Raw genomic sequence first — 144,179 nt, 5'->3', positions numbered from 1 at the left:
AAGAAGACAGAGGGAGGAAAAGTACATCGGGGGGAAGGAAAGAGGGAAGGAGGAGGATGGGGGTAGGGAGGAAGAGAGGAAGCCATGAGAGGAGGTGGGAGGGAGATGGAGAAAGGGAGAGGAAGGAGGAGGGGGAAGAGAAGGAACAGGGGGAGGCTAAGTCGAGTGAGTCAGAGGGAGGAAAGAAAGAAAGGAGGAGGAGGGAGGAACCCACCTCAGCCCGAGAATTCCAAGTGAGCAGGGCTAGGAGACGATGCGGGCGGCTCCGGCCAGCCCGGCGCGGCCACACGCAAGCCCCGCCCCCCGGGAGCTGTCACGTGCGGGCCCACGCCAACGGCCAGCCCTCGGACTGGAGGCTGGACAGAGGACGTGATCCGTGCGGCTGAAGCCTGGAGGTAGGAAGCGCACTCAGAAGCAAAAAAAAGAAAAAAAGGAAACCAAGATCACAGCTGATACGGGGAGGGAGGGGGAAAAAACAAGGAATGTGTCACTTCCTCCCTCTGCCACGGGTGACCCGAGGGGTCCCCTCGTCGCCTCGGAGACTTCTGGACCTCTGCTTTCCCTTCGGGTTGTGGTGACAGGGTGAAGGGGTGTTTATTGCTAACACAGCGAAACCTGGTCCAGCGGCCGGGAATCTCCCTGGCATGATTAATGCACATTCTGAACAAATGAACACGAGTTTGTACCATTGGAGTGGTTGTTGTACACATGGGCTGGTGCGGCCAGAGGCAGGGGAATCTGGCGTCCGGCTCGGCTGTCAGCAATCACTGGAGGCACAGACACTGCACACGGAGGGGGTCCCTGCAAACGCCCCATCTCCCAACTTAGGAAATTGGGAGCATCCCCTGTTAGAAATAATAAGCATGTGTATTGCCTTCCGGGGGGTGGGGCAGGTGGTGAGAGAAGGCCTTCCTTCAGCACAGCACCCGTGCACTTCAGGGAATGTTTCTGAGCAAGGATGGGTTTGCAGAAAGGTAGGAATACAAGTCGAAACAATAAAGGGGCTGACTGCAAAAAGGAGGGAGAGATTCCTAAGGTGGGAGCAACTTGGTGAGTGAAATGTCCAGTGAAATGCCTGAGAGGATCAAGTAAACCTCTTCCACCAACTCCACCCTGAGGCCCCCCATGTCCTGGCAGTTTGCTCCTCTTGGGACCACTCATTCAGCACTAGAATTCATACAGAATTCCTGGCAAAAAAAAAAAAAAAGAGGGGGAGAATTTACTGGTTCAGGTAACTGAAAAATCCAGGGATTAAATATCTTCAGGCAAAGCTGGATCCAGGAGTTCAAGAATTGTCATCGAGACTGTTTTTCTGTGTCCCTGATGTGCTTTCCACAGTGCAGGGAAAGCCACCCCTGCCTAAAGAGTGCTTCTCTTTCCCAATAGTTTTCCAAAAAATCTCAGGCCTGAGTCTTATTGATTGGGCTTGGGACAGGTGCCACCCGTGGAACCAAGGAGAAGGGGTCAGCCCTCCCCAGATTGGGATGCTATTAGCCAAATGCTGATAAATGGCTATTGTGCAGACAAAAACAACAGATGTGACCACAGAACTGTGTTGATGGCTGAAAAATGAGAGCCCCCCCCCCAAGAATTTAAATACAAATGCTGGTTGCTAGGGAGGGATGTGGAGGACAGCCCACACATAGGTTATTTTCTGGGACAGAGAGAGCTGAGTAGAAAAGATCCCTCCTGGCTGCTCTTTTTTGGGAGTTTATTTGACAAATCCATCCCAGTGTTTCCAGAATTACCAGACCTGGAAGGAGGCAAGTCAAGACTTTACTAGAACACTATTCATTCATGCTTTCAATTCATCACGCTCACCTCCTCTTTATCCCAGAACTCTTTCATCTGGCTTCTTCCTGTCTCTCTCAGGGAAACCCTGTCCTTGTGAAAGCTGCCAACGACTTTTCTTTTGTTCAATCCTGTGGACAATGTTGCTCCTTTCCTTCCATGATTTCTCAGATGACTGGGTACCACTGACTGCCTCCCTCTTGAAAACTGCTTTCTCCATGGCTCTCTACCCCTCTGTTGTGCTAATTCTCCCACTGCGAGCCCATAAACTCCCGGGCTTCAGTTTCCATCTCTCCATTGGTCCCCTGGCCAGATTCACAGCTCAGACCACTCTGCTGAGTTTTGGTTTTGTGAATTCAAGTGCCTCCTGGAACCTTCACTCAGGCGATCCCCCTGGCATCTTGGACTCATCATGCCCAAAATACTGAACCCCTCACAGCCCCACCCCAAGGCTACTCCTTCCCTAGGGTTTCTTGGCTTGGGGTCCAGTACCCCCAGCCACCCAGTTGCCTAACCCAGAGACCAAGAATTGACCCAAGCCCCTCTCTCATCCCCACATCCGTTTCATCAGCTGGGCCTCCTTGGAAATACCCCATTTCTCACCATCCCCACTGAGGCTCTGGTGCCCATGATCTCATAACAGGATTTCTGCCAATCATGCCCCAGCTAGCCTCCTGCCTTGTCCCACTCTAATCCATCACACACTCTGCAGACATGCCCTTCTAAACACAAATTTGATTGGGTTGCTTCCTTGGTGGCTTCCTGCTGTTATTTAGGGAGAAGTCAGACTCCTTGGAGTGGCACTGAAGGCCTGATTACAAGCCAGGCCCTGCTTGCCCCTCTAGCCTCACTTACCTCTTGCCATTCTTCTTTCAAACTCTATACACCTGCCACATTGAATGATTTGTCTCCAATTCTCATAGGCTGTTCACTCTGCCCTTCCTCCTGCCTCTTCACTCAGCTTCCTCCTGTTCATCCTCTAGTTCTCCTCTTACATCCATCACTGCCCCCAGCACAACTTCTCTGACCACTCCAAAACTTAGTTAAGCACCTCTTCCATGTGTGTCAAACATGAACGAATCAATCAATCAATCACTCAATCATCAACTCTCTAGAAACGATGGTGGTGGTATTCAAGTTCTTTTTTCTTTTTTATTTTTTTAAAAGATTTTACTTATTTGTCAGAGAGAGACACAGCAAAGAGAGGGAACACAAGCAGGGGGAGTGGGAGAGGGAGAAGCAGGCTTCCCGCGGAACAGGGAGCCCAATGCGGGGCTCGATCCCAGGACCCTGAGATCATGACCTGAGCCGAAGGCAGACGCTTAACGACTGAGCCACCCAGGCGCCCCTCAAGTTCTTTTTTTTTTTTTTTTTTAAGATTTTATTTATCCATTTGACAGAGAGAGAGCACAAGCAGGGGGAGCGGCAGGCAGAGGGAGAGGGAGAAGCAGGCTCCCCACGGAGCAGGGAGCCCGATGCGGGCTCGATCCCAGGACCCTGGGATCATGACCCAAGCTGAAGGCAGACACCCAACTGACTGAGCCACCCAGGTGCCTCTGGTATTCAAGTTCTTGATGAAAAGGAAAGGCCCCAAGAGGAGAAGGGAAATCTATGAGTCTATTTTTAGCCAATAAATACTTTCTTTTTGACACATATTTTCCAAACAAAAATGTACTCAGTCCTTACCCCGAGTCAGCTGCAGCTGTGCTGGACGCTAAGATATATTAGCAAATAAGACAGACACATATCTTGCCCTTTAGGAAACTATAATCTAGCAGAAAAGATAGATCCTAAATAAACAATTCAGCAAAACTTAATGGGAACTAGCCCTAAACCTCTTGTAGCAGAGTGAATTTTCCAAAGATGGCTGCACCAATATATATCCCATTCAATATGCTCTCGCACAGTATAACTTGTGCTCCTCCATTGATAATAAGGGGCTACCTTCCCTCCTCTGAAAACCAGGTGGACTTCCTAACAGCTTTGACCAACAGAATGTTGTACAAGTAATAGTGACTTTCGGGTCTATAAAAAGCAACACAATTTCCACCAATTCATCAATCTATGGATCTCTCCCCACTCCCCTCATCTCCTTCTCTCAACTCTTCCTTTGGAACCCTGCCCTCCATGTTTGTAAGGAAGCCCAGACCACATGGAGAGACCACATATGGATATTCCAGCCAACAGCAAGTCTCAGCCAACAGACAGCATGTACCTCTACTCATGTGAATGAACGAGACTTTAGATGAACCCAGCCTCAAGCCTTTGGCTCCTCCAGCTGAGTCCCTAGACACCACGGAGCAGAAAGAATCCATCCTCATTGTGCTCTGTCAAATTCCCAATCCACAGTATCTAGGAGCATAACAAGGGATTGCTTTATGCCCCTAGGTTTCGGAGCAATTTTTTTCTGCAGCTATGGCAACTATATCCCTTCTCTAGGCTTACTTGCAGAAAAGAATACTGGGCTGGAAATAAAGAGAGAGTCAAATACACCACCATTTCTGTCTTTTAATAGCTATTGATACTCACGGGCTGTGTGAACTTGGGCATGTCATTTCCCATCTCTGGGTTCTTAGTCTTCCCATGTATAAAGTAAGGGGATGGGGCTGGAGGATTTCTAACACCCTAGGAAGCTTGAAAACTCTACTAATGGAGATGCATTTATGGGATGACCCAATCAAAACCATGTCAATTGATATGGCAAGAGGTGAACGCTTTAATTGAAATTCCCGATTTTGTTTAAAAATCTTTCTAGAGGGTGAACTCAACTCAAGCCATTAGAAAAACAAAAGGATTCCTCTAATGTATAATTCATGAAAGAAGAGTGGGTTTGACCCAGCAGGTCATTTGGAATAAAAATGCCATAAAAATAAAATATGTTATCCCTCCCCTTCTGCCTCCCTCATCCCTTACACTAGCTAATGGAGGGGAAAGAGTGAATTAAACTGGAGTTCAGGTCAAAGGTTTAGTTGATTCATTCCAGAATGGTCATTCCCTCCAGCAGCCTCTCCAGTAACAGACAAACACTGCAGATGTTGAGGCAGGGTGGTCCCCACCCCAGGGCCCCTCGTCCTGAGTGATAAGGCCTCTCCTTCCCTGGGGGAGATGACCTCACCTTCTAATGGACTGCCCAATTAGGAAGCACATGAGACTGTTAAGAAGACACCCTGTCCGCTTCAAAAGCTTTGGGGAAATTCCCCAAGGGGCCAACCTGTTTCACAGAGCAAAGGGAAAAAAAGTAGACAGCCTGTAATTAGTATAATAACCTGTTCGGATTCCACCTGCCTGTGATTTCCCCAGCTTGTTCATCCATTCATGTATTCATTCACTCAGGCAACAAATATTTACAGAGCAGCTGGGATGTGCAAGCCCCGGTGATACGACAGGTCCCCCAGATGGAGCTAACGATTTGTGTGCAAGCGATTGATTAAGGAAGTGCTCCCCGGGGCATCTGGTGGTGAGATGGGGGGAGGGCGGGACAGGGAAGAAGATGCCAAGTGAAGGTTGATTTCAAGCAAGTCCAAGCCTCGGCCTGATCCGGTAGGGAGCTCTGGAGTGAAAAGTACACCTCAGGATTTGTCCCAATTCAAAGCCAAGGAGCTGGGCTTTCACACCTCTGCATCTGTTATTGGTATGGGCTGTTCCCTTAGGAACAGAAATCCCAGGCAATCTGGTGCTCTGCGTGTGCAGGCAAGTGGCTACAATAAATAGCCTGTGGACAGTCCTTCGAAAGAAGTCACAGGTGCAGGCCAGTAGAACAGAAACACCGCAGAAGCCAAGAGCAGACATTTTCCACTCTGCCATACCCAATACATCAGCAATATCTCACCTCATAGTTGCAAGATGGTTATGGCAGCTCTGAACTTCCCACCCGCTCACAACAATATCCAAAAGCAAGAAGGGGTGGGGAAGAAGCTAGTCCCCCTACAGATGTGACTTGTCAGAGGAAGGAAGATTTCTCCTGGAAGCCTCCAACTTGGCATCATGTTTTATTGGCCAGAAGTGGGTCAGCGCACACTTTTAAACCAATCCCTGCCAGGAGGACAGGATTACTGTAAATGATTGTCTGGATTGAGGAGGGGTCACTTTTCCTGAGCATCTTGCCCACCTGCTTGATATCTGATGGGTGTTTGTTAGCAAGGAAGGATGAGGGAATGGCTTTGGGGTGGAGGATGAGCTGTGTGTGTGTGGGGGGGGTGGTATTAGCCAATCAGAAAGCACCAAGCTCTTAGGACTCAGTGATTGGTTCACAGGTGGGCATATTATTCAAGCCAAGCCAATTGGAGTTAATCCTGAGAATACTGCTTTGGTCACCTGGAAAGGGGTGCTTACTCCCTGAAAACATCCTAGGCCAGAGTTGTGACAGCCATCTTGGCATCATGAGGAGGCTGAAAATAAAACCATCCCAAGGAGGAAAATGAAGTGGAATAAAGAGGGGTGGAGAGATCAAATATGGACTCAGAACCCCTGAATCCAAGCTTTCCCAAAGCCAGCTCTAAAGTTGGGCAGAAAAAAAAAATGTCCCTTTTGCTTAATCCAGGTTGGGTTGGGTCTTCTGTTCTCTGCAACCAGAAGATTCCCAAGTGATCCAGGTGGCGAACAAGGCAGACCCACACTATGCCTTCATGGAGTTTGAAGTCAAATGGGGGAGGCAGGTGCTGAACGAAAAATTAAAAGGGTTAAAAAGTCAAGTGCAGAGGACTGGCAGACCACATGAGATGGAGGGGCCAGTCTGGTCTAGAGTCAGAGGAGGCCCCTTGGGGTGGTGTGGCTCAAGCTGAGATGGGAAAGGAAATGCCTACGTTTTCCAAGTGGACTCCTCCACTACCCCTTGACTTTCCAGACAGAGCAGGGAGCAGGCACTCACTTGGGGAGCTCGTGGATTTCCTTTCTCTCTGACACACTCCTTACTCTTTCATCCATTCTTTCAGTACACTAATTTGTTCAAAAGCTGCCAAGAACGATCAGGGTTTTTTGGTTTTTTGGTTGTTGTTTGTTTGTTTTTCCTGTACTCCTATAAAAAGTCTTTAGTTCTGGAGAAGCACTGTGATTTCTTTCATGTTCAGGAGTGTTTTCTTTTTAATCCCTTCGTTCCCTGTGTAAATTGGAGCAGTCAAGTCAGGTCTTGAGGTAGGGGAGGGGTATAAAGAATTCTCAGCCCAGTGCAGATCATCAGTACAGCCGAGAAATGTTGTATGTAGGGGAAACCTTCCAGGAAATGTAGAACTAACACCTCCTCAGAGAGAAGAAAAACACTCTCTGCTCTCTCCTAATCTGGCCCAGGGATGTTTGTTCTCTGGCATCATTCGCTGACTCAGAGGGAGAAAAACTCTAGGTTCAAATGTCCCAGTGCCACAGTCTCTTCCTTGCTATGTGGTCTCAAGCAAGGCTCTGAGCCTCAGCTTCCTAATCTGTGAAATGAGAATAATAAAATCTGACAGATTTTAATAACATCTGCCTGACTGAACAACCTCAGAGCACCCAGGGGAGCACCAGAGGTGATACAGTCCGTGAATATGCCAACAGGCACGTTCTATCAAGTCATGACCTGGGATGGCACACCTTTGCTCAACAGTGGCCCCCAGGCCCCAAGCAAAGGGACCGATTCTCCTCATGCTCTCTCTTTGCTGACCCCACTGCCCATGCCCTGATCTGTGTAAAGCACCACAGCTTCCATAGCAGGCGCTGGGCAAACATGGCTGAGGGGAAGGGTCATTACTGGGGTTCACCCCCTCAGGTTGGGAAGACTTGCCTTTCGGGGTCATCATTTCCACTGCTTGAAGCTGACTTGCTCCTTTGGGGCAACTCAGCCACCAGAACCTTCACCTTGATTTCAGAATGGTGGAGCTGGGGCAGATGGTTGGTGCTTCACCATCCACTTTGTAATATATTCGAACCGCGTCCGAAGGCCAGCTCCATTCACGTGATGTGAGCGGGGCCTCTGGAACTGTGCCATTCAGCTTAGGGCTGCTACTTGAACACAGCCACTCTGCCAAGCTTTGCAACCACCATTTGAGCCAGTGGGCATTTTAACCCATCGGGACAACCTCAAGGAGCCACACTAGGTCGGTCTTTAAAAAGTAGGAGTCAGGAAACCAAGTCTGAGGGCCCACAGGGAATCTTGGCCTCCGCTCTCCAGGCATCCCTGACTTTCTAAATGGTGTTTCCAGGGTTGTTTCAGAATCCCCACAGAGAGGGAGGGCTTCCAGGTGGGCCCTGCCTACACAGCCACCTCCCACATCCTAACTTCAGGGAGAGCGGCCCGACTCCTCCACATTTCAGAAGTGGGATTCTAAATAAGGATGGTGTTTGAAAGGAAAGAAAAGAGGAAGCTGGGTGGATGATTAGGCTAGTGGGTTGTTAAAGCTCGTCTACTTTTTACGTTTGATGACTCCCCCGTAGCCGAGAACCTCCGACTGACATTTTTGTTCTAATGACTTCAAGGAGAGAAAGTCCTTTCACGGCTGAGATAGGGTAAATGGATCAGCTGTCTTTTAATCCCAAACAATGCAGGTGGTTCTGAGGTAAAAGACTCTTCAGAGCGGGGGCACCTGGGTGGCGCAGTCAGTTAAGCAGCCGACTCTCAGTTTCAGCCCAGGTCGTGGTCTCAGGATGGTGAGATCGAGCCCCGCATCCAGCTCTGTGCTCAGCTCTCGGCCGGAGTCCGCTTGAGACTCCCTCTCCCTCTACACTTCCCCCACTCTCTTTCTCTCTCTAAAATAAATAAATAAATCTTTACCCAAAAAAGATTCTTCAGAGCAGCGGTACTTCACTTTAGTGTGCACCCAGATCCCTTGGCAGCTTATTAAAAATCCAGATTCCTGAACTCCCACGTTCCCGGGGTAGTGACTTTGAGTTGGGGCCTGGGGACAAGAACAGGGCCTGGTGTCCCCTGTGCCACCTACAGCTTTGCAACTGAGACCACATCAGTTAATCCTCTGTGCCTCGGCCTTCTCATCAGGGAAGTGGGTATAATGGTGTACGTACTGTAGGGTTTGTGAGGATAAAATGGGTTAGTGAGTATAAAGCACCTAGAACAGTGGCCAGCACACAATATGTGTTCAATAAATGTGACCTATTATCGATATCAGGGTGGAGTCCAGGAAGCTCTGGGTGACGGACAAGCAACCCTGGGTGATTCGGGAGAAGATCCACAGGCCACGCACACAGGACCGAGGATCTACAAACACGTGGACCAGCCTTCCTCACCTGCAGTCCACTCCTTTCCCTTTGGAAAGAAACAAGGAGTATGACACTTGAGTGCCACCAAGCCATCTGTGTGTCTGAAGAGGCAGCAGCTATTTCCCCCTCAAATGGAAATAGCTTGTTATTCCAATTAGATGTGTAAAACATGCGAATTACCCACCCCCCAAATCAGAAAGGTCATGGATGGAAAGAAAAAAAAAACTATAAATCATCCCCAAACCCAGAGAAAATAACTAGTAATGTGTTGTTTCTATGCCTACACACACACACACACACACACACACACACACAGATTTTTTTTTTTACCATAATCACCATTTTCCCTTTAATAGTGCGACAGGAACATCTTGCCACGTGAATAAACATAGCCCTGTAACATTCATTTTAATGCTACTCAGTAGTCCAAAATATGGACATAATGTTATCCAGCCAAACCCTAATCGTCAGACATTCAGGTTATTTCCTTCCTGGCTGATGATCAACAATTGTGGGAATATTCCAGTTGCCCGTTCCTGTGGGGTCCTGCACTTTTCCCTCAGTGATGGCAGGCCCGGGTAGGGTTTGCTGTGTCAGCCTCACCTGCAGGGCTGAATCTCAGAGACCAAATGGTCACAGAGTTTACACTCCCAAGGCAGATCCGCAGGCTTCAAATCCAGCTCCACTAATTAGCTCATTAACTGCCAAAGGCCTCAGTCTCCTATCTGTAAAATGGGGACCCTGAGCAGGGTCTGAGGGAATGCGTGAAGTCTCAGCAGGATGCCTGGCACCTGTTAAGGCTCAGTCACTTACCAAATACTTAGTGAACGGAAATGTAACTAAATATCCTTGCACGTTAGTCAAAATTCAGGGTAAGTTCCGAAGGTCGAAAGGGCTACACTTTTTTAAAGACTTACTTCATACTATCAAATTGGCCTCCAGAAACGCCATACCACCCACAAAATAGAAGAATTCTTGTTTCTCTTGGCCCTCACAAACACAGTTAGGCACTTTCTGAGCTAATCTGTCCCACCATTGGTGAGCAGGGCCTGGAACCGTCAAAGCAATTCCCTGAGGCCACAAAGGTGAGGCTCTGGAGTCCCATCTCTGTAAGGAAGAGCGAGACGACTGGTGTCCCATCGGGGCAGGGAAGCGTCCACCCTCTCTCACTCTGTGACTAAACCCCATTAACCTTGCCTGGACACCAGAGTCACGTCTGCCAAAATATATCAGCGGAATATTCAGCATCTCTATCCTGGACCCTGCAGAGGCCGCCCCCGTCCCCGGCCTGCTCTGTCTCTCGGTGAATCTGGAACCGAGCGAGGACCGTGGTCCAGAAGCGATGCTCCCTCGGGTCTCCCGGCGCTGCAGCCCAGGCCTCCTTCCACGGCCTCCCTCCTCCCTCAGCTGTGACCAGCTGGTCTGTTTTTCAGCCGCCAATGGCTAATTCCAGGATTACCCTTTCTAAGTTGGTGAAATGTAATATCCACAGTGTAAAAGCTTTAGATTTGCTCCCAGCAGTGAGGCATGGGGCATTTCTCCAGGGGCTGAAGATTGCGTTTAGACCGTGGTGAGCATGGTCTGCACTGCTAAACCCTTTCACAACACACGGCCCTGTGAAAGTGAGGAAAAATTCTGGCCAAGAGGGATGAACTTTATTACGACATGTTCTTGTTTCCCGAGGAATTGAAGAATCTGCTCTGGGTCACGTTCTCTAAAAGTGTGGAGAAGGGGCAGGGGGGAAATTTCTTCCAGGTGGTATGACATTCTCTCCCCAAAGTTTTACCCTCAGAAAACACTTAGGAAAGGGGATTTGAAGAACATAGAAAATGAGCATTTTCAAAAGAGGGAGCTATTTTTCATTTTCTACGGGGACTTGACACCTATCAGGAAACAACTTCAACCCACAGAAAGACCTTGTTTAAGGCCGTTTTTTAAATTTCTTCCTCTGCTAAAGAACAATGACATTTTCCCCAGATTGTTAAAACAACAACAATAACAACACAGGCATTCAGAGAGATCTAACAAAAAGAGATTGTTAGTAACAAAAATAATAACAATAATGACAGCCATCATTCATGAAGCCCCTAACATTTTTAGGTAGTTCACTATCCTGTTCACCTTCATGAAACCTCTGTAGAGCTATCGCCCTAAGATGAAGGCTACGTTACCCATATTTTATAGATAAGGAAACCAAGCTTAAAGAGGCAAAACAATTTGATCAACGTTAGCTATTGTGTAACCTTTTATTAAAGTATACATTTTGGGAAGAAAAGCATACATTATATAAGGGTACACATTACCAGCTGGATAGATTTCACCAGACGAACACATCCATGGGACCAGTAGCTCAACCCCAGATCTCAAGACACAGACCATCCTGATCAGCCCCCCAGGAGCTCCTCTCCTGTTCCTGCCACGCACTCACCCCCAAGGGCAACCACTGCTCTGACTTACACCATAAACTCACTTTGCCTGCTCTCAAATGCGCATAAATGGAATCATGCTGTACTTACTGCTCTGTCCATAATTCATGTCCTGTGGCACTGTGTCTGTGGGATTCACCCATGTTGCTGCATGTGGTTCTAGTGCGTTCATCCTAGTAGCAGCATGATACTCCATGGTGTGGATATCTGTTCCGTAGCCAGACATTTGGGTGGTTGCCAGTTGGCGGCTCTTACAAATGGTGCGGCTATGAGCATTCCTGAGCATGTCTTCTGGTGCACGTGCATGTGCACATATCCATTTCTGTTTTCCAAAGTGGCTAGGCTCATTTATACTCCCCCCCACAGGGTAGGAGGGTTCCAGGTGCTTGACTGCCTCAATGAGACTGGGGATTGGCTCTTGTTTTTGTTCTAGACATTCTGCTGGGTGGATGTCAGATAACTTTTAGGGACGGGGCAGAGCATCAGACCCAAACATTTCTAGAACCATGCCTAGCCTGGTGCTGGGCACTTGGAGGATGCTGGAGGGATAGCTGTTGAATTAATGAATGACCCCAAAATGCTCATGGTGGGGTTTTTTTTATAAGTTTTTATAAGATTTTATTTATTTACTTTTGCGAGAAGGAGAGAGAGAGCATGCGCGCGAGCACACAAGCAGGGATGGGGGCAGAGGGAGAGGGGGAAGCAGGCTCCCCGCAGAGCAGGGAGCCCGATGCGGGGCTCGATCCCAGGACCCTGGGATCATGACCTGAGCTGAAGGCAGCCGCTTAACCGACTGAGCCGCCCAGGCACCCTCGTGGTGTTTTTTCAACAATACGCTACTGTTGCCTATCCTCCAGTCCCAGACTCCTGCCTCTCCCAGGCCCTCCCGTCTCTGAAGCTACCCAGCGAAACAGCCTGACATAACACCTTCTTAGAGACTTAGAGTCAGTAGTAAAAGGAGGCCAAGGCAGGCTGTGAGTTGCCTCAGGAAGGACACAGTCTCAGTCACGGGGGGTGGGGTCCCAGGCTGCAGAGCAAGGCAAACGTCCCAGGTGCCCACCTACAGCCAGAAGTCAGCAGCAACTGTCTCCTCAAAGAACAGTCCCTGGAGCAAAGGGAGAAAGAAAACCAAGAAGGGAGCTGTGCCAACGACCCTACCCATGGGCACTAACACATCACATGGCGGGGGCATTCTGTGAGCTAAGGACAGAGAAGGGTCTCTTAATTCCCTTGCAAATGACATGGGTTCTTTAGGGCAACTCTTTCAGAGGAAACCAAATAAATGACGGTTCCAATTTTAAATATCCTCCTGAGAACAGGATTAAGTATGATTAAGACAATTCTGTGTATTGGGAAAAATAGACAGCTGCCCTCAAAGGCACATGGGCTGAGCCCTTCCCTTTGCTGCTGCTTTGTTATCCCACCGGCAACATCTGGGAAGGGAACAATACCAGTGACAGTGAGCATTACTAGACATGAGACCCTGCCCCAGGCTCCTTGTTGGAGTTGCCTCATTGAACGTTCGTGAAGCTCCTACAAGGCAGGAACTGTTCCTGTCCCCATTTAAAGTCGAGGGGACAGAAGCTTAGAGAGGTAACAGCTAAAGATCAAACTGCTGGTTAGCAAGTGGTAAAGGGGGACTTGAACCCAGATGCTCTAGCTCTCTGCTGCTGTGTAACAAATCACCCCCAAAGCACAGCAGCTTAAAACAACCACCATCTGGGCAGGGCTCCACTCCATGCAGTGCTGACTGGGGTCGCTTTGGGTATCTAGCTGGTGGACAGGTTCATCTGGAGGGTCCAAGACAGCTTCTCTCGAGTGACCGGTGCCTTGGCAGGGAGGGAGGCTGGGCGGCTCAGTGGGGACTGTCACCGGAGGGAAAGGGTATGCTCTCTCCAGTGAAGCCATCTCAGAGTAACGGCGCTTTTACAGGGCAGCTCAGGGCTCAGAGTGAGTCACGTGGAAGCTGCCTGAGGCCTGGGCCCACAGCAAGCACAGCATCGCTTCAAGCCTGTCAGAGAGCCCAGTCAGACCCAGGGCAGGGACACAGACGTGACTTCTCAGGGAGGAATAGCACAGTTTCTTCAGTCTACCATATTTTTGTCTTTGTTGGATTCCAGAGCCCTGAGCCATAACCATGAACATATACTGTTTTCCTGGTTATTGTTGGGTGTCTCCTTCGTGCATGGCATTTGACTCACTTCCTAGAAGAGAGAGAGAGAAGAAGGGGGAGGCAGAGGAGAGGAAGGAGGAAGAGGAAGGAAGGGAGGGGAGAGGTGAGTACAGAAGAAGCCACAGGAAGGTAAGTTAGGAGACAAGAATTTCTCTCATTCTATCGATGAAGAAACTGAAGGTCAGAGAAGTGAGTGCCTTGTCCAAGGTCACACAGCTCATGAGGGTGAAAGTCCCCCCCTTCCCCCGGCAAGCCTGCAGCCATACATTTCCCAGTTCCCAAATACAGCACTTGACCCTTCACTTTTGATTAAAGAAACCCTGGTTTCCAGAAGAGGCCGCCCGGAACAGGGCACTAACAGAGTGGCCTTCCCTCTGAGGCTGCCCTGGTTTGTTCAAGAGGAGATGAGTCATCGCAGGGATCAGCTCCCGTGGCAGAGAGGATTTTCCTCCATCTGTCCACCCTTCGGGCCCAATTTCCTCTGAACTGCTTTAGGGAGATACCAGAACTACAGATGCCATTCAGAGACAAAAAAAAATACACGTATCCCAGTGGATCTCCAGTGCAGTGAGCAACTTTAAGGGTGTGCATGTGGGACCCAGAGAACCGCTGGCGAAACCAAGGAGCTGCCTGGGTGAGATCTCTCGTCCTTCACCCTGACATAACACAGGAGCGCCGTGACGCACTGACACCATTTATTGCTATAATATGTCAGTGCGGGTAACAGAAAGCAGGCAAGGAAGGCTCAATTATAAAAAGGTATCTTTTCAAGACACTTTAATTCCCTCATTTTTTTTTTTTGGTCCTGACAAGAACTCACACACATACCCAAAAATGTGAATCTAGTTTAATTTGGGGCTCTCAAGATTATTGTTAATGGGATTTCTTAATCCCCCTTGGTTCAATCTTAGAATTCCAAAAATTTCTGGCTGAGATTTTGTTTTGCTGGAAGTAATGTAGCCAGGAGGTTGAAAGTGGGGTTTCTAGAGACATCCTGCCTGCCTTCAAGTCCTACCCCCACCCCTCAGCAGCTGGGAGGCCCTGGGTAACTCATGCCCGTGCTCAGTTAAATCAGGTCTAAAATGGAGAGAGAAGCAGAACCTCCCTCCCAGGGCTGCTATGAAGTTACAAGAGGCAAATATGAAAACAGCTTAATATAATACCTGGTACTTACCTACTTAGTGTTCATGTTTATTAAATACTAGGTATTTCCATATTGTTATTATTAAGTAGCCCAAAGAGTTCAAACATATAAAGAGTCACATACACGATGTGGATATGTGCATATCTCAGGGTAAAATGACCAGGTATATAAGATCCTGTCAATCACTCTTAAACATTTGAATTATTATAAAAGTAATTTGTTTATTCTAGAAAAATTTTTAATATAGGAAAGTAGAAAGAAAAAATAACCACCACCTGTTACCCAAGGACCTACAGAAAAACATTTTTCAACATTTTGGCCAATATACTTCCAGCACTATTTAGTGTGCATAAATATATTTAATTCTTTTTCATAAAGTACTTGCTTTCTTATAAGTTGCTCTACTCACTGGTGATATGTCATAAATATAGTCACATGTCATTCCTAGACAGCATCCCATGAAACATCTGTATAGTCTTCCATGTCCTGAATATATTGTTATTCATTTAACTGATCCCCTTGCTTTTGGACAGGTAGGTTGCTTTCATTATTTTTGCAATATTAAAAACAACACTGAAATGAACATTCTTGAAATAAGATATTATGCACTTCCATGGTCTATTTCCTTTGGATAAACTCCTAGAAATAGAATATCTAGGTCAAAAGTTCTACCCATTTTTAAGGTTTTATGTACGGCCATTACACCCTTCAGAAAGGGTGCATCACTCCCCCGGTGTGGAATGGATTGTTCTTTCCCCCATATTTACCGCCACTGAGCATTCCATGTTCAATTCTTCCAACAATTTTTTATTGAGCACCTACTGTTTTTCAAGCACTGCTGCAAATGACTGGAACAAGTCCTTTTTCCCCTATGCTCACAGATTTTTCCCTATCTTCACAGATTTCATATACACAACTCTGAGGATCTAGTTTCAGTGTGGCCCCTTTATCTCCCTACTTGCCTGTCAGAGAAATGGACAGTCTGGCAAGTGGACCAGGGTTGGAGACAGAGCTTCAATCTCTGGAACAGTGAAGAGCCCATTCCTCTGTCCTTCAGCCAGGAACATTCTAGTTCTAACACCCCTTGTCTCTGCTCTTGTGTCCTCTGTGCCTTGGTCTGCTCTTCTAATCTAAGCCTTCTCCCTGTATGTGTGGCAGGTGCTTAAAACCCAGACAGGAAGAGGGTTTCAACGCAAACCCCGACCTGTGTCGGTGAATGAGTCGTGATAACCTGGCTCTCTGACTGAGGATGCTGAGGCTCGGTTTGAGATCCTTCGAAAGAATGCTGTGATTGATTAGTGATGTCTGCTGCAAACACAGAAGAAAATGGTATGTATGCCTGTCGATTCTGTTATTTACTCCATCTCCAGGCTTTGGCTCTCCTTAGCTCAGATTCTGCTGGATTCATGTGCCCTTTTCCTGTACTTCTGCTCTCTTTTGTTCCTTTCTTCTTCAAGCTCTCCCTGGTTCACTTCCTCTTTCCTTGTTTCCATACTTCACATACATTTCTGATCTCCATAAATAGTTTCCTACAGACTACATCCTCGTTGTACTTAGCTTGCCAAGAGAGCTCTCTATTACTCTCTCTCTCTCACTCCCTTGGTCTCTCTTTCTTCCTCTGCCTCTCTGTTCCTACAGATCCTCCACTAAGTTCACCTCTCTATGTTACCAAAAGCTGTTGGTGCTAAATAGTACACCCCAGGCCAACAATACATAATTGATGGACTGACCACAGGAGGGGCTGTTTCCCTCAGGAAGCCCACTGTTTGGGAAGGACAGGTCTGGTGTCCTGAGAGAGGCACCAGGGAGCCACCTCACAGGAAACAAAGCACAACATTTATGGTGCTGTGTTCACATTAAAGCATTGCCTGAGTGCCTCACAAGTTCCCAGAGACTGGTAAAATGTCACTTGTAGAATCAACTCCATGCTGCCCCAGGCCTGTGGATAGCACTGAAACACAGTCCGGTGGGGTTAATGGTCTCTGAGCATAGTATTACATTTCCCATAAATGGTATCCCCTTACTGAGCTCTAACTATGGATCAGACATTGTGCTAAAAGGTCTGCACACATTATCCTACTGACTCCTCACATTAATCTGGAAGGTGGTTGCCAGTATTATCCCTATTTTACAGATGAGAAAACTCAGGCTCGGGAGTCTAAGTAACTTGCCCCAAATCTCTCTGCCAGGGAGCGGAGGGGCCTCCAACTGGGTCTGTGCAGCTCCACATCATATATTAGTCAATACAATATACACCGATCCCTGGGTGGGGTGGGGGAGGGAAGGAGGGGGGAGATGTCCCACCTATCCATCCCAGTGCCCCAAAGAACTGGGAAATAAGGAGGATAGAATCACTATCTGGGAGTTAAACCATATAGTCAGCCCATATGAGATCAGATCAGCAAACTGCAAGGTGGTTCTAAAGGATACTATGGCATCTAGGTCTGTAGGAATGAAAGTATTTGCATATAGAAAGAAAAAAAAACGGTGTCCCTTTGAAGGAAGCTTAGCTACCACTAGTGGAAGCCTTCAAAAAGAGGATTTAAAAAAAAAGAGGATTTAAGAGATGCCCATCCAAGCCACACGAGGAAGCACCAGCTTCGGGCAGGAGGCAGAGGATGGGAAAACTGTGCAGAGCCTTTATTGTGGTTTCGGCAGGAAAGACTGGGTAACGCAGGGTGACCAGGCTTATGCCGGGCCGGTTTGAATAATCCTGGTGGTCTCTGGGACATAGGGTGTTCCCTAGCTGTCTGGTGCCTGACCCTCAGGGGGTGAGGGCACTTGGATAGTGGATAGTGGCCTGGCACGTCAGAACCCAATAAAGGAGGTGGTTGGGGGTATGAGCTCTGGAGCTCTGGACTGGTTGGTCTGCATTTGGATACATCCCAGGGTGAGGGTTTTTTTTTTTTTTTTTTTTTTAACTATTTGGCTAACCTTGGGAGGGCCAATCCCACCAGGGTCAGCCAGGTCCCAGATATCAAAACAATGGCAGCACAGAAAATATAGAAAATACACGGCTAATGCACAGGGTACAAACCGGACCGCAGAGCCGTCCCACCTCGGGGGTGAGGAAGCCACTGGCTGAGGGCTTCTGGGGATGGGGGTGGTGGGAGTTACTTCCCCAGCACTCCTGGTGGGCAAGAGGTTTTGGAGAAAGAAGGAGGTCCTGGTAGCCGAAACGGCTGGAACATTCTGAAATGCCAGGACCTGTGGGATGTGGGCAGGACACCAGCAGCTCTGCTCCCTGCACCTAATTTTACGTTCATAACTGTATATTCTTTGTTATCAAGAAGCCCTCCAACGTGGTCTGAACTTTGGACTCTACAAAAGTGGGTCTGTCCCTGTGGGAGACAATCAATATCTGATTGTCATGGGCTGGATTGTGTCCCCACACATTTGAATATTGAAGACCTAACCTGCAGCACCTCAGAATGTGACTGTGTTTAGAGGGTCTTTAAGGAGGTAATCAAGTTAACATGAGGTCATTAGGGTGGGTCTTAATCCAATATGACTGGCGTCAGATAAGAAGAGATGAGCACCCAGACACACACAGAGGAAAGGCCACGTGAAGACGCAGGGAGGAGGCAGCCATCGGCAAGCCAAACAGAGCCCTCCCCGAAAACCAACCTTGGACTTCTAGCAACCCCCAGAACTGAGAAGAAATCCATTTCTACCATTTAAGTCACCCAGTCTGTGGTATGTGGTTACGGCAGCCCGAGCAAACTAATATACTCATTAAGATGTGCCAGGCTGGTAACCGTATGCATTGGCATCCAAGAACCTCCCTTTTTACTGGATCTGGCCTTCCGCTGTGGCCAGGGGGTTATTCGACTTCCCACGGGACAGGCCCAGGCAGGATGCATGCTACAACACTCTGGAAGCCTCGTGTTACTTCTAAAGAGGGCAGCCGTCTTCAGCTCCAGCTGACTGTTCCCACACCTGCTTTAGCAAGAGAAGCCAGAAATCTGCATTCTGTATGAAAACTCCCTATTTCTAAAAGTTGGTCATGAATTCAAACATTAAAAAAAAAAAATACTCTTCAGGCCAAACAAAACAACTCTGCAGGCAGATTAGATGCGCGTCCACAGTTTGCAACTCTAGGCTGTATTTCTTCCTCACAGGGAGCTACAAAGTTCCCATCCGCTGGACATTTCTATTTCTTGTTGTCACTGAATCACTTGGCTTTGGTCCGGGGTTAAAAATCCCATCTCTGCCACTGATGAGCTGTGGGAGCTTGAGCAGGTCACATCACCTCTTGTGCCTCAGTTTCTCATCTCGAAAGTGCCTGTCACCAGGGTAGATGAGCAGCGAGGGTCAGAGGCATGATCCGCAAATGGCCGGGTGTGCAGCAGGTGTCCAGGAAGTGAAAGCTCTTTAGGCCACACTCATCAGTTTGCCTGGTTGGTTGTTGTCGGCCTCCCAGGAATGCTGCCAATAGGCAGGACGGAGTTTCTGAGCCCATGGGGCTGGTGATAACTGAATTTCAAGGTAAACTTCTCCTGGTCATGACCTTGTCAGGTTGCATGCTGTCCTCTCCTGGGGACGACCTGACCTTGAGACACTCTCCGGTGTCTGCACGTTGAAATACATCGCTGCTGGCTTGGTCTTAAAGGGTCCATAATGCTGAAGGCTAAAGGTGGGCCCTTGGTCCCTGATAAAATATCACTCTTTAGAACATTCACTTTGATCACTCACTTCCCAGGCATTGGAGCACGATGTCGAGGGGCTCCAGAAGGCTTCCGGGTTCTCCTGCTGGACTCACGGCATCACACACATTCATTTTGAATTCCCACCCAGATATGTAAAGAGGGGAAGACACTGCCAAACATCAATCTTGGGAAATGAGACACAAATGAAGCTAATTCTGTCCACCCAGACCCATTCCCGCAGGTGGGCTAGAACAGCTGACAGAGCCTGTGTCTACCTTTTTTTGTATTTTTCATAAAGTAAACCTGACACTTGGCCCATGGGTCAATCTGAGAACACAGATAAGAGCGCAGCTTCAACCAGCAAGTTTTTACATGAATCCGCAAAATACTCTTGTTGAGCATTCTGTCTGCAAGAAGGAAGACGGCATAGCCAGGCTTTGGAACTCAGTGGCACCCCTAGCTTGATTATATCCTAGCCAGGTGAGGACTTTCAGCAAGCTACTGAACTCTGAACCTTGGTTTTTTTAATCTGTGAAATGGGCCAGCACTAATGCCTATCTCATCAATAAGGTAAGAGGAATAAGCAAGGGAATGTGAAATGCTTAATGCAGGGCTGCGCTTAGTTGCTAAAACGCGCCCTGCCCGGAGCTAAGCACTTTACATGGATTAAGTCATTTAATCCTCCCAATACCCTGTGCGTATGTACTATCATGGGCTTTATTTTGCCACTGAGAGAATGAAGGCAGCACAGAGAGGTGACACAAGTCACACAGCAAGTGATGAGCGAGCCAGGATTTGCACCCCAGGGTCAGGTCTCAGTGTGTATACTCTTAACCATAAAGGGACGGTATTGTTTTCATAAATTACCACAGATTTATTTATTTGTTCAGCAAATAGTAAATAAGAAATAACTAAAAGTGTGCTGAATATTTTTGTAAAATTCAAGTCCTAGATGTGCTGTGGGCAGAACAGAGACCTGACTATGGCCCAAGGGGCAGGAAACACCTTTGTGGTCACAGAACTGGCGAAGCTGAAATGAGACTACAGAGAGTGAGCTAGGACAATGCTGCCACACTGATGTCATCAGCATCCCCTGGAGGGCCTGCTGAACCCTGTGCCATCGTGTGCGACTCAGTAGAGCTGGGCTGGGGTCCGTGCCTTTGCATCTCTCCCTCTGCCCCCAACAAGCTCCCTGCTGGTCCGGGGAGCACTGTGAGAGGAGGAAGCAAAGAAGGGGAGGAAGGTAGAAATGGCTCGGGGAGAGGAGACTGCAAGGCCAGAGGTCTCATCTCCTAAGTGACCCCAACGACGCCTGATAGTGTTCTCCCCATTCTGGCAAGCGAGAAAATCGGGCTTAGAGCAATAAATTCGCTTGTCACAAAACTTCACAGTGGGAGAGGCAGGATGCAGATCCTGGACAAAGAGAGCCACCCCCAAGAGTCCCCAGGGGCAGCCACGGCGAAGGAGGCCTGTGGCAGCCTGCTCAGCATCCGGGGCAGTCCACAGCACCAACAGCCTCACGAAGACTTCCCGGGGCCCCTAGAGAGGCGGAGCTGAGGAGAACCCGCTCTGCCCGTGTTGCCGCTCCTGCTTGCGGGTGCAGCTCCTGCCCAGGGCTCTCCCGCCCCCTCCTCCCCCACCCGTGGGGGGTGGTGTCTGGAAGTAGGATGCTCTGACCCTTGGGACTCTTTTTCTGCCTCTCTCTGGCTCATGAAGCCAAACAGCTCAGGGTTTTCAGAGCAGGACAGATCCATTAAGAGTGTTCCAGGAGGAACGAAAATTTGGGGAGAGGACAAGGGCACGGACTATATCCCCCTCTGATCCTTGCAGCCTTTTAATTCGAAGCTTCCAGAGAGGAGGCTGTTCTTGCTAAAATCATGACAATAATTCAAAAATTTCAATCTCCTCAGTAAAAACAACACAAGGCGAAATATTCATATTGTAATCAGACCACTAATGGGTGGTCCGGGGGTTCAAAGTCAGTAACAGTAGTTACTGGACTGGACAGTGGGGGGCTTCCTAAATGCAGTGCCGAATATTTTTTCTTCATTATCTTGCATAATAACGCAGGGCTGCACTTAGTTGCTAAAAGGCACCCCTGCATTCTCGGGGGTGGATGCTTCCTTATCCCCATTTTACAGAGGGAGAAACTGAGGCTCTGAGGGATGGGGTACCTTGTCTCAGACACAGTTCACAGTGGCAGAGCCAGGCTCTAGGTTCCCAAAGCTGCAGAACTTTCCCAAGTTGCCATCCTCCTGTATCACACACACCCCTCTTTCTTCTCTCATTGTCTAGAGCTCAATGGCCAAAAGAGTGGGCACAGTGGAATGAGACCTGGGCTTGAACCCACGCTCCTTGGGCACATATTAGCTGTGTGACCTTGAACATATGCCGTCGAATTACTCAAAAAAGGGAATTTACAGGTGGTATAACTGAAGAACCCAGGGACAGACCAGCATTCGATCTGTTCTGATCCAGGGGCTCAGATGTGTTTTCTCCCTCTCCAGGTCTACGGCTCTGCTTCCAGACTGTTGGGTCCATCCTAGATGCAGTTTCCCTTCATGGAGGCAATATGCCTGCCAAATTTCCTGTCCCACACCCGCCCAGTTTCCTGTGCATCAGGAAGGTGTCTCAGCCCTAGCAGTTCCAGTAGAAGTTGTGTTATGCTTCTGTGGCTCTACTGGGGTCTCTGCTGAACCCTGAGCCAATCCCTGGGGCCAGAGAATCCTGATGAGCTGATTGGCTTGGGCCAAGTCATGAGCTTTAAGTCTCAGCTGGGGATGGAACCACCTCCACAGCACATTTGCTGACAGTGGGGAAAGGGGTGGTTCTTCATGGAAATTAGGGAATAGTTAGCACAAGTCTGAATAGGTTCCAGATATGCCCGATGAAAGAGCAACTGCTCCATTCCTCAATTTCTCCTTCTGTAAAATGGGAATTATTATAGTGTCTTAGCTCAGGCTGTCATAACAGAAGACCACAGACTGGGTAGCTTAAACAACAGAAATTTATTTTCTCAGAGTTCTGGAGCCGGAAGTCCAAGATAAGGGTGTCTGTCCGCCTGGCTGGGTTCTGGTGAGAGCTCCCTTCCTGGCTCAAAGATGTCTACCTTCTTGCTGTGTCGTCACGTGGCCTTTCCTATGTGCAGGCACGTGGAGGGAAAGATCTCATTTCTTCCTCTTCTTAGAATGGGCACTAATCTCACATGGACACCCCACTCTCATGACCTAATTGAACCCTAATTCCTTCCCAGAGGCTCCATTTCTGAATACCAATGGAGGTTACATCAACATATGAATGTTTGGGGAGACACAATTCAGCCCATAGCTGTTAGCATCTACCCTATTCAGTTAATGTGAGAATTAAAAGATAATACTGTAAGTTCTTATATTTGGCCCTTAGTACCAGTTAATAAATAGTAGCTTATAGGTTATACATTTTTGGGTTTTTTTTTTTTATTTAAGTACAATGAAATTCACCTATTTTAAGTATAGCGCTTGATGAATTTTGGTAATTCTGTGCATTGGTGTCACCCCCCCCCCACCACCACAATCAGGATAGAGAGAGCACCCTCACCACAGAAGCACCTTCAAGGTCCTTTGTAGATGGGCTGTTCCCATGACTCCCAGCCCCAGGCAACCACTAATCTGCTTCATGTCACTAAAGTTCTGCCTTTTTTAGAATTTCATACAAATGGAATCACACAGTAGTTTGTCTTTTGTGTTTGACCTCTTGCACTTGGCATAAGGATTTTGAAATCCATTCATGTTGTTATTGTGTATTAATATTTTGTTCCTTTATGTCACGAGTAATATTCTATTGCATGGGTAGACCACAGTTTGTTTAACCATTTGTAACTGTTTCTAGTTTTTGGTTATTATGAACCAGCTGCTAAGAGTGATCTTGTAGTTCTTTATGTGAACTTATGTCTTCTCTTTTTAAAAAATTTTTTTAAAGATTTTATTTGTCTACTTATTTTAGAGAGAGATTGACAGCAAGCACAGGGAGGGGCAGAGGCAGAGGGAGAAAGAATCTCAAGCAGCTCTGTACTGAGCACAGAGCCCAACACGGGGCTCAATTGCACGACCCTGAGATCATGACCTGAGCCAAAACTGAGAGTCAGACACTCAACCGACCGAGCCACCAGGCGCCCCTGAACATAAGTCTTCTAGACTAAGATTTATATGGCAGGTTCTCTGGTTTATCTCACAGTATTCCAAACATGTTTAAAAATTATTTGTACCAATACCCGCTACAACATAAAAACCACAAACTACATGATCCTACTATGTGGAATGTTGAGAATAGGTGCACCACGTGCCTGCACATAGGAAAGGCCACATGATGACACAGCACAGAAAGACTATGAGTGACTGCCTGGGACTGGGACACTGGAGGAAAATGAATGCCTGCTCATAGGTGTTGGGTTTCTTTTCAAAGTGATGAAATGTTCTAAAACCGATGATGGTGGTGATGGATGCACAACTCTGAATATACCAAAAACCACTGAATTGCACACTTTAATGGGTGAATTGTATGCTATGTGAATTCTATTTCAATAAAGCTGTGAAAATTTATTGGCTAAATGAACGAATGATTAAATAATTGGATGATTCCATGTATGAATGAATATTCTTGTTTCTGACTGCTTAATCACTCCAATACCCTTTGGTATTTATTTGTAATTCAGCACACATATTGGATATCTAGTAAGCACCAGATAGGGTGCTAGGGGCAGAGGGACCAAAGACAGACGAGACAGGGATCTAGGCTCTCAAAGATACACACTTGAGAGAGGGAGACTGCAGCTGTGACTGCTAACCCTGATATAGCACTCACAACGCTATGTTCACTAATAGCTGAAGCCTATATTCTAGTTATAAATATATATCTTTCTTCATCTACTCTTCATAGCCACGCTGGAGGAAGGTACTAGCATTATTTGCACTCTTTAGATGGAACACTGATACAGAGAGGGTCAGTCACTTGCCCAAGGTTACAGCTAGTAAATGGTGCAGCTGGGACTTAAAGCCCAGGAAGCCTGGCTCAGCATTCATGGCCGTGACCGCTGTCCTCCACCGCCCATTCAGGGTGACAGGGCTCCAGTGGCAAGGGTCCTAGCCATGGCACAGTGGGAGAGCCAGGGGCACTGTCCCGTCTCCCCTCAGGCTTGGGTTCTCAGCCCTGTCTCAGTCTTTACACTCTCTCCCTTCTGGCCAGCCTCTGGCCCTGACCATACCCCTCAGACCCCAAGAAAGGAGCCCCCCAGACCTACCTCTGGCACCAAGGCCTGCCTCCTCACCTCTCTGTTTCTATTCCTCTCCCCCAGAGGAATGGAGAGCACTTGTTAGGGACTGAATTTTGTGCCCCACAATTTCATATGTTGAAGCCCTCACCTCCGAGGACACTGTGTTCGGAGATAGGGCCTTTAAAGAGCTAATTAAGGTTACATGGGGTCATCAGGGTGGGGTCCCGATCTAACAGGACTGGTGTCCTTACTAGAAGAGGAAGAGACACAGGAGTGCGGTGCACAGGGGAAAGGACACATATGGACACAGCAGGAAGGCAGCCGTCTGCAAGCGAGGAGGAGAGGCCTCACCAGAAACCAGTGCTGCAGGCACCTTGATCTTGGACTTCCAGCCTCCAAAACTGAAAAATAAATTTCTGTTGTTTAAGTAACCCAGTCTGTGGTATTGTGTTATGGAAGCCCAAGTAGACTAATACCTCACTACATACCTGCTCCTCTCAGAATGGAAGCAGGCCTGGCCCTGGCAGGGAGACAAGGTGACTCTGGAGAGGAAAGGTCTGAAACATGGGCCATTCTTGCAAATCTCACCTGAGAACATAGAATATTATATTTATTTGTATTAAATGGCTTAGTATACACCACTAATATTAGTAAAATGTATAATAAATAAGCAATATGTGTGGGTACATAGATACATATCTATGTACTTTGGAGGGGGAGGAGAGGCATTTATTAGGCATTAAATATTCAGCAGCACATCGCCGTATCAAATCCTCCCTGTTTGAGAAGACTGGGGCCCGAGGAGTGGAGCGTCTGCCCCACACCCCACACCAGGGCTCCCGAGCGCCTACCCGGTGCGGGTGCGTCCACCTCGTCACGGCACCCCGTGCGGGTGTGGAAGGGCAATCTAGCGGCACAGGAGTAGTCCCTGGGATTCCATCATTTCTATTTGTTCCTGAAATCCTCTTGGTGCCATACAAATAGCTAAGCCATAAATCCTAGGAGGTGCATAATTTCATTATTCTTATTATGCTTAATTAAAATAACACTGAGCCTGGGTTAGTGATTAACTTTCTCTCTACCTCCCTCAGCCTCCCATTAGGGTAATTTGTTTCTGAACCCTCTGAGCAAACACAGGCCAAGATTTTGTTTTTTCCTCTGGCTATTTTGGTTATCCTTTACGATTTCTTTTTTTTTTTTTAACCCCTCAAGGGCGGCAAATTTATTTGTCAAACTTGTCCATCTTAGTCCTCGAGATGAGACCTACTTGAGGAAATGGAAAAGAAGGAAGGGCAGACAGACTTTAGTTCAAAAACAGTTCTGACACCATTTAGGAAATGAAAAGGCCAGCTACACGCTGGAAAAAAAATTCACATTGCATATATCTGACAAAAATTAGCATATGAAAAGAATTATTTAATCTTGATAAGACAATCCAATTAAAAATGGGCAAAAGATTTGAACAAACATTTCCCCAAAGAAGATGTACTATGGGCCAAGAGGCACATGATAAATGTTCAGTACCGTTAGTCATTTGGAAAATGAAAAACCAGGCCACGGTGAGACAATGCTGGACACCTACTTCAATGCTTGAAGTTCAAGAGTTTAATTTCAAGGTAAAATGACCGGCCATACTAAATGTCAGTGAGGGTGAAGAAGTCTCCCATACAGCTGGTGGGAATGCAAAGTGGTACAAACACTTTGGGAAACCATGTGGCCATTTCTCATCACGTTAAACAGAGAGCAAGCATACAATGCAGCAATTTCACTTCCAGGTGTGTACCCAAGAGAAATGAAGACATACGTCCACATGAAACTTGTACCTGAACGTTCACAAAAGCTTTATTTCTAAGAGCCAGAACAACCCACGTGTTCATCAACAAGCAAATGGATTAAGACATTGTGGTATAATCATTTAACCGAATACTACTCAGCACTAAGCAAAGGAATAAACTGTCGATACACACAGCAACACGGACGTATCTCTAATACTCAGCATAAAGAAGTACCTGCCGTATGACTCCATTTTATGCCACATTCTAGAAAAAGCAAAAGGATAAGGACAGAAAACATCAGGGGCTCCCAGGGGCTGCAGGGAACGGACGAGAGAGCAGAACAAGATCGCTGTACCAGAGGATGGTGAGTTTGCACATCTTGCTTGGGTGATGGGTACATGGGTGTATTCACTTGTCAACTGTATGTTAAATGTGGGCGTATTTTTGTTATATAAAATTTATCCCTCAACAAAATGGATTTTAAAAGTACTGGCTGGGTAACCTTGGGCAAGTTATTTTACTCTTCTGGGCCTCAGTTTCCTCATCTGTAAAATGGTGATAATGACAGTTGTTATAAGAATTAAGAAAATATATGCAAACACTTAGAACATGGGTGTGCACAACAATATTGGCTCGCTTTCTTCATTGGTTTTTGATTTTCATTAAACTATAAATGGCCGTATAATAGGTATTCATTCATTCATCCATTCAATAAATATTTAGTAAGTACCTACTACATTCTAGGTGTTGTTCTAAGCACTAGAAATATGCCAGTAAACAAAACAAAGATCCTTGCCTTCTTGATATTTAAATTATATTTAAGGGAAGATGAATAATAAATAATAAAGATAAAAAATAAATTATATATTAAGTTAGAAGTTAATAAATGCTGTGGGGAAAAAAAGAAAAAATAGAACAGGGTGATAGACAAGACTACTGAGTCAGGGCTCACACAGGCTGCAATTTTTTTTAAGATTTATTTATTTATTTGAGAGAAAGAGAGAGAGAGAGAGAAGGAAAGATCGAGCATGAGCAGGAGGGGCCGAGGGAGAGGAAGAGAGAATCTCAAGCACACTCTGCACTGAGCCCGGAGCCAGACCCGGGGCTCAGTCTCACGAACCCTGAGATCACAACCTGAGCCAAAATCAAGAGTCAGATGCTTAACTGGCTGCACCACCCAGGCGCCCTGCAGGTTGCAATTTTAAGTCGTACAGCCAGAAGGGATTTTACTGAGTAGATGATGTTTGAGCAAAAACTTGAAGGATACATACTTATAAGACAAAAGAAAAAAATACAAGCAGAGAGGCAGGGAAGGAGGAATCATAATTTCCCAATGTAATTATTTGTCAATTGCCTAAAACTGATGAGCATTCATTCTACAGGGTAGGGTTGGCAGAGGGGGGTGGTCATGCTCTTTCTACTGTACCGGTTTGATCACACTGGAGTATAAACACTGGGAAGGTAACAACGGAACTGAAGAATGTTTACAAATCACAGGCAGGCCTGTTGACACATTGAGTCCCAAACACCTAGATTCAAAAGTCACCTCAACCCCCTACCAGCTACGTGACCTCCGGCTGGGCATTCAACCTCTCAGAGCGATAATGGTCCTCGAGGAGTGCAAGAAGGATTAAAGGAGATACCTTAGGTAAGGTCCTAGCATCACTGCTGGTGCCTTTCCTCCTGAGAGCCCCTTTGGATCTGTGTTGCTGCCCCACCTTGCACGCACGCCACGCCCCATCTGACCACCAACGCTCCTGAAACGACAATTACTGTTCTGCTGTCTGCAGCACCAACACCGCTTCCCCGACTTGCCAATTAGCATATGTAATTTCAACACTTCTCCAACTAGATAATTTTAAATTCATATTCAATAATTTATGGAAATGAATGCTGGTATTTTCCCCTCCTTTTTTTTTTTTTAAAGCACTTTAAAGAGATGGCCCCATCTTCTGACACTTGACACAGTTGATGAGCAATCTGCCTGGTGGCAGAGTGGTTCCACATTTGCCGGAGCTCGGCCTCCTGGGGAGACCCAGGAGAAAAGAAAGCTTTCTAAAACATTTCAATTGTAAGTGGAGTTCATTAGTTTAGATCCCATTACAATAAATTATTATCTACAGCTTTAAATCTTAACAAAATGGATGCCGCAATGATTAGCGTCTTCTCTGTTTGTAGAAGGACCCTATAATAAACCTACACTTGATGATAACAACAGCAGATTGGTCCTCAACCAAACTAGTTATTTGTCCCAAAAGGGAAAGCCCCCCCCTCATCTGACAAAAAAAAATAGGGGCCGGATCTCTTCGTGTCTCAGAAGAACATTAGCACTACGTCCACAGGTAATTGTGATCATGGCAGAAGCCGGCTTAGAATCCTCCAGTTTCTCATCACTCTTAGGAGAAAGTTCTGTCAAAGAATAATGTTCCAATGAGAAAAACCCAATTCTTTTTTTTTCCAGTTTTACTGAGAAGTAGTTGACATAGGACACTGTATTAGCTTAAGGTGTACAACATAATGATTGGATATCCGTATATATTACAAAATCGTCACCATGGTAAGTTTACTTAACATCATCCAGAGCTTATGCATCTTATAACTGAGAGTTTGTGCCTCCTCATGACCTTCACCCATTTCACCACCCTCCATCTCCTGCCCTGGCCAACCATCAGTCTGGTCACTGCTTCTGTAAGTTTGCTTCTTTTAGATTCCACATATAAGTGAGGTCATACAGTATTTGTCTTTCTCTGTCTGGATTATTTCATTTAGTGTAATGCCCTCAAAGTCCATCCATGTTGTCACAGATGGGAGCATTTTCTTCTTTTATATGGCTGCACCATATTCCATTGTGTGTGTGTATTACACACAATGTATATATACAATTGTGTGTGTGTGTGTTCTCTTTATCTCTTTATCCATCTCTCTTTGTATTCTCTTTATCCATCCATTGGTAAATGGACACTTAGGGTTCATGTCTTGGCTACTGTAAATAATGCTGCAATGAACATGGGGGTGCCTTCAAGAGAGTGATTTCTGAAAACCCAACGGTTACACTGACAAAGAATAAATATGTGTCAAACATTTATTTAACTCATTAATGAGAGAACGAGAGATATGGTAGAGTTGGTTCAAACAGCATTTGATGATGGGGGTTACAGAAAAGGTATACAGAAGTAAGTTTTAATTTACTTGCTCATCTTTCAAGTCAGAAACAACACTGACTCAAGTCCTTCAGGGTGATGAAGTGATAACCGCTCGGCTTACCTTCTCCACCCCACAGAAACCACTGGATTCTCTGCAGGACGACAGCCACCTACATACATACACGGAACCTCCCAGAGATCAGCCCAAATGGGTACACAGCAAAATCAGACAAAGTCACGGTCCCGTAGAGAATTAAGTCCTCCTTGGGTGGGCCTGGTAGATAATGCTCTAGCCTGACATTGAAAGAATCTATAGTCTTCCTTTTTGCTGTATTTCTGTGTTTTGGACAATTTTTCTTAGCAGTTCTAAGTCTTCAACATGGCAGATGAAATTAGCTTCTTCCTCTTCCTCCAGCCGCATCTGGTAATGCTACCCTCCAGAGCCTAGTTCCTTCCCGTGGCTGGGCCGCACAGCTGCTTCCTTCGATGGACTCACAAACCTCCCCTCTCCCGCCTCTACTCTACTTAAGGTCCCAGTTAAGTCATTTCCTCCTAACCCCCCTGGACGAGGTCAGATCGCCTGTAAACCCTCGAAGGCAGCCTTCCATAGGCCTCCCTCTTGGCATTTCTAACAGCTTTGGTTAACCGCTTCATCATGTAGCTGGTGGTTGAAAGTCGGGCTCCCTGACTGGACTAGAAATCCCCTGAAGGTAAGGGTGGGTCTGCTTTACCCATCACTGGACACCTGGGGCAGAGCCTGACCCGGAGAGACTAAGGCAGAGGGTAAAGGGGGTGGTGGCACCCTTGGCTCCTAGGCCTATGGCTCTGCTCAGGACCCAGAGGCTCCACGCTTGGGGGTCTCGTTGTGCCCAGTTCTGGCCCAAAGCCTGGCTGAGCCTCCGGTGTTCCAGAAAGTTCATGTGAGGGCAGGCTAACAGGTCACAGGTAGACGTGGGACCTCTCGGCCGGCTGCCTCCCGGGCAATTAGGAGGACTGTGACTCACCTCCGTGGACCCATCTCTCTATCCGACCTGTGGGCTCTTGAGTGGAACCCAGGAAAGCAGTGCATTCTTCCCGGCACTAAGTCAGGGGGAAGCTCATGTGATTAGGCTATGACAGATTGCGACGAGACACCACAGGATGATTGAGGGCTTCCTCTAATCACACCAATTGATATAAATTACTACGTCGGCCGCCCCGAGCGGCATCTGTGGGATTTACACCTCATTAGACCGGCGGTGCCAAGGGAAGCAACAGGGTGCGCCCGGCCCTCCGTACGTAGGAGCCGTGTCTGTTCCAGGCCAACATGGTAAAAGGTGACTGGAGGGTAACATCAAAACCCCCCAGTGAACAACGAGCGGCAACGGAGCTGGAGGAAACAGAAACGGAAATAGTCACAGTTCTGTGTTGGGGGTTTCTGATTTGAATCAACTCTTTACACTTCTGCCAGCCTCTGGCTTCTGTGCTTCCTGAGGTCATGCCGAAGCCCCGAGAACGAGCGGATCACAGAACCAGGTGGCCTGGGGCCAGTGCTGACAAGGACGCGAGGTCTACGGAGGCAGCGGAGGCAAGAATTCAGCTTTGCTGGGGGCCGTGCCAAGCGTGGCTTGAACCTCCCAGCCTTTCCATTGGCCACCTCAGTAAATAAGCCAGGGAAGAGAGAGCACAGCTGTGTGACAGACACGGCTTTCAGACGAGCCCCTGCCCCCCAGCCGAGCCCCGGCCCCCCTGGCAAGCCTCCCTCCCAAGCCCGGAGCCGCTCCGGGTGGCCACCTTCCGCTCCTGCCAGCCCTCCAGAGGTCCATAGGATAAAAACAGGAAGGCGGGAAGCCAGGAAACCTGGATTTCCTTATGGGCTTCCAGAGGCGGAGGGGAGGCAGAGAAAGAGGCAGAAAACGAAGCCAGGCCACGGGAAGAGGCACACACAGCAGAGCCAGGAACAGATCCCGGACTTGATGATAAAGTCGGGAGGCTTTGTGTCATGATTATGTTTTAGCAGTGCTGGGTGTTTCGGGTTTTTTTTCCGGAAGCGATCCCAGTTTAGACTGCGGGAGGACACGGTCACAGGCGGATGCCTCAGTTGATGGATGGGGACTAGGTCACAGACACTGGCTCAGCGGATTAGATCCAGCGGGACAGAAGTCAGACTCACCTAGAGGGTGCCTAGGGAGGACGCTATCCCCACCCTGCCCGGATGCCCTCTGCACACACCTGCCACCACGGCAGCTCATCAGAAACAACCGTGACCCTAAAGGAGGGCCCTCTGCCACCTGGGACACACAGCCCGCCTGCAGGGCCGGTGCAGGAGCCCCAGGAAACAGGCCTCATGATAACCGATGGGGCACCGGGACGACCAAGGCAATGTTCTCTACTGTTCCCCAACTGTCCTATAGTGATAACCATCGTGATGCACACCCGAACAGTTGGCACCCCTTGCCTGTCTTCTTTACTCCCTCCCAGTGCTCACTAGGATCACCTCCCAGGAGACTTGCTTGCATGCCAGCATCTCCAGATCTGCCTCCAGGAAAACCCAAACCAAAGCAGTGCCTCTCTGAAACTTAGAAAGGGGCCCCCATCGGGTGGATGGGGTCTCAGGGGTGCAGGGTTTGGCAAGGAGCCCTTCTCTGGTCTGACGAAGTCCAACACCAGGGGACCGACAGGCCGGTGACCCGTGGGCTGGCTTTCAGCCCCCACCTGACCCCTCTGCTATGCAGCTTTGCCCGACAAAGAAGCCATTGGCACATCCACCCTTTCTCTCTTCCAGGCTTCAGGAAGGAACAATTTACCCGGAACGGACAACTAATCTACTTTTGAGGCATCCTGGAAATTCCACCAACGTACTCTTGAGAGTCTGAACATCGCTAGGAATTCGGGGAACAAGCACGGTGTGGAAACAGAACAGGGCTTGGGTGTGAGTGCTCCGAGCTCAAATCCTGCCTCTGCCACTCCGGGTAGATCATTTCAACTCTCTGGAGTTTCCATTTCTGCGGCTGAAGAGAGCCCATGATTGCTTGAGGCACAAGGTCAGGAAGCCAACAGCAAACACACGTGCAGCGTCTCGCAAGCTGTGTGACAGACACGGCTTTCGGACGAGTCCCCAGCCCCCCAGCCGAGCCCTAGAAAATGTCCTTTCAGACTCAGTCCTCCTCATCCTGCCTGTGCCCGCAGGAACATGCTGGACTCCCAAAGCGGTCAGGGCCTGACTGAGACCCATGGGCATGATTCTCTGGGGCCCCTGACATTTACGACCTGCTCAGCCCCGCGCTAGTGTTGAATGCTCGCTGCTGTTGAGAGCCAAGAGGTAGTCGTGTTAACGGAGAGGAGGCTACCGACAAGGTGATGATGACAAACCTAATGTCCCATCTGTCCTTGACCTCCCTCCACTTCTGGTTGGGCATAGAAAACAGCTCCTTCCTCTTCCTTCGCTGAGTAAAGTGATGCATGAACTAAGGCCAGGTGAGCGTACTGAGCCTTCCCTCTTTATCTCTTCACTACTGTGCCCTGAGGCTGACATCCACAGGTGTCGCTGGACTTCTCAGCAGGCCCTAGTGGCTTTGGCTCTGCCCCAGGTCTTCCTCACCTACACGTGCTGATTTGTGGCAGACCTCCTCACCTAAGCATAGACCCTGCCAAGCTTATTTCTGCAATCAAGAGAAACAGCCAATAAGACCTGTGAGAAATGAGACTCTGGAAGCCTGGAGTCCCTGCCAGCACCTCCTCCAGGCTCCCCATCCCCTCACCCCCACCCAGGCAAGGGTGTTTTATCCATTAGGACACACCCACCCACCCCACATGGTCACACAGTCCAGGTCTCATAAACACGTTAGAGACCAGGAAAGAATAAAAGGTATCAGCTTGAAATATTTAGAAAAATACGCAAAATCAAAATGAATACATTTTTAATTAAATGTCTACAAACATTAGGTCCGCTTTGTTCACTGTTGAGTTTAGTATTCATAAAGATTTTATTACATCTGATAAGAATTTGTGATTTGGCTACCTTGTTTTGTGTGAACTTCTAAGTATGCATGATGACTGCTTACAAAATGGAACCAATAATAAATTAAATGAGTTACTATTCATAGCCAAGTAAGTTCAAAAGCAAATTCTAAAAATTATTTTTTAAAATATATAAATATAAATATATATATCTCCCTACATATGCTATGGGTGCATTGTGATATATAATAAATATAATATACAATATATATGTATATTATATATTATATATAAATATACATACACATATGATAATGACACACTATAATGTTTGATATGACATATAATGTAGATTCAGGTTCTAAAACCAAGAGTAACTAGGGCCAATGAAGATCTTAAAATGATTTGCTACATGGCAATAGTCACAACTGTTATTAGTTCATGGGGAACTTTTTTCTATGGTATACAGCCTCCAAGGAGGACCCCATTTTTTTTAACCCTGGATATGCAGATTTGAAAGTCCGTCGCTGGTCACTAAAGATGCACACAAATAATTCGCGCTTTGTTATTTCAATGGAGGAAAAAGCCATTTTGCCCCTTAGAATTAAGGGATTTGATGACCACCAACCCAAATGCCTTCCTCCAGCCTCTTGTCCTACAGATGAGCTGTCACCTATTTCCTCCAGAGGTTTCAGGAAGCTGGCTGGGTTCGTCAGCAACTTCACCTCTTTTTAAAAATCTTTGCAAGCTTACTGCATCCCCCCCGGGGGAACCCCTGGAGTCTCCTCTGAGCAGCCAGCTCAGCCATCGTGGCCACCCCATCCTCCAGCCTCGATTCCTTGAGGGTGAAGCCACCACCGCAAGGCCCATATTCTCCACAAAGCCACTTCCACCCCATCATGGGTCCTGCCAACTTCTTCAGAGCAGCAAAAGATTCGAGGGGCCATTAAACGCAGGCCATTAACAGAGACTGGGCAGAGTGGCACCAGGGAAATCCCCTCACAGCGGGCGTCTCTTCGACTTTGGTTTTCATGCCACTTCAAGGAGCAAATTGGTTTCAAATGCACACTTTAGAGCCTCTTGCTCACCCCATCATCTCTTCAATTAAGGCAAAAGCCTCAGGGCAGCTGAATCTTCATTATGAGGAACCCACCGGCAGGCCTGGGTTGGAGGTGCCCTGGGCAACTTCTGAGCCCCGGGAGATGCCAGCAGCATGACTGGAGACAGATGGGTGCTGGGTTTGCCGATGAATAATTCACACCCTCTGAGAGCCCTGCTGATACTTGGCATCAAAGAAGGATTCTTTCCAAGCCTGGCCACTGTGCAGATGGGTGGGGGCTCCCGGACAGAGGCCAGGACAAGCTTGCAAGGGGATGGTAGGGGGGAGGGGGTGAGGAAGCTGCATCCACTGATTGCCCTTAGGACCCCCTTCCAGCATCATCAGCAACAAACAAGCTGCTTTCCCAGGCTGGATGGCAAGGACTCCTTATCAACTCTGCAAGCCACTCAGCCTGGCTCCTGGAGGGCTGTTGAATGAGACAAGACTGGATCCGCCCACACACACACCCCGCCTCCCACCTCCTTGCAAAGCTCTGCTCCTGGATTCCCTCCACCTCCTGGTCCCAACCAGCCCTTAGGAAGTCACTGCCGGTCACATCTCAGAGAATCACAGACTCGCAGAAATACAGAGCTCAATTCAAGAAGCACTGGGTGCCTATGACATGCCAGGCACTGTTTGGTGCAGGGGATACAGTGTAAACAAAATAACAACAACAAAAAAGAAAAACACACACATTCTCATGGAATTTACATTCTTTTGGACAGAATCACTGTGAATCAGTATGATCTAGTCTCCTCTGCTGGAAGAAAAAGGAAAAGGGATCGAGGTCCAACTGTGGGCTTAATGCTGTGCTGGGAGCTTTGTATTTCTCATTTAATTCTTTCCCCCAACCACCTGGAAAGGTGAGATTATGATTTCCATTCTACAGAAGAAGAAACTGAGGCCCAGGTAAGTTTAGTAAGATGCCCACAGTCAGAGAGCTAGTAGGGGATAAATCCTGATCTGTCTTCAAAGCAGGTGAAGTGTGTCCCCCAGGAAGCCTCCCCATTTCTGTAGCCCATACTGTCTCCCTTCAGTTGTGACACCAACATTTAAGAACTGTGTGTGCTTGAGCAAGGGATGTAGTTTTCCCATCTGTAAAATGGGATGGACAGCACCTATCTCCCTGGGTTGCAGGGAAGATGAGAGGTGGTTAGGCCTATAGAGCCCTTTGCCCTGCACGTGATGCTGGTAAGTGTTCAGTAAATGCGAGCCATCCCTAGTAGTCACAGCAGTATTTCAATATTTGATGTGAGCTATCTCATAGAAGGAGAAAATGAAAAATTCTATCTAGTAAATCACCCTTAATAAAAGAACAAAAGTCCCCTAAGTCAGAGAGGCTTACTACCAGCATACGGAGTCAGGCCTACAGAAGAAAAACATAGCTACTGTGTTATGAATCCCGCAGATGTCCAACAAGCCACTACCTTCTGACTCTTCCTATCAGAGCTATAGTACATGATTAGGAGGAACTATGAATTGTAAGGTGTGCATGTGATCCCCAGTCCTGTGCTGGCCATGGTGACTGCAGTGAATCCTGCCCAGAATGGCTTTGGGTGACAGTGCCAGGCACGGACTTCCCAGCCTACAAGGGTGGCTCGGCTCAGATTCAGTAAGTGCCACTGGTTCCTTGCTAAAGTACGCGTGGTCGAGAGCCAGGGTTGGTTTAAGCTCCATATCACAGCCCCTAGTTCTCCTTAGCCAGGAAAAGGCCACTCCTTTAGCACTTTGCAAATACCTTTTCCACCTTCTGTTGTGTATCAGCTTTTGTTACTTAAGAACCCACATTAAAACTGAAGTGCTTTAAAACTTCTATCATTTCTTGAGCTCACAATTCCTCAGGCTGGAAGTCTGGGCTGGGCTCAGCTGGGTGATTCTTGGGCCAGCCTCATTCTTATGGCTACTGTCAGTTTCCAGAGCAGCTCGGGCTGGCTGGTCGATGGGGCCTCAGCTGGGAAAGCTTGCCTGGGCTTTATGTATCATCCCACGGGCTACACTGGGTTTTTCCTATGTTGGCAGAAGGGCTCCAAGAGCTGCAAAAGAGAGGATAAGCCCCACTGTGCCTGCATCATATGTGCAAACATCCCCAGGGGCCAAAGCAGCTTGCTCAAAGTCCAGAGTCAGAGCATAGGGGCACTGAAAATTATATGACAAAGGGCCGGGGGTTGCTAAGGGGCGGCATCCAACGTCCCAAGAGACCTGGTAAAGCCCCTACATTGCTCAGGAAGTATTTGGATACAAGTAAAAGAATCCTACCCATGTCAGCTTAATAAAAAAAAAAAAAAAAAAAAGGCAATTTACTGGCTTGGGTAATTGAATGATCCAGGAATGAACTAGCTTCAGGAACAGCTGAACGCTGAATTTGAAATGATGTCAGATCTGTCTCTCCATCCCTTTCTCTGTCTTTCCCATCTCCTTCCTTCTCTCCATCTCTGCTTTCTCGTATATGATATTCCTTTTCCAGGAAGGTTTTATCCACGTGATTACAAAGATACTCATCAATAGCTCAAAAATAGCTTTCTTCCTGTATACCGATTGAGAAGAAAAAGTATCATTTCTAATAGCTCTGGCCCAAGTTCTGAAGAGGAATTTCATTGGCTGGCCTTGGGACATTTGCCCATCCCTGAACCAATCACTGTGGCCAGAGAGAAGAACCGAATATTCTGATTGGCCAGACCTGGGCCACGGGTCCAACTCTACTGTGGGATTATACGGTAATTTCAGCCCTTCAGATAGGCAGGGAATAAGCAGCATTATTACAGAGGTCAGGAATGGTTTCCCCAAGAGGATGCCAGGCAGACAAAAAGGTGGCCCAGGTGATTACGGGAAGATGCTTAGGATGACAAGGTTTTTAAAACGCTCAAAGGAAAAAAAATAAAAAAAATTAAAAATCAGGAGAAGGTCTCCCAAGATAAGAGGCAGTAAGAGTGTATCATGGTATATAGAAAGAGACCCAACAGTGTGAGAAGACTGTGTTCCATGGTTCTATATGTTACATGTTCTGGGAAGGCATCTCGGGTAAGCTATTTACCTCTTGGTGGAAAATAATCCACCGAGACATGCTTGACCTGCCAGGTTATCCATCTCTGGAATATGAAATCTCCCAGGTGATTGGACGCTGGGTTGGCCTCCATCTTTACTGCGGGACAACAAAAAGGGAAATTGTCCACAGCTTTTGGAAAGAGAATCTTGAAGTGGAACTCTACCATTCCTAGTCCTAGGAATGATCGGGTAAATGGAAGGCAACCCCCAGCCTGAAAAAACAAGTATGGTCCTGGCTGGCCCCTGTGACAGTTGTGGATGGGTTTCCTTCAAAAGCCGGCTTTGTCCCCTTCCCGTAAGTTTTCCCTCTCCACAGACTTGCCATGCAGGGGCCTCATACCTCTCATCCCACCTTCCTGCAAAACCTCCCCCAGGAGGGCTTGGAAAAGCCCAGAAGCTATAGGCCTGGAATCCAAGATGCTCCTGGAGAAGTATGCATATCCCATTTCTCCTAACCTGGGAGGTTGGCAAACTTGTTCTGATAAAAGGCAAATTGTAAAGTATTTTAGGCTTTGTAGGCCGAGGCCAACTCACAGCTATTATGTAGGTACTTACATAACAAGAGAGAGAACAAATTTCTACAAGTTCTTTTCAATTGCTTCAGATATATGTATTTTAAAAAAACATAGTCCATTTGCAGGCTGAACAAAAACAAGTAACAGGATGGACTTGGCCCTTGAGTGCTAGTTTGTCAACCCCGAAGGAGCCACAAGGCAGTGGAATTCCTATTGGAAGGGAAGACAGGTACTGTAGGATCTAAATCACAGCCACTGAAAGCAAGAAGGAGGGAGGGATGGTGAGAGAGATGCTGTGAGGGTAGAGTCTGAAAGAGACTGAGGAAGTCTGGAGGGAGAAAGGTGACTCTTTCGGGGCAGCGACCACGATAAAAGAGTGACAGAGAGCAAGAGAGTGAGGTTATGCAAGAGAGAACGGGAGAAGACTTTACAATATTTGCTCTGCTTACGATAAAATTCACAAAGGACTCCAGTAAATATTCAATTGCTTTTCAGTTATTGTGGTACTGGGTTTTCTTCCCCTCTTTCTCTTTCTTTATGTGATCCACATTTGAGTTTGGGTCCACAACTTTAATGTAGCATTCTATAAGCTACTTCCCAATCCTGGGAAGGTTAGCTGGGCTAACCCTACCCCCTCTGTCCCAATCATTCCAAGCAATCTGGTTGCCATCACATCCTTCCACCTGGGATACACCGCACCCCAATTTCCCTCCACTCGACCAACCTCCTGTTCATCCTTTCTTGGGAGATCTTTCATGACTCCTGGGGCCCCAGTGCCCTGAGTGCCCACCCCGCAAAAGCCTGCGTGCCTCTCAGGTTCCTTGCTTTAAAATGGGACCACCCCTGCCTGTCCCTGTTGAAAGGGAGGCAAGGCAGAAGGAAGCACTTTGCAAACTGTAAAGGACTAGGCACATGGAAGCTGATGGTAGCATTTGGTTCCAAGGAGAGCCTATTTTTGGTCATCTTCTCTCTGCCATCCTCTGCAGGTGATACTTTCATGGACCCTTAGAGCCAGATCCCGCACACACAGTGTTACTGGGAGGGGAATGATATGCTTGTGATTTGGGGATCTGCTTCGCCAAAGAACAATGTAGTCCGCTTGGGAGGAAGGTGGAGGACGGGAGCATGCTGACTTCTCTCCTAGAGCCTCCCCGTATTCCAGGTGATTGTTTTTACATATCAGGAAATTCTGAGCGTGCCAGTCTCAATTAAAGACGCAGGTGTCTCCCCTCCCCAGCAGCTTCCAGCCTGCCACCTCCTCGAGCTCGGCTCAGAACTCCATCTGAACCTGTCTCCTATAATCCTTAAATAAGACAGCCCCCTCAGTCGACAGTAATTAAACAGAGACTCCGCCGCGGCGAGCTTGGCATCCGCACCTGCCACTGGGATCCCCTTTCTCCAGGCACCTGCACTCGGCGGCCATCCGACCCCGCCCCGGCCCCGCCCCGCCCGCGCGCACGCGCAGTTCGCCCGTGCCCGCCCACCGCCTCCCGTGGGCGCCCGAGGAACAGATGGAGCAATCGTGCTCCTCCTTCCGCCAGAAGGGCCCCGCTCCTCTGGGGGGAGTTCTGTGGTTGTAAGACACATAATTAGACACGTCAGTGGACAATGCGGCGTATTAGAGGGGGTGGGCTCGCATAACGGAGAGCAGGCCTCCTCATTGATCTGCGGCGCGCCGAAACGCCCGGCGCTCCCACCCACGCCCGGCCCCAAGGGAGCAGGGGCACCGCGATCGCCGCGGGGTGGGGGGCCCGCCTGCTGCCGCCGCGCTCCGGCTCTCCCGGCCCGCTCCGCTCGAGCAGCGTGGGCCGTTGCTCTTCCTTGTTAAACACCGCGCCCGGCTGATTCATGTGCAAAGGATGCCACTTCTGTGGACGTGTCACCTGTCAAGTGTCCAAGCACGACAAGGTGGCGGTGGATCCCGCAGTCTGCGCGGTAGAAGAGACAGTGATGGATGGTTTCAGCCCATCCACCCACAGTCCCCACCCCTGCCCCCCAGGTGTGAATGCTTCAAGAAAAGCCTACTAGAGGGGACATACGCTGGAATTCACCCTCCCCCACCCCCAGAGGAGCCATATGAACTTGAGCAACTCAGGCCACCTCAGTAGGCTCTACAAGGGGCAGCACCTAGTGTTGGGAAAGAGCTGGGGCTGCAAAGGGGAAGTTGGGGTTTGCACGCAAGGCTGCTCCTTCCTGTATGGGTGACTGGCAAAGTTACTTGGCCTGGAACCTGGTCTCCTCTTCTGTTTTGTGGGAATAATCACCCCACAGGCACTTGTGGGGCAAAGTATGTTTGAGCTGAGCTTCTTTTTGAAAATCAGGCTCGTCCAGAGTTGTCCCTAGTTGGGATAACTAGGGTGTCTCAGGTGGGTCCTGGGGGAAGCAAAAGCCAAGAAAGTATTATAAGTGCAACCTCAGAGAAAGAGAAGAAGGGAGGAGAGGAGGGCCCAAGGCAGCAAGGAGGACTAGCACTTGTGGAGGGAGAGAGAGAGAGAGAGAGAGAGAGAGAGAGAGAGAGAAAGAAAGAAAAGAAAGAAAGAAAGAGAAAGAAAGAAAGAAAGAAAAGAAAGAAAGAAAGAGAAAGAAAGAAAAAGAAAGAAAAAGAAAAGAAAGAAAGAAAGAGAAAGAAAGAAAGAAAGAAAGAAAGAAAAAGAAAGAAGGAAAAGAAAGAAAAGAAAGAAAGAAAGAAAGAAAAAGAAAGAAAGAAAGAAAGAAAGAAAGAAAGAAAGAAAGAAAGAAAGAAGAAAGAAAGAAAGAAAGAAAGAAAAGAAAGAAAAAGAGAAAGAAAGAAAGAAAGAAAGAAAGAAAGAAAGAAAGAAAGAAAGAAAGAAAGAAAGAAAGAAAGAAAGAAAGAAAGAAGGAAGGAAGGAAGGAAGGAAGGAAGGAAGGAAGGAAGGAAGGAAGGAAGGAAGGAAGGAAGGAAGGAAGAAAGAAAGAAAGAAAGAAAGAAAAAGACTGGGCAAGGAGATCGCACATGGCCAGCCATGCAACCTCAGAAAGTCTGGAAGGACAGCAGGGAGCCTAGAGCAAAGAGCCTATGGAAGGATCCCACATTGGGCAGGAATGGCCCAGGTCTAGCACCTGGTTGTGCCCATCAGTGGCTAGGAGAGCAGCCTGGAGAGAGTGTGCCCTTCAAGTGAACACTGCATCCCCTTCATGAAGCTGTCAGCTCACCTTGAAGAGAGAGCTAAGTAGGGCACTGCCACGGCTACCCCCAGCATCATGCGTGGCCACATGACTGAGACAAAACCAACCAGTACACTCCATTTTATTGGCCAGCTGTGAATGCTTCTGAATTTACCTACACAGATCCAATCAGACTGAATCTGAGGACACTTGCTGAAGACGCTGGGACACAGATAATCTCTTTTCTGACGGATGTTAACAAGAAAGGAGGTAGCTGCAGGGGCTGCTGGAAGCCACCTTGGGACATGGCAAGTGTCAAAATTTGGATGAAATCAACACTTGAGGATGGGAGAGCAGAGAAACTACAAGAAACAGGGCTTTGGTCCCATCATTGGGCAGCTGGGATAAGCCTCTCCTGAAATCCATTCTGTGGCTGGACTTCTCAGTTCATGAACTAATAAACCCTCATTATTGTTTGAAGTAGTTTGGTCAGTTTTCCCGTTATCTATAAGAAAGGCCTCCAATTTGATCAGCAATATGGGACACGGATGCCCTCTGAACGAGTAAGAACAATCATAGCGTCAAGTCACAAGGAATTGAGATTCATGAAATGGTGATACGGGGACCCCAGGCTGCTCTGGGACCTCAGGGCAGAGATGTTTGAATCTTCATTTCAGAGAGGAATGTCACTTAACTCCACGCGTCTGCATCCTTGGGCGCCCAGCCACTCGCATTTCCTTGACGAGCTGGTGTCTTCATCCTCTCCTTGGTATTTTCTCTGCTACATAGATTCTACTAATTCATATTTCTTCTCTTTCCTGAGTTTGCAGGACTGACTCCAGATCTGCTTTGTGACTTTTCTCAATGCATTTCTCACCCTCAGCAACCACTGCCAAGGGCCTATTATGCTCTGCACTTGCCCGTGTCAATTTCTGAGAACACAATTCTGATTATCCCAGCTCTTGCTTGTTTAGACACCAAAGAGATCCCTATTCCATTGCCTGCAGAGGAGGCTGTTTCTTTAAAACTTCTCAGATGGCCCAAGTATGCTGCCAGAAGCACAGAAGCACCCCTGGTTTAGTCAAGCTTTCCAGGCCAGGAGAAGCCCCAGCCTGCCCTTGGGTCAAGTTCACCCCTGATGCAGGAGCAGAGCCTCCTCCAGTGGCGGGTCTGTGCCTAGAGAAGAACCGAAGTGCAGACACAGTCCCTGCTTGACATGCTTAAAACAAGAGAGGCCTCACATAGACTTTGGCACAAGGCGGAGGCTCACCATGTGACGGCTCTTAGGAGAGTCTAGTCTCATCCCTAATTCAAAGGTGTACTGTCTTTAAAACACCGTCTTTAAAACACAGCAGCCGCTCCAGAGCTGAGGAAGAGCTGTGAGGAGGCACCTGGACAGGCCAGATGTCCGTGCTGGGCAAACACACGGCACGGCAGGGAAATTCTGATGAATCCAACTCTGGTTCTCAAGGAAAAGAGTTTCTCTTGAAGCTAAATATGTTCAGTTTAGAGGACAGACTTCGATTCTGAAATGTCCTTTTACTTTTTTGATGTTAACGTGCTTTTATGAAAGAATGGTTTCGATGGCTGGGTGAGTATACCTATCCAGGTGACTCTTGAACAACATGGGTTTTGAAAAGTGGGCGTTTCCACTAATACATACCGATTTTTTTCTTTTTTTTATAAAGATTTTATTTATTTGAGAGAGAGAGAGAATGAGAGATAGAAAGCACGAGACGGAAGAGGGTCAGAGGGAGAAGCAGACTCCCCGCCGAGCAGGAAGCCCGATGTGGGACTCGATCCCGGGACTCCAGGATCATGACCTGAGCCGAAGGCAGTCGCCCAACCAACTGAGCCACCCAGGATCCCCATACCGATTTTTTTCAATTAATACAGTACTGTAAATATACTTTCTCTTCCTTATGATTTTAAAAAAGATTTTACTTAGAGAAAGAGCATGTGCATGTGCATGCACATGGGAGTGGGAGGAAGGGCAGAATGAGAGAGAGAACCTCAAGCAGACTCTGCGCTGAGCACCAAGCTGGACCCTGAGATCATGACCTGAGCTGAGATCGAGTCGGATGCTTAACCGACTGAGCCACCTGGCACCCCTCTCTTCCTTATGATTTTAATAACATTTTCTCTAGCTTACTTTATCATAAGAACACATTCTATAATACGTGTAACATACAAAATATGTGTCCACTATGTTATTGTAAGGCTTCTGGGCAACAGTAGGCTAATAGTAAAGTTTTGGGGAGTAAAAAGTTGTATGTGGATTTTCAACCCCTAATCTCTGTGTCGTTCAAGGGTCAACTGTATATGCAAAATCAAGTGTTGGCGGCTTTATGTCGGTAGCCCTCTGCATTCCACGGTGGTTTTTTTTTTTCTAATTTTAATTTTACAAAATTCCGAACACAAGGATTCTGGAACCCGATGCTCTGTGGCATAGGAGTTCGGAGGAGGGAAATAATTTCCAGCCAGGAAGAATGAAGGACGACCTTCTAGAGGAGGTGACATTTGAATGGGGCCGTGAAGGATGGATGAAGTGTCCACCTATGCAAAAAGAGAAAGTGCATGAGCGAACATGTCGAGGTGAGAGTTTAACACAAAGCAAAAATACAGTAAATATTTAACCATGTACTGTGGGAGAGGCACCCTGAGAGGCACTGGATTGCCAGAGGGCTACTGCATTCGGGAGGCGGGAGGGTTCTAGACTGGTTGTCAAACAAATTCTGTAAGCGGGGCTGTCAAGTCACTCCGCCATTCTTGCTGCTTTTTCCCCTGACTGCTCACTCGAAGGAGAGTCGTTGGGAAATGTCTCCCTGGGAAGAACGTGGACCACAGCATACCACTGCCATCACTTAGGGTCCTGGAGACAGAGCCTTGAGCACGCGGGCCTGGCTGGAGTGGGGCTGGCATGGCCAACTCATGGCCCGCAGCACCCCTGAGGCCAAAGGAGAGGACAGAGCAGAGCCTCCTAGCAAGATCCTTCCCAGAGGTAAATCCTTTCTGTTCGGGGTTTTTTTCCCAAGGGCTCAGGCATCCAATTCCACATTCATCCTTTTCCTCTGGCTTTTCTTTTCATGACTTCGGAGAGCAGTCTTCCTTATCTAGGAAAACAAATGGCCTCCACGGAGAGCTCAAAACAGCGAAGTCATTTATCTGTCTGACATGTTTCCCTGTTTGTTTTCTCCAGCCTTGAGACAAGAGTTGTGTCAACTGTGGATGGCTGTGCCCCAGTCACTTGAGAGGCATGAATCAATTTCCAGCTGCATTTATCACTTGCTGCCTTAAATCAAGTCTAATCAATGCCTCCTTCATTTGGTATGGATTGCAACTATATATAATGCACTCGGAGAACGGCCGGGAAAGAGAGCAGATCACAAACAGGAATGCCGTCGGGGATTCAGACGGAATGATGTTAAGGAAACATTTGCAGTTTTTGACTCGCTTTAATGGAGATGCCTGACCAAACAGATTTGTTTATGAAGTTTCACTTCATTCCACCTGACATGCAGCATCATTACATGACCGATCAGTTGATTCGAGGGGACTTTTGCATATTCAAGTATTTTGTAATACGTTATGAAGGTTCGGTGTACTTTTGAGTAAGGTTTAATTCCTACATTGTCTTTAACTCATTTCTATTTCTTTTTAGAGGTATCTTTGTCACCACTGACTACATAGGGCAATTTCTAGTTATAATAAAAATCTCTTTGTAACAAAATAGATATCCAGGGGCCCCTCTAATAAAAACAATTTTTTATGAAGTCTTACAGCAGAGAAAACTTGACCCTCTCTCTCCTTCCTGAAGTTCTTCGTCATAGAATTTGATCCCTACAACCAAAGTGGATTTTCCACCAGCAGGTGTGAAAACAGGCCCCCAGCTGCTCAACCAACTCAGAAAGTGGTAGGGAGCAGCCCTGTCTCATTTGTAAATTAATCCTGTGCCAGTGACAGATGATATGGGCAGAGTTACTGGCACCTAAAACATCATGCCCACGGCAAGGCCCTGGATTATTCTTCAAGGATAATGGGAGAGGAGAGACAGAACACAGAAAAACAGGTCAACGATAATGCAAACCCAGAAGATGAGGCAGTGCTGTGATTCATTGACATAATTAATATTTCTCTCTAATCTGCTGAACTGTGTAGACTTTTACCACTGGCATGCCTCTGGAGCGATTAACAGGGCTGACTCATTTTCACAGTGCCGGCCCCCCCAGTGACCTGTTGGCAGGTAGCTGAACAGAGCCCTGTTCAGCTCTGGGATGTCAGAGAAGAGTAATAAACCCTCATGTTGGTTTAATACTTTACAGTTCATCGAGTGTTTTGAACATACAGTCTCATCACCCTTTAAGATAAGCAGGAAAATAGCTCTATTCCCAGATTCAAAAGGAAAGAGGTGGTTCGGAGGTGGGTGTACCCCCTTGTGGGCTGGTCACCCTTGAGCTCTAGCTCTGGAACTCACCTCCTCACCTCATCAACCCCAAAGCCTTAGTTGCTTCCACTGAGCTCCGACCAGTGGCTGAGGTCCTCTCCTGCTCTTTCCCCAATAAATTTGTTTCTCCCATCACCCAGGGTTCTTGGGAAACTCATATGGTTACAGGAGATCCCTAGAGTTGCATGGCAGGTTGTCAAGTTAAAAAAAAAAAATCAAATAAAAGGCAGTACCTTTGGACTTATTTTGGGTTACAGACGTGGTGTAGTGTTCTTAACTCATCTTAAACAAAGACAGGGTAATGTGATATCACAAAGCTTTAACCCTCTGTGAACATAGGTAAAAGAAACACGGCAGACACGGAGTCGAAAATTAAGGCGCCCACTCGTATCGTCTTTGATACTCAGGAGAGTTGTTTAATGAGCTCCTCTGCTCTGAGGATGTCCGGGAAGGATGTTTGCTCATTCTCTGAGAAAGAGAGTAACAGGTTTTTCTACCCATGGCAAACTTCACAGAAGTAGATCCTGTGTAGATAACTAAGAAAGGACAGAGTTGGTAGAAGAATTTCCATGGCTTTAAACTTTTAGACAAAAGTGGCTCTGCTCAACTTGACGTCAGTAGAAGTGAACGAGGGGAGTAACAGTGCATTTTCAAACTGCCTTCAGGTAATGTGCCACCGAGAAGAAACGCATTTTCAATGGTCATAGGGATTTTGAAGCTCTCCAGGGAGCCCGAGGAAAGTCTTGAACACATTCCGACAAAGCTGCTAAAGTGTTCAGGAGTTAACATGTGTGTCAAATGGCACAGTCACCCCAACTATCCTGTTAATACAAACTGAAATTTATATTGGAAATACAAATACTCGCAACCTATATAAACCTAGAGTAAAAAGGAGCAAACCCTTTCTTGAAATAAAAATGCTACCGAGATTAATACGGATCAGATTTCATTTCATTTCCCCCCTAGAGCAAATTGATTTATTTCATTTGTTCATTCATTCAGCAAATATTTATGGAGCAATGAGAATATGGGCACTGATGATTCAGTGGTAACCAGACACGACACAGAACCCGCTCCCTGGCAGCTTACACTCAAGTGGGAAAATTCACATTGAAAACATTAATGGAGACTTACACTTCCAATCAAGATGGAGTAATAAACACCAGATTTACTCTCCCACCCAACATAACCAAAGAAGAAAAACAGGAATAGTACATGCAACAATCATTTTCAAGACACTGGATGTCAGGCAATGAGAGACAGTGATCCTGAGGGATAAGAAACCAACCCAGTGAGCTGCGTTATTGAGCTGACACCGTCCAGGCTGCATGAGCAGGGACTCCAGCGGACTCCCAAGGTGAGGAGACAGAGCTGAGGATGAGCAGGGACCGAGGCAGCCAGCATTTGCAACAGAGGACCAGAGAAGAGAGAGCGGCAGAGAAGGCCAGATATCTGGAGAGGGCCCCTCTAATACTCACAAGAGTACTTATTGCCGAGACTGTGTCATCCTGGAAAAGCACCGTCTGAAAGCATTAGAGGGAACAGTGCTCAGCATTCATCCAGGTGCCTATTTCCATCACCCAGACTGGAAAATCTGTAGTTCCAGGGGCATGGGAGAATCTTTCCTTCATACCGGGCAATAGTTCATCCTAGACTGAACACTGTTCCAGACCTGCCTAACAAATTACACAAGCAAGACGTGCAAAGATCAAACTATTTTCAAGTAACTTAACTGCATCCCCAAAGCTGAAGAAGATAAGGCTACATATTCAGCAAGGTGAAATTTACAATGTGTGGCACCCAATGGAAGGTTACAAGGTGTGCAAAGATGACTCATAATGAGGATCTGTATCCAGAATTTATAAAGAACTCTCAAAAGTCAAAAATAAGAAAGCCAGCAACCCAGCTTTAAAAAAAAAAAAAAAAAAAGCAAGAGATTTGAACAGACCCTTCACCAAAGATTTGTGGATGACAAGTAAGCATCTGAAAAGAGGCTCACCAACAGAAGTCTTAAAAAAATGAAAATTAAAACCACTGTGAGATACCACCTCACTCCTATTAAAATGATAAAAATGGTAAAAACAGATCACACTCAGTGATGACAAGAATGTGCAGGACCTGGAAGTCTACTTTACCGGTGGACACATGAACTGGTACCGCCATGTTGGGACACAGTCTGTTAAACATACACCTACCATACGGCTCAGCCATTCCACCACTGGATATTTACCTAAGAGAAACGCAGCACGCATATGTCCACACAAAGACTTGTACACAAATGTTCGTAATGGTTTTATTTGTAACAGCCAAAAGCTGGAAACAACCCAAATGTCCATCACTAGGTGAATGGAAAAATCTATCCAATGAAATACTACTCAGATACGAGAAAAAACAAAAACCTTTCTAAAAAATGCCTCTTGAATACATGCTACATCGACAAATCTGAAAATAATTATAGTGAGTGAAATAAGCCTAATTTTTACAAGAGTACATATTACTATAATTCAATTTACATTAAATCCTAGGAGATGCAAACTAACGTTCAGTGTCAGAGCAAATCAGTGCTTGCTGGGGAATGGAGGGGTGGGTGGCACGAGGGGGGAAGGGAGAGGGGTAACAGAGGGGACAAGGGCACTTGGGAATGATGGGTAAGGTAGAGAATCTTGGCTGCAGTGATGATTTCATTTCGTGCATATACATGTCAGCACTAACCACAGTGTACATTTTAAATACGTGCAGTTTATTCTATGTCAAGTATCCCTTGATGAGGCTACTAAAAATATTAATGGGGGAGCCTGGCTGGCTGGTAGAGCTTGTGACTTTTGATCTCAGCGTTGTGAGTTCGAGCCCCACATTGGGTGTAGAGGTTACTTAAAAATAAAATCTTGAAAAAAACCATATGAATGGGCTCTACATTCTAGAGATTCTGGCTGAACTGTTAGTTCATCTTCAATATTAATTCTACTTTAGCAAAAATACTTTAAAACTTTATTTTTAAAGTTGTACCAAGGAAACCAACAGGTATCAACATCAGCTCACTGAAAAACAGCGTTGTATATGCTAAGAAAAAGGACAAAGTGAAAATGAAGAATTACCATTCAGTAAAGGAAACCAAATCTGACATAATTCTCAACGGTGGGGAAAACCACTCGGAGTCAATCACTTGGTGTTTGCCAGTCACCTCTGGCCCGCACGCTGCTGTGGCTTCCAGCAGCCGAGTCCTTGAGTTCAGAAACTTGAACTGTCGAGTTCAGGTGCTCTCCAAGCTCCTCTATCAGCGGCCCGGACCCTCCAAGAGCCCGGGAGGAGGCAGGCGGTTTTCCAGGACCGCCATGTGAGGTCTCGGTGGCTGAGTTTCTGCACACCCCACCATTGACAATAAGCAGGGTGCTGCCTCCCTCCAGGGAGGGGCCTCGCAAGGGATCTGCTGTCTCAGATTCACTTCCTGTGAGCTCCCCTTGTTCTGAGTCCGAGCCCTCAGTCTCAGAGGATGTGGTGCTGTCTGCTTCCTCGGAATCACTTGCCTCGGGACTGGAGAAAGGGGTCTGCTGCCTGGAAATGGAACGGGCTGCTTCTACTGCCGTTTCCTCCTCCTGCACAAGAAGAGCTGCGGCTTCCAGCGCTTCCAGGTCTAGTCCCAGCTGGGCCTTCGTCAGCGACACTTCCTTTAAGGCTTCTGCAAGAGCTGCCAACTTTTTGGACCTTGAAAGCCATTTGAAGAAGAAATATTAGGACTATTCATTAATTGGCCCAGGAACAACAAAATAAAGTTGGAGCCATACTTCATGTGACACACCAAGATAAATCCCAAAACAGATAAATGTAAAAAAAAAAAAAAAAAAGAAGCAAATAAAGTATTACAAGGAAATGGAGGAGATCCCCTTTATGCCTCTAGAATGAGGAAACCCTTTCTAACTATGACTTAAAATCCAGAAGCCACAGGGCACCTGGGTGGCTCAGTCAGTTAAGTGCCTGCCTTCGGCTCAGGTCATGATCCCAGGGTCCTGGGATCGAGCCCTGCATCGGGCTCCCTGCTCAGTAGGAAGCCTGCTTCTCCCTCTCCTTCTGCCACTCCCTCTGCTTGTGCTGTCTTTCTCTGTCAAATAAATAAATAAAATTTATTTTTTTTTAAGATTTATTTATTTATTTGAGAGAGAGAGAATGAGAGAGATAGAGAGCACGAGAGGGCAGAGGGTCAGAGGGAGAAGCAGACTCCCTGCCGAGCAGGGAGCCTGATGTGGGACTCGATCCCGGGACTCTAGGATCATGACCTGAGCCGAAGGCAGTCGCTTAACCAACTGAGCCACCCAGGCGCCCCTAAATAAATAAAATTTTAAAAAAAATCCAGAAGCCACAAAGATTGACAAATTTAATTAAAAAAAAAAAACAACTTCTATAAGACAACAACAAAAACCAACAAAACATAAAGTCAAAAGGCTAAAGCAAAGTTGAGAAAAATATTGGCAACTCAACTCATGTCACAGAGCAAGGCCTAATCTCCCCAACAGAGTTCTTAAAAGTGGATATAACAATTCATCAGAAAAATGGACAAAAGACATAAGGAGACAATTCCCACAAAAGGAAATACAAATGCCTCTTAAACATATGAAAAGATGTTCAACTCCAGTCAAATAAGAGAAGTACAAACTAAAGTCACTCTGAGATACATTTTTCATTTATCACAGTGGCAAAAATCCAAACATTAGATAGCACGACTAGCAAGGCTGTGGGGGAAATGGCACCTCCTTACACAGCTGGTAAGAAATTAAACAGGTCTGACCCCTTGTGAAGGAGAAGTTGGCAATAACTTACAAAATTGAAAAGGTACATACCCTTGACCCAGCAATACCACATCTGGAAATTAAACACATATGCTACAGGACAGAGGCCCAAGGTTATTAATCCAGCATTGTTTTTAATACTCCAAAATGGGAAACAACCAAATGCCCCTGACTATGGGACTGGTTAAATAAGTTACGGACACTCCACGCAAAGGAAGGGCCCATGGCTGCCTAAGAACGAGGCTGTTCATGGGCTAAGCCAGATAAACCATTTCACAGCAACAACAAAAGGCATGCCATAAGTATAGGCTACCTTTTATGTTAAAAAATGAGAAAGAAATATAAACACATCTATTTGCTTGTATACTTATCAATAAACCTGGGTAGCTATAGAAAATACTAGCTTATATGGGGGAAGAGTGGGGACTAGAAAGCTGGAGGAGGATGGTGAGAGGGAGGCTTTTCACTACAAATTATTTTGAAACCTCTGTGAATGTTAATACCTACTCAAAAATTTTAAATATACAAAAAAATAAAATGCAGTACTATACAGAGCAGCATGAAGCGCTTTTTATTTTTATCAGATCATTTCATGTTACGTCAGAGAGTATTTTTTCTAAATTTGTAACATTATACTAAATATAAACTTTTTAATTAACTTGGATGAATTAGTTATTTTCCTTTTGTTATGAAGGAAGCAACGAAAAGTATACCATAGGTGTCTAAAAACCCTGTCTTTACTCTCCCCAAGAGGAAAATCGGAAGTGACAACGGAAATGGGTGGCAGTGAGTTAAAGTGGTCAGCATGCTGACATGGCTTCTATGTGTCTCTAAGTTCAAAGGTGAAATGAGCATACAGAACATTTAGTGGCTTTGAGGCACACTGGAGGAGGGTGAGTTCACAAGATAAGGTCACTTCTGAAAGAGTAGTCCATCCCATAATATTGAGAAAATGAAGCCTCGTTACAATGGAGCTGAAATAACTGGTGGGACAATGGGAACGAGTGAACAAAGGTGGTATTTTTCACCTCAGTGCCTAGATGAGCCCTTTGGTCTCAGAATATGTGGCGTAATAATGACTTTGTGCAGGGAAGCTCCATCCCCACTGCGGCCCCTCCACGAGCGCAGTCAGGGCCCCGAAGCTTCACTGCAGTCAGCGTTCTAGGGCGGGTGCACAGTGCAGCCGGGGGGGGGGGGGGGATGGCCACGGGCAACAGCCCTCACTGAGGGCAACTTTCTCAGATGCAAGGAAACCCCTGAGTGTCAGTGCTGGAATTCCCAGAGCTTAGAAAAAGGAAGGTGGATAGGGTAAAGAGAAAAACTAGGGTAAGATGAGCTGAAGTCAGCTTTTGATTCACCAAAGGGTTATAAACTCTGGGTGCTCTCACCAGCTTGAGACACCTTGAGGAGCACAGTTATGGAGTAAGATGGTTACATCCATGTCCAAGGTGGGTGTCAATGGTGTCCACCCACCATATATTTTGAAACCTTGATGACCACTGGTAAAGAATTTGGTCTGAGGAGCACCTGGGTGGCTCAGTCGTTAAGCATCTGCCTTCGGCTCAGGTCATGATCCCAGGGTCCTGGGATGAGCCCCACATCGGGCTCCCTGCTCAGTAGGGAGCCTCTTCTCCGTCTCCCTCTGTCTGCAGCTCCCCCTGCTTGTGTTCCCTCTCTCGCTGTCTCTCTCTGTGAAATAAATAAATAAAATCTTAAAAAAAAAAAAAAAAAGAATTTGGTCTGAGTTAGTGGACCAGTCTGAAACATCTCTGCGCTAAGGCCCTGTCAGCCCAGGAGCTAGTTCACTGCCATCTTTTTTGCTGAAGCAGGTCCTCTCGGGGTAGTAACCTGCAGCTTTAAGAGATAAAAAGCAAGGACTCTGGGAAATAAGACCATGCCTCTTACTAAATCATAATATTGGAAACAAAATTTTAAAATAAAAGCTCTTACTTCAGTGACCCTTACATCTCATTCTTATTAGCCACGACAAATACTTCTGACAATATATGAAAGATGATGTTCCACAAACACTTGCTCCAAATGACAACCTCACGGGTCAGTTTCATCTCTGTCCACATTACAGATGACACAACAGAAGCCTGGAGGGGTAAGAGATCTGATGAAGTCTACCCAGCTAACAAGGCACAGTCAAGACCGGAAACCCATGCCTTAGAGCTCTAGTGTGCTCACTCCTCCGCCACAGGGCCTCCCACAAATATCCAGGCTCTGAAAAGCTTCCCGTCCTAAGACCACATTCTTCACTTCTCCCCATTTGGAGCTCTATTCAACATCTTCCACATGAGCAAGTTCTGACAGGCACAAGCACAGAAGTCTGCAAACACTGATGGCTTTAGCTTAGCAAGCTTCAATGAAGTGCACGTCTGAGCCTGAAAGACAGAGGCTTAGAACTGGAAGAAAACATCTGGATTATTTTTGTGGATACAGTGAAAAGAGTAGATGTGTCAACTCTCAAGCTGAAACTATCTGGATCTTTGTTATTATCTACTATACTGTATCTGTCGTGTATAACAGAATAAATCTGGATTTCAAAGCCTCTCACCTGTAATCCTGGCTCTTTTCAGACCCGGCATACCCCACGTATGTGAGACTAAAAAGGATCCACTCTGGCAGGCAGGGCAGTAGCCCAGATGAGCCATGTGACCCTAAGAGGACTTGTGCCGGTTACCAGGTAATGTGAATTTTCATCCTTCAGTTTGTTTCTCACTTTAACTGCTGTATTACATTTAAAGTGACCCATTTGTATAGAATATGTTAAAAAAAAAAAAAAAAAGAGGCACCTCGGTGGCACAGTCAGTTAAGCATCCAACTCTTGTTTTCAGCTCAGGTCATGATCTCAGGGTCATGAAATCGAGCCCCACGTTGGGCTCCACGCTCAGCATGGAGTCTGCTCAAGATACTCTCTCTCCCTCTGCCCCTCCCACTCATGCTCTTTCTCTCTGAAATAAATACATCTTTTTAAAAAAAATTATGTAAAAAAAGAATTCTATGTTCATTTATGATTCTTCACCATGCTGACTCATCTCTATTTCTTATTAATCCCACTTTTACTACTACCTCAAGCTGGCTAGTTTCCTAAATTATTAGTTGTGATAGAAACCTTAAGTTTATGGAAGAAGCATTCTGAATTCTCCACTTAAAGAATGCTAGAATAAAAAGGAATTAAAAATTTCAAAACATCATTGATGTAGAATATGACCTAATGGTCCAAGGAATGAAAGTTGGGTTTGTTTCTATTCAACTATTTCACACAGATTACTTAGCAATCATTGTTTGCTATAAAAAAAAAAAAAAAAAACCCTCTTCATTTGGAGAAAAAAAAATTAAGCCATGAAAGAGGAGCTTTTTGTTCTTTCAACTACTGGTACAATTAGAGTCGGTTCTAAATCTGCCACTCCTTGTAAATTCTAGAACCTAACTCTGCAATGGCCCTTTCCATTTCAGAAAGCACCTCATTTAATGTAGTTAGTGGTTTTTCACTGTTACACTCAAAACAGACCAGCTAGTTCAGGTCAAAGCTTTGTCAAGTGACATTATTAGTTAACCAGAAGGCTTACAAAAACCAGGTACATTCAGATATAAAGTAATGAATACACTGAGTTACTAGTTGTACTTATGGTATATATTTTATATCTAAGTCAAGAGCAGCTACTTGTTAAGAATGTATTCAATCAGGAGTGAAGAGATTCATCCTTTGAAAAGAGACATGACAAGTGGATCACAGTAATGTCATATTTTAAAAAGATACTCAAAACAGGTTTTCCTTAGAAAGTTTTTGGAAATGCAATCCTACCATGTAACTTTTAAAAAAGCTTTTATTCTGTTTGTATATGTGAAATAATAACCTATTTGGAGGATTTTTTAAAAATTAAAAACGGCTCTCTGACAAGTTCCAGTAAATACAACTACCAGGAAAGAGTAACAGTAACAGCTGGAAATACGTGCCTTTATCATGGCTAAGCTAACAGAAAATCTCCTCCATTATTTTATATTTTGATGATTGAGTTAAAGGGTGAGGGACTGCATGGCCTATGAAAGAGCCAAAACCAAGTGCAAAAGGAGCCCTAAAATGTAGGAAAACCTGGGTATAAATAGAAAGCATACATCCTGTTTCTTGTCGTAGAGTTTTGTCTCCAACTATCAATCAACTTTTCACCACTTCCTGCAATAGCAGATCTACTATAAATCTCGTAGTAACTGACTAGGTTTCATTTCCTCTGCCAAAACCCACTAACCTGCCAGCCATGACATACTGACACTAGAGCCAGCAACTGATAATGTAAGACAGGGCTCCAGTGAGGCAGTTCAACAAACATTTCATACCAGATGATGGAATACACTGACTTGGCCTTTTAATTTCAAAGGACACACACATACACACACCCTCGGTTCCATCTGGGACAAACAGCACATCAGCTTTCTTTTTAAAGGGTATTGATGATAATGGCATATAATCATATAATTCCTGTCTATTGAAAAGAACCAGTTCCAAACTTCAGAATCCCCCGCCCAAAACACCTATATGGAGCCTGATGTAAAAGATAATGTATTGGTTTTAAGTAGAAGTTGCTAGGGACAGTCTTCTCTTGAAAGCTGCCATGAAACACAGGTACCGATTGATGCACATTTGAATAGAGAATTGTGTGCTGATACCCTATACTAGTGAAACCTGCCTCCAGCTCAGTTATTAACAGAAATGATCCATTTATCTTTAAACAAGAAGCTACTTATTTAATACAGAAAATACTGCAAGTTATTTAAGCCATATTGAGTTTGGGCCAGTGAAATCACTTTTCACCTTATTTCCAACTTGACGTAATACCTCTCTGGGCCTGGGCTCTGAAAATTAACATGTAGTCTATGGACCAGCAGAGTAATTTTCTGAAAATTCCCTGTATTAGTTTCCTAGGGCATAACAAACTACCACAAACTGGTGGCTTCAAACAACAGAAATTTCTTTTCTTACAGTTCTAGAGGCTAGAAGTCCCTTCTGAGGCTCCAAGGAAGAACCTCTGCCGCGCTTCTTTGCTTCTCCTGTTGCTGGCAACCCCAGGTGTTCCTTGGCTTGTAGACCCATTCACCACATGGCACTCTTTCCGTGTATCTGTTTCTTCCCGTGCTATCTGCCCTCTGGAAGTGTCTCTGTGTCTCCTCTCCTTTCCTTACAACCAGTCAGAGTGGATTAAGGGTCCACCTTACTCCACATGACTTCATCTTAGCAATCAATTACAAACTGCAATAACCCTATTTCCAAATAAGGTCATATTCTCAGGTTCTGGGAATTTTGAGGGGATACGCCAACATACCACACCCCTTATAGCTGAAACAAATAGACAGTGGAGATGCTCATTAATGGAAGATAAATTAAGACCAAAAAAGGTCACTTAAGGTAAATTGACATAAAAGGTCAAAATTTAATAGTAAATAGTAACAAAAAAAAGGTTAAGATTGCACCTTCAAAAAAATTACAAACTCACAAACAAGTTCATAAAATATTTAATGACTTAATTTGTAGGTTATAACTGCAACTAACATACCATTTCTCCAAATGAACAAAGAATGAACCAAACAGTAATTGTGTCTGTAACTGTTCTAACAAAATTACAGTACAGTGCTGTATGACATTCATCACTTTAGGTCAGTCCTTTAGAGCAAATCAGAGAACAAATAATCACCAAGGCAACAATAGTTTTCTCAAGGGTCTTCCAATCATGAGATACTCAAATGATTCCTTTGGCATTTAAAGACTTCCCACTGATGTCACTGGTACTGTAGTTTTCTTCTTCAACTATTAGCTAATCCTACGCTTCTGAGCCTCAGTGTCAGTGGTTGTGTGTTTCCCTCAAGCTTTCCTTTCACTGCCCTTGTGAAGTCCTTGATCTTTTGCCCAATCTGCAATTTATTTGCACTGTAGAGTATCAGCCATCAACAAGAAGTCAAACAACAAAACCCTGGCCGGATGGGTGGGTAGGATGCTAGGAAGGAAATGATATGCTAGAATGGGGGCTAAACTTATTAAGTGGTTTGATCACTATTGAATATGTCTGTGTTTTGACTATCATCACTTCTCTTTGTAACTCTGTTAAGTACAGAAATTTGAATGAATATTCAGAAATAAGGACCCCCCCCCCCCGCCCCGGCATGACGCACATAAGTAGCTGCACTAGATACACAAACACGCACACATTTTTAGAGCAAAGTAAATGACTTCATATAAAAAAAAAATTTCTATGGTAATCCCACATACGTTAGAGCATGCCTCAGGTAGGTGAATGAAGGTTTACCCAAATCCAGAGAGGCTACTATTTTTACTTCTTCACTGACTACCCATCTAAGAAGTGGAAGGGTGAAGGTGATAAACAGATTTAGAAAGGCACAATGTTCATAAAGAACTGTTTGAAAGAAATGGACTCAATCCCTCCCTGAAATGGTTCTGCATTTATGCCAGACCGAATCAGATTAGCAGAGACAGAAATGTGAGTCCCATCAACTTGCCACCTTTCCCTCTACTCCCCCTGCCCCCAGCAGAACTGCTTTTGCTGAAATGTGCTTCACTTTAATCCTCCAAACTGGTGTGCAGAGTTGATTTCCGGCCCCACAAAACTCTGGGCAGTGTGAAACTTGCAGGCCCTCCCTTTCCATCCTGGCTGTTAGGAAAGTAAAATCTGTGACCCGCCTGGCATGATGGAATGTACCCAAAGATCTACCTTGCCTCCCTTTTCATTTTGTTCCTTTTTTCCTTCTTTGACCCCACCTTTAATTAACACCATGTTGTTTTATGCATGCACGCGCGTACACACACACACACATACACACAGAAATGCTTTAAATAATTTCTGGTACAAGGCAAAGAATAAATATGTAATTTTAATGAAACCGAATAGCTGGTTAAGTAAAAAATCCACAAAAATGAAAACAAAACAAACAACAAGAAAAAAAAACCCACTTCTGTTGGATAGAAAAGGATATGCAGAAGTGAGGATTATGGGTCCAAGGCTGAGACAGATATATTCTTCTCTAAAATGATTCCATGAAGCACGACATTTTGGGTATGTCAGATTTGAACAATTCTGACAATATTTCTACATTTCATCTATGTGAAAAGGGCAGCCAGTGTTGTTTAGTAACAGAGGTGTATTATTTTGACCTCTTAGCTGTTCAGGTGAAATGGCTGTTCGGATTCCATTAAAAAACTAAGTGGAGGTCAATCCACAAGATGGAGAAGGCATTACTATGAAGGTGGTGGAAGAAAGGTATTATGGGTGGAAATGTGCCCCCCACAAAGATATATTGAAAATTAACCCCCCGAACCTGTCAATATGACCTTAATTAGAAATAGGATCTTTGCAGATATAATCAAATCAAGACGAGGTCATACTTGGTTCAGGCAGGCCCATAATCCAATGACTCCAGAGGGACAGGTGTCCTTACAATGGTACCATACAAGGATACAGAGACAGAGAAGGCCATGTGATAATGGTGGCAGAGACAGGAGTGAGGTATCTACAAGCCAGGGCATGTCAAGGATTGCTCACTACCGCCAGAAGCTAGTAAAGAGGCATGGAACAGAATACTCCCCTGAAGCCTCCAGAAGGAACCAACCCTGCGGAAGACGCCTTGATTTTGGACTTCTGGCCTCCAGAACTTTGAGAGAATAGCTTTCTGTTGTTTTAGGCCATCCGGTTTGTGGTCATTTGTTACAGTGGTCCTAGGACACTAATACAGAGGGGTATATAGGGATCAAGATCTTTAGATCTTTAGAACTCAACGGAAATCAGAAAGCATCACATACAACCTCTTGGTTTTACAGATGAAAAAATGACACAAAAATAGCAGCAGCAAGGCACAGAACAGTTTCCTTCAGCAATAAAATGCAGAGAATGGATCAGTCTGTTTCTAATTCCCCTCTGAATTAAACACCATGGTTCTACATTTATATGTTATGATCATGATGTTTCCCTGTATAAAAACCTGCAAAGGCTTCCCAAAACAGAATAAAATCCAAACTCCCCAGTGAGGACACAGCCCCAGAGATCTGGCCCCTGGGTCCTGCCTGCCTCTCAGTGAGGTCACCCGCCATTCGTGTCCAGGTTACTGTTCCACTCACTGCCCTCTCTCCATCCTAAGGACACACTAATGCACTCGTGCCTCAAGGCCCTCGATACTTGTTGTACCCTTCTTCTGGAACATTCTCCCCCTAAGTCTTCCCATGAGGGGTCTTACTCATCCAGTACTCAGCTAAAATCCCACCTCAGTCTTAGAAAAGCAGCTTATATAAAGCAGTGTTCCGGAAGCAATGTCATGTCATAGAACACACAGAAGATGCCATTTGCCTGGCATGACACGAGTCTGCAACCACCCGCCAGCCTGAATGCTGAGGGGTCAGCATCTTCGCTCCCCCAACACCCATTCATGATGCCACAGACCACCAGCTGGTAGGCTCTGCCCTCTGCCCCCCAGCCTCTTATGCCCAGACCTACTATTAGGAACTTGGTGAAACAGGACAAGTTCTGAGGTCTACACAAGTGGAGGTTCTGGCTGAATTTTTCAAAACTATCCTTTTTGTCTCCACTCTCCCATCTTGAAAGCAGAATGAAAATGACTGCTTCCAAATTTCCTGGCATGCTCTGAGAAGAAAAGACCGGGTTAAGCGATTTAACGTGTTTATTTCTTTGTGTGCTTGTTCTAAATGCTAAAATTTTCCTTGGTTACAAAATAGAAAGTTAGTGGGCTCTGCTGCTTCCACAATACCGAGACAGGAAAACACTTAAGTTCTGGTATGTTTACCACACACACAAGCTGAAGCATGCAGCTCTCAAAATCATGACAGGAGTCAAAAACTTTGAAAATTCAAGATATTTATCCACTCACTGGAATGATACACCGTGGAATGTCTTCTTAAACACACATCACCATGGCATGAAGCAGTTCATCCTGAACCATTCTGTGGGTTCTTAGTGACAATCCTGTTCTGTAAAATTATTAATTGTCTGACGTATCACATAAGCGCGGCCTCTTCCCATTCACTGGGAACCACAGTTTAATAGGCTCTCTGAAGGAAGTTTGGAACCTTTGCTTTTCTAGGGAGAAAACAGCAACAGCATGATAGGACGCAGCTCTGGGGCAGGCCGCTGCTCCCCAGGGCCAGGCACAGCGCAAGGAGGCCGGCTCTGGGGCAGGCCTGCCGTACCGTCCTCTGCTCGTACACTCCATGCTGTGCCCGTCAGGACGGCTCAATGACAGAATAAGGGCAGCGGCTGAACTTGTCTCCCTTCTGCGGGGAAGACAGAGCTGAAGCATTGAGCTCCTTCCTAAATGCAGACTCACTAGGTTTGTTCCTTGTCGGGCCTGGAAAACTGTACCCTGCAGGGAAGGAGTCCCGCTGGCGTGTCTTAGCACTGGTCAGCGAAGGCAAGGAGGAGAGTGCTCAGAAACACACCACCGATAGTCTACTCGACACCCAACCTCCCCAATTGCCCTGCATCACACTCCTTACACAACTACAGGACTAGCTGTGCACCTTCTTAATGTCCTCAGACCAATTTGCTAGGTGTTTTTAAAGTTGCCCCAAAGAGACCTATAAGATTAATGCTGAGTTAGAACACTCACAAAAATAACATTGAAAGAGGGGCGCCTGGGTGGCACAGTTGTTTAAGCGTCTGACTCTTGTTTCGGCTCAGGTCCTGATCTCAGGCTCATGAGATCGAGCTCGGAGTCAGGCTGTGGAGCCTCCACACTCACTGTGGAGTCTGCTTAGGACTCTCTCCCTATCCGTCTGACCCTACCCGCCACTCTCTCCCCGCTCCCTCTCTCTAAAATAAATAAATCTTAAAAAAAAAAAAAGCTTCATGAAGGAATGAAGCCACACACAGAAGAGTATACACTGTATTATTTCATTTCCACCAAGTTCTAAAACAGGCAAAACTAACAGATGGTGACAGAAGTCAGGAGGATGGTGGTTACAGGGTAAGGGTCAGAGAATGACAGTGCACTAAGGGGCACCTGAGGGCCTCTCAAGCATGATTCTTGATTTGGGTGCTGGTTACGCACGTATTTTACCACAGCAGAGTTCATTCTTTGTCTACTTATAATCTGCGTGTACTTCGACAAAAATTAGCTTAAAACAACAACCAACAAACACGTGTCCTGGAAAAGAAGTCACAGGCTTCTGACATTTGCTCTGGAAAAGCAGACGGAGCCTCCTCAAGGAGGAGTGTGTCCTAATGCAGGGGACAGGATCACGGGGCCGGCTCCCGTTTCCTCTGGGCAAACTGGCAGGACCTCTAATGCAACACTCCTCACTGCAAATGTCTTTTTAAAAAGGCACGGTGCATTCTACCAAATACAAAGAGAATCTCAAAGTATGCCTAGAGAAAGATCCATTAGTCAGTCATCTCTTTCAATGTGCGAACTATACACAGAAAGATGTTCTCTGCAGAAGTACACAGCTCACTGCTATGGAGGTTATCCCCCAGGTAGTGGTGAAAGCCAGTCTGTGGGGCATTTCAAATAACATTTTTAAAAGCATTTCCCCCCATTCCCCCTCCCCAGACATTTGATCTACAGACCAATCCTAGTACTTTCTGAAATACAAAATAATAATTTCTACTAATTTTCCTCCTACTACTGCTTCCAAGCCCCTAAAACTGCTTCATACCTATCAAAAACCTGAAGATGAACCCCCAAAAGTCTTTATACCGGTTGAATGAATATTTTACTCAAAGTGAACGATTTTATCTAATTTATGTAGAATAGAATAAAGCTTACTTTCTTAAAACAGGTAAGTTTTTAAAAAAATGAGGATAAAAGGTTTAGAAGACTTCATTCTGTATCTACAATCCCAATTAAAATTTACACTGCAACAAGAGAAAACTTCCCACCTGGGGTGGGGGGAAACAACAAGACCAAGTCTTTAGATGCTTCGTTTATTATTATGATGATTAGGAAACGGAACAGGTTTTTTGGCTGACCTCAGTCGCTTGTGGGTCTTCTGCCTCAATGCCGACATTTATTTTTTTGCCAGGAGAGTATGTTTACCAACACATTTCTCTGTGAAATAATAGAACTGGACATCATGGTCAGATTTTTCAAATCATTTCTCAAAGTCAAGGGATTTCTTTTTCTAATAAACTCCGCCCACGTGTAGATTACATGCATGCATAGATTAACACTCAAAGTAAATATTTCTTGTGTTGATGATAAAGTCTTAAGAGGTATCAACTCCTCCGCTTTCATTCCGTAAGCTTCCTCTTGACAAAAAGAACTACTTAGCACTCTTTGAACTAACCCTGGGGCTTTACTTTACATTACATGCCATCCCCTCAGCAGTTATGCCATCAGATAGTGGCACTTAATTCTCCTCTCATCAGCCAGAGACTAACCATTTATGCCTCTGGCTAATTTGCTTCTAAATAAATGATCCATTTCCTCAAATAAAACTTCTACAGAAAATCCCTAAATTCTACCACAGGTCAACAATGCCTTCCCTGAAACCCTTGGACCTGTATGAGTTTTAAAACTTCCATTTGTTTGTTTGTTTTGCACTTCAGAAAAGTAATTCTGGATCTACACTACTATGCCATATATGACCTAACACTCCCGGGAACAACCTGTAATCAAATACACTAATATTTTTCTGTAGCAAAATGTACTACTAGTCTCTCCAAGTGGACTAAATAAAGATCATAAATAGCCTCATATCAGGTGAGTTCAGGTCAGTCAGGTTTTGCTGCCAACTGCCCTGAAAATAAATGTACTTTCAGAACTTTCTGGGTTTCAGAATTGTGCACAAGGGGTTGAGGACCAGAACCAAAAGCAAGGAGACTGGGCTGCAGTTTTTCAGCTCAACTGCCAGGGTCCAAGGTCAGTCTTTTGACAAATATTTATTGAGCACTTGCTATCTGCCAGGTTTGGTGCATATAATGGTGAATGTAAATGCAGAGCAGAGAAGAGCAGAGGTTTCCTACAAAAAGGGTAATGTACACACAAACATTCTTAAGGCCCATGAGAGTAGTCCAAGTGAGAAAAGTGGGATGGTTTTGGTGACATGGGAACCAGAGAACCATAGTACAAGACCAACAGCACCGTTAGGTCCATGGCTACATCCTTGGACCGCAGGACAGACAGACAACATTCTACAAGGACTAAACACAACAGATTCTTGAACAACACCGACTTTGAACTGCGCTGGGCACCAACATGCAGATTTTTCTCAATAAATACAATACAGTGCTGTGAGGGTATTTTCTCTTATCATTTTCTTAGTAACATTTTCTTTTCTCTAGCTTATTTTATTGTAAGAATACAGTGTATAATACATATAACACACAAAATATGTTTAATTGATTGCTTATGTTAGGAGTAAGGCTTCTGGTCAACAATAGGCTATTCATAATTAAGTTTTGGTAGAGTCAAAAGTTGTATGTAGATTTTTGACTACATGGAGATGGAGGCAAGGGGTGGGGAGGGGGAAGGTTCAGCAGCCCTACCCCCCATGTTGTTCAGAGGCCAACTGTACTCTATCTTGGAATGTGGCAGGAAAGAGAGATGCATGTAAGATCATCTACATTTATAAGGGAGCTTGACTCTCAGACTCAGATTCTGAAATGTCCATGGTTATGGATGCTCCTTTTAGCCCTCATTAAATCTTCCAGGACAGAGCTCAGTCAGTTAAGTGTCTGACTCTTGATTTCGGCTCAGGTCATGTACTCAGGGTCCTGGGATGGAGCCCCAAGTTGGGCTCCACACTCAGCAGGGAGTCCCCTCCCCTCACCTTTCTTCCTAAAATAAATAAATAAATCTTAAAAAACAAAATCTTCCAGGACAGTAATTCTTATAAAGGCATAGTGAGCCTTCAGAGAGAGTCAGGTGCTGTACCACAAAAACAGACTTCTCCTAATTCCTATCCAGGCCCGTCTGGGACCAGCTTGATCTGGGGCTTAGCACATACACACAACCCTACTGGGTGCAACCACAGCTCACATGTAAGGAATCAATGTAAAAGTCTGCTAAGACTTAGGGTATTCAACAACTGCCTTAAGAAGCCTTGGAATGAGGGCGCCTGGGTGGCTCAGTTGGTTGGGCGACTGCCTTCGGCTCAGGTCATGATCCTGGAGTCCCAGGATCGAGTCCCACATCGGGCTCCCTGCTCGGCGGGGAGTCTGCTTCTCCCTCTGACCCTCTCCCCTCTCATGCTCTCTCTCTATCTCATTCTCTCTCTCAAATAAATAAAATCTTAAAAAAAAAAAAAAGAAGCCTTGGAATTGAAAGCCATTCCTGACAAGAGTGCTGACAAGTGTTCAACTATAGAAAATCAAAACTGGGAAAGGCTGGTTTTCTTGATGCTCGCTTATGCTATCTCAACAACTACTTGAACTGAAGTGAAAAGTATCTATCAGAATATTCTGAAATAACGGTCCCTGGCCTGTTCAAGGGGAATTTAAAAATATTTTTAATAAAGGCAACTGATAATGATGACTAATACTTAATTTCTCTCCTTAATAAAACCTTGCTACTTCAAGGGTAATCCCTGGACCAGCAGAGCAGCAGTCTTCAGCACTTGTTACAACTGGAGGATCTCAGGCCCCACCACAGACTTCTTCATCAGCATCTGCATTTTAATAAGCTCCACAGGGGATTTGGATACACAGAAGTTTGAAGAGCACTATTCCAGAGAGTTGTGACTGTGTCAAAGTGATGATTATTATCACCACTTTACACTTTCCTGTGTGAGAAAATTGCTGACTCAATCTGATCAAACACCTAAAAGGGATGGGAATAGTGTGAGATTGTCTTGTTCCTGGGTCAGTTCTGGAGGGCTAAGCATTTGCTATCACTTCACACATTCTAGAAAGGGCAGCCTGACTATGAGCCAGCCCTCTGTCACCCAAAGCACAAATACAACCTCCAAACCGCACTCATTCACCAACGCTGGTGCCAGGTAAAACAGTGCAAGGAGCCTACTCCAAAGGTCCTTTTGGCTCAAGAGTCATCACTTTGGCCTCTCCTGATCGTAAGGCTCATTCTCAGAAACGTTTTCTTTCTCATTCTGCTCTTTTCATTCATTCATCCAGTATTCACTGAAAGTACTATGTGCCCAAGCACAAAACAGACAAGAATCCTTGTGCTCAGCTCATGGAACTTATACTCTTTCATAGGAAAAGACGGACAATAAACACAAAGTAAGTAAAATACAGAATGTTCCAGAGAGTATAAGTGCCATGGAAAAGGACAGCTAAAGAGGTGGCTCAGGAGTACTAGGGGCAGGGGATGTTCAATTTTTATGAGTGCTTCAGGAAGGCCTCACTGAAAGGTGACAAAAGGGATCAAATATGTTTGAACAGCCTGAACCGTGGGACCTAGCTTTATTCTTGCTTTCTACCTATTTCATTTCTTCTGGGCTTGAATCTCTAGTCTATTAAGCTCACTACAACACTCACACATACCCGCTGGCCCCTAGTCTTGAGAGCTACCTGGAATTGCCACGTGGCTATTTCTAATCTCCACATCATGTATGCATGCCTCAGCTACTCCTTCTCATAACTTTTCCCACCTGAGCCTGAGACCCAACCTACGCTGCCCCAAGTTCAGGGGAAATTACAACAGCTCACCTTGTTTCTAAAAAGAAGACCCGGAGGTTTAGCAAAAAAGAAGAAAAATTCTGGCTTGGCCAGAATTTGTAATACTTCATATTACAAATTTAAACTAGATGTAACTATCTGACAGCTCAAAAACCTATCATTCTACAGCTAACTTATCACATCTAAGAAAATGTAAAAGATGCCACAGGAAGGTCTCCTGCTCAGCCACCAGGGCAACAAGGAAGAGATTCCAGCATTTCAGCCCCTGCTACGTACGGGTGGCAGGGATGACGTTAAAGGCACAATTCTTCCTCCTTTAAGGACCAAGCAAGCCACTTTGTTGAAATCCCCACAATCTCAGATCGGAAGATATCTGAAAGATAATGGAGTCCAGGGCTGTCCAGGACAGCTTTACATAGTGACGGAAAAGCTCCCCATCTGTGCTTTCCAACACAGTAGCCGTTAGCCACACGTAGCTATTAAGCATTTGAAATGTTGCCAGTGTGACTGAGAAACTGGATCTTAAATTTTATTTAATTTTAATTAATTAAATTAAAATAGCCTCATGTGGCTTACACAAAATTGGGCCACACAGATCTAATCTAAAGCCCTAATTTTCTTTGACAAAGATGAGGCACAGACATAGCTCACGCCACAAGGCTAACCACAGCCTTGAGTACTAGTATTCCACACTGGCACCAGGCTGGAGGGTTTTCAAATGGCTTTCAGATGCAGGAGTCTGTCTGATCCTCTCCTCAGCCACATGAGCTAAACAGGTCTGTACACTGTCCCTATTTTCACAGGGGCTCAAAAGCAAACATGTGCCTCATGATAGAGGGTTAACCCCAGGGAAGGCCAGAGCCTCTGCGGTACAGACCCCACTATGTCCTGGCTCACAGTGAGGCAGTGATACCACCTGGGTAATTAGAGCTTATTTATGACATGAAACAAGATGCTAGAAGAGGACACTTGCCAGTAAAACCGCTGGAGAATCTTTCCTATGGTGTGGGATCCAATCCTTGTCAAAACAGTTATGCAAATTAGGTCTCCTGGGGTAGTTTTATCAGGCCGGGAACTGTAATTTGTTCCACATTTTAAGGTGGTAGCCAGGATTCTCAAAAATTAGGACTCAACTAGTTTGTTGGCCAGCTCTTTAAAATCCTATGTTCACTTTATCATCAAGACATATAAGCAAAAAGTCTTCTATAATTAGAACTGAAGAGTTGCCAAAGAGTTCCAATCAGACCCAAATTACTACCTAGAAAAATCACTGATTACTAAAAATAAGAATGAAAAAGTGGATCAAAAATATTATTTGACTAAATATAGGGATACACAGCACAACTTAAACCTCCAGTTAGACGGTTGTTAGAACTAAACCTGTTGGCTGAACAGCATTTCATGTTCCTACACGAACTGGTTGCAAAAGCCTCATTATGGTTTGATTCAAATGATGTTATCAAACGCTCCCTGCACGGGGCAAGACAGAAATCCTTCTCTCCTTCCATTCCTTCCCAGGGCATCTGCGCTGGTTTTTCTTGGAGCCACCCCACTCCACAGAGACAACTCCCGCCCCACCACAAGCGGTTTACAGAAAAGTAGGGACTGCTGTCGGCAGGAGCCCCCCGATGCTGGGCTTTGATCCCAGCTGCAGGTCCCACCTGCTGAAAAAGGCAGCTCTTCATTCCCCTGCTCAAAAACACCAGAAATCAGCAGAGATAAGCTGACAGGGAAAACATTACACAAATCGCTGACCCTGCTGCAGGCAGCGAAGAGCTGCCTGGGCTTGGCTTTGATTTTCCGGAGCTGGAGCCCGAGGGGAGAGGTAGTTTGACTTTCTTCTTTCCCAGCGCTCCCGATGGCAAGGTGCATTCCCGCGGAGCCCCGAGGAATACCAAGTGCAGAAGAAAGGCAAACAAATAAATAAACAAAACAAGAACACAGGCTAAACCACGGCAAGGGGTACTATGAGCGGCCAGGAAGAAAGATCATATCCCTGGTTAAAAGCAATTCGGTTTTACCGGTTTTTACAAAAAGCTCTGGCTGTGATCTCCGTCGTGCTGTGGTCCTGCCGAGTGAGGCAACCAAGTACGTGCCGCAAGCCTTCCTTACGCGTTCCTATTGTTCCCTGGGTGTGGGCAGAAGAAAACAACAGGGTAGCTGTCCACGTGCAGGAGAGGCGCTGGACACAGAGCACCTCGTGACTGGCAGTTCTTTCCCGGACACGAGTACAGACTACGCTCTTTTTCTAAGCCGCCTATTTGCTGCTTCATGGTCACCCGCAGTTTGCCTTAAAAACGGGGCTCAAAATGAACCAGTCTGTTCCCTCCCCAGCATTCGAGAGGCCTGCGGCAGCTTCCAGAACTAATCCCACTCTAGCATGGTCACTGCTGCCATCCGGGTGCCACAGTTATTGAGTGCTCGGCACTGGCTGCGCATTTCTCGAGCCCTCGCAGTAAAGCAGAGCATGAGCAAAGCAAGGCTCCTGCTTGCATGGAGCTTGCAATTTGGCAGGAGGCAAGCGCAAGGAACTTCTGATCCAGTATCAGACCCCTTGTCCGTTCAGCCAAGGTCACCAGCTCTGCAGCCCTCCCGAGCCACGCAGCTGGAGTCTAGGGGGGAGGGCGGGGTTCTGTGCCACGGCAGAGAGCACTTGTCCCACATAATGGAGACAGCTGGCCTCAGCTCTAGCCAATTGTTACCATGTGGGGATGCGGGCCCAGCAACTGCCAGAACTTCCGGTATTTCCAGAGCAGCTGTAAATCCAGACTTTTACATCAAATCTTCCCATTTTTAAGTGCTGACAACCAATTCAAAGTTTTTAAAAACTCACTGAGAGCCACTGGCGTGAACGTTCCCATTCTGCAGACTTATTCTCTAACGTATTCTGTATACCCCACCAGTACCTGCTGCACCAGTGTGACCAGTTTCTCTCTGCACCCATACCCAGCACACTACTGTGACTTTGGGGATCTGCTTCCAGTTGGGTCCCTGCCTTGTATACCCCCTCCTTTTTCTCTGTGCCCCGCCAGACTCCACCTGTCCATCCTTAGTTCCCAGAGCAATCCTCTACGTCCTGAGCCCTATTATAGACCACACCGAGTGCCCCGTCCCCAAATCCCGATCTTTCTTCTGAGCACACCGCCGGCAGTGGAACTTCGTCAAGAGTGTGTGCAGTGTTATGGGGGGTAGGGTGGTGTCACACGCTCCAGGAAGATGACAGGGAACTGATCACAGCAAGGTGGCTACGAGCCCAGGCTCTGAAGACAAACAGGCCCAGGTTATCTCATCTCTCTGAGCCTCAGTTTCCATGTAACCTGGGGCTATCATAAAATGGGGACATAACCCAAATTCACATGGCACCCGTGAAATGGAGAGAGATGATGATTGTAAAGCCCTCGGCACAGTGCCTGACATGCAGTCCGCTACTATTATTATAGACTGATTGCCTAATTCAGCCCATGTTATTGCTAAGCAAGCATTGCATCACCCGCACTTCGTTGTTTACAAACCATCCACTGACTACTTACTCTGTGTTAACATGCTCTCATCACACTGCACGCATCTCCTCAACTAACTCGCCCCATTCCGTGAACAGCCGAAGCAGAGTTTAAATGAGTTGTCCAAGGCCATACAGACACAGCCAGCTGGCTCCCATACTCTTAACCCTGATACTCGATGGTCTCTCTACATTCCTAATGGCCAGGGCAACTTTGTGACCTCAACCTTCTCAAATTAAAGGCAGGACTTGGCTTTATGGACTGTGGCTTAAGATGATCAGGGCCTGGCTTGGGCCAGACTGTATCTGAGAAGTTCCAAGGAGTTTGCTTCTCTGTCCGTCTGACCAAGGGCTGTCGGTCTGTTCAACAAACAGAATGAAGAGAAGAGAAAAATGCCCAGGAAGAACTGTAAAATGACAGATGTTATTATGGAAGGCAAAACCTGGGACACTGCTTACAAGAACAGAAAAGACAGTTTGCTGATCACAGAAAAAATAAGTGGTGACAGAATCAGAATGATGTTTCTAGCCTTCAGCATCCACAGAGAAGACAGAAAAGAGGCAACTATATCCTGCTTGACTTTCCAAAAGGTGGAAAAGGAAAGTGATGAATCCAAAGACAGTGAACCCCAAATCCACAAACGGCAGGCAGTCAAGAGGTGACATGGTAGGCTCAGGAGCTGGCGTGGGTGCGCGAGAACCGATGCCATCCCCCCGACTGGTCTGACCCTGGGAGCCATGTGCAGAGAGGGCGCCTGCGTTTCAGGACCGCATATCACAATCTCCTGTGGCCTCTCTATGGGCAGAACACAGAACACGGGGCAGATGATTAAAAAGCTGACTGGATTCACATCTGACCTTACAGGGGAGATCAATTTCAAGCTGAAGGAAAGTAGCTGGTAGAAGAGCACACAAAGTTGTGATGACAGACCTCCTCGCTGAGCATTTCATTCACTGTCACAAGTGAAAGCAGAGAATGTTCGTTCTAATTCCTTAGGGGCAGAAGCCTTATCTAAGGCCTCTTCAATTCCCCAAGGCCTTGACTTGTGTGTGGCACACAGTATGTGCTCCGAAAAGGATTACTGAAGGGATTTCAAGAGTCAAGTTTACAAACAGCATTATAGCAGATGGCGGATTCCAGTTCCGAAAAGACTTAACAGGTGGATAGAATAAACCAAACCCAAAAAGGTGCAAATGAACAAGGACAAATGCAAAGTTCTTCAACCACTACCACAGAAGGAGAATTACAGTTAACGTCTGTGGCTAAAATGTTAAGGGTTTTGGCTAATGACAAACTAAGAATAGTGTGTTGAGGTTTCCAGCGATGAGTAAATGTGCTCCCAGACTACAGGAACACAGTTATGTTCACAAAAATCCCCAAAAACAACAGCTCAAAGGCTCCTCTCTACTTTCTGGCCAAACCTGGAATATTTTGTCTAGCTTGAAGGATACTTAAAAAGGACACTGACCTGGGGAGCCTGGGTGGCTCAGTCGGTTAAGCATCTGCCTTTGGCTCAGGTCATGATCCCAGGGTCCTGGGATCGAGCCCCAGATCGGGCTCCCTGCTCAGAGGAGAGCCTGCTTCTCCCTCTGCCCCTCCCCCTGCTCACGCTCTCTCTCCCTCTTTCTCTCTCAAATCTTTTAAAAAAAATAAAAAAAGGGCACTGACCAAAAAAGGGCGCGGGGAAGGGGCGGCGAGGGCAATATTGAAAAGTAGAGTTTGCCTAAAAAGAGACCAGGAAGGCCGAAGATTTGAAAAGTTTGGACCTATACGAGCAACTTCAAGACAAAAAAAGGTTGATCTGGAAGCCTTAGAAGGGATAGAGCAGTGATGCTCTAGACAGCTGAAGACACATTTAAAGAGAGAATGGGACTTATTCTATATGGGTTCAGAATTAAAACTAGTGGGAAGGAAGCCGATGTCAGTCCAACTTAAAGGAGAACTTTTAACCAAGCTAAGGTGCTTCAGAATAGAACAGGCTCCCTCACTCGTTAGTGGGTTTCCAGGCACCAAAGCTCTTTGTGATGAGGCTAACCAATCACACAGTGGCAACAGTGCAGGAGGAATCGATCCCCAAATAAGCCTTGCAAATGAGAAGACTGTGCCAGGAATTTCAATTCTGTGACAGAATTAAAGGTGATCATCACCAAGAAAAGTCTTCCAATGGAGAGATGACTTCGTTAGGGTCAGGAGAAAAAGGTTCAGGCAAAATGTAGTACTGCCAATAGAGAAAATGGAATACACAAAGGCAAGGAAAAGCTGAAGTTTATGGCAAACTTGGGAAATGATGAGTCTATCTGTTGGGCAAGAGAGAGACAGGGGCCCAGTCAGCAGGAGGAAGGAAAGAAGCATAAGAGACAAGGAGGAGGATAGACAGCTGGGGCTCTGCACCCAGCTCAGGCACTCAGGCTCCTCTCCTGTGGGCAAGGAGAAATCAGTGAGAACTTCTGAGGACAGCCATGATCAAAATGGCATTTCAGAATGATCAGACTGTCATTACCGCAGGAAAAAACAAGAGGGGGAATGAGACTCTGGTGGCAAGGAGAACAGACAGAACACTCTGGCAACAATGAGAAAATACAGGCCCGAGTTAACGGAAAGGAAGACCAAAAAGAGGAATTTAAATGAAAGACACGGTATAGGAAGAATTAAAAGGACTTCGTGACTGATTCAGTGTGGAGTGGGGAGTCAGACAGAAACACTTCAATCAGGGAACCCAGACATGTCAACGTGCCTAACAAAAAGACCAAAACCCCCAAAACATCTGAAGTCACAACTGGTTCCCAAATTACTGATCCATCACAGCTTTACATCAGATGTTCAGAGTCTATTTTTCACAAACAAAAAATACAAGATTTCATAGTTATCTCTGAATTTGAAACTAGTCACCAAAAGTTTATTGAAGCATGTCTAGAAAAATTAACTCCTCCAAGGACAGAAAGGAGATAGGCCAGGAAAATACTAACCAAAACAAAGTTGGGATCTCCATATTAATATCAGACAAAATAAACAAAGGCAAAAAAAAACATTATTAGTGATAAAGAAGGCCACTACATAATAAACATTTCAGTTTGCCAGGGAGATATAAAAATTATAAACTAATAACAATGAATGACTCAAAATATAAAGTAAAAATTGACTATCAGTCTACAGAAAGAAAATGACATGATCACCAGTGTAGTAGGAGACTTTTACAGAACTCTTCCAATGCAAAAACTGATACATGAGACAGACAAAACAAATCAACAAGGATATAAAAAGTTTAAATAGCTCAACTGACAAGTTTCATCCAATGGACACAGAACACAGCCTCTAACAATTGGAGGATACACATTATTTTCAAGCTTTAAAATTTATGAAAATGCATACAAGACATAAAATTAATCTCAACAAATTGCAAAAGAATGGTAAAATTCTCTAACAGAAATACAAGGACGTTAGTAATCAGTAACAAAGATACCACTATAGGGGCGCCTGGGTGGCTCAGTTCTTGGGCATCTGCCTTTGGCTCGGGTCATGGTCCCAGGGTCCTGGGATCAAGCCCCACGTCGGGCTCCCTGCTCAGCGGGAAGCCTGCTTCTCCCTCTCACACTCCCCCTGCTTGTGTTCCCTCTCTCGCTGTCTCTCTCTGTCAAATAAATAAATAAAATCTTAAAAAAAAAAAAGATATCACTATAAAAAACCCATACACATGGAAAGCAGAAACATACACTTCTCCACATTTCATGAGTAAAATCAGAAAATATCTGAAATGGAATAATAATGAAAATTCAGTTTATTTCAAAACTTGTGAGATGCACACAAAGCAGACACCTGTAGGAAAATGTATAGGCTTAAATGAAGGCTCAAAGTTAATGAATTAAGCATCCAGATAAGATGTCAGGGGGAAAAAAAAGCCTAATAAATGCCCCCAAAATAGAAGGAATGAAATGATACAGACAAAAGTAAAAAGTAATGCAAAAGAAGACAAACAAAACTAGAATATCAAAAGAGCAAATATTGGTTCTTTGATTAATCAAATACACTCTCTTTAATAACAAAGAGTGAAAAGACAAATACTACAGTAAGACAATAAGACACAATAATACAATTATTACAATAAGATAATGTACAGACACTATAGAGAAAACAGGTGAGAGAAAATAAGTCAGATAGTTTTCAAAAATTTAGATGAAGTGGACAAATTTCTAGAAAAACACAAACCTATTAAAACCAACTCAAGAAGAAACAGAACCAGAACAGTTCTAAAACAATTGGAAATTTTGACTGAATAGTTAGAAATCTTCTCAAAAAGAAAAAAGTCAAGATGGCTGTTTTGGTGAATTTTACTGAAGAATCAAGGAAGAGATCAATACAATTTATAGAAATTATTTCAGAGAAAAAGGAAAGGAGAGTGCAAGGATGGAAAATTATGAACCAGAGCCCTTTCTCCTCCTTCCATCCTCCTCCCCACTCCCCCCCTTCACTGGCCTTCCCTGTGTTTCCTGGCAGGCACAATACACAAACATGGTCAGCAAATCAAATCCCGAATCGTATTTAAACAATACATCACAATCAAGATGGGTTTATCCCAGGAATGCAAGGCCTAACTTAAGTGAGAAATTTTATAAATGCCATCCATTACATTAACAAATTAAAGAAGAAAAACCTTAAGATGCATCTCAAAAGAGGAGGGAAAATATGCAATGAAATTCACTGACCATTTAGGATCAAAAACTCTTTGTAAACTAAGAATAATGGGAACTTTCCTTAACTGGATAAAGGCTATCTACAAAAGCCTGCAGCAAAAGAACAAGATAGGGAAGTACATTACCACCATTACCTATTCAGCATTGTGCCAGAGGGTGTGGCCAGTACCGGAAAATGAAGAATAAAGAAAAAGAAAGACTATAAAGATTGGAAAAGAAGGGGCGCCTGGGTGGCTCAGTGGGTTAGGCATCTACCTTCAGATCAGGTCATGATCTCAGGGTCCTGGGATCAAGTCCTGCATCGGGCTCCCTGCTCCAAGGGGAGTCTGCTTCTCCCTCTCCCTCTCTCTGTCTCTCATGAATAGATAAATAAAATCTTAAAAAAAAAGAAAGATAAAAAAGATTGGAAAAGAGGAAACCAAACTGTCATGATTTGCACTATTTCCTGTACAGAAAACTGGAGAGCACCTATACATAATAGTTAATAGCACAGTTTAGTGAGGTAGCAGGATACAGAAATCAAGATAAAAATGTGAAATTAACATTTCTGTATGCCTTAAACAGTTTGAAAGTCATTTAAAAAATTATCATTTACAATAGCAATAGAAAATCTAAAGCAATAATCACAAAGATGTACAGAGATTTTAAGGAAAATATGATAAAATTTCACTGAAAGACACCAAAGACAACTTGAATACAGAGTCATACCATATTATAGAAGGAGACTAAATGTTTTGGTCTCCCCAAACAGATTAATGGATTTCAAAGCAATCCCAATCAAAATGTTTTTCATGGAACTTGACAAGCTGATTCTAAGATATAAAGCCACAGTAATTAAGAAGGTATGGTACCCGCACTTGACAGACAAGTCAAGCACTGGAACTGAATAGACAACCCAGAAACAGATCCACATATATATGTAAACTTGATGTACGGCAGAATGAGTGCTGCAGGATGCATGAAGCAAGGATAGACTATTTAATAAATGAAGCTGGAATAAGGTGATCCATATGAGAAAAAATGAAACCGGATCCCGTCTCATAAAACACACCAAAATCAGTTCCACGTGGACTAAAGACTTAGATGCTAGATGCAAACGAATAAAAATTTTAGAAGATACTGCATGAGAATATCTTTATGACATCCACATCATAAAAAAGTTTCTTAAATGAGAAACAAAAAGCCTGCCTCTAAAGGAATATGCTGATAAATTCTACAACATTAAAATTAAAAACTTCTGTTTATGAAGACACTACAAGGAACCTAAAAGATAAACTACAAACCGGGAGAAAATGTTTGCAACATATTTAACCAATAAAGGACTAGTATCCAGAATACCAGAAGAATCCTAAAAATCAAAAAGAAAAAGAGAGCACTAATGAGCAAGAGGCAATACCACAGACTGACGTCTCACAGAAGGAACATGAATGGCTCATAAACACATGAAAAGATGCTCAGCTTCATTAGTTATCAAAAAAATTGAAAATGGAAATGACAAAAGGAACTCTTTCAACACCCTTGCAGATGGTCAAATCTTAAAATCTGAGCAAGTATTGGCATTAAGGTTGAAGTAGGGAAGTTCTCATACACTGCTGGGTGGGTGAATAAATTGAAATAAATTGGTACCACCACTTTGGAAAACAGTTTGACATCACCCAGTCAAGTCTCACCTACAACCATCCACTAAATCCTAGCAATTCCATTCCCAGGTACAGAGGTTACTAAAAAAGTGTACACAACTACACCCCAAAGCATGCACAAAGATGCTCAGAGCAGAGTTTTCCTAACACCTGGAAGGAACCATTCACCAACAAACAATCTAGAGAATAGATAAACAAACTGTAGTGTATCCACACAATGAGAAAGTACACAGTAGGAAAAAAATAAACTATACCACTGTACATCATCATGTATAAATCTAAGAAAAAGAAAAAAACGTTATGTCAAAAAGGCAAGTAATAGAAAAACACACACAGTAGGATTCCATTTACATAGTTGAGAAGCAAGCAAAACTAAAACTAAACTGGGGTGCATCCAGAGATGGTAAAACCTTAAGGAAAAGCAAGGTAAGGATTAACACAAAATTCAGGGTGTGGTTACCAGAGGTGGGGGAGGGGGGAACATGATTGGGATTGGTCTCACAGGAAGCTCTGGGCAACTGGTCAGGTCATCTATTTCTTTTCTTTTCTTTTTTTTTTTAAGCTTATTTATTTTAGGGGCACCTGGGTGGCTCAGTTGGTTAAGCGTCTTCCTTTAGCTCAGGTCATGATCCCAGAGTCCTGGGATCAAGCCCCATGTCAGGCTCCCTGCTCACCGGAGAGTCTGCTTCTCCCTCTCCCTCTGCTTCTCCCCCTGCTTGTGCTCTCTCTGTGTCAAATAAATAAATAGATACTTTTGTGGTTTTTTTTTTTTAGTAATCTCTACACCCAACATGGGACTCAAACTCACAACCTCAAGATCAAGAGTCTCATGCTCCTTTGACTGAGGCAACCAGGCGCCCCCTAGTAATCTATTTCTTAAGGTCAGTGGTGAGTACATGCATGTTCAGTTTCTCATTCTTCTTTAGAGTGCACATATATATTTTATGTGTTCTTGTATTACTTTCTATATCATTAGAAAATATTTTAAGAGGGGCACCTGGGTGGCTCAGTCGTTAAGCGTCTGCCTTCAGCTCAGGTCATGATCCCAGGGTCCTGGGATCAAGTCCCACATCGGGCTCCCTGCTCAGCGGGAAGCCTGCTTCTCCCTCTCCCACTCCCCTGCTTGTGTTCCCTCTCTCGCTGTGTCTCTCTCTGTCAAATAAATAAATAAAATCTTTAAAAAAAAAAAAAAAAGAAAATATTTTAAGAAACTAACTAAACTCTATAAACACACAAAAAGGCACACAAAAGGTAACCTTTGACAGATACCTGAGCCCAATAGTTCCTTTAAATAATGAAGGAAACAAGAGAGACAAAGAAAAAAAACTAACCTTTACTCTGAATTAGTAACTAGTGTACAGATCACCCACAAAGAGGCTAAGTTGTACCCAGAAGAATCTCTCTAAGAAAAGCCCAGAATTTTCTTGAGAATTACCTTATGCTAATTAGGGCTCTTCGTCCATTCAGCTGTGCAGGCCATAAACCCAGGCATCATGCTCCCCATTGTCCTCTCCATTTCTCCCCAGACCCATTCTAGTTCCTCATGTTACTTCCCTGGTCAGGCTACACTCAGGCCCCCAAGCAATTCACACTACTACCCCAGGCATCCTCCCCCACCGTCTGCCCCACATCCCTCTCTGGCTGCCCACTACTCCAAAGATAGAAATTACATTTCCAAACACTACCTAGAAGGGACTGTATGGTCTGGGCCGTGACCTCCCCCACCCCACTTCCCACACACACACCCTTTGTTTTAGCCACCATCTTTTCTTTTGCAGCACTTTCCAAGGTTCTGATTTCACTTTTTGCACAGGTGATTATTTGATTAACAATTCTCTTCCCTTAGACCGTAAGTTCCTCAAGGGCGGGGGCTATGTCTGGTTTTTGCTTACCATCCTAGGCTCAGAATCTTGGCAGGGAATGTTGCACATAGTAGGACCTCATAACTATATGCTGAATGAAAGGACGGAAGAACAGATACACAGGCCTAAAGCAGTCACAACCGCCCTAGCCAGCACTGTAGGATAACAGGATCCCAAAAGATGTGCAACAAAGTAGATTCGTGGCCTCACCTCTCATTCCCAAGCCTCAAGGGGACAGCGCATCTTAGATTGGTAGGGGATTCTTGAAAAAATATGATCTGTGGAACAATGTTACACTCTCCTACACAGAGGATGAGAAGCGTTTGTTTAAAAATAAAAACAAATGTTTTCTTACAAACCTGGAGCAAGACTGTATCTTTCTGATAAAAGGTAAGATAAACCCAGTATTTATCTTCCAAACATTTTAGATTTGGAATTTCACCTGAAATCATGGATTATAATAAAGCTTCTGAAACCTAAGTATGTGTAGTGCTGCTGTGTTCAGAATACAAACTTTGCAACTTCTTCAGTTTTTAAAGCTTGGTTTTTATAATTAATCCAGTATTTAATAGAGTGGAGAGCCTTTGCCAATAGTTCTATTCAGATAGCTTTAGCTTACACAGCTCATAAGTGAAATCCTTTTAACTGCTGTGTCCATTAAAACAAGAATATAAGACATATGCTGACAACTATAATTTTAAACATCAAGTTGAAAATGAAGGCAATTTCTCCCAATAAGAACTAAACCCTTGTTTTCCTGAAGCATTAGGATACTCTAAGGATAGAAATAAAATCTAAATTAGCTGGTGAGCTTACCTGGAATGGCACAAGGGTACTTAATACTACACGTGCAAAGGTGTTTTATTCTTTGCTCCAAAGAGTATCTCTGGGTTCTAGTAGGGTATCAAAATATGACATACCCAAAGAACAACTCTGGGTATTTATGTGGCCTGGGGTTATAGGCAAGAACAAGTCTGGAGAAAATAAGATGATCAGAGCAGACATCACTTTTCACACTGTGCTCTTGTCTTTTAAAGCACACCACAGAATTTTAAATCTGTGATGCAACATATCCACCATAAGACCGACAAAAGTTTAACTAAACAAAGGGCAAATATGTTATAATAGAAGTGTATTCTGTTGCTTGATGTGTTCTTATAAGACTAAGAACACAGGCACGGTAGACTTCTAATGGTGGTCTTTTTTCTGCTGTGTAATTTCATACAAATAATAAAATGGCGCAAGGAAACACTGAAACTCCACATTTGAAAATAATGTAAAATTACCACTTGAGTTAAATGCAAAGTTCATATTTGAGAGATCTCAAACCAGCACTGATGGATTATCTAATTATTCTGTTTATTTCATTTCATTCAGGGCATGAGGGCTTTCTTTTATCATTCCTTTATTTAGTTGAGCCTTGCATGCAGACCACTGATATATGTTTTAATGTGATTGCACCACTTCAGTATATACAGCTTTATATATATGCTGCTTTTTTTCCATTTAGCTTTCCAGTTATGATTTTTCATGATAGTAGACCATCATTAACCCTCCTAGACAGTGGGTTCCTTGATGCAGAAATCTTGACCTTGATCTTACCTCCAGCACAGAATACAATGCCGGCCATAGCCAGGTGCTCAATAAATTTTGGGTTCAATCGGACTCTAAACTCATTTAAAACAAGTGAGCCACAGAGAAGAGAAATATTTATAATTATCAATAATTATATTAAATAATTGATAATTATAAATAAGGTATTGATAATTAATAAAGACGTATAATACTTCAGATAGATGTGGTGTGATCTACAAAACTCTGTTTTCACAGGTGTATCTCCCCATGAAAAAAGGAATAAATCGAATGGCTATACCTGTTTCCTTCAGTCACATCACAGATCATTCAATATGTCTCCTGGTCACGTGCGTAATTTGGGGATGACAGTCTGGAGAACATCTTGGAACTGATGGTTGAAATACCCTCTTCCTTCTCAACCAGCTTACACACTGTCTCCAGACTTGTGGACAATAGGTGGGTACAGATCCTGGGATGGTCAGTTCTTGAGCCTGACTCCTCAGGGAAGGTGCATGGCATTCCCAACACCACACTCTGGGCCAATACTGCACACAGACAAATAGCTGGCATGCAGGAGATCTAAACGTCCATCCACCTGCCCATCCAAACACCCACACACTCTCTCTTACAACCTCCAACTTACTTGGACTTCCACATACGTAAGTAAACCAGCATTAAGTTATAGGTTTCCTTCATCATTTATCCCCATACATAACATCTCTGTAAGTGAGAGCATATATCCTTGTTTTATGCTAGGATATGAAGAACAGAACACACACTGCTGGTCTTACGACAGGTTTAGTATTGTGTAAGGAGAAGGTAAAGCTGCTTCTTTTCATTGAAGCTTTTACCTGAATTAGAAAGGAAATTTTCAGTTCAATGACCATTTACTGAATATCAATAATAAGTGGCATGCATTTGGCTAAGGTGCTGGGGTACCAAGTTGAATATGACCTTTGCCCTTTAGAACATTCACAGTCCGTATTTCTCTGGGCCCTTTGTCCCTGAGTCAGTAATTAACAACCAAAGCACAAAATCATTCCTCATGGAATCATACATCTTGAGAATAAACCTCTATCACACCCCACTCCTAGACACATGATCGTCTGTTTCAAATTTCATTCTTTTTTTTCCTCAAAATGATAGTTGGGTTTTTGTTCTTCACTGTTTTAAATTAACACAAGAATCCCAAAAGCAAAGACTACATAAGGCCCAGTCGTTTTTGCTTAGGGAGATATGTGCTGCCATCCTGACAAAGACTCTGCATTCAGAAGTTAGGCTTCCTTTTCTTCCCTAGGCAAACAGAACAGACAACCGAAGCAGGGAGTGAGCACTTCACATCTGGCATAAACATCTCAAGCTCCAGCACGTGAGTTTCTATGTCTTCAACTCAGTTCAAGCAGATGGCACAGACCAACTCCCAATTGCCTAGGCAAGACAACCCTCTCCCACCATCATTCAGAAGAAACGTATGTGCTTCTCTCTGGAAATGATGATGGTCATTCCTCTAAACTTCGGATCAAGTATCCCATCACTAAAAAATGTTTGGTACCCATCAAACATGAGTTTTGCCAGCAATCCATATGTTAAATATTAATGATCTTAATTTCCTTCTTCTAAAATAAACAGATAGTGCCTATTACAGTCTTCCTCCACTACGAAAAGATGGTTCTCTGTGCTCCATGGGGTAAGTGCACTTCACTTTGGAGGCCAATGCAATAAAAGACTTGGAGAATGAATGTATATATCGAAATCACAATTTTACAACATAACTCTCCAGGAAAAGGAGGTAAGACAAACATAAAATAAAAACAGAAGGGATGCCTGAGTGGCTCAGTGGGTTAAGCGTCTGCATTTAGCTCAGGTCATGCTCCTGGAGTCCCAGATCGAGCCCTGCATCAGGCTCCCTGCTCAGGGGAGAGCCTGCTTCTCCCTTTGCCCCTCACCCCACTTGTGCTCTCTCTCTCACGCTCACTCTTTCTCTCAAAGAAATAAATCTTTTAAAACAATAAAATAAAAACAAAACATGATGTGCTTTATGACAGTACCAATTAATCATTAAGAAAAGCACAGAGCTTCTATAAGGAAAAGACAATACAAATATTTAACAGCTAAGATTTTCTTCAGTTTAAACCTTTCAAAAGGCCACACTAAGTAAAAACACATTTAAAAATGAATCAGAAATTTGTTGATATCCACCCATTTAAAATACAGTCTGTCAAATTCTTTCAACATTCTGTTGATATCTATTTTTTTAAAGATAAAAACCATGTCCTGGAAAGCTGTTTAAATGGAGAATAGTTAGCAAATAATCTGATAAAAGTACCCAAAATAAGTATCACGTATCACTTAAAATCTGGAACCATACCTCAAGCAGGCCCGTTCCCCACCCCAGTCCTGACAATATGCTCTGTAGCTCTATTTATTATTTTCCCAGCTTCTATTTATTCAGAAAAGTAGTCAGAGCAGGAAATGGGACAAGTCAAATGATCACAATCAATCTCATCACCTTCACAACATGCTGTGAGTGTAATTAATCCTCTATTTATTTAGGGGACTTCACACCCCTTACATTAAGGCAGCGACTCCCTGCTGGCTTTGGTGGAGATAATTATGTTATAACAAGGATTGGGTTTCAATCATAATAGGCAAAAGAAAAAGGAAATTGTACTTGAAGTTGACAGTTTTTTTAAAAAGCTTTCTTGTGACTCCATTCAAAGGACGCTCTTGACAAAGCTCTCCTTAAACAGAGCACTTTCCAAGTGCGATAACCACACGTACGCCACATTAATCAACGTAAGCCTCTTCTCTGAATGAGATGTGAAGACAATCCAAGCACTGTGACAATTCTACATGAAGCAGAGAGTACTGGTTTACAAACCAGACTAAATCAAGCCCACCCGAACTCACTTGATCCTGTGAGCATCCTCCAAAGACCTCTGATGGCCTCAGAACAGGCCTCAGAACAAGGAGGTGAAGGAAATACCAATTTGCTCACATGGTAGCTAATTACACGCTGTAAAAAGCCCTGGCTCCAGCAAGCCAAAACCAAGGATTTGAGAAGTCTGGAGCCAAGTATCCAGGACCAAAAATGAGTAAGGACAGAGACAAACCTAATATCACCACCTAGTCACGGCTCTAAAATGGGCTTGACGCAGGCAAACCTCCTTGTACCAATAAATGCTGTGCGTTTTCCAGTTTGGGGCGTGCCTATTTCACCTCTGAAACTCTCCATCTTTTTTTACAACTCACAGGTACACTTTCTCCTCTAATCTCTACCTTAAGAAAATTAATGGGAAAATATAAAGCCTTGCCAACTCTACATTTACACACCTCTATTTTTTTTATTAAAAGATCATAATGATGATGCCCACAGTACATGTACAAGTAAAAATGATGTATGAGCTATGTTACCATATTTCTAAAAATTCTCAAATATGCCAAACCTTTTGTTTTCAAGGTCTGGATTCTTGATGATTCGAGTATCTGTATGTATTAAGCTCCTGAGGTAGCTTTAGCATCTCAGTAATATTTCACTACCTTTCGAAACCTTTTAAGCTCTTGGATAATCAAAACATGAGAGACACTGAATATTCCTGATATGAGTTCCAGTTCTTAGTAAAAACACAACAAAACAAAACATGGTATCCTGGAATAGGAAAAGCCATTAGGTAAAAACTAAGAAAACCTAAATAAACTATGGACTTTCGTTTCTAAGAATGTATCAATAATGGCTCATTAATGGTGACAAATACACCTACCAATGTAAGATGTTAATCACAGGAGAACTGCGTGTGGGTTATTTGGGAACTCTTTATCATATTTATCATTTTTTAGAAATAATAAAACTATCCTAAAATAAAAAGTTTACCTTTAAAAAAACAGGAGAAAAATTACAAATTAGGAAAACATAATAAGCAAAAAAACGCCCAAAACAACAATAAAAACCCCCCACAAAACTTTTAACATTCAGATATAGAATTCTTTTGTTAGTTTTCTCAATACACATAGTTACAGGTAGCATTCATATCTTCACAAAGAGTTATTTTAGCCCGAAATCTGTAGGAACATTCATAATCCTATGATTTATTGGCATATTTCTTGTAAGAGAAGTCTAATGAAGAGCGACAGTCCCCAGTGGGCACTGCTGAACTACTGGTGATAAGGTAAAGAACCATTAAGTAAATCCTTTCTATATGAAACCCCACGGAAGGGATACAAGTGAATGAATATTGGCATGCACTAATCTTTTCTTATGGAGATAAAACCCACTGCCATCCAGGATGAATTTGTGGATTTAATTAAAAATAAACAGTAAAACCAAAGAGCAACTTGACATGCCAGAATAAGCACCTTACCAAGAATGATTTCAATTCAAGAGAGGTTTAACTTGCTTGAAATTATGCACAATTGTTCCCTGAAATTTCTATATGCTAATCATTAGCAGCTAATGTAGCACTTAACATTTTACCATTTATTGCAGAAGTAACTTCCGATACAAAAGTAAAACCACCTAGAGTGAGTGCCTGGTTATCATCTGGTATGCCTGAATTCCACAGAGCCATGAAATCAATTTTCTTATCTTTACTGTAAGTATCAGTGACATGGGTGACGGTGAAGTGTTAGGGTTCTTCCTCAGCTATGGCTCAAAATAGCATCACGGACTTACAGCGGTGTCCTCGTAAGGTGTCTGCATGCCCTACATGCCCCCCTTCTTGAAGAATGCCACTCATTCGTGACAGAGTGGGCCCTGTACAATGTGTGTACCACCCCAGAGAGCATCCCCACCCCTTTCCTACTGTGACCACGGCAACTGGACCAGGAAAAGACATGGCCCCATGGCCGGGCCAATCACATTCGTCCTTCCTCGGAATTGCAAGCAAGGGGATTTCGTCATTTCTTCTCCTGAAACCAGATACATGTGAACTCAGCTGCGGGACAGCCATTCCCCATGTGCATCAAGAGAGAAGAAGAACTTACAGGAACTTACGGGAAGGAGCAACACAAGAGACCACATGTCACCAGACAGTAAGCTGACTGCCGCCCTTCTTCAGGACTTGAGCTCATGAGGCCCAGCTGGACTCCCCACACCTGGCTTCCGGAAGATAACCTGTAGCCTCCTAATTAAACTCCTGTTTTTTACTATAAAAGCCTGAGTCCATTTGTCTTGTATAACCAAATGGAAAAATAAGGATTTCAAATGCAGTCCTCTTACCAAAACACCATGACCCCAAGCTAACTGTGTACTCTCTTATTCATAATAAAGGGACACGACAAGGATAGATAAAACTGACCTAAATGCAAAAAAGCCTCATATCCGTTCTCCCCCTTCCAACACACCATGTCTACAACCAGGAAATCTGTTCATCATGATGCTTCCTGATTATTAGGATTATTATGATATTCATATGTGTAACAGTACTATGCAACCAGATACCATTGTTTATGTTTGGCTATTAATTTATGTCCCTTCTTTGTCCATACTCTCTTCCATACATCTTTTCCAGCTGTGATCCAAATGTTCTTGACTACTTCTTTATGGATATTCCTTAGAGACCTCAAATCGACATTTCTAAAACTCATCGTCCCTCTGTCTTCTCTTCCTACCTACACCCTCTCTCCACTCTTGTTTAATTTCAGCAAGTACACTTCCAACTGGCCCCATTAACTGGCCAAGTAAAATGTGGATCTCCTCTTTGACACTTCCCTTTCTCACTCTCCCCAACATCCCACCATTGCTAAGTTCTGGTTCATCCACCTCTCAGATCTGACCACAGTCTCCTTCCCTGCTCACTCCCCTGGCTCAGGCTATGCCTTCTGCCCACATCACCCGCAAGCTGGTGAGGCTTTCAGTGTTAAGTCTGAGCTCCACCCCACTCAATTCATTCCCTGTAAGGGGATCTGATGGCTCTTCGCAGAATCAGAATCTCATCACATCACCCCCCCCCCCCCCCAGATACTACGTGGCTTAACCTCTTCAGTTGCTCCATACTCTCCCAGGACAAAGTCCAAGCATCTTTAAGTGGCCAAGGCTCCACATGAACACCTTGGCCTCATTTCTTTCTTCCATGCCTATACCTATGATCCATCCATCCTGAGCTTTTGAGCTCTTTAAAAGAACTCTCTACAAGAACCTACTGTGAAATACTCTTCGCCCCTTGCTCCTCATCTCCATCTGACCTACTCTTACTCATCTTTCGATTCTCAGCTTCAAACTGTTCCTTCCAGAAGCTGTTTCCTCTACCCCAAGGCTAGACATGTGGCTTCCTCAGTGCTTCCACAGCATCCACGCTTCCCTACCGTAGCCGCTCGCAGGCTACAGGACTGCGCTCCGCTCCCATCTGTACTCCCCACCGCAAGAGCAGTTGTAACATGGCGTGTCTCTCATCCACCCGAGCATCCCCATCGTCAACCTCAGTACGTAGCATATATAGTAGGGCTCCATAATCAGCAGTTGAAAAAATAAATAATTCTCCTTTTACACTCAATGCTGATGTTCTACCTTGGCATTTGAGTTACCCCCACACCCATGACTTTTGGCAGATAAATCAAGAACAAGAGAGGGCCCAATCGAAGAGATTTATGCTATTTCCAGGCGCATAACCCTATCCCCTACCAAAGCACATACACAGAGGAAGCAACGGAAACAGTATAAAGCAATGATTAAGGTCCTAAGTTTTCTAGAACTTTAAGATTACAGTGCTGAAATAGCTTTATGTTCACTCACAACTGAGGACACTAAGGTGCAGGATTTATCAAATGAGCCAGAATTATTCAGTGACAGAATGATTTCCCTCCACAGACTTTGCACCTTTGAGTCCAAAGGACACCAATAAGATTTGGTGGAGCAAAGTATGCTAAAAAGCAGTGAAAATAATAAATGCACCAAATGTATTTGTCAGGGTAAACTATCAGTTCAATGTAAAATGGCTCAGCACATCAAAGACATGTTTTTTTCCCCATAACCAACTACCTTAAAAAAACTATATTAGAGAGAAAAGGTGTGATTTAACACCCTCATGACTAGCTCAAACTTAAGACTAAAGACAGCCAGGATTTTAGATTTTAATTTCATTTTTTTTTTAAAAAAAGAAACCACCAAAATTTTTCCCATGTAGCTAACACAAAATAATACCCAATTTGATCTCTTATGTTTCAATATACACCGTGCATTAAAACCATAAAGTATCAAATTTTCTTCAGTGGGCATATACTTCTTTTATAATGAGAAAAAAATTAGTTTTTAAAAAAACACCATGCTATAGATATTGTTATAAACGAAAATGATTTATAGGGTACTACTATTAGGATAAGACAAGTTACAAAATGATAAGTGCAGTATTATTTTCACTGGTTTAAAAAATGCACTGGAAAATAAGTAGAGGAAATATTAAAATACTAATGCTGGCTGCATTAAAGTGATGAAGTGACCTGCTAAAGTCTTATGGCCAATGAGAGGAAAAACTGGAACATATATTACAGCTCATGCTTTTCTCTTCCCACTTACATAAAAGGGTATGAACTTTCAGAGGGTTAGAACTATCCCTGCTACTGATAAATGCAGCTCACCAGGAAAATCAGGGAAGGGTAAAATCTGAATGTAACTGAAAATGTCAATTAAAATAAGAGGAAAAAAAAAGTAAGAGCCAATGCATAGTTTTTAAAGTTTATGCTTTTTTTTTTTAATGATGAAAAATGCTCTTTTAATTGGCTGTACTAGGTACCTTTCAATTTAATGAAAACTGTGCTCCTAAGGGACTGTGATGGGCCCCAAACAAGTGCTCATTCACAGGGACTTTAAAATTTTAGAGGGGGAAAGATACAAGCACTTAAATTACTACAAAATGGGGGCGCCTGGGTGGCTCCGTCGTTAAGCGTCTGCCTTCGGCTTAGGTCATGATCCCAGGGTCCTGGGATCGAGCCCCACATCGGGCTCCCTGCTCCGCAGGGAGTCTGTTTCTCCCTCTCCCACTCCCCCTGCTTGTGTTCCCTCTCTCGCTGTGTCTCTCTCTGTCAAATAAAAAAAAAAAAAATTACTACAAAATGAGGCAGGCATGAGATGTGCTCATACATTCTAAACCAAGTGCTATGGGAGCATCCAGGAGGAAGACAAGTGAGTCATTAATTCCTCCTTCTATAGAAAAAGCTCCCTAAAGGGACGGCTTTTTTCTTCTGTTTTTTGGTGTTTTTTCCCACATGCCAGGGGTAAAGAAAACTGGTTGTCTAGGTGGCCTATCTGGGAAAACATAAAATCCAGACCCAGAAAACCCTGAGACTATCAGACACCTATCTCTTAGGGGCTGCATGACCTCAAGCAAATCACTTCTTCATGCTGCCACTCAGGGAGCATCTGTAGCCGTGACCACCACACTCGAAATTTCCAGGGAAGCTTGCGGTGAAGGATGGCAGGGAGCATTTTTTTTTTTTAATAAATTTTTTTATTTTAGTCACCATACAGGACCTCATTAGTTTTTGATGTAGTGTTCCATGATTCATTGTTTGCATATAATACCCAGTGCTCCATGCAATACATGCCCTCCTTAATACCCATCACCGGGCTCCAGAAAAATAATTTGCTGTCTGTCACTCAGAATAAGAACACAGGACCTTCCGTTTTGAAAATCTGTGAGTATACTCTATGAGACACAGATATCACAAGGAAAAATAACTACACAGTATAGAGCACAACTTAGGATTTAACTGTTGACCGAACTCCAATAATTCAATGTAAGAATGACTTTGCTACCCACATTCCAGCAAGTTTTTGCCAAAGTGAGTGTCTGACTGCAAAAATGAAATGCTGTTCTTTGTGCTCATTATAATTTAGCACTTCTCTGCTATTTTAAATACAATTTCAGTCTTTATTATTATTATAACCAAAAACATCAAATAGGGATTAAGGAAAATACAGAACTATTTTAAAATATTAAAATAAGGAGCTAGATTTCACTGGTAAACTAACTATATGGGAAAGAAAGAAACCAGAAGGTAAAAGGTGAAGAAGAAATTCGTTATGAAAATCATGAACGTTCACTGCAGTATAATTAATTTAGAGCCAAGACAGTTCACAGTAAAAATGATATTAGAAAGCTCAATTTTGTGTTTGAAAAATTAAGGATTAAATTAGAAAATTTAATAAAAATCAGGTAAATGAACAAATGTGTTATTTCAAGGGAGAAAAAAATAGGCTCAACTAGAGTTAAAATATAAGATACAAAGTGAGGGGTGCCTGGGTGGCTCAGGTCATGATCCCAGGGTCCTGGGATGGAGCCCCACATCAGGCTTCCTGCTCAGCGGGAAGCCTGCTTCTCCCTCTCCCACTCCCCCTGCTTGTGTTCCTTCTCTCACTGTCTCTCTCTCTGTCAAATAAATAAATAAAAATCTTTAAAAAAAAAAATAAGATACAAAGTGAAAACAAGAGAGCCTATTAAGTTGAAAAAATTCTTCCAAAGTAATCTGAAGAGTTCCTGCTGGTTTCCCTCTCCTGTCTCGCTTCCCAATACATTGTATCTCTTTGAAAAAATTACCGTTATCATAACAATTATTAGGGACCTAAGAATTTCATCTCATTTCCTGCAACTTAAAACCAAGGGAAAAGGATTTTTTTTTTTTAAGCGCAAGGAGGTGTGCTAATCCCCACACGGACATGAGGGCACACACCCTTCCACTTTAATGAAACACGATCTCCTCTCCAGTTAATAAGGAATGCCACAGAGAAAAGAGGCGCTCATAGAAATGGGATCCTCACACAAACCTCAATGCTCATTACATGTTTATAAAATCCTCACCCTGAAGGGAACAAGAAAAACCTAAACCCATACAAACAGACTATTTCAATTTAATTTTATTATGAAAACAACAGGAAGTGGCAGCAGGGTACTTGATAAGCTCAATTAGCAGGAGGATGAAATGAAGTGATGACATGCCATGATGACCTCAGGGGTTAAAGATGCAATTTTCCATCTGGAGAAACCGAGATTTCCGCCACAAACACTGCCGCCACCTGCTGTACGGTAGTAGGCCTTATGAGAGCAGACCATCGGTTTCTCCTTACAACACACAGAGCCTCGAGTTTTGTCTTATTTCACTCTGCATATAATTGCTTCCCCATGAACAGAAGCCAAAAATAAATTCTATATAGTGGCTCACTCGGAACAGGCACTAAAGGTATACTAAAGCACTCACTGACCAATCACAGTGATGGGACAACTATCATGATTGTTTTTCTTCTAAGTCAGAATGATACTGCAGGGGCGCCTGGGTGGCTCAGTCCATTACACATCTGCCTTCTGCTCAGGTCATGATCCCAGGGTCCTGGGATCGAGCCCCACATCGGGCTCCCTGCTCCACGGGAGGCCTGCTTCTCCCTCTCCCACTCCCCCTGCTTGTGTTCCCTCTCTAGCTGTCTCTCTCTCTCTCAAATAAATAAAATCTTAAAAAAAAAAAAAAGAATGATATTGGGCCATCATTTTCCAGAGACCTAAGAAGCCCTCCCATCAAGAGCTCTATTTGTGTGCTCTCAATTAATTATCTTCTGCTACTGAAATGGATAATTTGGGTATAGCTGTTGAACCTCTTCACAAAATAAAAGTTCATTGCTTTTTTAAACTTCATAGGGTTACCCGAGGGAGGCAATGGTAAACACTTTGGGCAAATCTTATATATACCACGTTGGTGAGCGTTCGGTCCCTTAGATGCATGTGTTAGTTACCAAGAATCATGTTATGAAGCTTTGAAGGTTGTCTTTTTTATACTCTGAAGAATGGATTCTGTAAGAAGTGCTTAGCCAATGGGATGATAGCTGATTAGGTCTGTGCCCCGTCATGTTTACACAGGTGCCCAGTATGCACACACACTCACTCACTTACACCCTCCAATGTAAGTAATCTGCAGACACAAGTTTGGATACTCAAGGATGAAACTTTGAGATTTTATATTGGACAGTCAATAACATAGCAATGAACACTCACAACTGTCTGTCTGCATGCCTATTTTCTAGGCTAGAACCATGCTTCCCAGTAAAATGAACTTTTCACCATCTGCACCTCCTCCCGAAGCAAATTTGCCAAGCTCCCCATGTTGATCTTCTTTAAAGCGTTTGGTAGCTAGATGGGGTTTCTTTTTCATTACAACTTACCTCACAGGCTATTTCATTTGCTTCCTCCCAAGTCAGGAGGCATTCCAGAAATGGGAGCATGTAAAATTCATAAGTAACTCAAAACTTACTTGGCTTTCTGAATCCACACACAGTAGTCTGAGATGTAGAGATCATTCAGAATATAAGCGGGGTCATTTTCCTGAAAAATTTTGTGAACATCCAGTAGGCACCTTAAAACTGCACTTTTACCTAAAGGAAATTTTTAAAAAAATCAAATCATTCTTAAGAAAAACACATCTGCTTATCTTAAACTGAGAAATTCAGATACTGCGAGGTAATATATTTATAGCAGTTCAGAATCTTAACCATGTTTTTAGAATATTTTTAACATTCCTTTATTGCATGAAATCTTATCAGTACTATAAAGCCCAAAGCTCTTTCTTTCTTTCATTAAGAATTATGAGTAAACTGGGGCGCCTGGGTGGCTCAGTCAGTTAAGCGGCTGCCTTCGGCTCAGGTCATGATCCCAAGGTCCTGGGATCGAGCCCTGCATCGGGCTCCCTGCTCCGTAGGAAGCCTGCTTCTCCCTCTCCCACTCCCCCTGCTTATGTTCCTTCTCTGGCTGTGTCTCTCTGTCAAATAAATAAAATCTTTAAAAAAAAAAAAGAATTATGAGTAAACCTTATGCTCTATTTCTATATCTGATTAATTGTGGTTACTATAAAAACACTATGAAACACAACTAAGTACATTAAGCAAAAAAGAGGAAAGTTTTCCTCACTAAATGAATATTTAAATGCACCACAGAATTATAAAATATTCTTCTAATTCAAGCTTTCAAAACACCATGAAAAATTATATTCTGTTTTTTAAACTTTTTTATTCTTTATGTCAACATTTTTTCTTAAGGAATTATCTGGTACTAACAAGTTCTTGCACCTTAAAGAACTGAAGAAAACAGACTGAAAACTAAAATATCACAGCACTCATTCAAAAATAAGCTGACAAAATCACTTGGAAAAAAGCCATCAAGTACTAAAATCTTGTTCAATCTAATTACTTCCGCCTGGTTGTTAAATGAACCTAATTTTAATCCCAAAGAAAGCCTACAAAAGGAACCTTTCTCAACAACAATTCCCTAGGTGTCCCAAACTTCATGACATTCCCTGAAATGTATTGACTATAAGGCAAATTACTAAATCTATAGTAGCACCACTCCCTTTGATCAGTAAAACATAGCATTTTCAGGTTAACAGTTTCATTCTTATCTTCACAGTCCCAAAACATAAAAATACTGTAAATGGATTTCGTAAAGATATTGGATGTGCTTTTATCGACATTTCCCTCTTGACTTTTAGACAGGATAAAAGAATCATGAGCTAGCTAATGACATCTCAAGGTGCCAAAATTATTGCCACTAAAATTTTAACACAATTAACACTAGAAAATACATTTCAAAAGAGCAGGGACTTCTGTTTTAGTGATTTTTTTTAAAGATTTTATTTATTTATTTGAGAGAGAAGAGCACAGAGGGAGAGTGAGAGGGAGAAGCAGACTCCCCGCTGAGCAGACAGCCTGACACTGGATTTGATCCCAGGACCCTGAGATCATGACCTGAGCCAAAGGCAGACGCTTAACTGACTGAGCCACCCAGGTGCCCCATGTTTTATTTAGTGATTAATCCCCACTACCTAGAACAGAACCTTGCAGCATCAGATTTTCAATTTCAATATTTTAAGAATGAATGAATGAGTGAATGAATGAATGACACAGTGATCGCCTGCCTTACACCCTCGCAATTTCTCTCATCCCAGGGCCTCATACTGCAGCCCTGAGGATTCTTCCTGGAAATGCCCCTAGCAGCTGCCCTTTCCCCACCACTCCTGGTATCCTCACCTGTACTCTCATCGTCTCACACCTGCATTATAAGATCTTCCTCCTCCCTCACATTGCAGACTCTCTCCTAGTCCTCTGACACACTTCTCCATGCACTCCTTTCCTCAAGTCCCTGGCCCTGCACATGCTTTCAAGGTCCTCTGCTCAAATGGCTCCCACACCCGGATTGCCTTTTTTTCTCCACTCCACTTAATGGCATCTTAGCCTGCCTTCATGGTCTAGCCTAAGACTTCACCCTTCAGGAAGCCTGGGCTCACCTCCTCGTCTTTGGAGCTCTTTACTGAACGCTGCAAAGGAACGTGGAAAGGAAACAGTTGGTCGTCCCCAGAACCTTCCCTGCTCATTTCACAGAGGCAGAACCTGAGATTCAAGGTCGTAAGATACTCACAGGATCCAAATTCTGCACCAACTGGCTTGTGGCTAGCCACTGTACTACATTACCCACACGTTCTTGGCCCATTCTGTCGCCAACACATTTTATTATTCTGGAGTTAGAAATTAAGTTCAAAGCAGGGGCCAAGCTTTTTCAAAAGTTTTAACTATGTGGCTTCCTCACATGCAGATGGGAAGAATGCCAATAAAAACCCCATTGCTCAATTGGTTAAGAGAAACAAATACTTAGAAGGCCTAAAACTACATTTGGTTAAGTCAAGACCAGACCTGTGACTATTAGAGTGGCCCGGGTTAACTATATCAAATGACTAGTGTGGACCCCCCACGGCAAGACTGTTTTCATTACAAAGTATGTAATGTTGAAGGCAGAGTCTGATGACAGGAGGCAGGAAATACAATCAAAACTCACAGAAGTGATGAAACCAAGTTAGCCATGTTATCTCAAGAGAAAAAAATCAACAGAGAACTAACTAATGTGTAAGAATTTCTTGAACAGTTTTAATTGCCACAGAGAAGAAAATGTCAGGGCAAGCATATGCCAATTTCTTACTTTCTCTCTCTCTCTCTCTCTCTCTTTTTTGGAGGGACAGGGTCCAGGGAGAAGGAGTTTACTTTTATAACTACCAACTTAAAGTTTTAAAAGTTAATCATAGGTCTTTACAAAACAAACAACAAAAAACAAGCAAAAGGAAAAAAACACAAAAAACTATTTACTTGAAACTTACACAAGCCCCTCTATAGCGCGACACTCCAGAATCCTACCCTCGAGGTCCCCATACCCGACTAATATAAGCCAGTTAACAGAAAATGCAGGATTTGGAGCAAGACCTCACAGCAAATGAGTGAGTGAAGAAAAAAGGGGCAATATGCTGGCTTGAAGGATGGTGGGAAAAGGAGACTTTAAATGGGGTGGGTTCAGGGAACAACAGGAAAAGATCGTTTGGTTGGAGCAGGTGGTTCAAGCAGGGGACTGGGGAGGAGTAAGCAGGTGAGCTGGGAGGGAGTCAGAGAGTGTCACGGGCTGGGGAGACAGGTGTAAGCAGGACGAGGTATGAAGGCCTAAAAGCAGTTGTCAACAGCAGGGATAAGAGGCCCAACTCCAGGGATATTTATTAAGAAGGGTATGGAAGTAAGGTCACATGTTTAATGGAATCCAAGGCAATCATTACCCTAATGAAATTATACAGCTTCCTTTAGCAGACATGCCTCAAGTAAGGTTGTCCCCTTGCTAAGGACCACAGGCAAATTCACATCTTCACTACCTCCAAAGAATAATAATATAAGAAATGTCAAAAATAACTTTTTTTAATTTAAAGAAAAGTTACACTGTATTTGTACATTTTGACTCCTATTTTTTTTAAAAAGACAAATACACATAGGAAAAAACCTTAAGTATATTTACACCCAAAGGGTATTAACGTGTGTCTCTGCATTCACTGAAAAAGTATCTAAGTGCCTGACGTGTGCCCAGCACTGTTTTACATGCAGGCCTACAGTGGCTTACTCTTCTTTGTACTTGCCCCTCTTTTCAAGATTCCCCCACAATAAACATTTATTTGTTTAACAAAAAGTGAGACACACTCAGCTACACAGCCAACCCCTGAAATATTGGCAAAGAATGCTAAAAAATTTTAATTCATATTTAAATTTTCTGTAAATTGTAATTTTGAACAACTGAGAAGCAATATTTAGATCAGGTAATTTTAGAAAATCACATGCAAAGCAGTTTTGAAAGGGAAAGTTGCGCGCTCTTGGAAAGCTATGTTTTCACCGTATGTCTCATTCAAACTATTTTCACAGTATGCTATGTGACAAAAAAGGTAAAAGATAACTCAGCCACTGGCAGTTGACAATCTAGAACAATGTAAGTACATTTAAATCATCCTTTCCCCAGCAATGTGGATTGTTACCCCAAGGTCATACTTGGGTCTCTTTTGTTCCCACTACATAACCGTAGACGATTATAGCCGCACAGCCAGGAGACTTGTGCAGCACGCATGTTTTTTTACTCTCTTTTGTACTGACTGCTCTTTCTCTCAGGTTGTTAACCACTTCTCTAACAGCTATCAGCAAAGAAAAAAAAACTGGCCTTGCTCCAAGCTGTCACGCAGCCAGTGGCCAGAAGCCTTCAGGGACTCAAAGCACCTGGCTCCTAGGGGGCTTTACCCAGTTGTGGGCTCGGCACATAGCATACAGGTATAAAAAGCTGCTCAGGCCTAAATCTGAGGATATTTTTCCTGCTCAAAGGCACTGGAGGAAAGTGACCACTTTCAGCCAGTTCACCGCCTGGTCCAAAGCAGGAAAAAAGAAGGTGCCTTGCACAGTAACCACGATAACTGTTTTCACTACAGCAATGCACCAACAGGCCTCTCCAAGATGTTACGTCTCCAGAGTTAGGGATCCTCCAGATCGACACGGTCTTTACTTAAGCCAACCGTAACCATGGAAGAAAGGCTTCTGGGACCCAGATCTCTTGTTCACTCGTGAAGGCAGTTTAAAATTAGTATCCTGGTATTTTATAAATGACAAGTGCCATGAATGTTTTACCTCAGGGAAAATGACTGTACAATAACAACACAGAGAAACATAATGACAACATAAAGAAAAATATGCATGCCAGTATCAAGCAGGTGGGCAGTAAACAGTACTTAACACATTTTCTGGCTACCCCCTTCACCAGCTTTTCTTTAAAGAGAAGGCAAACTGGGGCACCCGGGTGGCTCACTTGGTTAAGCGTCTGACTTCTGATCTCAGCTCAGGTCTTGATCTCAGGGTTGTGAGTTCAAGCCCCATGTTTGGTGCCACGCTGGGCGTGGAGCCCACTTAAAAAAAGAGAGAGAGAGAAGGTAAACTAAGAGCAGTGTTTTCCTGTTCTGTACAGATGTGGCATTTTAGGCTAATAGATCTCAAAACAGAGACAAGATTGAGCTATTTTAAATCGGAATCCACTGGCTATTTGATATTTTCCTGTAGCAGATCAGGTTTGGCAACGTCTGACAGACAGACCAGCTCATGGTTGGAAGCACTTAAGAGATGATCAGAATAGTGGATTTTTTTTTTTTTTTGCTGGCTTTCAGCCAGCGAAAGAAAGATAATATAAATTGCTAACTCTACATAATAAAAGCTAAATTTCTTTTCAACTCCTGATACATTATAGCTGCTATGTGGCTGTGGTTTTCTGGGTATCTAGTTCTACCCTTTAAAGTTTTGAGCTAGTAAGACAAGCAGCCAAAAAGAGTAAAGGAAAAAGAAGTGGTTATTTAGAATACCTGAAGGAAGGCACTGCTTGGTCTTTATTTATAAAAATCAACTAAAAATAAAAGCCAACACTGCTATCGTTTTAAGATGATAGATATCGTTAGATTCCTGGGATTTTTATGAGACCACATTATCAGAAGGAATTACTTCTAACATTAATTTTCATAGATTATTAACCATAAAAACACATGATAGGATAACTGTGTCAAATTAATCAAAATTAAGAGAATCGAAGCGTGGTAATTTGCTTCAATGCCAGGCCCTGTTAGGAAGTAGCTTGAAGTCAAGTTCCTAACAATTAACACAAACATACGTTAAATTCAGCTTTATGAATGCTTCTCAAACCATTTCACTGTTTTATCCTAAAATTCCTCATATGGTTGTTTAGGCTCTTACATTTCAGAGCTGTAATAAGAAACAAATAGGAAGCAATAAGAGTTACTATTTTGAGCACAAATTTATGATCCTGTATTGATTTTTAAAACATTTTTAGTTATAAATACATATATTATTATTATAGCCACAAACAAAAGTAACACAAAGCAAACATATACTTTGTAGATGTTCCCTTTGCCTGGAATGCATAACTCCAAGTCCAACCCTAATTCACCATCAAGTCTCAAATCAGGCAGTACTGCTTCTAGAAATGGGGTCCCAACTCTCCCTCCAGCTGATCTGGACTCTTTCATAATGCCTGGCACACCCTAATATGGGAGTTAGGAGCTACCCACTTGCTCTGCACCGAGTACTTTACACACATTAAATCATTTAACCCCACTAATTAGGTACTTCCTTGCTCATTTCATAAATGAGAAAAGAGACTCAAGGATATGGAGTTGGCCAAGATTGCAGTTATGAAGCAACAGTCAGGGCTTGAAAGTAAGTCCATCTGCCTCCCAGCCACTATGCAATAAATACTGTGTCAATATTTATCACCTGGACAGGAAAAGAACATGGCAGCTCTTCACTTTTCTTCCCTCATCTAGAACAATGTCTAACAAACCGTAGGATCCTGTTCAATAAGGCTGGTTGTTAATATAGTCTGGAGTACATAAAGCCTAAGTTCAGAAACACTTGGTCAAACTCCTCAGTTAGTGTCTAGTTATAATACCTGTGTGATCTATAGATTTACTTTGTGCCATGACAAATGTGGAATATCCAATTTGTTCGTGCCTTCCCTTATTATGTCTATTCCCTGACACGAAAGAATGTAACTCTGCCAATTTTCTTATATCACTACACCATCAAAAGGTCAAATAATGGATTTAACCCAAGGCTGCCTTTTGCCTTTTCTGCTCTAACAATTCCTGCAAGGTTTGCTGGTTTAGAAGGACAGCCTTGACATTAACTCCATTTGCCTTAAAGTCACCAAAGTGGTGGTTGCTTCAGTCTAGAAGCAACCAAATTCAAGACGGAACATTAAAAAAAAAAAAAAACCCCACCTATATAGTAAACACAAAGGTAGAAGGTTAAGAAGCTGAAGATTCAAGGAAAAACGCTCTGGATACAGTTGCAATCTAAACCTAGATTAAAAAAAAGAAAAAAAAAACAAGGGGCACCTTGGTGACTCAGTCGGTTAAGCACCCAACTCTTGATCTCAGGTCAGGTCTTGATCTGAAGGTTGTAAATTCAAGCCCCGAATTGAGCTCTATGCTGGGTATGGAGCCTACTTTTAAAAATAATAAATAAATAATAAATAATTAATTAAAATAGTGTTTACAACTTTGTAATTCTGCAGGTAAAATTTTACTTTAACTGTTCCTCCTTATGAATACAGAATGTATCTCAATACCTGGTAGCTCAACTTCAAATAAATTCATCTTGATGTTGTTTTAATTAAAACTACGAGACTGTTTTTCAATAGATATTACTTAATATTCAGTTCTGACTCTTTCTTTGGATTTAGTTTAGTTTCAAACTGGGAAAACTAAAATTGTACATGAAGTCAGAAAGAAGAAATATATAGGAAGAAAGACAACTGGATCCCTCAAATGGCTCATAAAAGGAAAAAACCAACCTAGTCCTACCAGCCTTTATGAGCTCCTTCTGGCGCTTTGATATACTGATGAGTATGTCAAGGGAGAAAGAACTAGCCCTTTTAAAACCCTCCCTGTATTACAGTGAGTGTATGTTCACTGCCAAATGATGTGCACATTGATAAAACAGAGTTACGCTTCTTTACATTTTAATCAATGTACAGTAAATATAATTTAGTAAAAATGACTAGGCATCCATATCTACATGGAAGTTTATTGCGCATTAAAAGGTTACATGAAAATTTTGACTATGGAATTAAGATTTTAGAATTCTGGTCCCAAATTATAAAAGGCTAAAGAAAGATCATTAAAAAGCCACATATACATAATTTTTATGCAGTTCTAGCTAATGTCTCTGCAATGTAAAAATGGTAACAATTATAACTGTTCTATGTAGAACAGTTACGCAGCCCATGGTCGGTCGCGGGGGTCGGTCATGGGGGCTGTGGGTCCCCTTGCTCCTGGTGTTTGATCCTTAATCTGAATCTGTTTCCACATGTCAACAGAGGAGGGAGACTTCTTAAGAACTGCTGTGGGAAGGAAATGAGACAATGACCATGCAACACTTTACAGATGACAAGGGAAGAAGGACAACAGGTCAGATGGGATTGAGGGCCCCACCTGCTTCTCCCTCGCTACCTGAGAAGCATCTGCCCCCATATTCCTTCCTCCTCCACGTCACTGCAGGCACTCCAGTTCAGACCCTATTAACTGCCCCTAAACTACTTGGCTTCAGGTAAGAATCGTGGTCTCCTCTCTTGTCTGTACCACTAATCTCACCCCCTTCGATGACTGGATCCTCGGTGTTACTGCTGGATGAATCCGACTTTGTGAGCCTGTCACAGACCAACACCACCACTCTGCAGTGGTACCTCAGTGAGTAAGGCCCAGTCTCTTCAGCAAGGCACTGCAGACTATCCACAATCCTGGCGCAACACACCATTCACACCTCTTCCCCACAACTCCCCTTCACAACCCAAGCCTCCAGACAAACTAGAATACTGGCCATTTCTTGGACCTAACTCTTATTTTCCTCTACCTGCTTTTCCTTACCTTCTACTTTCTCAGGGAATACCTTCCTTCATTTCCTTTGTAAATCCCACACATTCTTTAAGTAATAACTACCACTAAGCCTCCCTCATTAGACCTATGCTGTTTGCTTCTTCCTTATCAAGCCCTCACTTCTATTCAAAAGCCCTCTACTGGGGTCACAGTTTCCTAGAATCCTGTGATTCATCCCCTCTATCCTGACCAGGTTCTGGCTGACAAGAGCAACACAAAGTGGAAAGAAAAGTAAGGGTTCTACCTTGTTTTTGTTTTTTGTTTTTTAAGGTTTCCGGGCATAGTTACTTAGGTAATGCAAGCTATGTCCTACCTCCTTCTGCAATCTACTCCTGAAACATACAAGGTTGAGACTCAGCCTCAAACTGGGACTGAAAGAGCAGGGGTTTGGTGCAAGCTCTCAATGCAGCTGGAAACTGGCAGGGGCAAGAGGGTGTGAGAAAAACAGGTCAGCACTGGGAATGCTTGGAGTCGGAATGAAAAACCTAGGACCCACACAGGTGGACCTGGGCACTCAGTCATGCAATGGCTCTGAGGCTATTATTTAGAACCTCTACTTCATCATTAATACTTTCACTTTTGAAAAATATTATCTTAAAGATCATTGCTTTCTAATTCTTTTTAAGTCCCCCAAACTGGCAATGCTACAGATCCACATGGCAACAACAGGCTACAAATGGGGCATGTATGTTGCCATCTCACACAGGCCTCATTACTCCCGACTGTCTTAAACCCTGCCATTGTCACTCACTCACCCGTCTGGAAAAGCAGGCATCTCAATTCACTTCCCCTAATGTTGAGGGACCTACTCTTATGGGAACTAGCTAGATCAGCTACATCTCACCCTATGCGCAGGAGAGGAAAAGCTGAAATGATCCCCTTCAACACTGGCCAGTATTTGGGATGGAAGGCGGCCAAAGACCTCTGCTCACTCGTGAAAGTTTCCCTTTCAACCCTCTAGATACATGTATCTAGAGCAAGGGTAGGATCATTTTTTCTGTAAAGACTCAGAGAGTAAATATTTAGGCTCTGCAGGCCACATAATGTTTCAACTGCTCAACTCTGCCATCATATCCCAAAAGTAGCCATAAACAACATGTAAGTGAACTAGCATGAATGTATTCCAATAAAGCTTTATTTATGGGCATTAAAATTTGAATTTCATATAATTGACATTGTGTCATCAAACACTATTTTTGATTTTTTTGTTCAACATTTAAAGATGTAAAAAGCATTTTTGGCTCATAGGTCATACAAGATGCATTTAGATTTGGCCTTTGAGTCCAGTTAAGTGATTTTCCTAAGGGACTTTCTCCTTTGTATCTTGTAAATACCCATATTTTGTATCTTTCCTTTGTCTTACCATTACTGTTACATAATAAACTCCTTAAAAGCTAAGGCCAACTCATATATATATTCCTATAACTCTTTGCTGATTCTGTTATGATGCCTTGCACAGAGAAGGAATTTGATTTATATATGTTGCATAAATGTCTCCATTTTTCAGTTATTAATTCCTATTTAAAGGAACTCGAAATTGCAAGAATATAACTCTTCCATGTTTTCCAGATAACATATGAAGTACTATTTAATGAACTTCACCTAGGCCTGTTGCTATTACTCTGCAACAGGACCGTGATTCATTAGGATCAAATAAAATATTTCCTCTTTGTTCTTCCAAATTTGTCTTAAATATATACCATTTTCTGCCTTTATCCTCTTAAAAAAAAAGTAAACTTAAAGTTACTTCTTTAAAAATCCAGATCAATAAAAACAATCTCAAAACTGACTTTAGATTTATTAAACGAGGCACTAACTATAGAAAAAATTTTTAAGCCATAATATCAAACCACATAACTAACCTGGTTTTCCACATTGCTCAGCTCCAAAACTGCAGAAATGAACAAAACTTATCTTAAATGGTATTGGAAATATAATGCAGATTTCAATTATTTATTGATTTCAATATAGTATTGAATTGTATTGGAAATACTATTCAAATAGTATTCAGATAGTATTGGATATATAATGCAGATTTCAATAATTAAATATTTAAGAGATCAGCTGATTTTGAGCTATACCCACCAGTAAGCATTACCATGTAACTCAAATTTCCAAAGCACACTAACACAAATATTTCAAGTGATTTTTTTGGTAGCAGAATAACCATAAGCTCTTAATCATCTGTGGCAATTAAAAGGCAATTTATTATTTGTAAGCCATACAGGAAATGCTGCCCCCTGCAAAGTATTTTAAAAGAACAAAGAATGTACATTTATATAAAACAAAGAATGTTTTATATAAATGTACCCCAGAAATTATGAGAGCAACTTTTTAAAATTCTAGTGATTCACAGGATTATTAGAGGAAAAAGGAATTCTATGGTGATGACTGGAATTTTATTTTCCTCGCCTTAATGTTTATGCTCATATACAATATCCTTCAATACAGGAGTGTAGGTATAAACCTACAAAGGCTCCAATGACGAGTAATATAGATAAAGAGGAAGAATGTGCCAATTTAAGAGACTGTAAGACACAGATTTTGGCTCTGAGGAAGAGAAGGGAGTAGAAGGAATTTGCTTCGCCACATGGCAGGACAATCCAGGGCGAGAGAGGCCAAGGACCCAGCTCAGTCATGACCACACAGCAGAGCCCTGTCCACCTCTTACTCATTTCAGCTGCAGCGCACATGCTCTGGGGCTCAGAAGCCCTCCTTTCCTGGATTAGTTGGTATGTAAGTGGTTAGCAGAAACAGGCACAAATGGCACTTCGATATTTTATTTGAATTCCATGCTATTTAAATTTCCTGAAAGCACTAGGATTGCTCCATTCTTAGAAACATTTTAATTGCAATGGAGAATTGACTAGGAAATAAAAGCTCAAGAACAATTCAGGAGAGGAAGAGAACAGAGAGTAAGAATTTCCTCCTGGATAGGGAGCAGGGAATTAAGCGATAATAATAAAGGAGGAGAGAAACCAATTCTGGTGAACCAGTGAACTCACATAGGAAGGGGAACTAGATATAGAGGCTGTAGGGCAAGTCTCGGGATCAGTCTATGAACTCAAAATTGTCACTGATAAAACGACACTAGTCTAGGAACTTCTTCACACTGTTCACTCACAGTATTTAGAATACTTGCCCCCATCCTTCTGTGCCTAAATACCACTCATCCTTCACATCCCAATTCAAATCTCATGCCTTAAATGAAGCTTTCTCTGATTCCTAGTGAAACAGCAACTCCCCTTTTTTGAACTATTTTGTCCACATTTCACACACTGTACTTACCAGTCTACCGCGTTTTGTTTTGGACGGACATCTTAGCTCCCCTATGAGTACATACACTCCCCAAATACAGTACACGAGTCTAATGGATCTTTCCGCAGCTCTCTGTATTTACAGGGTACTCTGCACATAATAAATCGCATTTTAGTGGGTACTGACCAAATACCGTTGAACAGATAAATACATGAACTCATCAACCAATTAACAAGTACTTTAGAATGACAGGAAACTAGAATAGGAACTGAGAATCAAAAGTCAAATAAGGTAGAGGCTCCCCTCTGTCGCATGTTTTAAATGACAACTTAAAGGCTAGTCCATTACCCTGACTTTATATTTTCATCCAATATTTTTCTCCTCTGAACTTACTACAAATGCAGTTTTTAAAAAACCTAATAGTTGTATAATTCCATGCCCCTGCATGAGAATTTAAGCTCCCTGAGTGTGTGAGTCGCACTTCCCCTGTTCACGAGTATACCTCCAGACCCAGCTCAGCACCTTGACACAGTAAACTGCTCAACACTGGTGAATAACTTGCAAAATAATTTTATATAATGTATTTAAGGAGTAAAAATTAGAAGGTCTAACAGTTCTTTAAAATGTCCATAACAGTGAACTCATAAAAATTAAATACAGATGGGGCACCTGGGTGGCTCAGTCGGTTGAGCATCCGACTCTTGATTTCAGCTCAGGTTAGGATCTCAGAACGTGAGACTGAACCTTGGATTGGACCCTGCGCTGGGCGTGGAGCCTGCTTGAGATTCTTCCCACCCACCCCACCCCACCCCCCCGGCCCACAACCTTCTCTGGTGCAGGAGATCACACTCTCTCTCTCTCAAAAAAAAAAAAAAAAAAAAAATTAAATACAGATAAATATCAACACTGGAAAATCCTAGTGATTTCATCTTTTGGTTTTCAAATTGGGGGTAATTTCTACAAGTCAATACAAAGAACCTGCTAAACTGACTTTGGGCTAAACAGAATTCAAATGCTAAAAACCAATTCATCTCCAAGGTTGCAAGAGAACTCAGAATTCACATAATACACCTGCCATACCCCTATTTCTTGGACAATCATCTTTCTTAAAGAAAAAGAGCAGCCCCAAGCCTTGTGCTACGGCTCTTCTTGTCTTCCACATTGATTGTGCTATTATATCTATCTACAGAAGAGCCAAGGCAGTCCTTTCTGAAAAATTGATTATTAAGCCCAATAATGACTAATATGTAAGGACTATTAATTATATAAAGCAAAACCAGCTTTTAGTTGGTAACAAGAACTAATCTCGTGAAGGCTATTCCTTGGGTTACACCTCGCCATGTAACTACTAGTCATCAGACCTCAAACGTTTATACAAAGGTAGGTTTCTGTTGGACTTAAAAACAAAACAGAACCCAGAGCGCCTGGCTGGCTCAGTCAGTACAGCATGCAACTCTTGATCTCAGGGGTTTGAGATCGAACCCCATGTTGGGTAGAGAGATTGCTTAAAAATAAAATCTTTGAAAAACAAAACAAAATATACACAACCAAAAAAACTAATTTCAAACATATGTTTTCATTAGTCAAAAAAATTTATACAACTGTCTGAACAAGAATTACAATGTTTCCCACAAAATGGTGAATAAACTTGAATTTAAAACATTTAATTATAGTGGTTAAGAGCCCACACTTAAAAAACCAAAAAACTTTTTATGAAGGAAAATCACGCGCAGAAAGAGACCACAGGATGGTGAAGTGCCACATACGCATCACCCAACTTCAAGCAGGTACCAACGTGTGGTCAACCTTGTTTCATCTGCACCTGGCCCACTTTCCCCCAAACCTCTGTGGATTATTCCAAAATAAACCCCAGGCTTCACATAATTTCATTTATAACCATTTCAACACTTCAAAAGGCACAGACTTTGAGTCAGATAGACCTGGTGTCAAATCCAGGCTCTACCAACTAATGGCTTTGGGAGCCTGGGCAAGTGACTGAACTTCTCTGAGCCTGTCTTCTACCTGCAAAATGGTGATAGTAATCCTGACTTCACAGGAGTACAGTACAGATGAAATGAGATAAGCTATCTGAAGAACAGAGCCTAGCGCTGGCCCACAGGGAAGAGTGAATATGGTAGCTGCGGTTATTATGACTGTACTGGCAAAGATAGGACTCTTTCTGCCTCATTTCCAAGGAGCCCCACAAAGGACAAAGCAAATAGGAAGTATACGCATATTTTAAAAAGAGATGCTAACCTCTCTATGCTAAACTTATAGAGACTAACAAAAAAACATGATTTATGACCCTCTCAGCCCACAACTGACCTCTAGGGAGTTTAAGGAACAGAGGTCCAGAAGAGCTCTTTGGATAAAACTGTAGTGCTATGGGGTTTCAAGCACTATCCACGGGGGAGGGGGGATGGGACGGGACTATTTTCCTGTCACCCTAAACCAAGAGAAAGGGAGTTTTAAGAGGGGCCCCTAGAGAGTGTAAGTGACCATCCCCAGAAATTGTAGGGGACAGAGACTGGTGTCTGACCCACACCTGATAAAAGCCCCGCATGGAGAAGCAGGAAGGGGCAGCCTGGGGTGGCTGTGTGGAAGGCCTGCCACGGAAGCAAGCAGTACTTCCTGCAACGGCAAAGAGGAGCCCCCTCTCCCCAGGGCTGGCTTCACAGCCTAAGGCAGGCCCGAGATGGGGAAGGGAAGATTTACTTTTTTAATCAAGTTCAAAGGGGACATTTTAAGTACTTAAAAGAGACTCTTGTAATTTAAAGTGATATAAAAATTTACAGAATATCTATTATATAAGATAGGTGTGTATGTGATATGATATTTATAGGATATATATTCCATCCAGAAACAATAAAAGAACAGACAGAATGAGTTCAAAGAACTGAGAGAAAAAACTAAGTTTCCCATGATGTTCAGCACCTTCAATATAATAGTTACATTATATGTTCAAAAGCTGAGCAACAGCAGAGTGAGGAATGCCATCATAAAGATTAATGAAATGCAGATATTAGTACAAATAATAAACTGTATGAAGTGTATAATCAAATATTAAACCATGTCACTTCTAAACAGAATAAAATTTCAAGGCATATAAGAAAAGCTGCTCTTTTCATCTCTTTTTTCATTTATTTTCAGTGAGTAACCACAGCTAAGTGATGCTTCCATCAAGGATTCTACCCACTTCTTCCCCAAAAGAATGGAACAGGGGGAAAGAAGTGAAAGGTGCTCAAGACATAGGACAGAAACAAAAAGTGGAGAGATGATCATGTGGCCCAAGGTTACTGATCCAGGGACAGAAACTCCATGCACAAGGTACTGTGTTAAGCACTAGAATAGTACTTAAAGGGGCAAAGCAGGTTTTCTGCCCTTAAAGGAATTTGGATTAGACACGTAGCAACAGCGAGAGATGAATGCACACAGTCTTTAGGCGGTGGGAGAAGGAACACAACACTGAGACTAGCCCAAGGCCCAGTAAAGAATTTTTTTTTAAAGATTTTATTTATTTATTTGAGAGAGAGAGAGAATGAGAGATAGAGAGCACGAGAGGGAAGAGGGTCAGAGGGAGAAGCAGACTCCCTGCTGAGCAAGGAGCCCGATGTGGGACTCGATCCCGGGACTCCAGGATCATGACCTGAGCCGAAGGCAGTCGCTTAACCAACTGAGCCACCCAGGCGCCCCCAGTAAAGAATTCTTGTGAAGTCTACTGTGAAGTCAGGAAAAGCAAATTCATGGTTCTTTTAAAAACTCAAATCTTAAAATAAAATAAAAACTTACATCTTAGTCAACCCATTATAATGAGATATTCTATAGATTCTGAAGCCTTGCTACACTAGTTTTGAAAGCTCATTCCAGGGGCGCCTGGGTGGCTCAGTCGTTAAGCATCTGCCTTCGGCTCAGGTCATGATCCCAGGGTCCTGGGATCGAGTCCCACATCGGGCTCCCTGCTCAGCGGGAAGCCTGCTTCTCCCTCTCCCACTCCCTCTGCTTGTGTTCCCTCTCTTGCTGTGTCTCTCTCTGTCAAATAAATAAATAAAATCTTTAAAAAAAAAAAAAAAGAAAGCTCATTCCAGTTAAGATCAATATTTCTTAAGGGGGAGAGTTATTCGTTACTTTCAAAAAATGGAAGCACTCAACTGACCTTTCTAATAAAAAGTGTGATCGCTGTGATTGCATCTTGAATTATAAGCAGGCACAAATTCATTCTTGGAAAATAGTAAATGCCACAGAAGAGCTACCCCTGCGTCAGTTACAGAGTATCCAAACAAACGAGATTCTTCAATGGCAATAATGACATCCTTGTGCCATCCACCTGTACAAACACAAGTTACAACCCTCCTCCCCACAGCTTATGGCATGTATTCTAGACAACCCAGCTCTGTTTCAGCACTAACTAATCATGACCCAAATTAGCCACAGAAGATGCTCTGTACAGTTAACAGAGGCTTCAGATTCATTTTCAGCAGACACACATCCAGTGTGTTACCTAAGGTTTGCTGGGGCTCTCAAGACACAGCTGATAAGACAATTTCTTGTCAGATTGATAATGATGAAAAGTTAAGTCTCAATTGCAGTTCTCACCTACAAAAACCGTTTTGAGTAATTGATTACCATGTAAGTCAACGCAATCAAATTTATTTCTGGTTATGTAATCACAGAACTGATTACTTTTCAAATAAAAATCCAGAGAACTAGATTACGTCCCAGAGTAAAAAGTAGCAACTGTGTGTGTTTGTGTGTGCGTGCATGCACACATACACAAACACACACACACACACACACACACACACGGGGGTTTTGCCAGTTTTCCATCTGGAAACCATGATGTAACAGGATAATCGCAAACTCATTCTCACTGCTTAAATCTGTGAATAATGCGCAGATCATCTAACGTGACTTAAGTAAGAAATTATGACGGCATGTAACTCAAGTTCAACAACCAGTCATTTATAGTAGGTTGATTTTTCAAGGTAATCTTTTGGGATTCAATATCTTAGAAAGCAAGAAGAAATAACATGAGAAAAAAACAAAGCAGTTTCTTTCCCACCAATAAATTAAGAAAGATCGATTTTTCAAAGGTAGTAGCTCTACAATCTATGAACAACAATCCTTCAAAATAAAATACAGCCAGCCTAATCCAAGTGGATTGATAAAAAGGTATCTTTCATTTAACTACAATTCATTTTTAGAATTAGAATTGTTATCTACCTTAAAAGAATCTACTTCAAACATGATTTTTCTCCCCAGGATAAGAAGGCAACAGGTTACACAGAAGTCAAAGAAAAACATAGGTATACCTCTAGGAGGGACAAAACATTAGAGATGGGATTCTTCCTTTTAAGTCAATGATGTCACCTGGGTGGTAAAGGGAAGAGCTTCCTTACTTTCCCCTTCTTATCCTAAAGTCTGGAAACTAAGCCCCAGAAGTACCTTTATCTAAGGACAAAAGAATGACCAGACTCCCAGGAAAGAATATAAGAAATGACCATAAAGAATGGAAAGCTACTTCTAAATAAATGTGCCAGAACTAGGATGCTATTACCTTCAAAGTCATTACCTTAGAAATTATATACTTAATCCAATGATGCTGTGATAGTCACTCTGGAATTTGTTTCAGAGCTCAGAATGTTCCACATCCTTAAAACTAGTTAATCTTTGTCCTTTCAGGTTAGATTTGGCAATAGTCAAAAGTCCTCAGAGTAGCTGTGCTTTTCTTTAGAAAGTCTTTCCTGACCTCCCAAGTCCAGGTTCTGTGCCCCCTGCCCAGGGATCACTTCGTCCCCTGGCAGAGCACCTTTCACTCTACAATGGAATTGCTTACTTGTCAGCAGTCCCCCAGGAAAACAGTAAACTGCACAGAAACAGGGAATATATCTTATTATTTATTATTACACCCACAATCCTAGCATAGTGCCCAGAAAACTGCAGGCCTCCAATACTGAATGATGTGATCCACTATCATATGAAATGGTTTGGAATACAGTGTCCATCTTTTCTACTGATCCTTCCAGCATCTCTCAGGAAAGAGTACCACACCTCACTTGTGTAATTATCTACCTACAGAGAAGAACTACTACTTTATATACCTGGGGGAGAAGTGATTGCATTTGATGATTTTCATTACTCATTTATGCACAGAAAAGCAAAAATCATGACATGCTCACAGACTAGTAACTTTTCCACTCTCAAATCTGCAAGCACAAGAATATCTTACCTAATTGCAATATCTTTATAGTGTCTCTGTAGGCTTTCATCACCAACTTGAAGTGGCGATAAAGTGGGTAGCACAAAACTCGTCTTCCAAAAGACACCAGAATTTCATGAACATTAGTCCAAGTCTGTGAAGTAGAGTTTAAATAAGTAATCATTTCCATATTACATAAACAAAAGGACACAACAAAATATGAAACTACTCTCAATTAAAAACTCTTAAGTTTGGATCATCATGAAGCCACGCAAGAGAGAAATACAAAACCATGAAATGAGATTTTTATATACCTTACAATAAAATACTTAACTGAAGTCTTTGTCATTTCTCGTACTTTATCAAGATATCACAAATGCTCTTTAAAAATCACATATGCAGCAGGAAAGTTTTAAAAAGTCTTTTAAGAATTACAAATAAGAATCTAAAACACATGGCACTAACAAAATGCAGATGCACATAAAAGACACTGTTAAATGATATATGTTTCATGTTTTTGTCCTTTAGAACCATTCCAGATAGTGTAGATGAAAGATGTGGAACTTGTCAGTGAAGTGTGTTCAGTCTCCCTCTTCTCCCTCTTCTTCTTTTTTTAGTGCTTTGGGCGTGAGTAATACATGGTAAATACATGGTATTTACTTCAGTAATTTGCTTTCACTTATCAAAGAGAAAAGTGATTTCTTGAAAAAAAAGTGTTTTACCTTGAAAAGTATCAAACAGAAACCATCAGCAATTCAAAACTTACACCGCTAGACAAAGGCAGTTTTGTGCAAAATTGTTTTTTAATTGCATTTTGGTTAAAACTGTATTAAAAATGTAACCCATATATAAAACTTAAAATATAACAAGTAAAACTAAGGGAGCAGAATAATTTCCATGTGTATTAATCCTTAGTGAATGAGAGATCTGATTAAAAATATAGAGTATCTGACAAAGAACAGCTTCTATCTAAAAAGAATTATAAACTTTCTAAAAATTCTACCAAAAACTAAATACTTTTAAAAGTTTCACATAGCTCTTAACATCTCTGGTGATTCTAAAGTTATCTCAAAAACAATAAAAATTTCAAATTAAAATCATAAATAGGTGAATTTATTCATGTGGATTTTAATAACTTGAACCATGAAATTAGTCACCAACTACTTTGTTTTCAACCTAAGTAACCAACGCAATCATTACAAAAACCAGTTTCTCCATTATATGCTGATCATAGCAATAAGGAGAACTCAAGTGAAGTCTAGAGAGCGGTGCTCCTCCATCTTTAATATGCATATGAATCCCTGGAGACCTTGCTACAGTTTCTGCTTCAGTGGGTCTGGACTGAGATTCTGTCTTTCTAACAACTCCCAGCCAAGGATGCTGGTCAAGCCGCTGGTTCACGGAACATTCTTTGGAGTAGCAAAATTCTCTGACAAAGCTGAATGTCTCAATTCCTGTTCACATCTATTGTTTGAACAAAGTGATGCCACGACAACTCTGATTTAAAACTTAACCATCTACTGTATCTAGGATTTAAACTGGGAAAAAAACCCAAAAACCTAGTTGACTAAATTAATGATGCAATTATCAGCTATTTAAATTGACAGCTTTTTTTTTAATGCTAGCTTTTCTTTCTTTCTCTTTTTTTTTTTTTAAAGATTTTATTTATTCATTTGACAGAGAGACACAGTGAAAGAGGGAACACAAGCAGGGGGAGTGGGAGAGGGAGAAGCAGGCTTCCCGATGAGCAGGGAGCCCGATGCGGGGCTCAATCCCAGGACCCTGGGATCATGACCTGAGCCGAAGGCAGACACTTAACAACTGAGCCACCCAGGTACCCCCCCCCCACCTTTTTTTTTAAGGTAATCTCTACATCCACCGTGGGGCTCGAACAGAGGACCGCAAGATCAGGAGTCATATGCTCCACCAAATGAGCCAGCCAGGTGCCCCTAAAACGACACATTCTTCAAGTTTTCTAATTACTGTTGTGATGTTCAACAATTTGTTCAGAGCTAGTATATTTTAAAATAGCATCCTTTGATAAGACTTATACAACTATTTTCTAGGAAACAGATATAAAAAGAATGATTACTATACTAGAAGGGTTATCAGCTCTGACCATACTAATTGTAGGACCTAAGATAAGTTATTTAAACTATATAATCTGAGTTTCCTCATCTGTAAAATAGCAATAATACTTCTCTCACAGACTTACTGGAAGGAACAGGGGAAGTAATATATATAAAAGGCTTAACACGGTCCTTGATGGTCAGGAAATGGCAGCTAGCAGAATTATCACCTAGGTTTGCTGCCCAACTTTGAGCTCTGAGCCGCAATATATGCCAACTTACAAACAGGCTCTAACTCCACCCTACCTGCTCCCCCAACAGACCATGCGTGGTTTTTCCTCCAAAGTGTGTTCTCCTTCTCCCAAATTCCACAACACCCTACCTAGCTTCATTTGTATACTATGATTAGCAAAACAGTTACAAATGCAATTAGAATTTTATTAAAAAGATGGAAAAAACACTTGTATAACAAAGTTTCCACTTTTAAAAAGTCAAGTAATTGCTTGAATTACCCAAAATGAATGGCAACAGAAACATCACTTTTTAAACAAAATCTAAAAAATTGCGATTGAAAATCATACCTCAAACCAGCACAGTGTGGGACTCAGTTTTCTAATATTCCATGCAGATTCGACCTTTATTTGTTTTGAAGAAAAGAGTACTGTCATTTTAGAGGTAAAGTCATTCCAAAATAAAGCAAATATACCCATTTATTCAACTAGTATCTCAGTAGCATTGACATAGAAGAACTAAGAAGCATCCATGACTGAGTAAAAATAATTGCTTTGCAGAAGCTATCAAAGGCAAGTTTCTGCCTACTTTCCTTGGGATTTCACAAAGTAAAGCTTTTCTACTGATAAGAGTAGCAGAACATAAGAGCAAATAAGCAGGGGCTTTGAAACTAAAAATTAAAGCAAAGCGATGCTTCCTCAATTTCTGTCCCTTCTCAACTAAGTTACTTGCTTCCCAAACGTTCTGTGAATAATCTGCCAAAGGACTCAAAGATAATGCTGAAGTGCTGACTGGGGCACTTAAAAAGCTGCTCAAGAATTTGGACTTTCAGAAAATGCTTGTGAGAGAATAAGTACATTCTAGAGGTCTTGAAGTTGCAAGACTTCATGATGTCAAATATGCGAAGAATCAAAAATGGTAAATTTTATCGAGCATAACTAAACACCCTCACTCATCTCCTTAAGCAATAATGTGAAGTACTTTCTTTGTCAAAGAAAATATTTTCTCCAATTATGGTATCCTTAAAAGATGAGTGGAAACAAAAACCATCTCCAGCTATATTATACCCCGATACACTTGTTAATATTCATTTTAGAGTCAAATGCAAATCTCAAGAGTCACCTTTGAAATTTTCAAAATCATAACAACAGAAAATGTGACACATATCAAAAAATAATCCTAATACTATGCTAATGCTACAATGTTGAGAAAAGCAGATTAAATAATATACATCATGACCCAATTTAAATACACATACACACAAGTACACAATGAAAAACTGGAAGAGATGTATCTCCTCGTAACACTAGCTATTTCTGATTGGCTGAGATTACAGGAAGTTTTAATTATTTTCTTCATATGTATATTTTTCCTTCTATACTGATAGGAATTATCTGTGCAATTTGTAAAAAAGGAAAGCATATGCTCAGCCGGAAAATAACCCTTGAGCAAGTACAATTATAAACAGCTGCAGGGGCACGTTAACTGGAAAGACTTTTTTTGGCTTTGCAGCCTTTTTTAAATATACAATCACTGATATAGGTAAGAAAGAAGCTTAGCTCTTCATTTATAAAATCAAATGTGGGCTAAAAAGAGATACAACAAATTTTGTATTATTAAAAAAAGATCATTTAAAAAATAATGTACTTTATAAAAGGCTTTACTTTTACAGGATTTCTTTCAATAGCAAAAAAAGATATGACTCAAGTTTTTGAAAATGTGATTTACATATAATTTTTTCAGAAGCATACCTACTGTATGAATTAAGGGACACCTGCGGATAAATGCTCAGATTCCCTTGCTCCGTAAAAAGCTTGCATCTGCAAATGGACAGCTTGGACAGAAGATATAAATGGGAATGGTAAAGTTTACCTCTTGTCAATGTCAAGTAGAAACAGCTCTCTTCTTTGGCCAACTCATCTCCTAAAGAGATGAGAGCTCAGGATAACCTTTCTCTACCCTCAGCTTTATTGCCTTGCTCCGCTACTTGGTAGACACTGACGCCCAGAGAGAAGAAAAAAGATCAAGCTAGCATTATGCATTCACGTTGGTACTCACCACCGATGCACATGTGCAGCTCTGCCAGGAGCACCCCCTGAATAACTAATCACAACAGCTCTTACTCTCCACGGGAGGAGTGATGCCTTACAGTTTATTTAGTCCAGTCACTTATGCCAACATGCAGAGACATACGGGCACTTACATTCTTCTCTCCTTCAGTGACACGAGTTTCATAGCAATACGCCAGAAGGATATCAATCAAACTGTAGTACACTTGGCGACGAGCTCTCTTGTCCAGTAGGTAAGATTTATTGACAAATTTTCGTAGCTGGTATTTCTCTTCTTCAGAAAAAGACACTAGGGAAAAAAAATGCATTTAAAAATTAAACGTTCCATTCAGTTTTGTAAAACCCCCAGTGTGGAGGATTTGTCAAAATTAGAACTTCGATTATAGAAACTGAAATAGGAGTTATTTAATTCTGAATATAGAAAGAAATTTTAAACTAGACTTCACAGTTTTATTAAGGGCTGTGCATCTGCTCAAACCCTAGTAGAGCTAAATAAAGGAGAAATGTCTAAACAGTATCTCTTCCTTATTTCCAAGATGCCCCTTTTTTGCTACACTGTCCTGTATTCAAGGCATCTAACTGCTGGAGCTACTGACTTTAAAATAAAGATAAGACAGTTCAAGAACACAAAACATAATAGCTAAATAAAGCACTCTGTAAATATTCATTACCCACTTTGAAAGTTCTACACAAAGAAATAAGAATATTCCCATATAATAGTCAACGTAAGGGCAAAGTATATTGATATTCTTTATATACAGAAACAAAGTGTTACATCACACATATTTAACTTGAGGGAAGAGGATGGTTCCTTTCAACAGTGTGTCTTTTCTTCTTTGGCTTGTCACCGTTTCTCCATCTTCATTGACAGCCTTCCCCACGTTAAAAATCTAGTATATATCATCTCATATTTTTCTCTATTATCATATAATGTTATACAGACACACAAACATAAACAAGGGAATTTATACCTCACCGCTCCCCCAACCCCTGCCAAGGAATTAGATCATTTTTCTCCATCTAGCCTACCTTACTCAGGATCTCTGGCAAATTTCTCCAAGTCAATTGGTACTTAGCTAATTTTTGTAAAGGAGTAGAATATTCCATGGTGTAGTATGCTCTATCCAACCACTCCCCCTACTGATGGGCATCCACTATGGTTCCAGTTTTCTGCACTGTTAATAATGCTGCATAAATGTCCTTACCACATGTCCTTGGATACTGAAGCGTAAATTTCTATAAAACAGATTCCCAAGAGTAGATTCACTGGGTTAAAAAGTGCATCTGTTTTAAAAAAATACTTCATTTAGAGGCTGCAACTCTCTTTTTTTTAAGATTTTTTATTTATTTATTCATGAGAGACAGAGAGAGAGAGAGAGGCAGAGGGAGAAGCAAGCTCCCAAGGAGCAGGGAGCCCGATGCGGGACCTGATCCCAGGACACCGGGATCATGACCTGAGCCGAAGGCAGACGCCTTCTTTTTAACGGTCATGGACACAAGTTCTCTTTCCTACACACATCCCTCACACCCAGCAATAAATGTAAGAGCTTCTCCTCATTTCCAAGTTTTTTTTTAAAGATTTTATTTATTTATTTGAGAGAGAGAGAGAGAGCACATGAGAGGGGGGAGGGTCAGAGGGAGAAGCAGACTCCCCGCTGAGCAGGGAGCCCGATGCGGGACTCGATCCTGGGACTCCAGGACCATGACCTGAGCCAAAGGCAGTTGCTTAACCAACTGAGCCACCCAGGCGCCCTCCTCGCTTCCAGTTCAACAGACAGGAAGTGACTGTGGTAGAAAGAATTCTAAGATGAGACCCACTGAATCACATCATTTGAATGTGGGCAGAACATGTGACTTGCTTCTATCCAAAAGAATACGGTAATAGTGATGGGACAGTCAATACCATGATTATGTCCCATTAAGATTAGACTGGAGCCAGAGATTCACCGCTGGTTTTAAAGAAATATGATGCCATGTTGTAAGAGGGCTGTGTGGCAGCAAGCTGTGGGGGGCTCTGAGATCAGACAGTGGCCCCCAGCTGACAGTCAGCAAGGACATGGGGACCTCAGTTCTACAGCCACAGGAATCGAATTCTGCCAGCTATCACATGAGCCTGGAAAAGGACCGTGAGCTCCAGAAAAGAACTTAGCTACCAAAACATATTAAAAAAGAAAAGAGAAGATAGCCAAATTTAGCTACAGTCGGATAAGATCCTGAGCAAAGACCCAGCTAAGCAAACGCGAGTCCTGAGCCATGGAAACTGAGTCAAATTAGAACAGTTTCTAATTTGTGGTCATTTGTTATACAGCAAGAAAAATCTAATACAATGATAGATCACTGTTACTGCAGTTAGTATTTTTCTACATGCTAAACTTTGAGCATTACTTTATAGGTTTGTTGGCAACCTGTGAATGAACCATTTAAATGTGTTTTGCCCATTTTTTTCTATTGGATGGCTTGTCTTGTCAAATTTTTAAGAACTCACAGTTATAGAAAGAAACCTTGTCATATCTCCAAATCTACTACATCTCCACTGACTTTGTCTGTGGGATCTTTTGCCAGTGAATTACTTATTTTTTGTGTAGCCAAATATGTGCATCTTTTTTTAAAAAAAACAGATTATGAATTTACAGCCTTTGATAAGGTTTTCCCAACCCCTAAATTGTACACGAAGCCTCTCAGCCTTTCTTTTTGTGTTTTTTTTAAAGATTTTATTTATTTACTTGAGAGAGAGAGAGACAAAGAGAAAGAGTGGGCACATACTCAAGAGCAGGGAGAGTGGCAAAGGGAGAGAGAAAAGCAGACTCCCCGCTGAGCAAGGAGTCTGATGAGGGCTCAATCCCAGGACCGAATCATGACCTGAGCTGAAGACAGACACTTAACTGACTGAGCCACCCAGGCGCCTCTCTCATTTAAGATTTACAGTTTCCTTTTTAAAATGTAAGTCTTTAATCCATCTGGAAGTTATTTTTTCATGTTTTAAGATTTTGGCTAATTCCAGATGAATAGTTAATTGTGCCAACACAGTCTGGTCAGTAATCCATCTTTTCCCACTGTACTGAACCACCAATTTTGTGAAATAGATGTGCTGCTTTTCTTGCTAAAAATTACTTCCAAGCATTTTCAGCTTTTGTGACTTGTAAATACAACATTTTTTCCCCATTTCCAGGAAGTTACCAAGAGGAGAGGGAAAATCTATTTCTTTTCACATACCATCTTAACCAGTGTTTGGCTACCCAGGCCAAAAAATTACAAGTACTGAATAAACACTAATGATTAAAAAAAAAAAGTTATGTCTACATTGGTAAGGTAAGCAAGTGTAAGACTGAAGTTCCTTCTAAGTTTCCTTTGATGTCTACAATACAGGCAAGCCAACAAGTATCTATTATTTTCTCACATTAAAATGAGCATTATCGGTTAACCATACATACGAAGTAAAATACATCTTGTCTTAAAGCAAGATTTACAGAAAGAGTAACAGATAATCACATACATGTACTCAGTTCCTAGCTAGTGTAAGTAAAACATGGCCTACTACTTGTCTTCGAGTGACTTCTACCGAAACTCAACCATCTAGATATTTTTAAGTTACTTCCAAATAAAAATGTTATCAATCTCTTATTTTGCAAAGTAATCCTTAATTTTCCTTCCATGCCCTATCAGACAATCACCTTCAAATTCACTTAAGTTTTTAAGCCTGATAAAGAGGAGCATCCAGCTTCCAGTTCCAGGGCTTCCTATCAACCTAATCCCAAAATAACTTTAAAAGGCTCTTTCTCCAGGGTTTAGAATTGCCCATTATATTTAGGTAAGGACAGGCTAAACTGCTAACCAAAAAGAACCCAAAATACAGTGACTTATATACATAGAAATTTCTCTCCCACGTTATTCTGAGTGAATGATCCAGGACTGGCGAAGCATCAGCATCCCATCATATGACTTCCATCTTTGCATCTAAGAAAGCTGTTCCAGGTTTTTACCATTTTCTAAGCAATGGGAAAGCAGAATAAGATGGCAATCACCTTCTTTCTAAAGACCTGATCCAGCGCACCTAGCGCTTCCACTCATTTCCCATCACCCAGGACTTAGTCACATGACTACACCCAGTGGCAAAGAAGGAAAGAAAAGACAGTCTCTAGGGCAGTCACTACCTGAGCGCTCCTATGCCCAGCTCCAATTCAAGAAGCCTCTCAGGGGAGGAGGACTAACCAAAGACACCTGGCTGGCTGTGATGCTAACTTTTAGGAGTCCAAAAATTATTAAATCGCCTTTTTTTTTTTAAACTTTAAAGTAGGCTCCACGCCCAACGTGGGGCTCAAACTCATGACCCCAGGATCAAGAATCACACACTCTACCAATGGAGCCAACCAGGTGCCCCTAAATTGCCTTTTTAATATTCCCAGATCACCCTCTCAATAGCTAGCTACCCCATCCCTTTCTATCTCTGCTCAACAAAAACTGCCCTTCTGCTCCTCACAACTGGGTAAAGCCAGAAGAGACAGAATGATTACTGACACATGCTGGCCCCTTCTCACAGAGTTCCCTAACCCACTTCAGTCCTCTCTTAGGAGCCTTCTCCTTAACACGGCTTCTTTTTGTTTAAAGGCTTCCTTCCAGCAGTTTTACAGTCTATCCTCTGGGGGAAAGAATCTTAAATACAGTTATTGGAAATTACTAGAAGCAATACTCCTTTAACTCATTAAAATTTACTTAGTGCAAAAATACAGGTCTTGAAATATATTTATGTAATCATTTTTTCAATGATGTTAGAAATCTTATGATTAAAAACTGTAAGAAGATAAAGGAAATAAATTTGCACAAGTGTTGTTCACATAAATGACAAATAACTATGAGAATGCATTTACGTAATTTGCTGGCCATAAAGAAATGTGTAGGTACCTTTTTTTTTTTTTTTTTTGAGAGGGAGAAAGTGGGGAGGGGGAGAGGGAGAGAGGCAGGCTCCATGCCCAGCACAGAGGCCGATGCCGGGCTCCATATCAGGACCCTGAGATCGTGACCAGAGCCGAAATCAAGAGTTAGGACACAACCGACTGAGCCACCCAGATGCCCCAGAAATGTGGATACTTTCAAACTTAATGCAGGTAGGTCTCCGGTGAAGCCTTTTTTAAAGACTGACATTTGGAAACAAAATTAATTAAGACAGATAAAATAGGTATTGAATGTCTCATTAAAGGGCTCATATGAAGATCCTTTAATTTAAATAGAAGCTCTCTGTTCAATTAAAGCAATCTGATGTAAGGAAAATTTAAGAAGGCACATACTCACTGCCGAAGAAAGAACACCTAACAAAGTATTTTAAGTCCCCTAGTATTTCATAAGATTTGAGACAATATTCCCCAAGGTGTCGTTTTTGAGATGTTCATTACTTTAGCTAATAAGAAAGTGCCAGGTGTTCAAGATGATATTATCACACTTGAGAAAAGCCTTTATCCTAGTTGACTAATAAGGACTACTGCTTCCAGATAATTCTAAATCAGAAGGTAAGCATGCCCAGAACCACTTAATAACACATTAACTCATCTAAATGTTCACTCCTTTGTTCTTAAGTAATCACATCTGTATATACGCTGAATAATTTGTAAAGGCTGACCTGGGAACTACAGGTTCTCATGTTCCATCACCCACAAGTAAGGGCTTTCCCATATTACAGGTCACTGTTGGGGGCTGTGTCTGTAAGAAAAGCGAAAAGCCTGCTGGAATGTCCTCTTCTGAATTCTTGGAGCTAGGTGCCCCTAGCCTTTCCTTAAAACATACCACCTTTCTCTGAGTGTTTTGAAGTCCCATTTTGGCCTAAAAAGTTCACTGATAAATACACAGATAGAAATTCTGAAATTCAAGCAAAGAAACCAGAGATGATAAATAGCAATATCAACAAAATAGGAAATCACTAGAGAAACCAAAAGTCTGAGCTCCCCAAGGCCTTTTTTTATTGGAGCTGTAAACTGTATCAGCCAAAGGGGAACTTGGGGGGGTTTGCACACAATCAGGTCTAACCAAGCAGCAGCAATGGGAAGAAGTACAGATGCAGTGCCAACAATAGTTGGATGATTGCCACCACGAGTAACATTTGTCAAGCATTTGTATGACTTCGCTTCTGCTATATAGTTCACAACATTTCGGTTAATTATACTTCTATAAATAATCTACAGTCAAACAAAGGCAGCTGAAAGCTCAATTCATTTGGGGAAGAAACTGGTGCCCTAGCATGATGCAAATGGCCCAGGACCACCTCCCAACATTAAAAACCCCAATCAATATGTCTGACGACTGCAAAGGGGCTCCCATCAAAATGGGAAGTGACCTTCTTACTTCACTTAGAACATTTTCTACTTTTGTTACTTTTAAATCACTCCTTCTCTCTTAATCCCCCTCCCAAATATCTCTGTCTTCCATGGATCAACAATTAAACGATCTCTGATCTGGCTCCTCTCAGAGGAATGCTAATCTGTCGATTGTATTGTATACTTTCTGGAAACCGATCAAGGGAACTAGAAGAAAATGTGTTGCATTCAAACCTTTCGCCTAAATGGGTAGCCCTGCAGGGCTACAACTTTCAAAGCTGACACTGACAGCTCTACAAACACGGACGGCCTCACTGGTGCCAAACAGGATGTCCCTGCTAGGAAGTTCACTGACTAAAAATGTTATGTGGTGTCATAGCAAGCAACCATGTGCCAAGATTCTTGGGCTGAGATTAACCGCTGAAAGACAACACGGGAAATGTGGTCAGTCCGTCCTCATGAAACCAGAGCTCAGGGGGAGCACAGCGTTTTAACACTTCCATTTACAAGCCTTCGGGGGAGGAGGACTGGGATCATTACTGAAGATGTTAATAAAAGTCTCCATGTTATAACTCAGGGTTACAATGCAAATGACAGGAATCACAACTGAGGCAGAGACAGGGAGCGAAGTTCACCATCGAAGCCTTATCTGGAATTCGAAACAATCTAGCTTACTATTTTATGACGAGGATGAATCAAAGGGAAGCCCTCACCTGCGCTGTTCTATCTGCCTGGCAACGGCTGATGAGGGAACACAAAGGAGAAACACCCCAACGGCATGACACAGAGAGGAAGGAGACCTGGGAGGCACAGAACAAGGAGGGGAAAATCCAGCAGGAGCATGCTCCCCGAGTTCGCTGAGGACTTCAAGGTGTATTTCTTCGCTGATTCCCTTTCTCCCATATTGTAATCTGGTTTGGCACACTTCAACTTATCTTCCCAATTCTAGGTGTCTCAAATACTTGAACGGAGCGGGGGGGCGGGGAGGAAGGAAGAAAAATCTCATTAACAAAAAACCTTTCCCTTAAAGTTTTATAAATGTACAACAATCTTAATTTCACAGAGAAGCCATTCAATTCCTGGCTCCCCTGCCAATGATTTTCCTCTACCATAATAATCTTTAACATTTCCAATATGCTAGGGATTTTAAGTACATCATCTCATTCAGTCATCGACACAACTCTATGAGGTAGGCAGAAACCCAGCAAAGATGCAAGATCACACAACTAGCCTGTGGTGGAGCAAGGCATTAATGCCTGAGCCCCATCTTTAGCTTCTATCCCATCCTTAACCCTATACTTGGCACATGTGGAAAAGGTACTCTCTGTACAACACCACGGAGCTCAAGTTCTTCTACTTTACATCACATGTCCTTGGTATTTTAAAAGGTGATTTTTAAAATGAATCACCATACTAGCTTAGTAGACTATGAATGTTCCTTAAGCACCAGTTGGGGCACATGCCTTGGGTTGGATGTAGATGAAGGGACCGGAGGGGCAGTGGTTAAAGCAATGACCTGGCTTAATCTTCTGTTAAAATTATACACAGAGAACTAACCTAACTCAAAGGCTGGCTCTCACAGGAAACAGGACCTAGAACAAGCTACAACTGATCAAAGAAGAGCGAGTTAGAATTTCAATCAAAGGGAATGCCTTTTCTTGATTTTTAGGGCAACTAGCTCACCCTTGTGGACAGAAAACTGCACAACCACCAATTTCCACCCACACCACCTCATTAAAATACTGCACTGAAAGTAAGCAAGCTTTCCAAACAGATCTACATGGCATAGATAATTACCTATCTAAATTGTGTTAGCAATCCTCTCCCTGAAAATTTGTCAATATAATCTGGGAAGTCTCTGAAAGATTCTTAAACTCAAATCAAATATAAAACCAAGGATTTGTTGAAAACAATGTAACAAGAGTCATTATTTATAAATGAGTTTCTCTTCTGCAGTAGAGTCAATTATAAAAGATTAAAGTAGCAATTTTTCAATCTGGTAGAAATCACCTAAGCTCTTAACAAAACTGAACTAGAGAAATATTGACAGCAGTATTTATTTATTCTATAAATATTTACTGAGTACTTATTATATAACAGGCACTATGCTAGACAATGGAAACACAGCAAATGACAGACTACTGCATTAATGCACAAAGAATCAAAAATACTGTTCTGCAACAGACCTGTAGCTACTTTAGACTGAGTGGCCAAAGAAGGCCACTGCAGAAGTCTGTAAACAACCCGAAGATCCATAGGTAGTAAAGAGCCCAAATATGTGCGCTTGTATATATAACAGTATACTAGGTAGGCACTAAAGCTCAGGTAGAGCCCTAAGTACCAATATGGAAGATGTACAACATAGACTACAAACTGGAGAAAGCAAGGAAGAACAGAGTGTGTAGGAGTCTGTGCGTATAAATTTCTTACAGCAAATATTCAGATGTGGGTAAATGCACTGCAAACACCCCAAAACTGTTAACAAGTGATTACTTTCCGGAAGAGGAATTTGGAGTGAGGAGATTCTATATTCCACTTCATGTATGTATATGTATGTGTAGTCCTTTCATTTAAACACTGAAATTTCATTTTTAATACAGGAAGAAAAGCCAAATCAGTAATGACAGAACACATGGGCCTTCTATTCTTGATCTATCTGAAACTTAAAATTCTAACATACAGAACTAATATTCTGGAAAAAATGGGAAGGACATATCAAATTCATTCAACATATCAAATTTCATTCCCTTTCATGAAAGGGAATGAAAACTAGATCTTTTCCACAATTACTAATACTCAAATATCCTTACCAGAGAGGAATGTTCTTTTTTAAGATTTATTTATTTATTTGAGAGTGTGTGTGCACACGTGCCCAAGCATGCAAGTGGGAGGAGGTGCAGAGGGAGAGAATCCCTAAGCCGACTCCCTGCTGAAGGCGGGGCCAGGAGAGGGGGCTCTAGCCTATGACCCATGAGATCATGACCTAAGCCTATGCGAAGAGTCAGATGCTCAACCAACTGAGCCACCCAGGTGCCCCTAAATGTTCAGATCTTTCAAGCAAATTACTTAACTACTACAAATGTCCTGTGTGTTCATGTCCCTATATTTACTTAAAAAATAAAAATTTTAAAAAGGACCCCAATGATTCAGAAGTAAAGCATACTTCAAAAGACTGTCCCAAGACAAGTCTAATCACTGAGTGGCATTTTCCAGTCCGGGGTAAAGACTACATTTCCAAAATTAACAAACCAAAATAGTATCTTCCCTCTATGAGGCAATTAGAATTGTGTGCTTAGTAACAGGGAAGATGGTCAACAAATGAACCTAATTTTGAATTTCTTACCTAATGTAGCATGATTTTCTTGCTCCTGACTCTTTGCCAAAGAGGCCATCATTTCTGAATATATATCAGTCCACCAAGGATTATACTTCAAAATCTGTTCAACAGCCTCGTCTTCAAAAAAGTCAGCTCTGGAAAGAAAACAGTGAATGAGCATGTTACATAGAACTGGGCTGATTTTGGTTTTTTAAAATTTTATCTTACTCATCACATTTGTACTAGAAATATAGATTATTAAACTACAGATCAAGGAAACGAGCACTGTATTTACTGTTTTGTGGTCACTAATCACCATAAAGGGAAAACTATGCATCTGACTAAAGGGATAGCCAACATTTCTGCTCTCGTCAGAAACAAGGTACAGAAAAGACCAGTCCTCCCCTGAAAGCCCATCCCATGTACGGCAGTGGCATGGGGTAAAGCAAATCTGAACACACAATGGACTGAAGCATGGAACCTGGACTAGATTTGTAAGTACCACCTATTTTGGTAAAGTTACAATAAAGGAAAGAAACTTTTAACTCCACCAAGCAAAGAAAACTAAACATATCAACAGGAAACAAAGGATACTGCATACCCACAAAAAGGCTACACATAAACATACATACACATTTTTTTAGCATGTGCCTTCATACTTTCTACCAAGATGCAATTTCTTTCATAGCTCTGCTAATCTTAATAGTTCCTTTGCTTAAAACTATTGAAAAAGAAAAAAGCAAAAAAAAAATTATTTTTCCTGCACTTTATTTTCTCAGGTTTTTTTTAAACATTTCATTTATCTAAGAGCGAGCGAGCGAGCAAGAGAGAAAGCACAAGCGGGGGGGAGGGCAGAGGGAGAAGCAGACATTCCCCCCCCCCCCGAGCAGGGAGCCCAACACAGGGCTCGACCCTGCACTTTATTTTCTCAGGGTTTTTTAAAACATTTTATTTATTTGAGAGAGAGCGAGCAAAAGAGCATGAGCGGCGGGGCGGGGCAGGGGAGAGGGGCAGAGGGAGAAGCAGACTCCCCCCCTGAGCAGGGAGCCCAACACAGGGCTCGATCCTGCACTTTATTTTCTTGGGTTTTTTTTTAAACATTTTATTTATTTGAGAGAGAGAGTGAGCAAGAGAGAGAGCACAAGCGGGGGGAGGGGGGAGAGGGGCAGAGGGAGAAGCAGACTCCCCCCTGAGCAGGGAGCCCAACACAGGGCTCGATCCCAGGACGCTGGGATCATGACCCACGTCAAAGGCAGACGCTTAACCGACTGAGCCACCCAGGTACCCCTACTTTCTTAGTTTTAACTTGAAAAATAAATGTTACATTCAAATTATACTCCTGGAGGACATTCATTCAGAAATTACAACTCTGCATTCAAAGTTGAAAACTCTGTATTTATAGGAAGAGAGAGACAAAAACTCTGGGTGAAAAATTCATTTATATTTCAGTTAATTAGAAACTCAAGGAATTGGTTGATTTCATAAATTGATTTTCTAGCTGAAAGTTTTATGATCTGAAATATTTTTTCCTTCAAGTGAAATCTTTCTAAAAATAAGTATCACAGATAACTCACCGAATTCTCCATATGTGCCAAGCACTGCACTGAATGGTTTTCACCCATTATTTCCTTGAATCCTCACACCACCCCCAGGGTAGGGGGAACTATTAATACTCCCATTTTACGTAAGTAGAAACTCAGGGTCAGAAAATTTGTATATCATGGTCAAAGTCAAAGAACCAGTAAGAAGTATGGGTAGGATCTGGACCCAATTAAGTCTTACTCCAGAATCCAAGCTATTAACCAATATAAACATTCCATTTTTATGCCTGAGGAAATAAAAGTACATATTGGACAAAACTGAATAGCAATGATCTTGAAATAGTAATTCTCAATATCAATTTTTGTCACATGCATGAGAGATATTTCAAAAACATAAATAATAGAAGTAAATGGCTAAAATGCTAACTAAGTCAACAAAAGCACTGTACTCTTCGCCCCGCTCCAACTCCATTTTGGGCAGTGGGATTACACGGCTGACAAGACAGAGGCGGTCATGGTCCATACGGAACTTACAGCGCCATGGGAGAGTCCAACAATCATAATACAAGTGCTATGTAATTGCTATGACCTAACAGTACAAGCATCTATGGCAAAGTGAAACTGGGACAGCAGGGAAGGTGCCTGGAGAAAAGACTATCTAAGCCAATAGTCAATGATAATTAACAGTTAACTGGACTAAGAAGGGTGGGAGAGAGCATTCTGAGCTGTAAGAATAGTTAGCAAAGGCGAGGAAACAAGAAGTCGCAGTTAAGGGGGAAGAAAAAGCTGAGAACAGCTGAAAATATTACATTGTAGTGACAACAACATTGTAAGCCATGTCAAAAAACCCTAGTGGATTTTTATCCCTAAAAACAACTGAACACTTAAAAGCTTTTACATACGAGTCTGACATTGGTGTGTCTTGGAATACCACTCTCAGCTGCAGTCTGGAAAATGGTCTAAAGGAACAGGCCTCAAGGCACAGGAATCATGGAGGCCTAGAAAAGGGTAGCAGCCACGGACATGGAGTGAAGTGGATGGATCTGACCTATAGCCAGAAGCTAGAATCCTTAGGATGCAGTGGTAAAGGGAGGACCAGAAAGAAACTGAGTAAAGCAAACAGTAAAGAGATAAATGGAAATTTTAATCACTTCAGGATAGATTAGAAGTGTGGGGTAAGAAAGCAGTCAAAGATAAATCCCAGGTTTCTACTCTGGGTGACTGGCATGAAAAATGGTACACTCTGCCAAAGAGAAAATTCAGAAAAGACTTTGCAGGTAAAAACGATGAGTTCGATTTTGGAAATGTTGCAATAGAGGAGTCGGTGAATACCCTGTCGGTGAATACCCTGTCGCTCTCCAAACCCTTAACAATGTGGCTTTTCTTCAGAGCAATTATCAACAATTGAAATATTGTCTGCTTCCCCACTAGAACAGGAGCCCCATCAGCGCAGAGACCTTGTCATATTCACTCTAATCCTCAGTGTCTGTGACACTACCTGACATGCAGTTCATCCAAACAAGTATTTGTTGAACAAGCAAGGGCACATGTGAAAGAATGAACAGATGAAATTTTAACGCTTTTCCTAAGCTTGCCATTTTGAATAAAGAGCCACGTTGGGAGCAGGTGACCCTCTTCCCCTACTTACAGTGTTCAGGTTGCCTAATCAGTATACCAAACTAACAAATGTACAGTTACTGAAAAGTGACAATTTAAAATAGCACCCCAAATGCTACTGATCATTTTTGTACCTTCTTATCTCACAGTATTTAGAGTGTTGACTAAATTCTTCTATTTTTCTCCCAAAGAAGGAAAGAGGCAGATTTTATGAATTGGTTAAGGCAAAAGATATGCCACCAATTAAAAAACAATATACCTGGGGAAGGAAAAAAAAAAAACACTCTCGGCAAGAGAAATTCGAAAACTTTGCTATGATAAGCAAAACAGGAAGGCCTATTAAACAATGTTTCAGGATGCCTTCGACAAACTGTAGTGTAAAAATAATATCCAAGAGGAGTTACAAATAGAGAAAAAAAGATAATCAATAACAATATGTGTTTATGGATTATCTGTTATATGCCCAGTATTCTGATGGGCTGCAAAACACACAGGGGGGAAAAACATCACACGATGGCATCTAGAATTTACAACAAAAGATTTAAAAAATAATAATTATCCTAAGTCATTTATATGTGCCTTTGAAATGTATGAATTTTTCTGTGTGATGAATTAACCTCACTGTGTTCTGCCTTGGGATGGATTTAAAATTGGTTTTCTCTAAGCTCCCAAAAAACCTGACACTATAAGGAAACATCATGACCAGTAAGGATTAAGTCAAACAACTTGAAAGTGTTATATAGTACACACTAACATACGTTATGCATTAATCATGTACATTACATTTATGTACATAAATATATAATACATGCAATGCATTGCCTGCAAAGTAGGTAAAAACTGAAGTAAACCTTTTCTTCCACTGTATTAACCAATAAGAACAATTAAAAAAAGCACTGAGCCAAAAAAATTTTAACTGAAAATTTAAAAGAATTTTACTTACACTTCATTTATTATTAGCACATTTGGGTGAGTCAGTCAGCTAATATAAATGAGTAAGAAATAACACAAAAATGACAATTAGCCAAAGTCCCACTGCTACTGGAAAAGTCACAAAGAACCTTTACCTCACAGCTTCCACTCTCCGACCTGCCCATGACTAAATTTAAACCACTCCTTGAGAAATGGAAAGAACAGTTCATGCATACTATGAAAGAAAATGAGCTTCTGGATAAAGAAACACAGAAGATGGAGAAAAATAAGGACTGCATATAATATCGCACTGCTAAGTATAAATTCCAATTTCCTAATTCTCTCAGGCCAAGTTATTCTTCCAGTTTGAGAAGAGATAGGCAGTTCTTCTAATTAAGCTCCCTCCCACTTGAAATTTTAGTCTTGTAAAGCTCATTCTGTTTTCATGCTGGCCCGAGAAATTTGCTGACATGAAATTTCCCACTTTAAATATTCAGCATGATTTTAAATAGGTTTCTTCAAATTACTCTTCAGTGGACCTTTAAAACCACAATTGGAGAGATAAAGGTAATTAGAAATGGCAATGTAAATGGAGCTGAATCTCTCAGATGTCCTCCAAAATATAACATACCCTGCTCTTACCCAGTTCCCCCCAGGACGTTGAATGGTTCGACCATTTATCACTACACATCACTCAATGCATTTGCACATCACAAGATATATTTCTGCCATTCCAATTAGTCTCCCACTGTGTCACAGGAGATAGAATGTTAATCACAAGAGCAAAAGCAGTTAAACTGAAATAGTGTACATGAAAAGGAAATACAAAATAACAAATGGAACGACTCTTTTCAAGTCTCAACCAAGCCTCTTAGTAGTGGTATGACCTTGGGCAAGTCCCTTAACCTTCTTTCCCCAAATGTTGTGAACTGATTTAAATAATCACTTGAGAGCACTTGGTAAGCTGAAAGCACTATATAAAATAAGGGACTATGATGATTATAGCTGCACACATAACAGTTTAGAAATTGTTGGCCCAGAGCTTGGGAAAAATAATAATTGAGGCCTATATCACCATACAACTCACATCCTACGACAGTCTAGCATCCACAGAGGCCAGGTGACAATCCCTTACTTGGAAGAAGTGTTACTATCATGGTCAATAAGAGACATCACAATGTCTCAAGTGATTATTTAACTATCCATTAACTAGATAAGTCTGTTAGGCAAATACAAGCCTGATAGAGATGCATTATGTCGAAAGACACAATTAAAGCAGATGGGAAATACAGCAAAACTTTAAAATTAGAATTTATTTATACCCTACCACAATGAATAATTATTTAATTAGACTCAGATCTTCAATTACAGGTGCTCACAGATCAAGTGTTGGGAAAACCCTGGATCAGCCAAGAAATGCAGTACATGTAGATTCAAATTCTTAAAGAAATTGAAACATCTTTTCATTTACATATACTGTTAATTACAACAAAAAGTCTACTGAAAAGAACTAAAAATATTCTCATGAATGCGGTGTTCTACTTTTAAGCCTGGCAAAGTAGTACGTTAAGAGTTCTCCGTTGCCAGAATGACCTACTGAGAAGCACATCTTACAAAGATCACAGAGACATAAGTTTGTAGGTTAATTCAAATGTCAATTAAGGTTCTGAGCCCTCACTAATTTCTAGAATCCTAAAACCACATGCCTAGCATACTTAAAAAGACATTCAAAAATTTTCAAATCAATGTCAAGTCAATTATTTAATCCTCAAAAAACTCAATACTCACAGATAATGATCAGAATCAAATTTGGCCAGCTCAGCAGCCAGGCGTTTCTGTCTTCGTTCAGCTGCAGGAGTGAAATCCGGATCCTTAATATCAATAACATCACTCAATTCATCCTAAGAACACCCAGAAAAAAAAGAATAATTGCTATCTCCCATTTCATCACTGAAAAATCTAATTTTACACAAAAGGCCAAAAGAAAGGAACCATCTGATCATATTACCTGTGACATTTCGATTCAAATCCAGCAAATATTTGTTGAAACACCTATTGCTTGCCAGGCCCTGCTGGAAGCTTTCACATAAATTATCTCATTTAATCCTTACAATAAAGTGGTCAATATATATTAGAACTATAAAAGTTCATCATAAAAAAAAAATAAACCCCGTGCAAGCAAGCAGGAACACTGAATTCAACTCTTCCCCATTTACTCATAGAAATGTGCAAGGTATTAACAGCATATTTAAATAAATTTCTAGACAGTAAGATGGAGGTGCTCCTGCCACATCAGCAAACAGAAATGTAGATAACTTTTATGTGCCTGTAAATCTCTGCTTGACCAGAAATGCACTACATCCAGTCAGCCAATCTCCAGAGGCCAAGCCAACCTTGGGCACTATACTTTCTTCCTTGTTCTCTCTCACCCAAGACAAGGTGGATGATCTGGCCAATCAGATATTTCCTTTCTTTCTCTCCCTTGTTCTTTATTCTTTATCCTATAAAAGCTTTCTGCCTTTGGCCCCATTTTGCAATTCTCTGAATGGAGACCGTTCACTCCTGAAGTGTTAAATAAAAGTCCGTATCACTGACAATTGTCTTCTTTTTTTTAAGATTTTATTTATTCATTTCAGAGAGACACAGAGCATGAGCAGTGGGGAGAGGCAGAGAGAGAAGCAGACTCCCCGCTGAGCAGGGAGCCCAATATGGGGCTCGAACCCAAGACCTGGAGACCATGACCTGAGCCGAAGGCAGTCACTTAACCATCTGAGCCACCCAGGCACCCCGAAAATTGTCTTCTTTTAACAGGCAAAATGGTTTGAATATCAATGGTTTGAACATCTACACATAAACTTTCCTTTTGTTTCTTCCTAAGGTCCAACTCAGCTGGTCTCAATAAGGATTACCAAATAAAACTTATATACAAAACTGTGTGCATTCTACTTTATAAGCAGATTTAAGAATTTTTAAGGGCAATTTTAATGTATATGACTTTCCATTTTCAAATTTAAAAATCTAATCCTAAGTAATAATCAACTTCACTATAAAAATCTTAACCTGGATGTATACAAACTGATATGTAGCATGTGTCCTAGGCCAAATCCTACAGAAAACACGTAGAGTAGTTAAAGTATCTGGGATACCATCCAGCTTTTTTCTTTTGGTTGGAATTATGAAGCCAAGAAACCTCACACAATGCATAATATTCCTAAAGCTACACCTTATTTTCTTTCTTCAACCTCCCCATTCCAGTTACTGACCACAATTGAGAAGTATGGAATTAGAACCTTCAACAGTATTAGCTAAAAGAAATCAAGGGAAATAACTTGACAGAGTAGAGTCAAACTGAAAACAAGATTTATAAATGGAACAGACAGGTTAGTGCCTAATAACTGGGCTTAGAGTTGAGAGCTTTAAGGTAAACTCCCTATAAGGAAATGAGCTAAACTGAAGAAGCCAAAGACACTAGGATACACACTCCCCCCCCACCGCCCCCCCACACACAATCAAAATTTGTGCCTTAAGGAAAAAAAAAAAAACTCTCTTGTTCCTACCACAATCCACTTAGCTCAAGTAGTATCAACGTTTAATCTAAGTACATTCTAATACTGAAAAAGGGTCCAAAGAACTTTGTAGAAGTCACATCCAGAACATGTTAATACTTCTAACTACAAACATTCTAGGCAGAAACCTGATTACTGGTGGTCCCCAAATAAAATTTTACATTCCAAAAGTTCCTTTACAATCACTTTTGGGAAATTAACAATGTATTTTCCTACAGAAATACTATTATAAATAGTAGTTACGTGCTCATGGTAACCCACAAGTTTATTCAATTCATAATAAACTTTAAATAGAATACTCTTAATACAAAGAGTTTAACAACCCCGCGGCAATGTTTCCGTGGGAAAATGCTTTCAGAGTTCCATTTTAATCCGCCAGAAACATCTCTTCCCCAAGCAGGACAACCTGGACTCTTCCTCTCCTCCCTACTCTCGCCCGCCTGAAATTACCTCCTCCAAGCACAGAGCTGTGTGCTGACGTAGGCCCTGGGGGAAGAAGTCGAGTTGTACTGTATGCACAGGACTCACCTTAGCTAGATGACTACTACAGTTGTTTCCTGCCCACGGACCCCAAGTCCTTCTCCCCAGCACCCCTGAGTCACCCACTTCCTTTCCTCCTTGCCCCTAGGAGTTCTCTGCATGTACATACGTGTACACACACACACACACACACACACACACACACAATTTCTGAAAGCAGCCTGATGCAGCAGAGAAACTGTGACGGTGCAGTCAGACAAAGACTGCTCCAGTCTAACTGCGCAGCCTCCCCTGAACCTCAGCTTCCTTTCTGTGAATGTGTTTGGTCACACCTCCATCATGGGGCTGGGTACTACTCTCCTCTTGCTGCTGTACAAGTTACTACAAATTTAGTGGCTTAACACAACACAAACATATCCTCTTCTAGTTCTGGAGCTCCGAGGTCCAGAGCCAGTGTCACTAGGCTGAAATGAGGGGAAGGCAGGGCTGGTTCCTTCTCAGGGTTCTAAGGAAGAATCCCTTGCTTTGCTTCTTCCATCTTGGAGGGTGGCTGCCTCATTCCTTGGCTGGTAGCCCCCCATGACAATGCCCTTCCTCCCTCGGCTTCCATCATCACACGGCCTTCTCTTTTTCCACTCTGACTCTCTTACCTCCACCTTATAAGGACCCTGTGATTGGACAGGACCCACCTGGATCATGCTGGATCATCTTCCCATCACAAGATCCTTAAGTTAATCACATGTGCAAAGTCCCTTCTGCCATGTAACGTGACATGTTCCCATGCTCCTGGGACTGGCACACAGACATCTTGGGGAATGGGGTGGAAAGGAACAAATTCATTCTGTCTACCACAGGCTGTGATGAGGATTAAATGAAATAATATATGAGTAAGGCATCAAGTACAGGGCTTGATAGATTCAATAAAGTTAGCTGCTGTTCCCTGTTACTCACTGGCCACCTTCCTACTGAGAATACCTATCCTCCCTCCCCTGCCATTTCCTTACTTGCCCACAGCAATAAAAAGAAAAAAATAGGGACTAAATGTGCCACTTCATTATTTCACCTGGACCAGCTATAAGGTCACAAGTGGGATATAATCTGGGAGTTTCCATAGGTATCTCTACATTTCAAAGGATAAATGGACTAAAAGAACCACAGGCATTTCAAAATACTAACTGCACTGAAAAAAAACCCAGACTCTTCCCACAGCTCACAGCTCTGCACAATCCAGCCGCTGTCTTGCACTTCACCTTCACCTCCTACCTTCCCGTTCTGGCTCGAATCCCCCAAGCCACACAGCACACTTCCTTCCATTTCTAGAACTCTGAGTCTTTGCATTTACAGTACACTTCTCATCATTCAACACTCTGCAAATGTCACCCCCTCCAAGGGGCCTTCTCTGTGCACCCTCACCAAAGCAATACCACCCTCCCCCGGCTCTCGTGTCATCCTATCCTTTCCTTCACTTGTCATTATCTGAAATTATCTTACTTATTGTTTACATGGTTACTGTCTATCCCCCCACTAGAAGATTTCACGAGGATAGGAGTCTGGTCAATCTTCTTCTCACTGTATCCCCAGCACTGTTCCTGACCTTCAGTATTAAATCATTCATTCAGCAAATACTGTGCAAGGGCCTGCTCAGGGTACTAGAGATCCAGAAATAAACACAAAGACAAGGTTCCTGCTCTCAGGGGAATGGGAATTAGACAGTAAGAAAGCAGCTATCCTTCCTCTCTCCCTCTTCCTCCCTCTTGCTTCCAGATTCAGGGCCTCCACATGTAGCTATGTAGCACGTACCCCAAAGAACATTAATGTCCATAGCAGTACAAGCCCCGCCAGACTCATCCTACGCACAGTCATACACAGTGGCCCTGTTCCAATTGGACCCTCGAGAGGCACTGGAACAAACTACAAAGCAAAGTTAGCCTGGAGTAGAGAAATCTGTCTACAGCATCCATCAACCAAAGGGAGAAACATAAGAGGTTGGGAAATGTTCAGCTACAGCAGAACGGAAGTGATTCTCTCTCTTTTCTAAAGCACTGCTATGGCCCCTGTTACGAGAGCCCTTTAAAGAGGGGTATTGCCAAGAAAAGGTCATGTAGGATTTAAATCGGGCTTATGTTAAGTTCTGGCACAGATGGGGCAGAGATTCTCCAGAGAGAAAATGAAGAGCTGTGTGCACATCTGGCCAGTAGATCTCCTGGAAACAAGACCTCGGGGTCCTGGTGCAGCTGAGGGAAGGAAAGGGCCAGCAAGTCAGCGTCCTGTGCTGCCGGCAGCAGTGGTCCCAGGAGCTTGCTGGGCTGGCGCCCGGAGACTCTAGGATTGTTGCTCCTGGCAGCCAGCACCGCCCTAAAGCTTGCTGTGAAGGCCTGACTCTGAGCAGCCAGGGCAGTCTTCCAAAGGCGCCTGGCGGCTGGCAGCAATTTCAGAAAGGAAAGGAAAAAGGGCAGCAGGAGGCGGGAGATACGTTAAAAAGAATTTGTTTCAGCGAAAAAAAAAAAAACACTTTCATTTTCTTCTTATTATCAGTATGAAATATAGACGTTTCCAAGCAAATATAAATGGGAGGGGGAAAAATATGAAAGACTAAACCTCCCCATAAAGGGTTAAATTATTCAATTAAGAAGATACCTGAGTCTTGGAATTATGGATGTTTCCCTTTCTTTGTTATATTTTCATAATGAATTTATATGGCTTTTATCATCAGAGAAAATAAAACTATTTTTCACTTAAGGGGGGGAAAACAGGCTGTAAAAAAAATGAGCAAAACATGAGCCATCAACAAAAACTTCATGGATATTTTCTCACCCAAAAGCAGAACAAGAGAAACTCTAAACTTGTGAGAAAACAGTATTTGAGAAAATGGTGACGTTTGTTAAATACGTCATTTGAAAATAGAAGAGATGTTCTCAAATTTCTTAGCGCAGCAATCATTTCAGTTTCTTCCAGTAGCTCCACTAGCAGAAAGAGTGTCATACCACTCAGTTTTTAACCACATGAGCACTCAGTTTTTAACCTCAACGGTGTGACTGTCACAAATAGAGCAGTCATAAATGCAGAAGAATTCTGTGAGGAATACCACGTATATGAGATTTTTGTGCCACTATCTCATAAAACACATCTAACTGAATACCCCAGAGCGGGTGCACTCTGGTTCACATGATTTTTGAAACGTCTCATATTTCCTAATGTCCCGGGAGGAGTGGAGGAGAGCCTGGATGGCTCCGTCTGTTAAGCGGTCAACTCTTGATTTCGGCTTCTGGTCTCCTGCCCCGCCCTATCTCCAGCTCTGTGCTCAACAGGGAGTCGGCTTGAGATTCTCTCTCTCCCTGTACCTCTGCCCCTGCCCCCCGCATACGCACACACACACTCTCTCTCACTCTCTCTCTCAAAAATAAAAATAAATCTTTCCTAATGTCAGGAAGGACACCATAGTCTTCTAATTTTATTCATGTAAGAAAATAGACTATTCTTAAAAGCCTACAGGTGTCTACTGGCTTGTCCACTGGTAAAAGGTAGATAAATAACAGCAACAATACCAGGATGGAAGAGTCACGTGGAGCCCAGCACAGTGACTGGCACAGAGACGTAGTTAGTAGTTAGCTGTCAATGCATGGACACTGGAGGTCCACATCTCTTACCCAGATCCCCTGGAGAGAGGTGAACTTCAGGATTCAGACTCTTTGAAGAGTTCCAAAGAATAACATGATACACATACATTCCACATTTTATTTAACCCCCTCTAAATCTGGGGCAGCTCCCCGTATTCAAATACATTACTATTTCTATGGCAAAATTTGTGAATATGCACACCAAGTGGATTTAAAAAACTACTGAAAGATATTGGTTCAGATCAGGTTTTGCCACCAAACTGAATACAAAAAAAAAAAAGTTTATTTCCAGAACTTTCTATGATACCAATACTACAGACATGGGTTATGAACCTGTACTAGTAGCAGTATGACTAGTTAACATCATCCCTCAGAGTGTTCTCCCATGCGCAGATCTCTTTTTTTTCCTATGTTGAGGAAAATACGCTCTTAAACTGTTTAGAATAGCAATGTTATTTCAGTTAAAATTTGAACAGTTTAAAGATTTTAGATAATCAAGCTAAATGCTGGGGAATAATAAACATCAAATTCAGTGGTTCACTTCTGAGGGGGAAACAGTGACACAATCAGGGGCTCCAACTATGGAGATGTTTTACTTTTTAAGCTGAGTGATAGGTCTCTAGAGATTTGGTGCCTTGGTTAAGACATTCAGAAAGACAAAGCGTATTTCATAATAATTTTTTTTAAATAAACCTAAATTACTTATTGAACATCTTCAACAGATATAAGAACTTGTGACTTAAAGGACTTGGCCTAGGCTCACATTCTAGAATTCCAGCAGCTTGTCATCAAACTGACAGAAATCCTTTGAAAGGATCTTTCCTCAATGGCAGTGGCAAGAAATCAAGTTCCCTGGCCTCAGAAATGACATTCCATCTGAATGTACAATCTGTACTTAGCCTGCATGACTTGAATTACCATTAATTTAGAGCTTCAGACAGGTAAGCCCACAACTGACTGACCACAGAGTTGCTCTTGGCTAACCAACTGAGGTCCATTCACTGTAGTTTCTGCTGTAGACAAAACTGACTCTATTCTTACTACCTCAGAGATGACCAGCGAATGCGATTAGGGAGAGAGAATACGGAGAGACTGTAATTCAGCAGAAAAGCAAAAAAAGGGTTTTGAAGGGAATATCTAATCGGCATTATCTGCTCAAGTAAATCCCAATTTTGTTCTCTTTAAGGAGTCTCGAGCGCATTTATATTTTTCAAGGGCAGAAGTCTTTCTAGCATCCTATTCTTTTTTTTTTTCAGAGTTTTCACAATGTAGTATCTCCTTAAGTTTTCTCAATGGCCTTACAAAGTAGGTGAGCAAATTTACCCCTATTTCACAAAGAGGAAACAAAACTTGTTTGTAGTCAAATAATTGTCCTGTCATCCCAAATATAAACAACAGTAGAAGTGGGACTAAAACATAGGTAAACCGTTTCTTAGTAAATTCAAATATGTCTTACTACAATAAGCCATACTCTAGACCGATTTAACATCTCCCCAGGCAGGGATAAAGTTAAAAAAAAAAAAAAAAAAGGCTGTTTGTTGTGGTTTCTTTCACTTAAAAGCAAACAAAAAAACCCAAGTTAATGGTTCACACTTTCATTATATAACATTCTAAGGATGCATTTTCTATAACATAGGGACAAAACAGTTCAAAATCTCTTCTCTCCATTTCATTCTCCCCACATAGCCTAAAATAAAGTAGAATTTCCTATGTGTTTTGAGGAAGAGAGAGTGATGTCATTCCTTTTTAGCCTAACTGACAAATGATCGGGTTTTAACAAGAGATTACATTCAACCCCCATCAAGAGTAAATAGACAAAAGTGCCTACTGTAAACCAAGAACTAAACAATTTGATCAAAAGACACAAATTCACCCTTACGAGGAACATGCTATCTCATTTATATTTATAAAACAGGAGAGACATCATGTAATAATTTTCATTTTTTAGAAGTATAAAACAAATATTTCCAGGAAGTATGAGGAGAGAGGAGTTCCATTTTGTATTTTGGAAACTTCATGTCTAGAATACTGAATGAAGTGGAGAAAAAAGAACGTATCAGGACATCTGACATCTGTAAGCGCAGTATGACTGGGCAGGACAGCCTAAGCAATGGAAAGGAACAAACATCTGTGTCACCACTGCATACAAGCAGCTGTGATCTGTGCTCCAAATACATCACCTCCTACACTCGTCATAAAAAACCTCCAAATGGGAACAGAAATGAAATTAAAATATCCGAATGGTAAAACCCTGTGCACCAGGGTGTTTTAGAAAGACAATATACCTGTAACCGCTGACACACTCCGGATCGCAAGTTTCCAAAGCCATAGTGGTACTGAGGATTCAGAGCACCTTCAGATGCCTCTTCATAGGGGGACTGTTCAATTTCCCAGTCGAATTCTCCATCTTCATCTTCTACTCCTCCCTCAGAAACCTCAGATGCACCTGAATGTGTTAAATATTAGTATGTTCAAGTACTGGATTCCCTAGATACAATTTGGGGGGGGGGGAAGTATAGAGAAAAAATGCCTGCCCACATGTACTAAAAGGGTTGTGTAAGAATATGCAGAGCCCCGCTATTTTTAATAGCCAAAAAAAAAAGAAAAAAATAGAACCCAAAGGCCCATCGATAGTAAGATGCAAAAATGACAAATGCAATGAAAGCAAATAAACCTCACCTATAGATGGATAAATCTCACAAAAATATGAAGTGAAAGAAACCAGACAAAAAAGAACACATACCGTCTGAATTATAGACACAATTCAAAAGCAGGCAAAACCAAAGGTAGTGGCAACTTGAGAAGAGGGAGGGAGAAGTGACCAGGAGGAGGCTCAGGGTAGGATTCAAGGGTATTGGAAATGTTGCATTTCTTGACCTAGGTGGTGTTCATTTTATGTAACTCATTGAATTATAAACTTCTGATCTAAGCTCGAGAGGCCATGATTTTGCAAAACACTGAGATGCTGTTTTGACTGGTCCAAAAACATGACTGACATACTGCTGGTTCAATAAAGTTCTTTTTGTCTTTAAATTATATATCACCAAATAAGCTATTTTTGCATTTTCATGTGATGTCCTTACCTTGTCAGTGAAGGATTTTCCTCCAATTTCCTATCTGCTAAGTCCCTTTTCCCCTAGAAACACACAGCATTCCAAATATTCTATTTATCTTTATTTCTTCTTAACTGCAATAAACATACCTATTTCTTCCACAAGTGGTTTTGCAGTCCTGGATTTTCTTGGTGCCAGAAGAGCAGTTAACATGTTCAGCCCCTCAAAATGCTGGCCAGGAGTTTCTTTGGGCAATCGAATGGTAAATATTCCTTAAAAATAAATTTATTTTATACTTAGCTCTATTAAAAAATGCAACGACTTCACAAATATACCTAAGAAATATGTATCTTGGTAAGTTATAATTCTATTTCATAGGGCTCCAAAATTATGCCCTTATGAATAAAAACCAGGATAGGAAAAGGCTCAAATAGGGTTTTTCAGAATCACTGATTCAACTGTCACCTCTAATTAATCTGCTAAAGCTACAGAATGCTTTAGTCTTACACAGTATCCCTTTAACCTACTGATAATATTAAAAGTCCATGTCAAAACCTCTAAAACTCAATGGACTGAGAAGGTAGTAGCTTAGAATTAGCCCATAGCCACTTATAAGATTTACTTCTGGACTAGAAGGGAAAAAAATCAGGATATCTGATCCAATGAATAGCAGCAGTTTCAAAAACACACAAAATCTTAAAGCAATTATAGCTTAATAAAGTTCTCTAGGATCTCCAGAGACATATCCCCGAAGTCTAAGGTATACTCAAATTCTATCTATGTACTTCTTTTCTTTCCCTGATCGGGCTTATCAACTTCATCCAGGCTCCCCCCATGAACTTCCATTATTTACTACTCTGAATTTTAAAACATTTTACCCTTTTCATTGTACTTAACCGTACTCCAATACAGTTGACCCTTGAACAATATGGGACTTAGGGCCTGTCCCTCTGTACAGTCAAAAATCTGTATATAACCTGACTCCCCAGAAACTTAACATCTAATAGCCTACTGTTAACTGGAAGCCTTATCAATAACACAAACAGTTAACACATATTTTGTATGCTATATGTATTACATACTATGCTCTTATTATAATAAAGAGAAAAGATGAGATACCACCTCACACCTGTCAGAATGGCTAAAATTAACCACTCAGGAAAGGGCAGATGTTGGCGAGGATGCAGAGAAAGGGGAACCCTTCTACACTGTTGGTGGGAATGCAAGCTGGTGCAGCCACTCTGGAAAAGAAGGGGCACCTGCATGCCAATGTTTATAGCAGCAATGTCCACAATAGCCAAACCGTGGAAAGAGCCAAGATGTCCATCAAAGATGAATGGATAAAGAAGATGTGGTATATATATGCAATGGAATATTACTCAGATATCAAAAAAATGAAATCTTACTATTTGCAACGACCTGGATGGAACTAGAGGGTATTATGCTAAGAGAGATAAGTCAATCAGAGGAAGACAATGATCATATGGTTTCACTTATATGTGGAATTTAAGAAACAAAACAGAGAAGCATAGGGGAAGGGAGGAAAAAATAAAATAAGACAAAAACAGAGAGGGAGACAAACCATAAGAGACTCTTACCCATAGGAAACAAACTGAGGGTTGCTGGAGGGGAGGTGGGTGATGGGATGGGGTAACTGGATGATGGGCATTAAGGAGGGAACATGATGTAATGAGCACTGGGTGTTATATGCAACTGACAAATCACTGAACTCTACATCTGAAACTAATGATATACTATATGTTAATTGAATTTAAATAAAATAAAATTTAAAAATAATAAAGAAAAGATAATGCTATTAAGAAAATCCTAAGGGAAAATACATTTACAGTATGGTACTATATTTATTGAAAAAAATCTGCATATAAGTGGACCTGCATAGTTCAAACCCATGTTATTTAGGGGTTAAGTGTATATCAAATACAATTCAACCCAAATACTTCCATGTATACAACCTTCCTAAACCCCTGGGTACTTTTAAAATTTAATAAATTTGTTTCAATATGCAACTTAACTGCAATTAAAAGCAGATTTACTACCTAGAAAGGCAGTTTCATTATATTTCATTATCACACTAATCACTGTGTTATGGGTTATAACTTTGTCATTTAACTCTTTCATGCCATCCTTCCTCCCTTACCCTAGTTTACTGACGTCAATAAATATTCACTTGATTAATTACTCAAGAGTATACGAGGTGTTCTTATTCCAGATCCATGGATAAAGGAAAATCTAGTGACTTCTCCAAAAGCAAAATAAATGATTTCAAGGCTAGCTGAAATGAAGAGCTTAGCAATCATGAAAAGAAAATTCAGTCGGCCTCTAAATGCCACCTTTGGACAGTTTCTCTCCCACATACATGTTATTAGATTTTAAGTTTGAAAAGCACACAAGAAAAATTCCGTTCAGAGCTTAAAAATCACCCACATCTTTTGTAATCAATCACCTCACATAATCTGACTTTTAAATGCTTACTAAAAGTAGTGGAATGGGGCGCCTGGGGGGCTCAGTCTGTTAAGCCTCTGCCTTCAGCTCGGGTCATGATCTCAGGGTCCTGGGATCAAGCCCCGCATCCAGCTCCCTGCTCAGTGGGGAGCCTGCTTCTCCCTCTGCCCCCCCTCCTGCTTGTGCTCTCTCTCTTTTTGACAAATAAACAAATAAAATATTTAAGAAAAACAAAATAGGGGAAGTAGAAAATAAACTTAAGAAACAGAGTATTTAAGTAACTTTTAAGAATACTGTGAAGTACTTTAAAGGGCTGAGAAAATTGTACCTGTTAAGAAATCCATGAATTATAGGCACTGGGCTTGTTAAGAAACAATAAAGTGTGACCAGGACAGACTGTATCTGCAAAACATCTAAAGGTCGCCATCATATCTTGAAGGATTATGACATAGTTATTCTAACATGAAGAATCCAAAGAAAAAACTAACAAAATTCCAAAAGCAATACCTTTATCTGTATCATAGGATCCTTGTTCGTTTCCATTTTCCACAACCCTTCCAGGAAGAGTTAATCTGCAGATTTAAATTAAGATTTCATTAAGTCCTTAAAGCACAAAGTATAAGTGACCATCAGTGATAGTATACATTAACCACTGAAATCTATCAACCATTTTAGAAGGCAATTCTCCTCAGCATTTCTTTAACATTTACAAACTAAATAACTTACATCTCTTCCCTAGCTGAGAAACAAGAATCACAGATGACTCATCATTCTATTTGAAACTCCCTAGTCACCAATAAAAGCAATACTGAAAAAAAAGTTATACTTAAGAAAAAGCCACAATAAGTATTAGTAATCGCTATTGTTACAGTACTTTCATCTTCCTAATGAAAAGAGACTTATTAACATAAATGTGCCTGACACGGCAGGGGCTCAAAAAAGGCGTGCTAATTGGCTCCTCCCCGCCCCATAAAAAGAATTTTAAAAATGGAAAACTATAATAAAGAACAAGGCCAACTGTTTATTTTGGACAAACTACTACTTAAAAAAAAAAGCAAAAGCGTTTTTTTCAAGTCTCATTATTACTATACAGAGATTTCCCCTTCTTTCATACTAAAGGAAATGAACTGATTTCCCTGTTTCCAGTTTTACTTTGGTTCAGTCAGTCTTCCACTGAGGCCCCAAAAGAATTTTTCTAAAAAAGAAACCAGACCATCACTTTTCTTTTGAAAAAACTTCTATGGCTGCCTGACACCAAGTATATAGACTCATTGGTACCACCTATCAGACCAGCTCCCGTTCCATTCCAAACTTAAATGAGAGGCTCCTTTCCTCCTATAACCCCCTCCCCTCTGCTTCCTATTCTATCATCATCATCATCACCATCACCATCACCATCAAAAGTTGGTAGGTCCCAAAGACCAGGGCTTCACAACCTAGTTACCTTTGATCTTAAAACCTTCCTGGAGCTACAGTGCATTTCCAAACCAAAATCCCTCTAAGCCCAACAGAAGGAGTCAGTTTAATGCATAAAGTTGCTTGTTATAATGATGACAAACATTAACTTTACTATCAGAATCTGAATTGAATCCCAGCTCTGCCATTTTCTACCTCTGCAACTTTCTTTGTACAAGTTAATCAGCTTCAAAGCTCCTATTCCTCATCTGTAAAAAGGGAAAAATAACAGACTCTACCCCAGGGTTACTGTGAGAAGGAAAGGATAATGCAAAGGGCTCAGTGGCTGGTGAAGTAGGTAAGTCCCAAAGATGTAAGCTATTAATACCAACTTTCTTTTCCTAAATTCTTTGTAAGTATAGAGATAAATTCTTACGCATAAGAGTGAAATCCTATTTGTTCACAGATCTGCCACCCAATTCCTCAAGGAGATGAGCGAGGTTTTATTCACCTCTGGTATACTGTAGTGAACTGTATTTTCAAAGATGGCCTGTCTCACATCACTCCTCCCAACTGTGGGGTCTATGTCCTCTCCCCTTAAAACTGAGTGAGCTTGCAAGTGTCCATCAATAAATGAATGAATAAAGAAGATGTGGTGTGTATATATACAGTGGAATATTACTCAGCCACAGAAAAGAATGAAATCTTGCCACATGCAACAACATGGATGGATCTAGAGTATTATGCTAAGTGAAGTCAGTCAGGGAAAGACAAATAGCATATTTCACTCATATGTAGAATTTAAGAAACATAACAAAGAGCGGGGGGAAGAGACAAATCAAAGAACAGACTTTTTTTTAAGATTTATTTATTTGAGAGAGAGAGCACAAGCGAGAGAGCAAGAGCAAGGTGTGGCAGAGGGAGACAGAGACAAGCGGACTCCCCAAAGAGCAGGGAGCCAGACACAGGGCTTGATCCCAGAACCCTGAGAGCATGACCTGAGCCCAAATCAAGGGCTGGCCGACCAACGGACTGAGCCACCCAGGCGCCCCTAAAGAACAGACTCTTAACTACAGAGAACAAACTCATGGTTACCAGAGGGGAGGTGGGTGGGGGGAATGGATGACATAGGTGATGGGGATTAAAGAGTACATTTATCATGATGAGCACTAAGTAATGTACGGAATTGGTGAATCACATATACTGTAAACCTGAAATTAATATAACACTATATATTAAATATACTGGAATTAAAATAAAAATTAATTAGTTTTTTTAAAAAATTGAGTGGCCTTGTGGAACTGTTTTAACCAATACAATAAAGTAGAAGTGACCGTATGATTTCTGAGGTTAGGTCATAAAAGGTGATATGAACCTGCCTTTCCCCCAGGAATATCTGGCTTTGAAACCTTCAGCTCCACCTGTGATTCCCAAAGGAATCACAACTAGAACATGCAAAGACACTACATCGGGCGGTCCTGAGAGTACACGAAAAGAGACGCCCTCCCCCAGCCACTCCACTATATGATGGCCTGTCTCACATCACTCCTCCCAGCCACCATATGACTACAAGTGATTTAAAGATCTCAAGTCAGAACAGCCCAGCCCAGCCCTTACCAAATTCCCGACACACAACCAGGACGAGGGAGTTAAATAATTGTTGTTTTATAACATTAAGTTCGATTGGTTATGCAGCAACAGATAACTGGAACAGAAGGCCCTTCTAATAAATATCTTACTGTTTATTGAACAACTGATTGCCTGGGCAATCACCAGGCATGGTAATAAAAACTATGCATGTATGATCTCAATCCTCACATCAACTCTTTAGAATCCCTAATATCAGTCCCATTTTACAAATTAGGAAACTGAGGCTGAATAACTTGCCCTAAGTCCTAGAACTATTAAGTGTGCTGAGACCCAGGTGTGCCCAACTACCAAGCCCCTGCTACCCAAGGAACGGATGAGTCCGTGTGAAGAATACTCTAAATTGTTTCACACATAACCTCTTATTTGGTCTTCATCAAAACTCCCAAAATTAAGCAAAGTGGTTTTTACTTTTACTGAAATTTGTTATTGTATTTTTTATTTTACATTCCTATCTCATTTAAGATCTTTTCTCTGGGCTCTGATCCCTCATCTGCAACATTAACAGAAACTACTTTGTAGTACTGTCCTAAAATCAAATGAGATAATCCACATAAAGTATAAACCTGAAGTAAAAATTCAGTAAATGTTCGCTACCACCCACACCATCTTCCTCCCACTCTTCCTCTCTTGCCTTAAATATCACCTTCTTCAGAAAGTCTTTCTCAGGCCACCTTACGTTTCAACAGGCTCCCTTTTATTTTCTCTCAGTCCACTTTACTCCCCTTCAGAGCACTTACCACAACTGTAGTTATATGTTTACTTGTTCATTTATTGTTCTCTCCCCACTAGAATGTAAACTACACGAGACATCACCACATCCGCGATACCAAAAACCCAGCCCGATACAAATAAAGTAAAAAAAAAAAAAAAAAAATTTAAAAAAATAGGAAAGTGCAGTATATGCAAGTAGGTGCATTAAGTCAGGGCCTAATGGAAATCTGAGTAAAACTGGTCCAGGCCCAGTGAAGGAACCAGCTTGACTCAAGAGGCAGCTTTTATTAGGAAAGCACATGGACAACCACCACAATTAAAGGGCAAAATGACAGAAGTAGCAGACGAGGAAAAGGTAGGAGAACGAGGATAATTTGGTGTCAGCGAGTCAAAGGAAGGAGGGACTATCAAGAAGTAGGGAGCGGTCAGCCAAGAGGTCGACACAACTCTAAAAAGAACGGGGAATGAGAAAAGTCAAACGGACCGGTCGGCTGGGAAGTCAGTGCGCACCGTCCCAGGGCAGCGGAGAGGCTGGGAGAACCACCGCAGGACGAAAACAACAGAAACAAGGTACGGGAACCAGGCTGACGGGACAGAACCTGCAAAGGTTACAAGGTTCCAAACGCCACGTTTTACCGGGGTTCGAAATCTCTTTACGTTGGGGATTTAACAAAGTTTAAGACGGAAACGAGCTTCCTGCAACATCTGGAACGCGGGCCTGTCGAGGTCGCTTCCTCAGCACCAAAAGCACCTGCGGCCATCTCGGGAAAAGGCAACGGTTAAATCGAGAAGTGCTCCCTCGCTCTTTCCTCCTTCCTCGGTAAGCAGCTATCTAATGAGTAAGTGAAAAATGAATGAACCAATCAACGAATCAATCCCCTAAATTCGCTCTTTCCAAGGCCGGACAGCGGGAACTCGCCTGAGAAAGTACGGCTTGGCGTAGAACTTGAAGTCGACCCCCTCGAAATAAACGTCGAACTCAGAGACCCGGGCGTAGGGCACGCGGATGGCGACGGTCAGGAAGTCGGGGTCCTGGCTGAGGTCGAACGCGGGGGTCAGCATGGCTGCGCTGGACTGGGGTGCCCGAGCCGCTCACACTCACGGCCGCCGCGGTCCCGCCACTCAAATTCTACAGCAAGTCCCCACGCGCCGGGACCCAGCCAGCTAGCCAGGGCGCTTCCGGCTCGAGACGGAAGTGCTCCTGCGTGGGGCAGGAAGTCCCGCCCCACGCCGATCTCCATGGAGACTAGACGCTGTTAGTGGAGAAAGGGCGTGGAGCGTGGGACTCCGACCACAGGAATTGAACCAAGGGCATAACTTGGAAAAACCCGGACAAGAACCCTCTTTAGACCCATTAAGCCTGTTTAGAGATCCTAAGAGATGATTTTTAACAAGCATTGGCTTTGCAGGTAGAAAACCTGCGTTGGAATCCCTTCTCGGCCACCTCTCAGCTGGGAAAATTAAAAAATCTATGTTTCAGATAATTCTTCTTTAAAATGACAATAATACGGGGCGCCTGGGTGGCTCAGTTGGTTGAGCGACTGCCTTCGGCTCAGGTCATGATCCCGGAGTCACGGGATCAAGTCCCGCATCGGGCTTCCTGCTCAGCGAGGAGCCTGCTTCTCCCTCTGACCCAACCCCCTCTCATGTA

At 42.7% G+C, this 144,179-nt stretch overlaps 1 protein-coding gene across 1 annotated transcript; it reads right to left on the bottom strand.

Annotated features, from left to right (window-relative positions):
* Positions 1-47,964: 47,964 nt before the first annotated feature.
* On the bottom strand, positions 47,965-143,707 carry SHQ1 (SHQ1, H/ACA ribonucleoprotein assembly factor). Its single transcript, XM_028101846.2, has 11 exons — positions 143,448-143,707; positions 139,280-139,344; positions 136,459-136,581; positions 135,542-135,702; positions 127,382-127,494; positions 121,551-121,678; positions 112,040-112,194; positions 110,187-110,240; positions 107,567-107,690; positions 89,566-89,686; positions 47,965-49,398 (listed from the first exon to the last, which is right to left on the bottom strand). The coding sequence occupies exons 1-11, from the start codon at positions 143,588-143,590 to the stop codon at positions 48,852-48,854; spliced, it is 1,734 nt and encodes a 577-aa protein (XP_027957647.1). The 5' UTR covers positions 143,591-143,707; the 3' UTR covers positions 47,965-48,851.
* Positions 143,708-144,179: the final 472 nt, after the last annotated feature.

This window comes from Eumetopias jubatus, unplaced genomic scaffold, assembly GCF_037043125.1.
Source record: "Eumetopias jubatus isolate StellerSeaLion01/CBP00866 unplaced genomic scaffold, mEumJub1_p1.0 scaffold_1, whole genome shotgun sequence".
NCBI classification, from domain to species: domain Eukaryota; kingdom Metazoa; phylum Chordata; class Mammalia; order Carnivora; family Otariidae; genus Eumetopias; species Eumetopias jubatus.
This window is presented reverse-complemented; position numbering and strand designations above follow the sequence as displayed.

What these genes read in the sequence shown, in the direction of transcription:
- SHQ1 (XM_028101846.2), bottom strand. Translation starts at nt 143,590, where the DNA reads ATGCTGACCCCCGCGTTCGACCTCAGCCAGGACCCCGACTTCCTGACC. An exon ending in AGAAAATCATGCTACATTAG is followed by an intron (nt 112,195 to 121,550) that starts GTAAGAAATTCA and finishes TTTTTTCCCTAG; the next exon opens with TGTCTTTTTCTGAAGAAGAG. An exon ending in TATAAAGATATTGCAATTAG is followed by an intron (nt 89,687 to 107,566) that starts GTAAGATATTCT and finishes AATTTCCTTTAG; the next exon opens with GTAAAAGTGCAGTTTTAAGG.